This window comes from Delphinapterus leucas, chromosome 14 (assembly GCF_059928025.1).
Source record: "Delphinapterus leucas isolate spDelLeu-1000000601 "Yukka" chromosome 14, BTC_Dleu_Yukka2, whole genome shotgun sequence".
Classification (NCBI taxonomy): domain Eukaryota; kingdom Metazoa; phylum Chordata; class Mammalia; order Artiodactyla; family Monodontidae; genus Delphinapterus; species Delphinapterus leucas.
Window position 1 is genome coordinate 11,209,067 of NC_143142.1, and position 142,620 is coordinate 11,351,686.

Here is a 142,620-nt window from a genome sequence, read left to right on the forward strand (position 1 = left end):
CATGCCCACATTATTTTTATGTTAATCAGGACTCTTTCAGTTGCAAGTGACTAAAACCCAGTGCAAATGGAATCTTTAAAGAAGAAAAGTGATTAGTTCCAGCACTGGGATGCCAATGGGTAGTTGGCTTCAGAAGTATCCAGATCCACAGGCTTAAGTGGTGCCCTAAGTATCTGTCTCCCTCCTGTTTCTCAACTTTCTTTGCCTCTGGGCTGGTTTCAATCCCAAGTAGATTCTCCCTTTATGTTGCCCTATGGCCATTACGGTCAGCAGCTTCTAAAATGGCCCCAGCAATCCCCACCTCCTGGTATTCATGGTCTTGTGTAATCCCCTCCCCTTGAGTAAGCCACTTCTAACCAACAAAATATGGCAATGTTAATGCGATGTCACTTCCGTGATTAGGTTACATAAGATTGGGACTTACAACTTGCTAGCACGTACTCTCTATTGCCTTCTTGGCTTGCCGGCTTTCGTGAAATCACCTGCCAAGTATAGAAAGACTCACATGACAAGGAACTGGGGGTGGCCCCTGGCCAACAGTCAGTGAGGATCTGAGGCCCTCGGTCCAATGTCCCACAAGGAACTGAATCCTGCCAACAACCACCAAGTGAGGTTGGAAGCAGATGGTTCCCCAGTCAAGACTCCAGATGAACGAGGTGTCCGGTTCCTGGTTAAAAACTAATGTGTGGGCTTCCTTGCTGGTCCTGTGGTTAAGCCTCTACGCTTCCACTGCAGGGGCGCAGGTTAGATCCCTGGTTGGGGAACTAGGATTCTTTACGCTGCTTGGCGCAGCCAAAAAAGAAAAAGTTAAAAAACAACAACAGCAAAAAGCAAAACAATCCTATGTGTGATTTCTCAGGCCTGATGGTAGGCAATTCAGAGGGTTTACCTGGCAGGCCTCCCAGGGGAAAGCTGCCCCCTTCCCCCCCATGCCAGACCTGGTGCACAGACAGCACATTGCAGTCTCTAAGGGAGTTGCAGTCCAGGACTCAGCCCCTCTGACCAGTCATGCTCTTATGCATATTATGCTCCTTCCTTCTTGGGTCCCTTTATCTGAGGTCCTGGGCAGAGGTCCTCTCCAGGCACCTCTGCCCCGGCCTCCTTATTGGGGGTGAGGGGACATGACCTTGCAGACACTTGCTCACTCTGACTCCATACCAGGTACTTTTCCACTCCAATCCCTCCTCCCTCTACATCCTCACCACCACCCTCCCCCAAGTCCCAGGGGCTATAAACTGCTAGAGCCTTTTGTCTGGGATCCCTTCCACAGTGAGACGCATATAGGGGAAAATGCAACAGGGAGAGTATGTACTTTCTCCAGTTTCAGCCTCTTCCCTAAACCATCACAGTAGGTGATCAACGGCTTAACTCTTTCATTTTCAGCTTGTTGCTTTATTCGGCTACTTGCACACCTGACACTTCAGCGCTCTCTCCCAGCTAGACTGCGATCCTGACAAGGAGACCCCAGCTTAGGCCGACACCTTGACTGCAGTCTCTTGAGAGACCCTGAGGCAGAGCCCCTGATCCACAGAGATTGTGAGATGATGTATGTATATTGTTTAAGCTGCAGAGCTTGTGGTGATTTATTATGCAGCAATAGCTGACCAATGATAGCCACCAACGGCTTCAGGCCTGCGTTCATTCAAGTTAGCAACCCCAGCAGAAGGAGGGGCTCCATTGCTCCACACCTCCAGCAGAAAATAGGGACTGCCTCTCACTAATCCAGACCAGCTGTGTGCCTAGTCCTAACCCGCTTGTGATCATTCTGACCAGCCTGGGGCCTCATCCACTCCCATAGCTCCATCCCAACCCTGTTTGCTTAGAGTTGGGGAGAGGCAGCTTTCCAAAGGAAAATAATTGCGCCGATACCAGAAAGAAGAGAAACAGAGGCAGGAAAGCAAAAGCAAGACCTATTTTCTACAAGTAGCAAGGAAGTAAAGCCCACACCTTCACAGAGATACTGTTAACCAGCTCAAGAGAGCAACTTGCAAGCACCGTGACAGTAAGCGCCTTGCCTGACTACACAGGTAGTACAAATTACCTCCGATACCAGCCACTTTATTAGACTCCATCTCTACTTAACAAAATTTTATTAGCTTACTAGAACTCTCCGCATGCTCCAGAAATTAAGAAACTGCAGTTGACCCTTGAACAACACGGCTTTGAACTGTGCAGGTCCACTTGCACATGGATTTTTTTCAATACATATATTGGAAAATCTTTTGGAGATTTGTGACAATTTGAAAAAACTCAGATGAACCACGTAGCCTAGAAACATGGAAAAAAATTAAGAAAAAGGTAAGTCATGAATGCATAAAATATATATAAATATACATATAACATACAAAATATATGTTGACTGTTTATGTCAACAGTAGGCTATTAAGTTTTAGAGGAGTCAACATTTATACATGGATTTTTGACTGCATGGAGGGGTTGCCCCTAACCCCCATGTTGTTCAAGAGTCAACTGTATATTTATGAAAACACATTAACCTACCACTTATTTTGATTTCCCCAACTTGTTTGAATTAGTAAGGTTTTGCTGTAATTAACATTTGTCCAGAAGTTCAAGGCAAGTGAACAGAAGGGTGCCCCGCCATTTCCCTGTAGTTGAGTCATAGTCCTAGAAGGGCAATGTCAGAAATACAGAAATATACATGTATATTAAAAAATAAATACATTATCTACATATATAACTTTTGTGAATTCCACTTTGGAAAGAGAGAGAGAAATTTAAGTTTACTTAAAAAGAAAATTAAATTTTTTAAATCTTTTGGCCGCGTCGCATGACACGCGGGATCCTAGTTCCCCTGACCAAGGATCAAACCTGTGTCCCCTGCAGTGGAAGCACAGAGTCTTAACCACTGGACCGCCACAGAAGTCCCAAAAAGAAATTTACTTTTAAAATTCAAATTTACTACAGTGTAAGTAGTTTGAGGGGCTACGTGTTTGGCTTTACACACTGACATTGGACTTCTACATAACATATGGTGTATTGTTCCTCTCAGTTTCCCATGAGACACCTTGACTATGATTGTACATTTCAATTTGCTGTCATGGGAAATAAGATGTGTATTTCACTGAAGTATCTTCCATCTCTCTAACTCAAACCCTCCTCCCACGATTAAGAGTCCAAATAACCCCCCCGTATACAAAAATATATAAGTGTATATATATATATATATATATATAAATACATATATATATATATATATATACACTATCATCCAATACCCTTTTAGACTAAGATACAGTGGTTCCCACTCTCATATTTGTGCTGAAAAATATACCCCCAAAAAAGCTCTTTTGGGAGGATATATGTACCTGAAGGAAGGAGATGCAAGAAGTCATGGAGAACAAAGAAACTGGTAAACATATGGGTAAATATAAATGTGCATTGATTGTAAAAAGCAATAACAGGATGTTCAGGAGGAGGATAGAGGTCACGGTTAACTCTAGAGCAGCAGCATCCAATAGAAATAAAAGTTGAGGGCTTCCCTGGTGGGACAGTGGTTAAGAATCCGCCTGCCAGCGCAGGGGACACAGGTTCAAGCCCTGGCCCAGGAAGATCCCTGGCCCAGGAAGATCCCACATGCTGAGGAGCAACTAAGCCCATGTGCCACAACTACTGAGCCTGCGTTCTGGAGCCCACAAGCCCCAACTACTGAGCCCGAGTGCCATGACTACTGAAGACCCCACGCGTAGAGCCAGTGCTCCGCATCAAGAGAATCCACCGCAATGAGAAGCCCGCGCACCACAATGAAGAGTAACCCCTGATAGCCGCAACTAGAGAAAGCCCACGCGAAGCAATGAAGACCCAACGCAGCAAAAAAAAAAAAGGTCTCGATTTGATCACTAAAACAAAAAGGAAATAAAAGTTGAGCCACACATGTAATTAAAATTTTTTGAAGTAGTCACATTAAAATTTTTTTCTTAAAGCAGGTGAATTTAATAAAATTAAAAGCAGGTGAAATTAATTTTAATAATATATTTCATTTAACCCAATGTACCCCAAAATATCGCTATTTCTACAATACAAGCTGGTGTGATTGCAGGGAAAGTGAGCTTAGAAATCACTTCTCTTTTAAACCTAAAATATACAACATTAACAAAGACTGGGGGCAATGCTCAACTCACACTGTTGGAAGGACTAGAAAGTAATATAACTTTTCTCGAGGGCAATTTGGCAGGATCTATCAAAATTTCACTATGCGTGATTTTTTCTCCAATAATAATACCTCTCCTGAGAATTTTTCCTGCAGGAAATTTCACGAGGTTCACAAAGCCTGAACATTGCTATGAAGCATGGGGTATTCATTGTTTTGTAGTTTGTGATAATGAAAAAGAGGAAACAACTTAAATGCCCATTGAGTGGAGGATTAACTGGATTATGATGAATCCACACTATGGAATCATCATAACTATGGAATACTGGGTAATCTTTAAAAAGCATTAGCTGAACTTAAATGTAGTGACAGGAAGCCAGACACAGAAGGCCATATATTATATGATTCCACTTATACGAAATATCCACAATAGGCAATTCCATAGAGACAAAAAGTAGATCAGTGGTTGCCAGGAGCTGGGAGGTGTGAGGAAGGGAAATGGGAAGTGACTGCCAGTGGGTATGGGGTTTCTTTTTGAGGTGATGAGAATGATCTGGAATTAGTGGTGATGGCTGCACAAACTTGTGAATGTACAAACACCCACTGAACTGTACACTTTATTTAAAAGGGTAAAAAAACAAAAAAAAGCAAGTTGCTTACAAATATATTGTGTGTGATCTCATCTATGCTTTTAAAAAAATCTGTATGTTTACATGCTGTATATAATTCATGTGTATGTAAACACACAACTGGAAGGATAAACAACAGTTAACTGTGGGTTTTTTTAGGGAGAAATAAAGAACTTAAGAAGATTTGCTACAGGGACTTTTGCTTCCCACAGGTGGACTGAATTATTTTAAATTATATTTTTACAAATTTTCCTTTTAAGACAATTAAAATATTTCTGCTTAATTGACAAGCAGGAAGAGTTTTAAAAAACGGGAAACTAGAGTAAGCCAAATAATTAGTATGGTCCTGTTGATTATTTGATATAAAAAAATGTAGATAAAAATTATAATTTTTATAATTGTAATTGTAAAATATTATGAATTATATTATAATTTATATATTGGATTGGCCAAAAAGTTCGTTCGGGTTTTTGGTAAGATGTTATGGAAGAACCCGAACGAACTTTTTGGCCAATCCAATAATTATAATGTTATATTTTATAATTCTATTTTATTGATATTATCTTTTATATAATTATAATATTATAATAAATTATAAAATAATAATATACATATTCTGCATGTCCCAAATGACATAATGATATTTATTCAGCTTTCTTCTTTGTCAGGTTCCACGCTAAGCCTCTCATAATGGCTTTCTCTCATATAATCTACTCAGCATATCCTAAGGTAAGGGCTATAGTTATCATTCCCATCGTTGCCATTTACAACAGAGGAAATAGGCTCAGAGAGATCTCATAGGGAAGCTTAGTAGCAGTGGGCTATAGATATAATTTTTTTTTTTTTTTTGGCTGCACGGCTTGTGGGATCTTAGTACCCTGACCAGGGATTGAACCCGTGCCCTTGGCAGTGAAAGCACGGAGTCTTAACCACTGGACCACCAGGGAATTCCTGAGATATAAATCTGAGTTTGTTTGATACCAGAACCCAAGGTCTTATCCTGCAGCTGGTTAGAAAAGATTGGAATGCAGGCTGGGAAACAGAGAGCATAAGAAAGTGAAGAAGTGGCAGTGAGTGGCTCTCAGGCTGTATGTGGGGAATGGGGGGTCATCCGTGGTAATCCAGGCTGGGTGACATCTGGGGACCCCGGGCCTGGATGGAAGGTGCCAGCCAGGCTCTCCATGTCTCATCGCCATGGCTCACAAAATTGAGGAAATCAAGGACTTTCTGCTTACAGCCAGGTGAAAGGATGCCAAGTCTGTCAAGATCAAGAAAAATAAGGATAATGTGAAGTTTAAAGTTTGATGCAGCAGATACCTTTACACCTTGGTCATCACAGACAAAGAGAAGGCAGAGAAGCTGAAGCAGTTCCTGCCCCCAGCTTTGGCAGTGAAGAAGCTGAAATGAACCATGCATGCTGATTTGAACTGTACTGAGATTTTAAAAATTAAAAAAGAGAAGAAAGAAAGTGAAAAAGTCACTAAGGAGATAAATATTGAGGACAAGAGCAGTGAAACTTACCTGTGACTTTATATAAACTTAGATGAAGATGCCCATTTAAAGATGGTCCCCAAAAGACAGGCTGTACCCTGAAGCAGGGAAGATAAACAACTCCTGGGGAGGCCAGATCTCCCTTGGAAGGGGAGAAACTGAACTGATTGTCAAGAAGATAGTTTTGGGCAAACAAGAACCATCTTCAAGATTCTAGAGTTTTGTGAGCAAGAGATGCCAAAATAAATCCTCTCGTGAGTGCTACGTTCAGTGTCGCCGTTCGTTTCTGTTGGGGCCAACACTCTATTTGTTCACTTATCATTTACTGAATGTCTGTCTACCAAGCCCTGTGCTAGACTCTGAAGACAGAGACCTGGATGAAACATTGTCCATACCTTCAGAGAGATTCCAGGCTGGAGCAGGAAGACAGACATGTAAAGTGATTCTTACAATTCAGAGTGGCAAGGGTTCTGATATAAATTTCCACAGGGTGCTACAGGAATACAGGAGAAGGGTACCTGTCCCTGCTGTGTACACCAAGGAAGACTTCTTGGAAGAGGTGACCACTTGAGCCCAAAGAATTTGTGGGAATTAGCCAGGTGAAGGAGGGAGTAAAGGGCATCCCTGGTAGTGGAAAGAGCAAGAACATGGGTGGGGGACATGGGGGTGTAGAAACACCACGGCTTGATTGAAACAGTCATTGTCAGACATTGCTGGAGCTACAGGGACGAGTGTGGGCTCCATGAGGGCAAAGCCCACTCTTTGTTCTGTTCCCCATTGTTACTGCAGTATCCAGCATGGTGCCTGGCACACAGTAAAGGTCAGAACTCCAGTAAGGAGTGTGGGAACAGAGGGGAGGAGATGGACTCCAGGGCTGGAGTGTGTGAGTGACTGAAGGGTGTATATGTCTGAAAGGACTTTGGCAATGAACAAATGTGCTGAAAAGTGAAATTTCACATTCCTTGGGGTTTTGCCTTTTGGGAGTTTCCTATTTGTAAAAATACAGATTCATTGCTATTTGGCATTGGAATTGTACAACAAAGAATGTTGCTCACCACCCGTTTCTACAAGGATTAAGTCATTAGCCACTGCAGTGATTGACCGACAGTGCACCCTGACAGGAATTCAGGATGAAAACCAGGATGGGGCACTCTGTACTTTAGAAAACAGGCCCCTTACATAGTTAGGGTGTATATTCCAGGAGGAATTTTAATGAACCCAGATTCTTGCATCTTCCCATACATAGTAAAGCACTAAAATCATGAACTGAGATACCTGTTACTTGTGACGAGCAGTAACCGTTTACCGAGATGTATGCTTGACTGCACGTATTCCCTCACCAGAATCATATGTATACTGGCCTCTCCCTCTACGTCTTTGAAGCAGTTCCTCAGAGTTACTTAGAGACTCTTTCCCAGGCTATTGTCCTCAATAAGGTCCCTGAATAAAACTGAAACACACAGTTCATGTTGTGCGTTTTCTTATTTCCATCGACAGAATGGTCAGAAATACATGCTGAGAAGAAAAAGGAGGTCTAGGGTAGTAAAACCTAAAAGTAACTTACTTATCCAGGAATCTAACCTTCCATCTCCTTCCTATTTCCACAAATACCCTATATCTTCTGAAGGCGCCCACCTGGAACCCCTGCCTCTCCAGAACCCAGCTGAGAATCAAGGCTGCCAAGCCCCAAAAAAAAGGTCATAGAGTCCACAGCGGAGCAGGTAATTTTCTCATTTAGTGTCTCTGTATTCTTATTTTACCCAGAGTTCTAATAAGTTTAGTCATCTGGGTTCCAAGGTAGAGAATGTATAAAGCAGCAAATTGACAGGAGCAAGAAGCACAGTTACGTTCGTAGTTACCGATTGCTGGACATCTACTGCCTGCAGGGTACTTTACTGGCGCATGCCTCATCAAATCCACTCAATGACCCCCAGAAACGGAGGCTCCAAGAGGGGTAAATAACTTACCTAAGGACACATGGAAACGTAAGCAAACCTGGCAGATAGGAGGAACCAAACCCGTGCTCAGTACCTAACCCTCAGGAGGAATTAAAGAAACAGCAGTCTGGGGCCATTTTGTGTGTGAGATAAGCCCTTCTGGTTCCCACAGATAGCAATGTTCAGACACAAAGGGTCATTCCTGGAATCGTCATGAGAAAAGATTGCATTGTGTCCACTGCGCTCTGTTCAGAGTCAGGGAACTATGTGCTACATTTCAGAAATATCAGATAACTGGGTGAGCTCTGGCTTTGTCCATGAGCTGCGACCTTGAGCACACTGCCGCTTTTCCTCCTCTGATGGTGAGGGTTATTGTTTGAACCAACAATCTCTGAAATTCTTTGAGTTCCAGGCAGCTTGGACCAACTCCTATCTCTTGGAAGACCTTGGCTGTGGAACCCAGGGTCCATTCAGGACTGAGAGCGCCACCTGGTGATTCAACCTTGTAAGTGAGATTTTTCACTTCCTCCTGTGCCCAGCCAACCCAGTCGACAATTCCAGTTTAGACCTGCAGGATGGTTTTTTCCCCCTAACTCCTTGAAATTGCTTTTAAAATGTTGTGAATATGTGCATTATCCTGGGAAGAGGGTACATAGATTTTCATCACAAGTTTCTTGATCCTCCCTTTCCCCAGTCCAAGTTTTTACTTCTGTCAGTAAATGTGAGGCCCAGAGCAGAAGTGATTCATTCTATAAACATGGGCTGGAGGCTGTGACTTTGTTTGGAAAGTTATTTTACCTCTCTGAACCTCAGCTTCCTCATTTGTAAAATGTCGATAAGATTTGTACCTCCTTCTGAAGTTTGCTCAAAGAATAGGAGGAGAACTTCCATAGAAAGTGTGCCTGGCAAGAGCATTATTATATATTATAAGGAAATTTTCTCAAAATCTTGCAAGAAGTCAGCCATTGGCTAGAAAAGCCAGGATGCAAGTAGGTACTGTGCCTCTGCCAGTTTAGCAGAGACAGGGAATTCTAGACAGGGAATGAAAAAATCTTAGAGTGGAATTAAGTTTAATGCACTTGTCTTTGAGAAATGGGATGGAACTTTTGCAAGGTGGGAGAAAGAATTGAAGCGAACAAAGATCAGATTCTGGGACCCTAAGAGGTTGGGAATTCCTGGCTACACAGCCGAAGGAGTTTGACTGAAATCTTTGGAAAAAGAAAAAATAATGGCATAAAACGCTACCTGACCACGTTCCAGGCCAGTGCCTTGGCATACTGAGAGCCCAATCAAAGTAAAGAGAGGCAGGCTTTTGTAAAATGCCAGCATCTGCTCATAGTAGAGCATCAAAGGAAGCAAGAACAATCTTTTCTCCAGAAGACGTGAGTGGAATGATGGTTAAGGCAGAGAGGAAACTAGAAAAGAAGTGCCCCAAGTTCTCTGAGTCCCTTAGTGGCTTAAATATCTATTGAATGTCCATCAAGTGATGAATGGATAAACACTATGTGTTATCTCCATACACTGGAATATAATTCCGCCATAAAAAGAAAGGAAATACTGATACCTGTTACAACATGGATGAACACATTATGCTAATTGAAAACTTTATGCTAAGTGAAAGCAGCCAGCCACAACACACAGTGTTTGGTTTCATTTACATGAAATGTCCAGAATAGGCAAATCCGTAGAGACAGAAAGCAGATGAGTGGTTGCCAGGGGTTGGGTGTGGCGGGTGGAAGGAATTGAGAGTAATAGCTAAAGGGTAAGGGATTTCTTTTGGGGGTAAAACAAGTCTAAAATTGATTGTGGTGATGGCTGACAACCCTGTGACTATACTAAACACCATTGAGTTGTAGACTTTAAATGGGAGAATGAAAGTGTGTTATGTGAAACATACTTCAACAGTGATGTTGAAAAAAACTCTCATTGAACGCCACACATCTGGGTAATCACAATAGATGGATCCTCTATCATTACATAAACTTTGAAAACAAGTGTTAACGGGTATGTAATATTCCAACGGGTGCATATTAGGTAACCAGCAAAGACTGTAGTCTCCAGAAGTTGGTGAGACTGGTTGTCCCTGGGGAAGAGGACTGAGGCCTGGGGGAGGTGGACAGATGGCTCACTTTCAAGATATAATTGCATTACAAAAGTGCTTGGATTTTGTTTGTTTGATTTAACTTTTTATTCACAAACACCAATGAAGTATCTATGTTCTCTGTCCCATTTATATATCATTTTTCCCCTCATTGTTTTGTCACTTTCCCATTTTTTTCTACTTTAAAAAAATTTGTGGTAAAATACACATAACATAAAATTTACGTCTTGGGAGTCCTGTGGTGGCCTAGTGGTTAGGATTCCGTGTTTTCACTGCCATGGCCCAGGTTCAATCCCTGGTCGGGGAACTGCAAGCCGCGTGGCGTGGCCAAAATAAAAAAATAAAATAAAATTTACCGTCTTAACCTTTTTTTTTTTTTAACCTTTTTAAGTGTATGGTTCAGTGACATTAGGCACATTCACATTGTTGTGGCACCATCACCACCGTCCATCTCCAGAACTTTTCCTCTTGCAAAATGGAAACGACAGATAAATTAAACATCTCCCCATTTCTCTACCCACTCCTCACCCCCTCTACTTTCTGTCTCCAGGAACTTGATTGCACTAGGTACGTCTCAAACAAGTGGTGTCATACAGTATCTGTTCTTTTGTGACTACTTTATTTCACTTAGCACAATGTCTGCAAGTTTCATCTGGACTTTTTTTTAAACCATTAGCATTTTATTAGTTTTCCAGTTAAAAAAACTAGTTAGTTGTCAAAAACACACAATGTCTATTTTTAATATAAAGTTAAGGGAAAAAAGCAGGAATGAAAACTGTAAAATGTCATCACAACTTCATAAAAAAAAAAGAAAATCACACATTGGAACGCAGCAGAAAAGTTCCTGGTGATGATAGAGATTACTTTTAGATGACTTATGGTTACATTTTCTTTTCTCTCTTTGTTTTTTCATTATTCTAGACTAAGCATAACATGCTCATGTTTATAATCAGGAACACAGCAAATGCTATCTAAAAAATAGACAACTTCAGGAAAATGCTTCATCCGAGCTTTCTCAGGATACCCTGAGATTATTAAGTTCTTCTGTCCCCATGAATTCAATACCTTTGTGACTGCCAATCCACATGTCCCAATTTGGAGTTAGGAAGGTAACATTTATGTTGGCCGACAAATGCACTCAATAGGTGAGGGTGAGAGCAGAGAACAGGAGTTGTTTTGTTTTTTGTTTTTTCCTTTGGCCACGCGGCTTGCAGGATCTTAGTCCCCCGACCAAGGATTGAACCTGGGCCCCTGGCAGTGAGAGCGCAGAGTCCTAACCACTGGACTGCCAGGGAATTCCTGAGAACAGGAGTTTGATGGGAGAATGTATTCACCTGAGTCATCTGGTACAACTGGCTCCCAGCAGGTCTCCTCCTGGATAATCCTGTTGTTTCCCACCTTGGAGTCGTCTTATGGGGGGAAAGTGGTCTGTTCCAGAGGTACTGGCTCTGGAGAGCTGACTGTGCCTATAGTTCAGTAACTTCACAGTGATAACTTGTAATTGGTTGTCGTGGACATACTTACACCATGGAAATTGGCGGACACTACAATCACCCTCACTGCCACCAGCCGAGTGTCTGTGGTTCCACGTTCACCAGCACAGGCTGAGCTCCTTTCATCCTTTAGGATGAGTGAGCCATGCATCTCTTTTCAGCTGCTGGTTGCCCATTTCTCAGGGCACTGGATGATCACTTTCCTCATGCCTCAGTAAGCAGCATTTTATCTTCTGAGGGTGGATCTGCTTCCAAGTCCCGTGGTTCTTTGTCACTTGGAGACACTGAACTTCAAGCTCTTGGTCTTGAGTCCAGAGAGGAGACGCTGGGCTTTGGTCAAAAATAGATTCATTTCGCAACTCTGTATTTTTCGTTTTCCCGTCTCATCCTGCCAGCTTTGTTTTTGGCCGCACCTTGCAGGATCTTAGTTCCCAGACGGGGGATGGAACACAGGGCCCCAGCAGTGAAAGTGTGGAGTCCTAACCACTGGGCCACCAGGGAAGTCCCCCAGCCAGCTTCTTTTTGGAACTTCGCCTGATTTGGAACTTTCTTGCTACAGCACCTGCACCTCAATTCTTTTCTTCTGGGCAGAAGGCAGAGGAGAGGTGAGAGAAGGTGGTGTTTGGGGAAGGGTTAGCAGGCTTTCTTCTCCAGAGAAGAAGGCAGGTTGATTTTGTTGCCCCTGGTTTCTGAGGCACCAGCCTGTGGGTCCCCGACCCATCCAAGAAGGCATGAGTAGGATTTTGACATCCACTTCCTAGTAATGCTTTTTTTTAAAATTAATTTTTTATCGGAGTATAGTTGATTTACAATGTTGTGTTAGTTTCTGCCTGTACAGCAAAGTGAATCAGGTATACGTACATATACATATATCCACTCTCTTCTAGACTCCATTCTCATATAGGTCATTACAGAGCACTGAATAGAGTTCTCTGTGCTATACAGTAGGTTTCCATCATCTTTTATATATAGTAGTGTGTATATGTCAATCCCAATCTCCCTTTTTATTCCCCCTCCATAGTTCTAGTTCTATAGTTTTATAGCACACGGTAGGCATCCCACTAGACAGACCTCTCAGTAATTCTTCAAGTGAGGGGTCCAGAGCTGGACCTGAGGGGCCAGGCTGCTATCTGAGCTGTTCCCAACTGGCCCGCCCTTTCTGAGCCCCCAGGAGAGGTTGAACGAGAAGCACGTTGTTGCTAAGAAACCTTTCAGCATTACCTCTAGGGAGGGGACTTGGCAAGAGGAGTAGTGGGGCAGAAATAATAGGTGGCTGGATGGCTTCAAAGACCCAGGCTGCAGGAGCGCTGGCTCTGGAGTCAGGCAGGAGCCCCACCCCATTCCTCCCGCCAAGACTGATCAAGATGACACCGCCTCATGGGACTTCCCTGGCGGTCCAGTGGTTAAGACTCTGTGCTCCCAATGCAGGGAGCACGGGTTCGATCCCTGGTCGGGGAACTAAGGTCCTGCATGCTGCACAGGCATGGCCAAAAGAAAAAAAAAAAAGATGACACCCCCTCAGACCTGGGTTCAAATCCAGCCTCCCCCATTTACTTGAGATGTAAATTGGCCGCTCTGAGCCATATGTCAGTTGGGAAGGGTAATGAATGAATGGATACAAAGCACCTAAAATAGAGTAAGTTTTTTCAATTCTTGGGAGGCGAAAATGAAACAAAACAAAAACAGCCATGTGTAGCAGCCTGAGCTGAGAGGTGTTTGAGCCTCATGTTTAATATCTGATTGCAGGATTTAGGAGTCCTGCCAGGTTCTGTTGGTGCGCATCTCAAATGACAGACCCCAAAGCGATGCTTTAAAGACCTTTGAGTCCCTTACTTTATCTTCACGGCCATCCCATGAGGTAAACATTGACTATAAGGTGCAGATAGGTGAAACTAGGGCTTTGAAAGACCCCTACCTTGCTAGAGACCCTACAGTGAACCCCCAACTCACCCCCAATGTCACTGTTCTAGGTAGGGCATTTTCCACTGTCCAGAGTGGCCTGAAACACAACTGGATGTTACGGCAGGGCACTTCCTAACAAGTCCTGTCTGAGTCAGCAACAGCCTTCCCCAAACCAGAGAGAGTGGGTGCTTCCTGGGCCAGCTCTGTCCCACACTGAGTGGTCTGGAGGCTTCCTTTGAGCCCTGCTCAGGGAAATGCCCATGTCTGCTGGTCTGGTGACATCCAAAACATCCAGGCTATAAAGAAAAAAATATTGCCTGCCATTCCAGTTCTACAAGGATCAAGCCGCTAGCCACTGCAGTGGCCCACAACAGTGCAACCTCCGGGGAATTCAGGATGGAGAAAAACAAGAAACATTCTGTGCTTTGGATATACAGGCCCCTAAATGGTTAAGATGCATATCTAAGGAAAAATTTCAAATGACCCCAAATTCTTGCATTTTTCCATACATAGAAAAATGCTAAAATCATTAACTTAAGATGTCTGTTCTTTGTTGTTATCAGTAATCTTTTGATGCTTGACTACATGTTTTTCCCAGCGAAAAAGATCATATACATCCTGGATTGTACCTTACCTCTTCGAGTGGTTCCTCAGAGCTACCTGAGAGACTGTCTCTGGGGCTGTGGTCCTCAGTAAGGTCTCGAAATACAACTTAACTCACAACTTTTACCTTGCACATTTTTCTTTCAAGTAGACAAGACCATGGCAGCCTTTGTGTAAGTGACAAGATTGGAACTTGGTTTGGCAGGAATTGGAGTCAGACAGACATGGGTTCCAGACCTGGCTTTACCACCAACCGGCTTTGTGACCTGGAGCTTAACTTCCTAGCTGTGGGTTTCTCACTTGTAAAATGGGATTGAATGATTCTTTAGGTCCAAGGGTTGGAGGGAGGGCCCAGTGAGATTAAGTTTCTAAAACTGCTTTAGAAAAAGGCCCCAGCTATGCAAATGTGAGGTGCTCTAATCACTGTTGTAAAATATCTTGTGGGAGGTTGATCCTTGTAGGAGTGGAGAACTGGTCAAGAGACTGTCCGTTTGGTTCAGCAAATATACCAGGAGGGTGTGCTCTGAGCAAGTCCCCCTGTGAGGCACCAGTAGGGTCACAGAAAATTCCAGACCCTCAGCTGAAAACTTGCCACTTATTAATTTTACTTATATCTTGTTAACTTCAGGTGAGGATGTGAGGTGTTTGTCAGGAAAGCTTGAGCAGCTTCAATATCAAAACCAATCAACTTTCATTGATCTATTTAACAAATATATATTGGGTGGTAACCGAGGTGCCGGGCACGGGGAAGACAGGACAGTGCGTCCTGGACATACTTTACTTTCCATCACCAAGTAAAAGATGAAAAACAGAAACAAAAGGGGGAGAGGAAGGAGGAAAACTTTGAGGAGCTGGCTGAAGAGGTAAAATCATTGAGCAGAAGAGGAAAAAAAGGAAGTGTGCAGCATCATGGCTCAGTTCATGGGTGAAACATACACTTTTAGTGGTTTCAAGAGGATTTCCTCATGGAAAACGTATTTCAGTAAGGGGCCTTTGGGCAACAGATCGAATGATTTTCTTAATAGCATTGTTTGTTTTTTCCCCAACATTTTATGATGAGATGAGGGGGAAATGTTCAAACATAGAAAAATCCAAAGAAGGGGAACACTCACATATCCACTTCCTAGAGTCTACAGTTAATATTTCACTCTATTAGTTGCAGTTTTGTTTTTTTCAAGAGGAAGTTTCTGGTAGGGCTGTTTCAAGGATCAGCTCTTCCTGAGTATATCATAACCGTGTTTTCCCTAGGACAGAAGGCTGGGATGGGGGTGTGGCAGGAAGAGGGGGATTTTAGGCTGGGAATGAAGTTCTCTGGGAGCCAGACTGGATGGGGGTGGGGGAACTAAAAAGGAAAAACAAAAAAGCTCCCGGAACCCAGTTCCGCTGCCCTGACTCTTACTGTGTGGTCTCAGCCAGTTAACCGGAGGACCAGAGTCTCGTGGCTGCTCTTGGCTGGAAGGTCTAAGGGATCATCTTTCTCCTGCTCTAGACTTGCCTTCCTTCTGCAAAGGGTAGAGAAAGGCAGCGATGGCGGCCCTGGCGTCCGCCCGGGGCACAGGAAAACACCTAAGAATCCCTAGAACAGCTAAGCCGAGGGGACCCTGAATTCTGCCCCTTGGCAGCCGACCCCTCCGGCTCGCGACGCTCCTCCGGGTGCCGCAGCCGGAGCGCCCGGGAGGTAGCAGCCGGCGGGCCGGGGCGAGGGTGCCGTCCTGCAACAGCCGCAGGCCTTTGCCCGGCCCAGCCCGGCTGAGTGGGCTCGGGCAGGGACCAGCTTCTGTGCTCCTCCCCAGGCCTGCCCCGACCCGGCTCGGCGCGCCCCGGCGTGCGCCCTTTGCGTAAAGCCCTCCTCCCGGGCCAAGGTAGAGGAAGTTGGGCTCCCGCCTGGATGGGCGGGAGGGAGCCCAGCTCCTGTTGTTTTCCGCCAGCGGGAGTGGGTGGCGGGCGCAGGGGGCGGGGTGCGCCCTCCCACCCCGGGCCGGGCGCTCGGGAGAGAGAATCGCTCTCGGAGCCCAGAGCAGCTCCCAGCCTGTGACATCGGGCTCACCCCAAGCATCCTTCCTGGAGGTTGCGGAAAGTGGAGTTACTCTGTCGTTCCGAGGACCTGGGAGGAGCACTCAGTACCACCCCAGGGGCCGGAGTCCTTGGGGGCGCACACCCAGCCAAGCCGGAGCCTGCGTTTCCCGAGGGGCCCCTGCCCGCATCTGGGGCGAGATGGCCGCAGGCGTCCGGGCGTCCGAGCCCCGGGTCCTCGTCTGCCTCGGGGCGCTACTGGCCCGCTGGGTCGCCGCAGGTAAGGGGCTGCGATCTGGAGGGAAAAGTTGAGTTTTGCCAGTCAACGGCGGGGAGGGAGAGCCGGAGAGTCGAGTTCCCTACGACTCTGCCGGATCCAGTTGTGCCGCGGCCCCGAAGTCGCCCCGGGAGGATCTTGAGTTTCCTGCTTGCAGCTTGGCTTTTTGCAGGAAGGAATTTTCCTGGACTCTTGATAGAAGGCGAGACATCCCCACCCTTGGAGTGGGCAGCCGGCGAGGCTCGAGGGGCCTGCGGAGAGGTGATGGGAAAATTGGGGAAATCGAAGATGGGAGTTTTGAAGATGGGAAAATTGAAGAAGCGTAAAATATTTATTTTTATTTTTTTTTAAGCGTCGGATGTAAATTCGCGTTCTGGTTTTACGTGCTGCGATGGTTCTCAATCTCGAGGCTCCTTTATTTTCCTCTCCTCCCTCTGCCCAAGGTTGAGCTTGCACCTGTAACCTGTGGATTTCCCTACACATTCCTGCAAGCCGACCTGTGTGGACTGTCGCAAAGTTGTGCTTTTCTCCTTCACTTAAATAACAAAACAAAACAAAACTTTTACTTTGAAATAATTTCAGACTTACAGAAAACTTCCCCTACACTTGACATCGCCTCTTACACTTGACATGATTGGCGAAAGGTCTTAAATGGTTCATCTCTGCTCTGCCTTGTAACGATAAGGAATAGAGGGTTGCTTAGAAAAACATATAGAATTTTAAAAAGATTGAAAAATTACTTTTGAATTTAATTCACCAGCGAATGCATGTGAGAGGACTCGGGTTCAGGGAAAGGAGATGCAGTTTCCCAGAATACTTGCAGAGTCCTATTTTCAGGGTTACCCAGTCCAGCACACCCAGCTGATCTCTTGTAGGTTCCTAGAGGAATTGCCCGCCCTACCCCGAGCTTCCTAGCAGCAAGTGCCAAAACTTCCTAATTGTGAGGCTCTCCCATGTTTTTATTTTGCTTTGTTTTTAGCAATTATTTAAAAATAGTAAAATTTCTCATGAGCTAGATTTCTCGTTTAAATGGAAAACTCTGAGGATCTGGCAGCACATGGCCTGCTTTCCCATGTGGAACTGAGCAGTGGTTACCCATTTTCATCTAGGGCAGGTGACTGCAAATTGGTTCCCCCTCTCCCTGCTGCAGTACTTACCCCTGGCCCACTACAGCCATGGACATGACCTGCTGGCCCCTCCAGGCATATACTTAGTGGTCACTGTGCTGTGAGGAGGAGAAGCGGACACACGGCCTCCAACTGGCCGACCCTGAAAGTTAAAGGTGATTGTGTATTCCCTTTTCCCCAGCTGTGTGCAGCGTTTACCGCACTGTGAATATCAAGGGCCTCGGGACATCAGAACCCTGAGCTGAAATCTGTACTGGAATGAACTGGCTGCAGCTCACCTCACAGGGAGGCTTCCTCCACTGCTATGCCCAGTTATTTTGATGCCCAGGCCAAGTTCACCTTTGTGTACAGTGCCAGGAGTCTTGCCTCGCTTGATGTATTTTTGGTTTTTTATTTTATATTTTATTTTTTTAACTTTTATATTTTTTATTAATTTTTATTAGAGTATAGTTGCTTTACAATGTTGTGTTAGTTTCTGCTGTACAGCAAAGTGAATCAGCTATAAGTATACATGTATCCACTCTTTTTTAGATTTCCTTCCCATTTAGGTCACCACAGATCATTGAGTAGAGATCCCTGTACTATAACTTTGTATTTTTTTTCTTTGTTTTTCAAGTCGGAAGTTGTCTGGGGGGAAAATATTGTCTTTCTCCTGTCACTTAACTCTGGACAATGTTCATGCCCCCCACTGTCACCTCAGGTTGTAAACCTGGGGTCATTCCTGGGGAAGGGTTGGTAGGAAAAAAAAATAAATGTTTGGGTACAATGTCAACTCTGTAAATGATAATATGAAGGCAGCGCTGGGAAATGGTTGTTTCTGTTGCCCCTTCCTTTGGTCCGTATTCTGAATTTAAGGTTGGGGGACCTTCGGGGACCCTCTGGACACCTGGTGGACGACTTCTAGTAACACAAACTGTTACTGTGTCTTTTTGTCTCACCCTTCTGGTTGGGAGACCAGAGTAAATTCCTGTGACCTGGAGCATTGAAGACCTGAATAGCAGTCCCAGCTCTCATAATGGCTTGTGTGGGACCTTAAGTAAATCACTTAATCTTTCTGAACCTCAATTTTCTCAACTGTAAAATGAGGGGGTTTAGGATGATCAATCATGGAACTAGTGCACCCTCAGGGACCGCTCATTCCTTGTCCATGTCAGACATCACTAATTGATGACTGTAATTCTTCTCCACTGAGCCCTGACTCGGCCTGCCCTCACCTTTAACCCAGCCCTCAGGACTGAAGGATCTCTAAGGTCACTTTCAGTGGTTAAAAAGAATGGAGTGAGCAAAGCCAGGAGAAGTGAAATGCCTTAAAATGGTGTATTTTGTGGTTATGTCATTCTACTCCTTGGAGGAGAAGACAATGTTAGCTCAAGTTCCAAGACTAAAGTTTCGCCAGGGCTTTTGCCAAGGAGCCAGGGAAGGGGCAGGTCTGCAGATCTCGTGAACACACGTTGCATCTGTAATTCTCCCGTACTTCTCTCCTCAGTGGGTATTGCCACTGAGAACTTGGGTCCCCAGGCCTAATTGTTTAAAAATAATTCTCACTTGCTTTTTAAAGTGATTGTTCAGAAGCGTTTCTTGCTGTTTCAGAATCTCTAGCATTAGGTGACATTTTCTGCCTTCCAGCAAGTGGCTTAGAATTTTTTTTTTTCCATCTTGCCCTGGCTTTGGGGAATGGTGTGGCCAAAATGGGGAAAAAGTCACAACGTCCTGTGGCTCCAGGCTGACTGATCTTTCAGAGGGATCCCCTTCTAACCAGACAAAAGGCCAAATACAGATAACTGTTACTCTTTCTTTTATGAAAGGGAAGGTATTCCAAAGGCAGGTAGCAGTTAATTTTTTTATAACAACCTAATTGAGATATAATTTACATACCATACACTTCACCCTTTTAAACTGTACAATTCAGTGGTGTTTAGTATATTCACAAGATTATGTAACCATTACCACTAATTCCAGAACACTAATTCATCACTGCAAAGAGAAGCCCACTACTTAAATATTAACAGTCACTCGTCACTACCCGCCCCCATCCCCAGACAAGCCACTTCCCCAGCTCTAGACAATAGCTAATCTACTTTCTATCTCCATAGATTTGCCTATTTGGACATTTCATATAAGTGGAATCACACAATATGTTGTCTTTTATGACTGCCTTCTTTCACTTAGAATAGTGCTTTCAAGATTCATCCATGCTGTAGCATTCGGCCTTTTTATAGCCTAATAATATTCCCGTTGTATGGATATACCACATTTTATTTATCCATTCATCAGTTGATGGGCATTTGGGTTGTTTCCACCTTTTGGCTGTTATGAGTAACTGTGAGCATGCATGTACAAGTTTTTGTGTAGATATGTTTTCATTCCTCTTGGATATACACCTAGAAGCGGAATTGCTGAGTCATATGATAATTTTAACCTTGTGAGGAAATGCCAAACTCTTTACCAGTGTAGCTGCACCATTTAAAAATCCTATTAACAATGTATAATGGTTCCAGTTTCTCCACATCTTTGTCAACACTTGTTATTGTCATTGATTTTAGCCATTCTAGTGGGTGTGAAGTGTTAGGTATCTTACCATGGTTTTTTTTTTTTTTTTTTTTTGCCGTACGTGGGCCCCTCACTGCCGTGGCCTCTCCCGCTGCGGAGCACAGGCTCTGGACGCACAGGCCCAGCGGCCATGGCTCATGGGCCCAGCCGCTCTGCAGCATGTGGGATCTTCCCAGACCGGGACACGAACCCGTGTCCCCTGCATCTGCAGGGGGACTCTCAACCACTGCGCCACCAGGGAAGCCCTTTACTGTGGTTTTGATTTGCCTTTCTCTAGTGACTAATGATGAGCATCTTTTCATGTGCGTATTGACCTTTTGTCTATCTTTTAGAGAAATGTCTATTCAAATCCTTTGCCCATTTTTAAAATGTATTATTTGTCTTCTTATTGTTGAGTTGTGAGAGTTCTTTATATATTCTGGATACAAATCCCTTCTCAGATGTGATTTGCAAATATTTTCTGCCAGTCTGTGGGTTATCTTTTCACTTTTTTTTTTTTTGTATCCAAACTGTGTTTATTGGGATGGTTTCCCATTCATCTTGATTCAGGGTGCTTTTCTTTTTTTTTAATTAATTAATTTATTTTTAACATCTTTATTGGAGTATAATTGCTTTACAATGGTGTGTTAGTTTCTGCTTTATAACAAAGTGAATCAGCTATACATATACATATATCCCTATATCTCCTCCCTCAGGGCGCTTTTAATACTGCTTCCGTCTAAAGGAGCATCCTTCTGTAAGCCTTGCTTTTCCTCCTGTAGGCTGGCAGAGGACAGTGGAGCAGCCAACACACAAAACTACTGTCTGTGCATCTGGCTAAAGATGGTGGTGATTTTATAGCATCCTGGACATTTCACGTCCATGAAATAGGAACTGGGGCTCTGCACCAGGCGCTTCTTCTTGTGTTTCTTCTTCTCCTCTTCCAGAGAGGGATGAAGGAGATCCTTTGCGAGAAGCATTTTTTCATGGGTAGATCGTCACCGCTGGAAAGGTCTTTTCACTTTCTTGGTGGTGTCCTTTGCAGCACAAAAGTTTTAATTTTGATGAAGTCCAGTTGATCTATTTTTCTTTTGTCACTTTACTTTTGGTATCATATCTAAGAAAACATCGCTTAACCCAAAATCACAAAGATTTATTCTTTTGTTTTTTTTTTCTAAGAATTTTATAGTTTTAGCTCTTACATATAGATCTATGGTCTATTTTGAGTTAATTTTTTTTTTTTTTTTGACCTTGCCACTCGGCTTACGGGATCTTAGTTCCCTGACCAGGGACTGAACCTGGGCCATGGCAGTGAAAGCGCTGAGTCCTAACCACTGGACCGCCAGGGGACTCCTGATTTTGAGTTAATTTTTGTATATGATGTGAGGTAAGGGATCCAACTTCATTCTTTTGCATATGGAAATCTGATTGTCCCAATACCACTGTTGAAGGCAGTTTATTTTGTAATGAAATATCATCTTTCCCAAAACCCCAATATATTCACATACTTTGAAAACTTCTGATGTGGTGGGAAAAGAACTGAATGGAGAAATCTAGACTCTAGTTGCATGCTGCTCCCTTCTCATTGTAGGACTTTGGGCCAGCCCACTTCCCTTCTTTGCATCACACTTCTCTCATCTATTGAATGTGACAGCATGAGTAAGAGACCTTGTATTTGGGCACTGATTGTGGAGGGGGCTGGAAAATTGTGACACTTCTCAGCAAAACTGGCTGCATTCGCTTCTGTTTACCTGGTGGCAGTCTTATGCCAAATCAATTGCCTTAGCATCTGTCAGTCTTTTTTTTTTAATTTTTAAAAAACGTTTATTCAGCTGTGCCAGGTCTTAGTTGCAGCACACGGGATCTTTTAGTTGTGGAATGTAGTATCTAGTTCCCTGATCAGGGATCAAACCCAGGCTCCCTGCACTGGGAGCGGGAGTCTTAACTGCTGGACCACCAGGGAAGTCCCAGCATTTGTCAGTCTTGAATGAGCATCAGAATCACCTGGAGGGCTTGTTAAAGTGCAAAGTTCTACCTTCCACCCCACACTCCTGGTTTGTTTCTGATTTAGATGTTCTGGGTGGGACCTGATAATCTGCATTTCTAACAGTGCTGCTGCTGATCTGGGCTTTTCCTTCTGCCTGGGAACCCCAGCTTCACCTTCACCTTGCTAATTCTTTCCTGTCCATCAGATCTCAGTATGGCTTCCTGGAGGAAGCTTCCTTGACAAAAACCACAGCTGGACTTAGGAGCCCCTTCTCTGAGCCACTGTTGTGTTATTTATCACACTGCATTGTAATTGCCAATTTATTGTCTGTTTTCTCCACTAGACTGTGAGATCCTGGTGGTCTCTGTTTTGCCCACCATTAGCTCCCCAGTGCCTGGCACAGAGCATGCCCCAAAGTCCTCACCGTGAGCTTGTTCTTGCCTGGAGCTGCTGAGAGGTCTTGCACTGGACTCGAGATGGAGAGAGACAGAGAGAGCAGCAGGAAAGAGGGAACAAAGCCAAAGCCCTCTTCCTTCCCCTCTTCTGGATTGCTAGGCAAATAAAACCACTGGGGTCCTGTATCAGTTATTTATTACCACAGCAATGCTGCATAACAAACAATGACAAAATGGCAATAAGTGCTTATTGCTCAAGGGTCTGGCATGGTTAGTCAGTTGGCTCTGCTGATCTTGCCTGGGCTCACTCACATGTCTGGGCGTCCACTGAGTGGCTGAAGACTGATCTAGAATGGCCACAGCTGGGAGGATTGAGACAACTGGGGACTACACCATATAATTGTCATCCTCCCCCTGGCACATAAGCTAGGCATGTCCTTCTCAGGGTGGTGGCGGAAGGTGAGAGTGAGCAAGCCCAATTACACCAGTGCTTTTTAAGCCTCTGCTTGAACCGCATTTACTAACACCCCTTTGACCAGAGCAAGTCACATGGCCCTGCCAGAGTCAGAGTGGGAGGGTGCCACAGAGTGACATTGTGAAGGGCATGGATAGTGGGGGGAGGGGGTTATTAGGGCTGTTTGCAATTGTGATTCACCACAAGTTCATTACTGTCAGGTACTGGCCAATTATCCCGACAGGGTGGGGCTCTGTGTGTTATTGCATCTCAAAAACACGTGCCTGATTTAAAAAAAATCTTAGTGCAGAGGGACTGTGCAAAAAGGGAGATCAAGAAAGGTGGGGCTTCCCTGGTGGTGCAGTGGTTGAGAGTCCGCCTGCCGGTGCAGGGGACATGGGTTCGTGCCCCGGTCCAGGGAGATCCCACATGCCGCGGAGCGGCTGGGCCCGTGAGCCATGGCCGCTGAGCCTGCGCGTCCGGAGCCTGTGCTCCGCAACGGGAGAGGCCACAACAGTGAGAGTCCCGCGTACCGCAAAAAAAAAAAAAAAAGGTGGTAACAGCCTGACCTTTCCTCACTCAGGACTGGAGGCTGTCGTCATTGGAGAAGTTCACGAGAATATCACGCTGCGCTGTGGCAACATCTTGGGACCGAGGGGCCTCATAACCTGGTACCGCAATGACTCGGAGCCTGTCTTCCTCCTGTCCTCCAATTCCAGCCTCCCGCCAGCCCAACCACGCTTCTCTCTGGTGAATGCCAGCTCCCTGCACATGGAGGCGCTGAGCCTGCAGGATGAAGGGAACTACACCTGCTGGGAGGTCCTGAACGAGACTCGGTGGTTCCAGGTGTGGCTGCAGGTGGCCAGTAAGTGGTGGGTGGGGACTGAGACTGGCTGGCGTGGCGCTCAGAGCCTGGGACCCGAGGAGGCCTTTGGAGTCAATGGCCTGGGTTTCATTCTGGGCTCTGCTACCTGCAAGCTAAATGACCTCTCATACCTGTTATTTCCTCATCAGTATAGTGGAGATAAAAGGGATTCTTGCCTCATAGAATTGCTGTGAGGAATAGATCCCAGTTTATCTATATACAGTGCTGTAAATGGCTCTTGGCATATTAGTTAGCTTGTTAATATCATCCTCGCTATCAATCTCATTTTATTATACAACAAAGTCAGAGTATAACATAATCAAGTCAGACTGACTGAGTTCCAATCCTAAGGCTAGGTTACCTTGAGTAAGTAAGTAGCTTAATAACTCTGTTTTTCAGTAGCTTTGGTTTTTCTTATTTGTTAATTGGGGACAATGCATTGCATACCTTATCAGGTATATGCTCTTATGCTGTAGCGCTAAATGCAGGGCTTGGTATGAGCTACTGTTACTACTGTCTTTCCTAAATCAGTCTATCATGTCTGTCAATATATATGCATGAATTTAGAGCAAGGGTTGGCAAATCATAACCTGTGGACCATTTCTAGCCTGTTGCTATTTTTGTATGGCCTGCAAGTGACAAATTATTTTTTACATTTTTAACGGTTGAAAAAAATCAAAAGAAGAATGATATTTGTGACATGTGAAAATTATATGAAATTCACATTTCAATGTCCATAAATAAGGTCTTATTTGAACACAGCAACACTCATTCATTCCCATGTTATCTCTGACTGCCTTTAGTGCTACAACCTCAGAGCTGAGTGGCTGTGACACTGATTGTATGTCCTGCAGGGCCTAAAATATTTACTCTCTGGCCCCTACAGAAAAATTTGTTGGTCACTGGTTTAGAGGGATATCCACATTCTATACCCAGGGTGTGTCATTGAGTAGAAATACCCATGTGATCACTATTGCTCCCTGATTTTCTCATCTATAAATTATTTACTCATTCCTTTAGTCAATATGTATTTATTGAGAGCCCAATGCCAGGCACTATTCTAGGCACTGGGCCACAAGAATGGACAGGTCAGAGAAGGTCTCTACCCATGTGGAGCTGACATCCTAGTAGGAGAAGACAGACAATAAGCAGGTAAACAAATGCATCAGGCAGTTTCAGAGTGACAGGTGCTGTGCAGAGAATTGAGATGGGGTGATGCGATCAGATCCTCTGAACCACTTTACATTGGTGGGTCAGAGAGGAGCTTTTGGAAAGAGTGACATTGAAGCTGAATGATACGTAGGAGCCAGTCACATGAAGATAAGAGAGAGGGATCCAGGCAGAAATTGAACTAGTGCAAGATGGGTTGAACATGGTGCGTGTGTGGATGAGGAGAAGGCTGGTGTGGTGGGAACCCTGGGTGTGAGAGGGCAGGATGTGTGAGACATGGAAGGCAGGGCCAGACCATGTGGGGCCGGGTAGGACTGGTGTTATGGGTTGAATTGTGTCCCCCAGACAGATAGGTTGAAATCCTAACCCTCGATACCTGTGAACGTAACCTTATTTGGAAATAGGGTCTTTGCAGATATAATCAGCTTAAGATGAGGTCATTAGGGTGGGCACTAATTAAAATTGACTGGTATCCTTATAAGAAGAGGAAAATGCATGCAAAGACAGAGACATAGGGAGAATGTCGTACTGTGGCAGAAGCAGAGATTGGAGTAATGTAGCTGCAAGCAAAGGAATGCCAAAGATGGACGGCCATAACCAGCAGCCAGGGAAGAGACAAGGAAGGGTTCTCTCCTAGAGCCTTTGGAGGAGTACAGCCCTCCTAGCACCTGATTTCATAGTTCTGGCCTCCAGAGCAGTGGTAGAATCAATTTCTGTTGTTTTAAGCCATCTGGTTTGACTTACTTTATTAAGGCAGCCCCAGGACACTAATACACCTGGTCAAAAATTGGGATTTTATTCTGGGTGCAGGAGGAACTCCTGGAGCTGTAAGCAAGCAGGGACGTGGTATCATTTGAATTACACGTGGAGAATGGATGTGTGCGGTCTCAAGAAAGACTGGTAAAATAAGAAACAAGGAAACCAAAAGCAACTATACTCCAATAAAAATTAATTTTAAAAGAACTTAAAGAAACTAAAAACAAACAAACAAACAAAAAACCACACAAGGAAGCCAATCGGCGGTGTAGGATATTAGTGGCCAGAGTCAGGGTAGCAGCACTGACCTTGGTGAAAATGTACAGGTTCAGAAAATATTTTTGAGGTACACCTGCAAGATTTGCTGGTGGATTAGAAGTGGAGGATGAAGGAAAGAGAGGCTTCAAGGACACGTCTAGATTTTTGGATGGTTTGTACGTTTTCCACCAGCTCTTAAGGCTTATGGAATTTGCGAATGCAGTGTTTTTGGGTCTGGAGATGCCATGGATGAATTGCTGAATGGCCAGGAATGAATGTGGGTGTATCAAAAAATGTCACCCAATTTGGCCCAGTTCTGATTGGTTCTCACTGTGAGCCCATGGGCGGGTACCAACAGGCCTCCCTCACTCCAGCTGTCAAACGGTAATTAATAATTCCTTCGGGAGAAGCCCTCCTGCAAGGCCACGAAGATGAGCCAGCTCTGCCCCTCTGCAGCCCTTCTAGTCTTCCTGGGCACCCTGGTGGCCAGCACCCCAGGGGGTGAAAACAGCAACCAGGCCCAGGCCCTGCACCCTGCCTTCTGCCTGGAGCCTCCCTACGTGGGTCCCTGCAGGGCCCTGTTCATCGGGTACTTCTACAATGCGAAGTCCAGGCTCTGCGAGACCTTTGCTTACGGCAGGGGCAGAAGGAAGCAGAACAACTTCCTGGATAAGGAGGACTGCATCAGCACCTGTGGTGGCTGCAACAGGGCTCAGGAGAGCCGGGCAACTGTGCTCCCCTGAGATGGCAGTCTTAGGAGGCCCCAGGGCTGGGCTGCTGCTGCTTCTGAAAGATTTGAGCCTTCTCCTCTACTTCCTTCTCAAACCTACCTTCCTCAGCAGGACCCTGCCTCTTTCCTCACTGCATCCTCACCTTCATACCCCTCTTCACCATTACTGCACTCCTTGGAGGGGGCAGCGATGGAATTACTGGCATCCAGTTCTGAGCGTCAGTGGTGGCAGAGGTGTTTTTCAATAATGAACCCCCTTTCCCCACAAAAAAAAAAAAAAAATTCCTTCGGGACTTCCCTGGAGGTCCAGTGGTTAAGACTGTGCTCCCAACGCATGGGGCACGGGTTCGATCCTTGGTCAGGGAACTAAGATCCCGCGTGCTGCACGGTGCGGCCAAAAATAATAATAATTCCTTCATGTCAGTCTTGTCAATAAGTGTCTTTGCTTTTGACCTCAGAGGAGTAAGGTGGCATTACAACTTGTGGGGCTTTTTTTTTTTTATTTTCACTCTGTGCGGTTTATGAGGATTTTATCTGACACTGACTTATTAATCATTGGCTAAGTTTATTGGAGGTTGGATTAGTTTCATTATTGCCCTGTAGGGAGATAAATGCAAGGTCTTCTTATGATGAAAGTGAATTTACATAAAAAAAATCACTAAACTCAAATGGTGTTTTGAGCTCCCTGAGTTACTGTGGTATGATTTGTGTTAAGGAAACGTCTTCATTTGGAAACATAGGGGGTCCCTGACTGGTGTAGGGCTTGTTCGTGAAAACAGGGCACAGGCTGTCTTAGTCAGTTTGGGCTGCTATAACAAAAGTAGCATGGTCTGGGTGGTTTAACAACAAACATTTATTCCTCACAGTTCTGGAGGCAGGGAAGTCCAAGATCAAGGTGCCGGCAGATGCAGTGTCTGGTAAGGGCCTGCTTTCTGGTTGGCAGATGTGTGTCTTCTCTCCTTGGTGGAGAACAGAGAGGGAGGAAGCAAGGTCTGTGGGGTCTCTCCTTATAAGGGCACTCATCCCATTCATGAGGGCTCTGCTTTCATGACCTAATCCCCTCCCGAAGGCCCCACCTCCAGATGCCATCACACTGGGGACAGGCTTCAGCATGTGAATTTTGGGGGATACAAACATTCAGTCCATAGCACAGGTGTCCTCCGGTTTCACAGACACCAGGGCCCTCTGGAACGTCAGGCCTCGTCCCCATTCCACGAGAGACCCTGGGCCAACACCAGACCCTTCTGGGCACCAGGGAGCCCCTTCTTGCTCCTCAGACAGTGGCAGAAGGGGAGGCCTTGGCATCTCAGATTGGAATTCAGCCCTCATTTCTGCATGGAAGATTTAGGAAAATGGATTAGGCTTGACCCAACCACTACTTCCGGGAGGGTGGTGATGTTGCTGAGTGGCTGAGGGCATACGCTCTGAGGCCCAGCTGCCCGGGTTCGAACGCAGGTCCTGCTGGCTGTTGTCTTTGTGACCTTGGGGAAGTCGCTTGAACTCCTCCAACCTTAGTTTTATCATCTGTGAATTCAGGGGTAATGGTGGGAGCTAGGCACAGATTCCCTGCACACATTCATGAGATAAACACGCACAGACTTCAGCACAGAGTCGGGCACATGGTGTATATGCACTTGGTCCATGTTACCTCCATCAGCTGGTTAAGGAGGTGACGGGATTCTCGTGGGAAAAATGCATCTCAAGTTCCCATCCGTGAGTACATCTGGGCTTTTCGAAGAAGACCTTCATGCCTCTTGCTTTTCCCGTCTTTCTACTGACATGGTTGATAACTTAGTCTCTTAAGGAGAAAAGTTTGGAAATATTCTAACATGGCCTTGGAAGCTAGGGGAAAAAAATCTGAGATGTGGCAAGTTGTTATCTGTACGTGACTTTGTTTTCTTGTTTTGTTAAAAAAATTTTTTTTTCTTCCAGCTTTATTGAGGTACGATTGACATGCAGCACTGTATAAGTTTAAGGTGTCCAGCATAATGACTTGACTTACATACATCATGAAATGTTGACCGCAATAGGTTTAGTGAACATCCATTGCCTCATGTAGATACAAAATTAAACAGCAAACAATTATTTCCTGTGATGAGAACTCTTAAGATTTACTCTCTTAACTTTTATATATGACATACAGCAGTGTTAATTATATTTATCATGTTGTACATTACATCCCTAGTACTTATTTATCTTATAACTGGAAGTTTATACCTTCATACAATTTCCCCTCCTACTCTTCACCTCTGATAACCACAAATCGGATCTCTTTTTCTGAGTCTTTTTGTTTGTTTGTTTCTGAAGTATAAGTGACCTATAGCATTGTTAGTTCCTGTTACACAACACAGTGATTTGATATTTCTATGCTTTTCAAAATGATCACCACAATAACTCTAGTTATGACCTGGCTCCATACAGAGATATTACATAATTATTGAGTATATTCCCTGCACTGGACGTTTCATACCCATGACTCATTTATTTTGTAACTGAAAGTTTGTACCTCTTAATTTCCCTCACCTTCCTCCCCTCTGGCAACCACCTGTTTGTTCTCTGTATCTATGACTCTGTTTCTGTTTTATGTTTTTTCATTTGTTTTATTTTTTAGATCCCACATATAAGTGAAATCATACACTTACGACTTTCTCCATCTGACTTATTTCACTTAGCATAATATCCTCTAGGTCCTCCATATTGTCACAAATGGCAAGATTTCATTCTTTTTATGGCTGAATAGTATTCCATTGTATATATGTACCACATCTTCTTTATGCATTCATCCGTTGATGGACACTTAAGTTGCTTCCATATCTTGGCTATTGTAAATAATGCTGCAGTGAGCATAAGGGTGCACATATCTTTTCTTTTTTCTTTTTTGGCCATGCCACATGGCATGTGGGATCTTAGTTCCCTGACCAGGGATGGAACCCATGACCTCTGCAGTGGAAGCATGGGGTCTTAACCACTGGACCACCAGGGAAGTCTCATATCTTTTCTAATTAGTGTTTTCATTTTCTTTGGATAAATACCCAGGAGTGGAATTGCTGGATTGTGTGATAGTTCTGTTTTTAATTTTTTGAGGAATCACCATACTGTTTTCCATAGTGGCTGCACCAGTTTACATTCCAGCACCAACAGTGCACAAGGGTTCCCTTTTCTCCACACCCTCTCCAACACTTGTCATTCGTTGTCTTCTTAGTAATAGCCATTCTGACAGGTGTGAGGTGGTATCTCACTGTGGTTTTGGTTTGCATTTCCCTGATGATCAGTGATGGTGAACATCTTTTCATGTGTCTGTTGGCCATCTGTATGTCTTCTTTGGAAAAACGTCTATTCAGTTTCCCTGCCCATTTTTTAATCTTTTTTATTATTTTGATATGGAGGTGTATGCATTAAAAACTTAAATGTGAGACCTGGAACCATAAAACTTCTAGAAGAAAACATAGGAAATATGCTCTTTGATATCGGCCTTAGTACTTTTTTTTTTTGGATATGTCTTCTTAGGCAAGGGAAACAAGAGCAAAAATAAACAAATGAGACTACATCAAACTAAAAAGCTTTTTGCACAGTGAAAGAAACTGTCAACAAAACAAAAAGGCCAATTACTGAATGGGAGAAGATAGCTGCATATGATATATCTGATAAGGGGTTAATATCCAAGATATACAAAGAACTGTAAGTGACCTTGAATGTGTGAATGGACAGAGATGCTGCAGAAACATGAAGCTGGCTGTATGAGGGCCGGGAACTTTCTCCCTCCTTACCACCTGGATCTCTGCTTATCCATCAGTGGGCATTTGGTGCCTCTGCCTTCTAGGGAGTGAGGTTTTCTATAGGCCTGGGGTGATACAACCTGTCTGGAATGGGCACTGCAATGTGACTTTGTTATTCATCTCAGGAGTAAGAACTCTGCACTGTTCCTTGTTAAGTTAATGATGCAGTTGAAGAGTCTTGCCATTGAGATTGGGACTGCTGCTCCTGAGGGTACAGAAATCCCTTAGTCCAGAGCAGTTCAGGATTGCCACAGCTGTTTATTTCACTGACTTACCTACCCATCCGCTCCTGCCTCCAAGTCAGGTGGATACGAGGTTAGAACCACTGTGTGTTTACCTGCAGAAAGCCTGGAGTGGATGGAGTGGGTAGCACAGACCTTAACATATTCCAGTAGAATTCGTGCTTCTTTCAAGAGATGATCCCTTAGCCGCTGGGGAGCTGAGTGGTACACAATGCCAGACTCTCCCTGTGTCTATTTTTCTCAGGCCCAGCAAGTGTTGAGGGAGCATTTGAGTTGGTTGGCACATGGGCAATGAGGAAGCTGGTTTGTATCAACCTCCAAAAGCCCCTTTGGATTTGGGGTTTGGAGGATGGGAGTGCTCCTGTTTAGCTAGTGATGTGGCTGCCACTCCCAACTTCCAGGACAGGGAGTCTCAGGAAAGCCCCATGTTCCCCGACTAACTGGGCCCATCTGATTTGTACTCGTTCTGTGATGCTGATGGTGTCACTGTGCCCTATCACAACATAAGGTCCTAGGGAAAGGAGATGTTGGGCATACTGAAGAAAGATTGCTGGCCCCGTCAGAAGACGGGATGAACTTTGCCCAAAGATTGATTAACCTGAGTCTTGCCAAGCTCATCTGAAGCAGAGATGTATGCTTGTAAGAGGCTGAGGACCTCTGGGTTTTGGTCTTCTGGACAGAATCAGTGGTCACTAGGGAGGTGGGGAGGCAATGGGGTTGTTATATTCACCTCTATGTTCCATCTCCTTTTTTTTTTTTTTTTTTTTTAATTTGGCTGTGCCACACGGCTTGGAGGATCTTAGTTCCCTGACCAGGGATTGAACCTGCACCCTCGGCAGTGAAAGCGCAGAGTCCTAACCACTGGACCACTAGGGAATTCCTTATGTTCCATCTCTAAGTGATATCAAAACACTCTGTAAGTTTCCCCAAGGATCTTGTCCCACTGTGGACCAACAGGTACACCCACTGGTTAGCAGAGGCTAGTCAGTACATTCTTAGGTCATTTTCAAATAAAAATGCTGGTGTGAAGAATAAATGTAGGAAAATAACTTTTCGTCTTGTCAAAGAACCCAAGATACGAAGATGGGAATCTCCTATTTTGTGGGTCCCTGAGATGTAAATTAACTCTTTGAGACACTTGACTGGCCAACCTATAGTTATGGTGGGGAAGGAAAGAAGTGAGTTCTGATGTCAAGAATGACTACAGAGAACAGGAAGGCAGCAGCAGTAGTGGATTGTTGTAGAACAGGAATCAAACTTTTTCTGTAGAGGCCAGATGGTAAATATTCTAGTGTTTCTGAGTCAACAGGTAAAAACGAGGATATCATATAAGTACTTATATAACAAGAGAGAAAACAAATTTCCACATTTTTTTTGTTGACAAAATTCAAAATATAATAATAACTGAGTACTTTTTTTTTTTTTGGACGCACCACGAGGCTTGCAGGATCTTAGTTCCCCAACTAGGGATTGAACCCAGGCCACTGCAGTGAAAGTGCCGAGTCCTAACCAGTGGACTGCCAGGGAATTCCCATAACCTAGTACATTTTTTTGGTAGTGCAGGCTTACTAATGAGAAGAAAGGGATTCTTTGGGCGGGGGGGGGATAACGTTTCACTTAGTTGGGGTTCAAAGTTAGTGTTCTCTCTCATCAAATCGATTGTGGATGTTCATCTGTACATACAGTCTTAGCTTGTAGGCTGTACAAAAGCAGACAGCGGGCCGTTGTTTGCCGATGCATGTTCTAGAATCAATCTACAAGTATACTACTGTTAATAATGTCAGATAACATTCATAGAACATTGACCACATGTCAAACACCAGGCTAAGTGTTCTGCTTATATTCTCTCATTGGATCCTTCAATAACCTGGTGATAGAAGGTACTCCTGTTCTTTTCATTTCATAGGAAGGACAGGAGGGTGAGAATAGGAGAGATGGACACTTGCTCAAGGTTGTCTGTCTAAAAGTGGCAGTAGAATTTACACCCAGGTCTGTCTGAATGCAGAGTCCAAGTTCATAACCACTAGGTAAGGCATCCATCCAAGAAACTGACATGACCAAGGCCTCCATAAGATGCTGAACCTTTGTAAACACGCTGTATTTTTATTTATTTGTTGTTTTATTTTTGTTTCCTCTCCTATCTGTCTGTCTCTCCGAGTGATTGCTACCATCACCCTGCAAGCAAAAAGGGCTGGTGGTTTCTGTTTAGGAATATCAGCGGGGTGGAGAGAGAGGTGGGAGGGATGGAAATGGGTACCGCCTTCTTTTTAGTCAGAGTAAGGGAAGAACCCCAGGGATTTAAGAAGATGGTGTCAGCTTTAATTAAGAAAGCAGACTCAACCCAAAGATTTATAAAAAAGCTGTAACCTTTGAACACTTAATTCAGAAGGCTCTTCAGGTTCTCTCATTTGATTTTTTTTTTTTAACCCTTCCGCCTACAGCGTTCTCATCCATTCCCTTTATCCAAACCCATGTTTTGCTCAGCATTGTGTTGGTCAAAAGCCCCTCCCAGGGAATTCCTTGGCGGTCCAGTGGTCAGGACTCGGTGCTTTCACTGCCAAGGACGAGGGTTTGATACCTGGTTGGGGAACTAAAATCTTGCAAGTCACGTGGCACAGTCCAAAAAAAAAAAAAAAAGCCCCATCCCAGCCAGTTTCTGGGGGTCTCACTGTTCATGACAGGCCTCTGTGGCCCTCCAGACCACAATTTGGAAGACCCACGTGGTCCAATCTAACACAGTACCTTTGCTGGCCCAGGTGTGGCTGCCAATACCACAGAGGTACCCTGTGCTTGGCTGGGTGCTCGCCAGCTGTGGGCACTCCCTAGGACCTGCTGGTCCACATACCTACCCAACTAGTCAGCAACGGGCAGTGGGATATTTGAGCACCTCCCAAACTACAGTATAATTTTTTCCCCAGACGCTCTGTGGGAGGTGACATGATTCCAGCAAATCATTGCAACTCTTAGGAGCCAGCCCTGACTAGACAAGCATATTGTCAAGAGTATTTTCCTCAGAAACCCACAATTTCTGTCGTTATACAATGGCCCCAGAATAGGTGGAAGTAGCTTCTGTACTTTGAGGGGATCTGGCAAAGCCTTTCCTCCCCCTAATAATTTATCCCCTGGGCATATTTTTGTCCAGAATTCTTCAGTCATAGATTTATCCCTTTGGCCAAGCATTGCCCTTTCTGGACTCTTCTTAAGAGGAAGTCTCTGGTGGAGGCAACACACTACAGGACTTTAGTATATATAGGATCAAAGAGGATCTTAGATGCACTGGGTACCAATCGTGGGACGGCCTTTCTGGCACTGTTCTGAGTGCTGTATGATACTAATTCATTTAATTGTCATGACAACTCCATAAAGTGGGTTCTAGCATCACCCCCATTTTACAGATGAGGAAATGGAGGCTTAAGAGAAGTTAAATACTTTGCCCAAAGTCACACAGCTAGTAAGTGGAGTTAAAAATTGGGGCTGGAACCAATGTTTCTTGTCTTTCAGTGTGAAATTGTGCCAGGGGTCCCCAAGACCACCCCCAGCTTCACTGATTCTCTAGGAGAACTCACAGGACAATGAGGACCACGCTCCCAAGAGTCTTCTCCCAGTGCAGTCACATGGGACACGCTTAATTCCTCCAGCAACAAGTTGTGGCAACACGTGTGGAATATCTACCAGGGATGCTCGTTAGAGACTCCAGCGCCCTAGGTTTTTACTGGGGCTTGTCACATAGGCATCCTCTGCCTAGCACATACCAAAATTCCAGACTCTCAGAAGGAAAGCAGGTGTTCAGCATAAGCCACACTGTTTGTACAAACAGTTTAGGCCCGGTGAACCCCACTCTTACCAGTTCTGGGAACGGTGGGAACCGCCCTGAAATCCAAGCTCCTAGTTGCCAGCCCAGGCCAACCTTGCAGGCAGGCCTTTCTAAGGAAAGCACTCAGGCCTGCTACGTTAACTCTTTTTTTTTTCTTTTGTGGGATCTTAGTTCCCCAACCAGGGATTGAACCCAGACCCTTGGCAGTGAGAGTGCAGAATCCTAACCACTGGACCACCAGGGAAGTCCTGCTGTATTAACTCTTTAAGGCACAGATATCCTTTCCACTCATCTGTGTTTTTGAAAAGGGGCGATTTGCATTTTCCGCCTTCTGTAAGGATTGATCCCCTCAGTAAATCTCACGGAATTGCTCAGGAGTAAATTAAGGCATGGCTAAGGGCACTTGGCAGTGTTTGTCACACAATAAGTGGTTGATATTGTCATCCTCACTGGCTGCTTCCTGATTATCTCTGTGTCTCTTAGAGCTGGTAAGGGGCTCCAGTTAACTCTTACCCCTTCCCCACCCGCTCTGTCGTTCTCAGGAGGCCCCTATCACGTTGCGGTCAACATCTCCAGCACCGGCAGGCTCCCCAACGGCACGCTGTATGCGGCCAAGGGCTCCCGGGTAGATTTCTGCTGCAGCAGCAGCTCCTGGCCTCCGCCCATGGTTGAGTGGTGGTTCCGGGCCCCGGATTCTAGCACCGAGCCCTTCGGAAACAACCTGACGGCCAGCTGCTTCACGCTGTTACTGATGTCACAGAACCTTCAAGGGAACTACAGCTGTTTGGCCACAAACATGCTCGGCGGGAGACATCGAAAGGTGACCACCGAGCTCCTGGTCTACTGTGCGTAAGAAGTGCTCCCCTCCCCCACTCCTTCACCTTGACCCTTCGTGAACTGTGTGTTCGTGCCTCCCCTTTGTATACAAAGACTTACCTGATGCACAGGTTCTAACATGCTTCTGCAGCTCCCTCGACACACACGTACACGTGTCAAAGAGAGTGTTGCCTCTTCTGGAAGCTCACTGCTAACTAGGAGTACAGGAGAGTCCCTGTGAGTCATAGAGGGGAATTAATGCCAGGTCTAAAGTTTTTTTTTAATTGAGGTGAAAGTATATAACATAACATTAACCATTTTAAGATGTACAGTTCAGTGGCATTGAGTCTATCCACAGTGTTGTGCAACCATCACGTTTATCTAGTTCCAAAACATTTTCATCACCCCAAATTGGAAACCCCATATCCGTGAAGCAGTCACTCCCATACCCTCTTCCCCCAGCCCCTGGCAACCACCAGTCTATGTTCTATCTCTATGGATTTGCCTATTCTGCACATATCATATAAATGGAATCATACCCTATATGACCTTTGGGGACTGGCATCTTTCCCTTAGCATCATGTTTTCAAGGTTCATCTTGTTGTAGCTTGTGTCGGTACTTGCTTTCATTTCTTGGCCTAAGAGTATCTATTGTATGGTTCTACCACAATTTGTTTATCCATTCATCTGCTGTCACGCTCTCCATGAACACAGGCCCTCTAGCGCTGTTAAGAACCAATAGTTCATGAATCTTTATTTTTCAGGTGAAGAAACAACAACCCAATGCACCTATGCACACATTTAGTGGAGGAAAACCACTGTAGAAATAAACACAGGGTGCACTCCTAATCCATGCTAACCAAAGGGAGCATGAGAACGACAATTAGCAGGGAGGGCAATGACACACTTACTTTATACGTTATTCAGAGCCTTTGTAAGTCTCAATGCTGTCTATCATAAATGACATTTATCGTATATAAAGTCATATGTGCTTGTTGTAGGAAACAGATGAGAAGAAAGAAGAAAATAATCACTTGTACTCTAACCATCATTTTGGTATATTTCCAATAATTTTTCTTTTACATGCCACATATCTACAAATTAAGATCCAAATTTCTATTTATATGTATTATATAAAATATATAAAGGTATATGACATACATAATATATATACTATCTACATACATATATAATATATATTATTTTATATATAATTATGAACACATAGGTTACAACAGGTTTGTAATTTGTTAAATTTTTATATATTCTTTTAAGTGGTACTTGCACATAGCAAAAAAAAGGTGTGTGTTGAGGTTTGGGGATGGATAAATCTCCCTCTTCCTGCAACTCCCTCTAGGGACCAGCAGCGCCCAGTAGAACTTTCTGTGATGATGGAAATGTTCTCTTCTGTATGGCCTAATAGCTACCATGTGTGATGACTAGGAAATGTGAGTAGTCTGGTGGAGGAAATAAATTTGTAATTAAATTAATGAAAATTTAAATAGCCACACATGGCTAGTGAGAAATGCAAATCTCTTCCAAGATTTAACACCCAGCCGAGGAAACCCAACTTGTGTCAGGCACTAATTTGTGCTAGGAGCTATCTCAAAGTGCACTAACTGGGGTTGACGTTTCTCTGATACCCTGGTTCTGTAACCCATAGGGTCAGCCCAGTGGTTCATCTTAGTCTGTGATTAAGGCCACGTCCTCTGGTGTTTTGCAGCGCCCCCTCCGTCAGCCCCTCAGTGCTGGGCAGAGCTGCCGCCAGGATTGTTCACGCTGCAGCTCAGCTGTCGCTGGGCCGGAGGATACCCAGACCCAGACCTCCTGTGGACAGAAGAGCCAGGAGGTGTGGTTATGGGGATGTCAAAGCTGGGGGTTGAGATGCTGAACCAGCCCCAGCTGTTGGACGGCAAGAAGTTCAAGTGTGTCGGGAGCCACATAGTGGGGCCGGAGTTGGGAGCCAGCTGTGTGGTACAGATCAGTAAGTCTGATTTGCCTTGTCCTGGGGCTCTGGGGTCCACTCACCTTCCTCTTTTCTGGGACAACCCTTTGAAAGAAGGTCTGGGAGAGAAATCCCAGGGTGTTGGAGTGAACTGAATTCCTTCCATTTCTTCCTTCCTTTTGCTTTTTTTTTTTTTGAATTGAAGTATATTGGATTTACAGTATTGTTTTAATTTCTGCAGCAGAGTGATTCAGTTACACACACACACACACACACAAATATATGTACACACACATTCTTTTTCACATTCTTTTTCATTCTGGTTTGTCACAGGATATTGAGTATAGTCCCCTGTGCTCTCCAGCGGGACCTTGTTGTTTACCCATTCTATATATACTAGTTTGCATCTGCTAACCCCAAATGCCCTCTTCATCCATTCCTTTCAAACTTTAAAGATGCTTAATGAAACTTCTTGGTCGTAGTCCAAGCTGGTTTTCCCTTGCGGTTTCTAAGTACCGAAGATGGAGCAGTGAACAAGACAGACAAGGTTCATTTACTAGTTATCTCCTGTTATGGAACAAATTACCCCAGAACTTAATGGCTTCAAACAACAGTCATTATCTCACGATTTCTGTGGGCCAGGAATTCATAGAGGGCAAGGTGCTGGCATCTTGATTTAGAACTTCAGACTTTCCGAGCTGTGAGAATAAATATCTGTTGTTTTAAGCCACCCCGTTTGTGGTACTTTGTTACAGCAGCCTCAGGAAACCAGTACAGTGAGTAAGCCAGGGCCAGAGCGTGTTGGGTTGTGTTGGCCCTGGTGAGGTTGTCCTCACAGTTTATGAGGGTAGTCCTCAGAGGTGCAGCTGTGGAGAGCTGACATGCTGAGAAGTGAGCCCTGCTGTGTCAGCAGGTGCCTGTTTTCCCAGGCAAGTGGCATTCAGATGGTTCACCCTTCTCACTGACTCATTCAGCACACTGCTTCCGGCTGTCCCCTCTGTGTCAGGTACCATACCTGGCCTTGGGCAACAGAAGGGACCAAGACTCTCTTTCTGCCCTAGGACAGGGCTTGGTAAACTATGCCTCATGGGCCAAATCCGACCCAATTGGTTTGGGGACCATTTTTTAAAAATGAGATTTAAGTCACATAATATAAACGTCACTATTTTTTTTATTTTTTGGCCGCACCGTGCAGCCTGTGGGATCTTAGTTCCCCGACCAGGGATCGAACCTGCGCCCTCGGCAGTGAAAGCTCAGAGTCCTAACCACTGGACCGCCAGGGAATTCCCTAAAATTCACTATTTTAGAGTTTATAATTCATTGTTTTTTTTAGTATGTTCACAATGTTATACTACCATCACCATTCTAATTCAGAATATTTCCATCACCCCCAAAAGAAACCCTAGCAGTCACTCTCTCATTTCCCAGTATCTCCACCGACATCGAGTGTTATTAATTTTTTAGTTTTTTCCTGTTTGCTAGTTGGGATATGGCATATTGTTTTCATTTGGTTTTCTTTGATCACTGGTGGAGTTGATAATTTTCATATGCGCACTGACTTCCTATATATTGTCTGTGAATTATCTGCTCATATTTTGTCCATTTTTCTATTGGCTTGTTCATCTTTTCTTATTATTCCATAAGAGTCAGTTAATTTCATAGAACTGTCATGCACGTTATAGATATTTCTCTGGCATATTTGGCTCCTAAACCACATTTCTGCTAGTGATGAGCAGTTTCTGATTTTGAAAATTTCACCTCTGTCAGTCCTGTTCTTTTTTTTTTTTTTTTTTTTTTTTTTTTTGCGGTCCGCGGGCCTCTCACTGTTGCGGCCTCTCCCGTTGTGGAGCGCAGGCTCCGGACACGCAGGCTCAGCGGCCATGGCTCACGGGCCCAGCCGCTCCACGGCATGTGGGATCCTCCCAGACCAGGGCACGAACCGGTGTCCCCTGCCTCAGCAGGCGGACTCCCAACCACTGCGCCACCAGGGAAGCCCTTTTTTTTTTTTTTTTTTTAATAAATATTCATTTATTTATTTATTTGGCCGCACAGGGTCTTAGTTGTAGCATGCAGGATCTATTGATAGTTGCTTGACCAGGGATCGAACCCTGGCCCCCTACATTGGGAGTGTGGAGTCTTAACCACTGGACCACCAGGGAAGTCCCCTCTCAGTCCTGTTCTTTTAGGTTTCTGCGCTCAGAAGGTCTTTGACTCTTTCTTATTAACTTACTCCATGTAATCCTCACAGTAGCCTGCAAATTACAGATGATAACATGTGTGAACTAATTTACCTAAGATCAGTTGGCTCATAAGTGACGGAGCCAAAACATAGCCAGGCTGGTCTGACGCCAGCGCCCTTGCTTTTATCCAGGTAGTGCTGACTGCTTTCCTGGTGACCTTCCACACATGATCTAGCAAATCTTTTTGGGTAGGATTTAGGTGCTCAGCATGGTTCCAGGTACTGTGGAGGAATACAGAGTCTTTGCCTTTAAAGGACTTAAACTTTACTTGGAGAGAGAAGTCTGGCCAATGTGGAGCAGGAAATGACAATATCACAAATACAACTGACCCTTGAACACCGCAGGTTTGAATTGCGTGGTTCTGTGTACATGTGAATTTTTTTCAATAAATGTTGTATCTGTATTTTCACTTAACAGATCTTTAAATTAACTCACTGTGGGGAAAAGTTTGTGTCTGATTAGAGATCATAGAATATAGAAGCAAAAGAACTAGGGTTTGAGTCCTGATTCTATCCAAACTGTTTCAGCTTCCTGTCCTTGGGCGAGTCATTTATCAATTCCTTTGCTTCTGAGGCAGAGAGAGCAGGACGTGGATTTTTAGATTTCTCGCAGGTTGGTCCCCCAACCCCCATGTTGTTCAAGGGTCAACCGCGATGGTGACATTAACATTTACTGAGTGCAGATAGAGTGCAGGTGCCAAGTGTTTTGCACACAGTATCTCGTTCAGTCCTCAATCACCCTGTGAGCTGAGAGCTCGTATTATCCCTCAGAATTAGTTTCCTGGAGCTGCTGTAACAAAGTATCACGAACTTGGTGGCTTAAAACAACAGCCGTTTATTCTCTCTCAGTTCTGGAGGCTAGAAGTTTGAAATCAAGGTGTCGGCAGGGCCGTGCTCCCATCAGAGTCTTCATGGGAGAATCCTTCCTGGCCTCTTCCAGCTCCTCATGGCTCTATGTGTTCCTTGGCCTGTGGCTGCATCACTTTGGTCTCTGCATCCGTTTTCACGTGACCTTCCCCTCTGTGTGTATGTCTCCCTGTGGCCTCTCTTCTTCTTATAAGATACCAGTCCTTGGAGTTAGGGCCCACCCTCAATCCAGGATGATTTCATCTTGAGATCCTTACCTTAACTAGTTACATCTGCAAAGACTCCATTTCCGAATAAGATCACGTTCTGGGGTTCTAGGTGGACATGAATTTGGGGAGGATGCTCCATTTTACCGATGGTGAAACAGAGGCAGCCGACTTGCCCAGACTGCAAATAGAAAGCAGTATACACACTCAGAGTGGTACATAATGAGGACGTCTGAAGTGTGTTATGGACAGTAAGTCCCAGGAAGTGAATAAATGATGGACCGATGCTGAGAGAGGGTGAAATTAGCAGAGGCAGCTAGTGGGGTTGTGTTATTTCGCCCTTACCCTTCCATTTTATTTGCAGATCTTGCCTAAGTCTTTATTCCTGTGACCCCTGAGACTTGACCAATAATTTGAATCTAAATATGTGCTCAGGGTTAAGAAATGTGTCTGGAGAAGGGAGCTGACCAGAAGTTTTCCCAATTCCAGGAGCACAGGAAGCAAGCACAGAGCCTGGACCCTTCTCGGACTCTGATGCCGTCCAGTTCTCCCCGCCTCCCTCTTGGGCACTCGAACCTGGATGTGCATACAAGTCACCTGGGGGGGCCGGTTAAAATGCAGGTTCTGACTCTCCTGGTCTGGGTTGGACCCAATATCTGCGTTTCTAATTGCCTCCAGGAAGTGCTGGTGCTGCTGGTCCGAAGACCACACCTTGAGTAGCAAGGCCCTTGCAGGCGAGGGGTGTCTGGATCATTCCACTTGAAAGGACTAGTACAACCCTGAAGTGTAATGCTAACGTCCACCTCAGGGATCCAGGGCAGTGTAGCCCCCAAGCTGATGAAAAGTGATGCTTTTGGGGAATTCTGCTGCCCAGATCTATCTATCTATCTACCTTTTTTTTCCTTCTTTCATTTCTTTTCCTTCCTTCCTTCCTTTCTTTCTCTTTCTTCCTCCCTCCCTCCCTCCCCTTCCTTTCTTCTTTCTCTCTCTCTCTCTCCCTCCCTCCCTCCTTCCCTCTCTCTCTCTTTCTTTCTTTCCTTCAGCTGTGCCACGCAGTTTGTGGGATCTTAGTTTCCCAACCAGGGATTGAACCTGGGCCACCCGGCAGTGAAAGCACCAAGTCCTAACCACTGGACGGCCAGGGAACTCCCCAGATCTCTCTTTATATGGTGTGTAGCCTCTAAACTGAAGACGCCAACTCAGCCTATGATAAGCTGCGGTGTTACTGTTACAGAGCCCCGCCCCAGCATGTGGTCGGCCTCTTGCAGATCTGTGAGGGCCCAGCAGCACCTGCCCCACCCCTGACGCAGTATCCCTTTAAGTGAAACTCGTTGAATTTATAGGTGCCACACTAGCTGGATGGTGACACAGCTGTCTGAGGGGTGAGTGCTGTGTCTGGCAAAAGTACATGATGTTTGTTTGGGGTTCAGGGGAGGTGCACTGGGGGAATTGTTTGTTTTGCTTTTAATAAAGGAGGAGGGGGCCATTTATCAAACTTTGGTTTGGGACCCCCAAATACAGCCATACTGATGAGGCTTGTCACTGCTGCTGGCTTTGTGACCCTAAAGGAAATTCTGGTTAACCATGAAGCGGGGAAGGAGTGATTTAGCAACATGGGGGGAATCTGACAGTTGATCCAAGAAGGAGTGTCCGCAGGTGAGTTTTCTGAGCAAAACCAGGTTTGGGGTATTCTCTTCTGTTAACCTGACCTAGAGAGAGAGGCTTCTGGGTTGTTCCACCCCCACCCCCTTGCCCCTTCCCCCTTCCGCAGATGCCAGCAGTGAAACCCTAGTTTCTCTCTTGGAACAACGGCCAAGGGGAAGCGTGTAGTTTCACTCTCCAGGGCAGGAACCCAACATGCTGCTCTGTATCCCTCAGCTGCTGAAAATATGGATTTCATAAATCCTCCCAAGATGAATTTGCTACCCTTCCCAAGAGGGTGTGCATTTTGGGAAAAGGCTTCTCTTGCAAAGGATACAAGTAGATCGCCATAGTAGACCTCATAGCTCCCTGTGTCCCACTTAAATCAGACCCCAAGGCCACAGGGACGCCACATTCTGAGTTTTCTAGGACAGACCTGTGCTAGACAGAAGAATGGCCCCCAAAAGATGTCCACATCCTAATCCCCAGAACCTGTGATAATGTTACCTTACATGGTAGAGGGACTTTGCATCTGTGATTAAGAATTTTGAGATGGGGAGAGTGTCCTGGGTTATCTGGGTGGGCCCAGTGTGATCCCAAGGGTCCTTATAAGAGGGAGGCAGGAGGGTCACATGCAGTAGTGAGAAGTGATGACAGATGCAAGAGGTAGGAGTAATTCAAGGAAGGGACTACAAGCCAAGGAATGCAGGTGGCTCCTTTCTAGAAGCTGAGAAAACAAGGAAATGGATTCTCACCTAGAGCCTCCAAAAGGGACCAGCTCTGCCAACACCTTGATTTTAGTTCTGCAAGATTATTTCGGACTTCTGACCTCCAGAACTATAAAAGGATAAATTTGTGTTGTTTTAACTGCTAAGTTTGTGCAATTTGTTACAGCAGCAACAGGAAACTAATACAGCTGCCTTCTGTCCCCTGGAACACCCTTGTCAGGCTGTGTGCCCATATCTTATCTCATCAGTATGGTTATTATACATAGAAGCTTACAGCATAAGAAGTAAGGAGATGTGGACCACAAAAGCGTGACTCCTTGGGTTCCATTCTTACATAGAGTGACCAACTCATCTTGGTTTGCCTGGGACTTCACCAGTTTTAGCACTGAAAGCCCCCAGGTCCTGGGAACCCCCTCAGCCTTGCGCAAACCAGGACATTTGTTCCCCGTAAATCCTAGCTGCTCACTTATTTAGTCATGTGACTTTGAGCAAGTTACTTAACTTTCTCTGTGCCACAGTTTCCCCATCTGCAAAATGGGGATAACAAGATTGTTGTGAGAATTATTAATTAATTGGGTTAATAAGTAGAATGGTGCCTAGCCCATTGAGTGTTCAGCAGATATTAGCTTTTATTATTATATGAGACCAGGTGCAGTACTGAAGTTTCTGGAGTTGCTTTGTTTGGAAGAAGTAATATTCTTGAAATTCTCAGACCACCGATTGAATCTCCTTCAACGTTTGTCTTTCTTTACCTTCTTCTGATGGTCAGGGAGCCCCTCCCTTCTCTCTGAGCCCATGAAGACTTGTTTCGTGGGAGGCAGTGTGACGCTCACCTGCGAAGTGTCTGGAGCCTACCCCCCAGCCAAGATCCTGTGGCTGAGCAACCTCACCCAGCCGGAGGTCGTCATCCAGCCCAGCAGCCACCACCTCATCACCCAGAGTGGCCAGAGCTCCACCCTCACCATCCGCAACTGCTCCCAGGACCTGGACGAGGGCTACTATGTCTGCCGGGCTGAGAACCCCGTGGGGGTGAGGGAGGTGGACATCTGGTTGAGCGTGAAAGGTGAGTGAAGTGGCCCCGGAGGAGGAGGAGGGCCGAGAGCTTCAGAGGACCTGGCATCATCATGGGGACAGCTTGGTGCCTTCCTACATGTGGGTCACTGTCATCTGGGAGAAGGCCTGTCTGCTTCCCTGTGGCTTGACAAGGTGGATGGGAAAATTATTGTCCAGTCCTAAATCTCTAACATTTGCATAGGGATAAAAAAGTTATTTAATATCTGTTACATCCTAAAGGAAAAAATATATATATTAAAATAAAATACATACATGTATAAAATAGATATAATTTATATATATATATAAAATGTAAGCTGAGAAACATAATAGCAAAATGAACACCCAGTTAAGCAAAATAGCATAATAGCAAAATAACATCCCACTTAAGATACAGAACAGTGCCAACACTGCTGGAATTACCTGCAGAGAGTGTGGCTAGTGTGGCCAGCTAAGAAAACAGGATGCTCACTTAAATTTGTATTTCAGAGAAACAAATAATAGTTTTTTTTTAATGTACGTCCCCAGTATTGCTTGGGACATACTTATTCTAAAAAAACTATTCATTGTTTATCTGAAATCCAAATTTAAGTGAGCACACAGTATTTTATCTGGCAACCCTACCTGTAGGCCTGTTTCCAGGCTTATCCTGGGCCTTCTGAAAAAGGTGACCACTATCCTGAGTTTCATGTTTTATTTAAGAAAAAATATGCTGCATACGTACACATTTCTACATAATATATTGTTTGTTTTAGAGTTTTGAAAAATGGTTGTTACCGTACAAGTGTAGTCTCTTGTAATTTGCCTTTTTTATCCCACATTTTGTTTCCAGAATTTATTCATGCTGATGTGTATAATTATACTTTGTGCCTCTGTACTGCTGTATAATTTTCTGTTGTATCACTACTCCACAACTAAGTTATTGATTTTCCTGCTGATGGATGTTTGTGCTGCTTCTGATTTTTTTGTTGCGATGAACAAACCGTGTTGCTATGGAAACCTTTTACCAGCCCCTTGTGTACATATACCCAGGTCCCCAGGCAAATATTTCCCTAGAATATTTGTACAAGGAGTAGAAATGAAGGTTAGGTTATGTGCATTTTTATCTATGCGATAACATCAAATTACTTTCCAGAGTGGTTATACCAATTTCCATTTGCAACAGCAGTTGTTCCCCATTTTCACCCACAGACTTTGTGATTTTTGCCCGTCAAGTAGGTGTAAAATGAAATCTCACTGTGGTTCTAATTTGAATGTCTCTGATTGCTAAGAAGGCTGAGCATTATTTCATATGTTTATTTGCTCTTTATGTTTCATCTGCGAAATACATAATTGTGTCTTTTGACGTTTTCCCCTTTCCTATAGATATATAGGAGTTCTTTAGAAATTCCATATGCTAATTGTTAGTTTTACATGCTACAAATATCTCCTTTCAGTTGTCTTTCTTGTTTTCTTTATGGTATCCTTCGATTTGCAGACATTCTTACTTTAATGTTGTTGACTTTATGAATCTGTTCTTATATCATTAGCAATTTTTGTGTCTTAAGAAATCCTTATCTATCCTATGGTCATGAAAGTATTCTTCCATATTTTCTTAAAGTTTTAACACTTGCCTTTCATAGTTAACTCTTTAGTCCATCTAGAATTGATTTTTGTGAATGATGTGAGGTAGACATCAAGTTTCCTCCACCCCCCATTTTGGATAACTATTTGGTCTAGCACCACATCCTGAAGAGTTCCTCTTCTACTCACTAGTCTGTCCTATATCAAGTTTCCTTCTGTGTGTGGACCTGTTCTTGGATTCCCTATTCTGTTCTCTTTTTTTAAATATATATTTTTGGCCGTCCCAAGCAGCATGCGGGATCTTAGTTTCCCTGAATCAAACCTGCGCTCCTAGCAGTGGAAGCACTGAGCCTTTGTTTTTAATAAATTCATTTATTTATTTATTTTTTATTTTTGGCTGCATTGGGTCTTCGTTGCTGCGCACGGGCTTTTCTCTAGTCATGGCGAGCAGGCTTCTCACTGCGGTGGCTTCTCTTGTGGAGCACGGGCTCGAGGCGCGGAGGCTTCAGTAGTTGTGACTTGCAGGCTCTAGAGCGCAGGGTCAGTAGTTGTGGCTCATGGGCTTAGTTGTGGCATATGGGCTCTTCCCCGACCAGGGATCGAACCCATGTCCCCTGCATTGGCAGGGGGATTCTTAACCACTGCGCCACCAGGGAAGTCCTAAGAGTCTTAGCCGCTGGACTGCCAGGGAATACCCTCCCTATTGTGTTCTATTGATCACTTCATTGTGGCACCAATAACTCACACTCTTAATTACTATGACCTTAACAGCAGTCTTGATGGGTAGAGACACAGAGATATTAACTTTTCAATGTTCTTCTTTTTTTTTTTTCTGTTTTTACTTTTTATTTATTTTTTTGAATTTTATATTTTTATATAAAATTATATTTTTATATAAAATTAGTTTTATATAACTAATTCTTATTAGTTATCTATTTTATACATATGAGTGTATATATGTCATCCCAATCTCCCAGTTCATCCCACCACCACGCCCCCGTCCAGTATTCTTTTGCATCACAGGCTTTGTTTGATTCCCACAAACTGAAGTAGGAAAATGAGATCTTTATCTTGCTCTGCAGCGAGGTCATATGCCTTGCCCAAGGTCATGAAACCGAGATAAGAGTAGGATCCAGGCAGAGGAGGGGAGGTATTGCCCTCCTAGCTGTTTGTATCACGTGGCCGAGTCAAGGGTATGATTTGTCTTTGCAGAACCTGTAAACATCGGGGGAATTGTGGGCACCATCGTGAGCCTCCTTCTGCTGGGACTGGCCATTATCTCTGGGCTTCTGTTGTACTACAGCCCTGTGTTCTGCTGGAAAGGTAAGGGCTTCCCGGAACGGTAAGGGCTTCCTGGGTCCCTTTGCTTCTCTCTCAGGCTTCTTGAGAGGGTGTGGGTGGGGGAAGGTGGCCCCTGTTATACTCCCACCTGAAGCTCCATTCGAGAGGTTTCCAAATTAGGTGCAGATGTGCAATAATGAAGCACCTAAGAACCATGCCTGAACACCCTGTCATCTCTCGTGTTGGGTCAGTTTTCTCATTGTCCATTCTTTTGTAAATGTTAGATTGATTAGAAATTTCTGTGAGGCCGAAGTGGATATTATTGGATATTAATGTTTTTTCCTTTCTCCTTTCAGTAGGAAGCACTTTCAGGTGAGTGTTCCCTAGACTCAAATCAAAAATCTATTTCCATGATGTCTTCACTGACGTTTTGTTTATAATGTTTCATAAGAACAATAATGACCACCGCCACTGGGGACCTACCACAGGCCAGACACGGGGCTGGTGCTTCCTCAGGCATTATTACAACCCCGTCATAAATTCTTCAGGGTGCTGCTCTTGTCTCCGTGTCCCAGACAAGTTGAGGGAGGCTCAGGGAAGCAAAAAGCAGCTTCTGCAAGCTCATCCAGGGAGTGAGCTGCCGTGCCTGCAGTCAGACCTGGGCCTGACCCGATTCCAAAGTCTGTGCTCTTTTTACAACGTCAGACCTCAGGGCCAGGCACATTGCTGGACTGTCACTGAGGCATAAAGACAGCATGTACATGTTGAGCCCAGTCATTCACGCATTTGTTTTATTTAGTTTTCCTTTTCTAAAAGGAAGAAGTCATAGTCTCACAGCATGTTTTGGAAGACTAGTCTGAGCATGCCCAGAAGCCCCTCCCAAAAGGAAACCTCAGTAGGGGAAAAGCAACTAAATGGAACTTATGAATTAGCCTCCTAAGGAGATTCTGGGTGGGAGCAAAGAACTCTTCTCTTTGCTCCTCTTATCCATTTATAACTATGGGGTATTATTGTTCTGGGACCATCGTTCATAATGAGGGGATTTTATTGTTCTGGGACCATCTTTCAACGGAAAGTGTTACCTTTACAGCCCTGTTTTTGAGGGTCATTCTGGAATGAATCTGTCATTCCTCAGGCTTATTTTTCACAGAAGGGAGCAGCTTGGCATAATGGGAAAAGGCTTTGGAATGAATGGACCTGGGTTCACATGGCAGCTCTGCCCTTCAAGCCCGTGGCTCCTGGAAAATCCCTGACCCTCTCTGAGCCTTTGTCTCCTCATCTGTTTCTCAGAGGCGGGCTGTAAGGATTAAATGAGAATGTGATGCTCCTAGGACTGTGACTGGCCCGTGAAATGTACAGTCTGGCTGGGCAGGCAGAACTAGCAACAAACTAGAGAACAATTCAGTGCCAAACCGCTGGCCGTGGACGCCAAATTCAGTCATAGTTCAAGGCTTCAGGGGGAGGCAGAGGATTTTACTTGGGCCTTGAATAATGACAAGGTGGAGAAATTTCAGTAAGTGCAGGAGAAATAAGGGCATTTCAGGAAAGGAACAGAGCATCTGTGTACGTGCTGTGAGGGGAGCTGAAATGGTGGGTGCTTGGGACAATGAGGTCATCTGCCTGAGAAGCAGCAGGGTGGGGAGAGGTGGAGCGCTAAAACTCACCCAGCACAAGATACAATTATCTAGACAAATCTTCGGCAGCATCTCTCTGCGAGGTTACAGTCGCACTGTCATCTCACAACTCAACCAAGTTGAATACGTGAAGAATTTTCCATGTTACCAAAGGGGCTGCAAAGAACCAAGTGTTTCCTATTCAGCGAGGGCTGAAGTTGGAGAAAACAGGGTATCTTCTTGATTATTTCTCCCCTTCTGGAAATTAGGAGGCAAGACATGGGTGATGTCATGGTTTTGGTGGATTCAGAAGAGGAAGAGGTGGAGGAGGAGGAAGATGCTGCAGAAGAGGAAGAGGAGGAAGCAAGTGAGAGGGACGAGTCTCCAAAAGAAGTAACCAAGTACGGCCACATCCACAGAGTGACCGCACTGGTGAATGGGAATGTGGACTGGATGGCCAATGGACTCCAGGCTCTGCAGGGTAAGCTCTTTGTCCTTAGAAGCTCTCTGCGAGGTTGTGGGGGGCTTCCCTGGAAGAAATCTCCAAGGGTCTGTCTTTTAAAGGTTGGGAAAGACAGTTAAAGTTTAATCTAGAATCTGAGAATCTCCTATCAACTACCTACATGCTAATTAAATGGACAAATATTTATCAAGGGCCTGCTCTGGGAAAGGCACAGATCGGTACTGTCAGGCACTAGAAAAGAAAGACGGATGGTAAAGGGCTTTAAGAGACCAGTTAGGGCAAACAGACTAAAACACGAGGGGGAAATGAAAACAGAAGGAAGATTTAACCAACCCCCTGCGACAGCAGTAGAGGAGCTTTGGCAAGAAGGAATCTGATTCCTTGCCTGATGAATGGTACGTTTACAAATCACAGAACCTCAGGAGAAAGATGAGAGCCCTGAGGGGTGCACTGGTTGGGAGATGTTTCATGGAAGATGTGGACTATGAGGCATGTCTTTCAGGACAGCTAAGTTTGAATAAGCAGAAAGGAGGGGTGGGCCAGGCGAGGGGAATGGCAGAAACCAAGAGTGTGGAGGGTGGGCAATGTCAAGCATGTCAGAGGATTTTGAGTGGAAAGAACAGGTAAAAGCGGGGATACACACCCTGCCCCACCTGCTCCTCCACCAAGTCATCAGTAAAGGTCTAGAAATAGAGGTGATTGAAAACTGATTGCAGGGGGGAGGAATTCCCTGGCGGTCCAGTGGTTAGGGCTCTGCGCTACCACTGCAGGGGGGCATGGGTTCAATCCCTGGTCAGGGAACTAAGATCCCACATGCCACATGGAGTGGCCAAAAAAAAAAAGGAAAGAAAACTGATACAGAAACAGAGTCGCCCCTATTGAGATTACTCAGAGTTGGGTCTACTTTTCCCTCTTGTACAGATGACAGCAGTGAGCAGCAGAGTGACATCATTCAAGAAGAAGACAGGCCAGTTTGAGGAAGACAACTGTCCTTTGTTATCCTGTCTCAAAAGCTTGGAAAGCTACGTCGAAGATGAGTTTTATATTGTGCTTCACTTGACTTGCATCCCTGCCTGAGGGCTGAAAACGGTTTGTGGCTCTCAGCAAAAAAAAGGAAAACACACACACATCTTTCCTTCCTTTTTTCTTCTTTTTTCTAAATTGGTTTGATTTACTGTAAGTTTTCTCAACAATGCTGAAAAGCTTTGGAACGGGCAGTGTTGGGGGGAAAGCTGCATTTGGTATCTGAGGTGCCCCTGTCGCTGTGCCCCTGGCTTTCTCCAGGTTGACTGATGCTGAGATGGGGGAGGCACTTGGCCTCGGCGCCCTTTGTCACTGTTAAAGGTCTGTAACCAGCTCGCCCCAGCACACAAGGGAATACTGTGGGGTGATAAGGACACTTCCTTTTTCACTGCCCAGGTGAGCTGAGGAACCAGGCACACATCAGCTCTCTGGAAAAGGTGAGGGGGGTCAGCTACTGATCCTAATCCGAGGGAGGCACTTTGGTTCGGGTTTTGAGTCGGAAACACCTGGTCTTGAATCTGGACTCTGCTCCTTACCTGTTTCATGGGCTTGGGCAGGTCCTGAGCCTCGATTTCTTCATCTGTGAAATGGGTGAAATCACACCTATCTTACAGGGTTATGGTGGGGACCAAGGTACTTCAGGGTGTGAGCGTGCCTCGGAGGTGCTCCGTAGATGTTAGTTATCTTCTCCTTTGCCTTCCTTAGCGGAAGAAGAAAAATGTCAACTGTTCAGTTACAAACTGCTGCCTGGGCCTTCCATTCTCTGTAGAATATTACAGACCAGGGCATCATCAGCGCTCTCCTGGGGATTTTTGCCTTCCTGGAGATAGAATTCTTTTCAAAAGAGGTAGGGGCTGATAAGAGGAAGCGCCTTTCATTAGAATCTCGGATTTTCCAGAGCTTCATGTTTAGAAAAGCCTCTTAGGTGATGCACTATTAGCTTTCAGACTTTCCCATCCTTCCTTTCTCCTGTGGCTTTGAAAAAGGCAAGGAGAAATGTTTTGTAACAGAGTAGATCAGGTCGTCTGGCCTTGGTTTCTTGATCTTGGAAATGGGAATGGGAAAGCTTGTTTCCTTCCTACTTCTTAAGGAAGATACGCTGCTCAATAATGCTAAGTTTTGAATGAAAATAACATATGATGAGTTTAAGCTGCTGCTGTTCCCTGTACAGTTTAGAGATTTTTTTCTTTCTAATTTCATCCTAATCTCTTAAATGTCAGGGACCTTCTAAGGGTGTAAAATATGTGTGCTAAACTTGAAAATCTGACTTGAATTTGTACCCTTCAATGTTGCATATCCTGCTCTGATGGGCATGACTTAAAGGGGAACTTCCCTCTCCAATAACAGGACTTGGGACTCCTAAGATGAGAAGTGTGTTACCTGCAGGGTTACCTTGCAGGTGTGGTTGGAGCAGGTCCACTTTCTTGGATGAAGGAACTAAACTGAGGGAGTCACTAGAAGTGAGCCCTGTCCCCAGCTCAGAACACTGGGGAGGTCAGAGGCTGGCTCCAATGTCTACCCGTCAGGGATAGCTGTGACCTGCAGTTCTCTTGTTGGGCTGGGTCTTTCGCTGCGTGGAACCTCACATTCTTAACCACTCTAACCAGTCTAAGTTAGTGTCATTTCAGAACGGATACTTGACAGGTTGTGTTTAAACTCACTGCACGCTGAGCTGGTCTCTGGATCCAACAGTCCACCCTGCAGAGGCGACCATACTTAAAAAGGGAAACAGCAAAGAAACTATTAGGAAAAAAAAAAAAATCCCTAGCTGGGAATGCAGAGAATGATTTGCAAGATCACTGAGATGCTTCCTGCGACTTCCTCTTCTCCTGCGTGCACACCAAATGATAGGGAAATCTTCGAGGCAGGATTTTTCCACTAGTAAATGGGAGCTTCAGGGTCTTGGTGCCAAACATTATTAACCCTTGTCCAGCTGAGCTGTGATTGTTGTCACTTATATCTGAGCCCTGTGTGCACAGATAATATTGCTGGGTCAGTTAAGAGCTGAGGTACTGGGAGGGTCTTCAAGCTTTAAGGATTTTAAAGAATTAGGGCTTTTTTTCTTTTCTTTAAGATGACCCATCCCCAACTCCACCAGTACGTTGACAGCGGGTTACAGACTTTCTGTGGCAAAGTCCAACTTGTTACATTGTGCTTTAAAATAAAATCTTATCTGAATGTATTGTGAACTGGAGACGAAGAGATATACTTACCAGAACCAGGAAGATAAATACTTCCAGGCCATCGCAGCTGACATTCCTTTTCCTCAAAACCTGGTGGACATTGGGAAAGGGGCTGTCTTAATCCTGTGGCTTTGATAGCAGCTCCCAGTCTCACAAGCACACACCAACCCTATTATTGCAGCAGGAAAGCCCATGATGGAAAATTTCCCTAACCCAGGCACTGAAACCTGGAAAATCATCCTTGCTGGGTAAAGTTTATTATGATGCAACATGTGCCAACCGGTATTTCTCACCATGGTCCTGGCCAGGAACTGCTGCAAAAAGAACAAAACAGATCCCTCTGCATTATTTACATTTTAATAATTGGTGTGGAGGCGAGGTTGGGAGAAATTCATTCTGAGGTTATAATACGGATTTTTTTAAGATAATGGAATAAAGTTATTTTTAAATAAATGCTTTAGTCATCTTCATTTAGACCTGATTAATAAACTGAAAGATTTGGGGAAGTGGATTTGCTGCCCACAATTTTTGTTTTTTTAATTAGCTTTCCCAATATTGGTAACAATATTGTCTTCCTTGCCGTGTTATTCTTTTCCACGACTTGTAGATCCTACCCACCCTCTCATCTCTCCTAAACTCCTCGAGAAATTTGTTCTCCATTGTTTTCTTGCTACATACCCTCAAACACACGCCTCTTTTTGGTCAGATTGTTTTATTTATTTATTTATTTTTGGTGGCGTTGGGTCTTCGTTGCTGTGCGTGGGCTTCCTCTAGTTGTGGTGAGCAGGGGCTACTCTTTGTTGCAGTGCGCGGGCTTCTCACTGCCATGGCTTCTTTTTGTTGCAGAGCACGGGCTCTAGGTGCGCGGGCTTCAGTAGTTGTGGTTCATGGGCTTAGTTGCTCCACGGCATGTGGGATCTTTCTGGACCAGGGCTCAAACCCATGTCCCCTGCACTGGCAGGCAGATTCTTAACCACTGCGCCGCCAGGGAAGTCCCTGGTCAGATTGTTTTTTGTTTTGTTTGCCATGCCCTGCGGCTTGCAGGATATTAGTTCCCTGACCAGGGATTGAACCCGTGCCCTTGGCAGTGAAAGCGCGAGGTCCTAACCCCTGGACCACCAGGGTATTCGTTGGTCAGATTGAATGCTTTCTAATATTAAAGGTCTAGGGTAGGAGTTGTCATGGAGCAGTAGACTGATGGGCTGTCTGAAAAGACAATTTATATCAGCTGTCGGGTCCTTGTAGCAGTTGGTGGTTTTGGAGTTTCTCACAGGGTTCAGCTAATTGTAGTCACCAGAATGTGTCACCTCACCTCCCACTTGAGGTGGCCCAACTCCACTCCCTGTTCCTGTTCTAGGCCTTTCTCTTGGGTCATTCATCTCTCCCGTTTCTTTACTTCATTCCAAGCTTCCTAAGCTCTAATCAAAGCTGTCCCGTTTTCAACTTCCTTTTTAACCAAACCCATGATTCCTACCTTCACCTCAGTTTCACGTTTGTTTGTTTTTTTAAAATAAATTTATTTATTTAGGCTGCGTTTGGTCTTCATTGCTGCGCGCGGGCTTCTCATTGCAGTGGCTTCTCTTGTTGCAGAGCATGGGCTCTAGGTGCGTGGGCTTCGGTAGTTGCAGCACGCGGGCTCAGTAGTTGTGGCGCACGGGCTTAGCTGCTCCGCGGCATGTGGGATCTTCCCGGACCAGGGCTCAAACCCATGTTCCCTGCACTGGCAGGCATATTCTTAACCACTGTGCCACCAGGGAAGTCCCCCATGTTCTTTTTAACCCAGTCCCTCCATTTTCATGTCCCGTTTGTGTTTAATCCAAGCCTCTGCTTTCTCAGCACCTCATTTTACCTCCGCCTCTTTTCACTTCTGTTCCGTGCTGTCCCTCAGGCTTCCTGGGTCACACCCACGTTCACCCAGCTTGTCCATTTCTGGACCCTCCCACCACTTTTGACCCCTCTTTTTCTCTGGCTGGCTGCCCCTTGCTCTCCGCCCCTTTTAATCGCGGCACCTTCATGTTTTCACCCTCCATTTTCCGGTGGGCTTTTTTTTTCTGGTTCCCATTTTTTAAGCACGGCGGCTGACGCCTTTCTCTCATCCTACACTTTTACTCCTACTCAGCCCCTTCATTCCTCTACCGCGGCTCCCATTTAACCTGTGAGCTCCCCGCCGCCTCAGGTTGCCAATTTTACTCCTCTGCCTCATTTCCTCTCTCCCGCCGGGGTTCCGGGACCCCATCCCCCCAGTTCTCTCCTCAGTCTTTGCTTTTCGTCTCCCCCATTCTCCTGACCGCCGGCGTCTTCAGGTCCCCCTTCCGCCCTGGTCCGCCCCCACCCCCGATTTTCCCCCTGTCCCATCTCCCCCCGTTTTCTCCTCAGCTCCCCGGTGCCTTTCCGTACCCCCTTCCTCGTTTTCCCCTCAGCTTCACCTCACCCCGTTTTAAACCCACACCTCCTCCCTCCATCCCCGATCATCACCTGGCCCCCCACTCGTTCCTCCCATCCCCCCCATTCCCGCCTTTCCCCCTAAGCCCCGCTCCTCCCAGGTCTACCAGAGGCGCTCCATCTGTCCCCTGGTTCTCCCACCCCCATTTCCCCCTCCGGCCCCCGTTTCCCCTCGGCCCCGCTCCCCGACCCCTCCCCGCGTTCACCTGCCTGCCTCCCACCCCGGTTTTTCCCTCAGCACCCCCCGCCCCAGGTTATAGTCTGTCCTCATAGCCCCCCGTTCTCCTCTGAGCTCCGCTCCCCACCCCCGTGTTTTCACCTGCCCCCCCACTTTCCCCGGGCCCCGCTCCCCCAAACCCCAGGTTTTTCTCCTGCCCGCGTCCACCTGCCTCCCCCCCCCCGCTTTCCCTTCGGCCCCGTTCCACCCCCACCCCCACCCCCAGGGCCGACCCTTTCCCGCCCGGCGTCCACCTGCCCGCCCCCCGCCGTCCCGCAGCCCGGCTCCCAGGTTCTCTCCAGCCCGCCCCGGCCCCGCCCCCCGCGCGTCCCCGCCCGCGCCCGCCGCCATGTGACGGGAAGCAGCTGATGGCCTCTCCGGGCGGCGGCGGCGGGCGCGGCGGCGGCGGCGGCGGCGGCGGGGCCGGGGCCAGGGCCGGGGCCGGGGCGGGGGCGGGCGGCGCGGGGGCGGCATGAGGGCCGGCGGCCCGGGGGGCTGAGGCGCCCGCCGCCTGCCGCGGGGCCGCGCGCGTCCTCCATGGAGGCCGGAGGTGAGTGGGGCCGTGGCGCGCGTTCCCCGCCGGCGGGGCCGGGCCCGTTCCCGGGGGGGGTGGGGCGCGGCCTCGGCCGGGGCGGGGGATGGGGACGGCGGGGGCGCCGGACCTGGGCCGTCCGCGTCGGCCGGCGGCAGGGTGCGCCCCGGGCGACCAGCTTTGTTTCGCTTTCGCTGTCAGCGGCCGCCGCCCCGTCTCCCGCCGCCGACTGGACCCGGGGAAGACGGGCCTCTGCGCGGCGGGGATCCCCATCCCCGGGACAGTCGGGGGCGCCCGGGGCCCGACGCCAACGCCCGGGTGGGACATGACGGGCGCCAGGCCCTCGGGCGGGGGGGGTGATACCCGAGAGGGTGGGTGCCCAGGTGCTGCACTCGAGGTCTGGGTGGGAGTCCGCTCTGCTCCTTACAGGCTGTGTGATCGTGGACGAACCGCTTAACCCAAGTCTGTTTTGTAGTTGCAAAATGGGTTAATAATAGTATCTGCCTCAGCGTGTGGTTGGGAGCTTCCCAAACTTGTCTGTGCGTGAAAATGGGGTCTGGAATCCCTATTGAAAAAACATATTCCAAGCCTCTCCCAATAGAGACTGATTTGTAGAGCCGAGCTGCCGATACCTGGTGACATGGATGAGGGGACAAGTTTAGGATACACCGATGAGTGAGGTACTTGCCTCTCCTTGTTAACAGCTGTCATCAGAAAACGGTGTGGAAGTCGGAGAATATTGGAAGCACTTGGAGGGTCAGCCCAAATGACCATGCAGCCTCAGTGGGAATGGTGTGCTTGTTATGCAAAGGCCAAACCTCAAGACGCGTCCTTCAGGCTTCTTCTTTCCAACCACTTTGCCCCTAAACCCCACTAATAGAAATTTGGAGTGGGCTTGTGATTTATTCTGGGAGTCCCAACTCTTGAATATACTCCCATGCTTAAAGACGGTTTCCTGAGGGGAAATTTCTCAGAAGGGGGTCAAGGCCTAGGCTCAGAATTTGTTCCAGAACCTCTTTGTATTCTTCCAGTGAAGTTCAAGCTTCATTCTGGTCTGGAGGATTCTGATCGTGGATGTTTTTGTGTTTCCCTGGCTTCTTTGATGGAGCAGGGATTGTGGGTGGGTGGGTTGAAATCAGGGTTTTCCCTGGGGTGGTGTAACTTTTTAATTTGGGAAATGACATTTCTTTGTTTGCTGGAGTAAGGCATTCAGTACCAGGTGTAGAGGTAGCTCTCTCTGCCTTCCCATCTAGATAAGGGCTTTCTCTTCGGTGAGTTTGTTACCCATAGAACTGTTGTTAAATGGCCCCTACTGTTTGTCTGAAATCTTATGTGAATCTTTTTATAGCTTCCGCTGTCTATTCCATTGACTCCTTTTAGTTTATATCTGAAAGCGATCTGGAGCTAGCTTCCCTTTTCAGCAGGAATCTGTTTCCAGTTCTGGGTTTTTCCTAATGATTGACGACTGTGTTTTGGGGTGTGGGCTGAGCTGTTGAGAGCTGCCAAGCTACCGGTAAAAAAAAAAAAAGGCCAGAGTTTTATTCTTTTGAAACTGAATAAAGACCATTGTAATGGGACTAATTGTAATGGACAGCAGTAGATATCTTCAGAGTAGTGGTTAGAATGTATTTATTCATTCAAATATTTATTGAGTGTCTACTATGGGCCAGGCACTCTCTAGGCCAGCACCGGCCAATAGAAATATAACGCGAGCCACATATGCAATTTGAAATGTTCTAGTAGTTGTGTTTAAAAAAAAAAAGTGAAACAGGTGAAAGTAATTTTAAAATTATATCTTTGTCAATCCCGCATATCTAAAATATTATCATTATAACGTAATCATGAATAATTATTGAAAATTTTTAGATTTTTGCTTTTGTACCGTCTTTGAAGTAAAGTATGTATCATGTACCTAATGGCCCATCGTAATTGGGACTTGCCACATTTCAGAAGGTCAGTAGCCACGTGTGGCTAGCAGTTACTGTATTGGACAGCACAGCCCAAAAGCAGTGAACAGTTCGGAATGAGGGTGGGGAAGAGAGAAACAACAGTTACATAAAAGGAAGCAAGCAATCAAGAGAAGTTGTGTGAGTGATAGTTATAAAGAAAATTCAGTGGAGTGAAAAGAAAGTGATTGGGCCACTTTGGATAGTGAGGCCAGGAAGGTCTCTGAGAAGGTGACACCAGCACTGAGGCCTGAAGGGTAGGCAGAGCAGCTGGGCGAGGATCTGGGGCCAGCCAGGCAGAGTTTTCTGAACGGATGGAACATCTCATGTAGAGATCTCAAGGCAGGACAAATCAACAAGCTTCCTGCCGGCTAGAGTCACTCATAGCTTCTCTCTGTGTTCAGGCAAATCTCCTTTCACAGAAGAGGCCCATGGTAAATGTCTTTCCACTCTGCCTGATTATCCAAACACATCCCAGTGTTTAATTAGAAAACTCAGATCCATAGGCCTTTTCAGCAAGAAGGGCCAGGGCAGGTACAATCCCAGATGAAGCTGGATCCTCTTGCCTCTGGTTTTTTTTTTTTTTTTTTTAAAGTTCTGCACTAATTATGGCTTTCTTTTCCAGCAGCCAAGTTTAGTTTGGGCCCAGCCTCCTCTTCAGAATCTCCGTAGTTCCTTCGTTTTTTTTCTTATTTTAGTCCTTGGATTCTTGAGCCTGAAATAGCAAGAGATTAAATCCCCAAATCACAGAAATAGAGTGTGAAATCTGGGTATGGCTTATGTTTAAGAAGCATTTCATGTAAAATGTTTGGCAAAGGCATCATAATAGTCTAAGGGGCTTCATTTCATTTATATTATAGAGAGATACCATGTATATTTATTCCACAAATATTTACTGAGTGCCTGCTGTCTGCCAGGAACTCTGCTAGGCACTGGGGATAAACATACAAGGTCCCTGCTCTGTCGGTGGCATTGATGTCCTAACTGGAGGGAGACGGATAATAATCATAATGGTGATTGTGCTGTAAAGAAAATAAAGTGAGGAGTTATGAAGGACATTGACTTGGGATCAGAGCAGGGCTCTCTAAGGAGTTGTCATTTGAGCCGAGACCTGGATGAAGAGAAGGTGCCAGGCATGCAGGCATTCCAGTCTAAGAGAATAGCTGGTGCAAAGGCCCTGAGGTCGGAACTAATTGAGCATAGTCGAGGGGTGAGAGAAGGCCAGTGTGCAGGACTTCCAGGGCAGGGTGAGGATTTTATTCTAAGAGTGATCGAAACTGATCACTCTGAAAGGTGAGGAGAATGGGTGGTGGGGGCCAGAGGGGGAGTCCGGAGAGCAGTCTCCTAGCAGAGGGAGCTAGGAGTCTGCTTAGTGAGAGCTGATGTTGCATATACGAGCCAATGTTGGATGAGACGATGTTGCATAGGTTAGAATAGCAGCCGTGAGATGGAGGAAAGTTAGGTTTGGCAAGTCTTTTGGAAGCAGATGCAGTAGAACTAGTTAATGGATTTGGTTTGGGAGGTAAAGAAAAGAGAGAAGTCAGGGGTGACCCCTTTTCATATTGTGTGGAGCCTCCATGGTGTCGAAAGGATGGATAACGTGCGTATTGTGGAGGAAGCGAACCAAGTGTGAACATTACCAGGGTGGAATGAAGTCAGGTGATGAAAATGTACCTCCAGATCAGTCAATGTCATTTAATATTTGACTCCATCTGGCTTCTCAACCTCAGCACCACTGACATTTTGAGCAAAATAATTCTTCGTTGTAGCGGCTGCCCTGTGCACTGTAGGATGTTGAGCAGCATCCCTGGCCTCCACCCATTAGATGCCAGTAGCACCCCCTCTGGTTACGACAACCAAAATGTGTCCAGACATTGCCACATGTCCCTGGGGGCCAAAAGTGCCCCCGGCTGAGAACCACTGGACCCCATGAGGAGGCATTAACAGAATAGGGCTCGTTTACCTTAAGAAGATATCTAGAAATAATGGGAATAAACGCCACGGGGTTGCTGCGTAACACTGAGTCTTGTTTTGGATTTACAGTATAAAGTAACTTCTTACCATGCAGATACTCACATCCAGAGGACTGTGCTCAGATACACAAGTAATTGTGTAAGTGAAAGGATCGCCTGTGCAAACACAGATTTCTAGGAGGAATTACCTGGGCGTATACAAATGCCAATTTAGACAGATCTGATATATTAAAACCTAGATTTAAGCATAGAACCTCAGGGAATTAATATTCTCTTTACAAAGGAAACTTCCTTAAATTTTCTTTAAATAACAAAGCCATAAAGGCTTAATATGATTTATTAAAATTCTATTTAAAGACAGAATTTTCAGCAATACATTTATTTCATGAAACAAGATATACCCATGTATTTTCCTATAATGCATGTCAGAAAAAAATATATATATACGTATAAATATTATTTACATATATGCATGTTTACCGTCTGTTTCATTGAATCCAGGATATCATGGATTGTATTGCCAATATGTGTCACTGAAAAAAATACTGCCTATTTAACTATGAAAAGTCATCGCTTGACACATCCTGATTTTAACAAGGTCAAACTGAGAAGACTTATAAAGATGTGTCCTAAAATATACGAAATAGGGGCTGTTTAAATTAGTATCTATCTGGTAACAGCTATAAAAAGGTCAAAGTCTCAAAACTGCTAAAGTGGAACATACACATCAGACAGTGACCTCATTCAGGATGGAAGCCAGTTTTTATATTCGTAGGTAACACAATCGTAGCGATCAAAAAATCAGTTCTGAAGGCCTTGAACTTACAAGCTTTGTCAGCCATTGAGAATCTTCCGCTGTAGGGGAGACTTGAACTGGGGACTGCCCTTCAGGTCAATGAAGAAGCACCAGTCCAGCCCCCGCCCTTCACAGGACGCTGTGCTAGCCTCCCCCCTCCGCCCCCCCCCAAAAAATAAAGAAACAAGGATTGAATCGGCTTGGTGTTTGAAGGCGGCTGCGTAAATTCCCAGCTGGGGGTGGCGTTGGGGCAGAGGGAAACTTGTCACTACAGGAGAGAAAGAAATAAGGAGAGTGGGACTTACTTCCGCTTTGATAGTGTGAGATCTGGGTATGCTTCTGGGTTGCTAATCTCAGTGGGATTCTCATAAGCAGAAAATGAGTCTAGGTGTGAACTCAGATGAGCTACTTGGGGCACGACAGGGAGGTGTGTGTGGCCGGCGTGTGGCGTGCAGGGAGACGACCGGAAAGGGAAGGCTGGGGCCGGTGGGGTGGGCTGGGAGGCCGGGTCTCAGCTGCCTTTATCTGGTAGGCAGGTGGGAGCTTTGGAATGTATTTGAAAGAACTGTCTGTGATGTGCGTTTCAGCTTCAGCAGGGTCCCTGGGGGCAGGAGAAAATGCATCAGGAGAGTCTTGTAAAAGATCGGAGCAAGATGGGATGAAGGTTTAGGCCAGAACAGAGAGGAGATGGAAGTGGGAGGCCAGATCAAGAAGTCTGAGTGACAGGAAGCAGGGCCAGTGCTGAACATTTTAGCCTTGATGATGGGGAGGATGACGGGGAGTGAGAGGGAGCCTGTGAGTTTCAGATATTCCTCCTTTCACCTGTTTCCCAGTAGCAGGTTCTTTTGGAGAGACCTTAAGTGCATCTGAAGGCTTCCTGATCAGCACCGTCTGATCCTTGCCTGGCCTGTCTCCTTTCTTCCTCTTCGGGCTTTCATAGGAAAATCAGACCTCCCTTCACTGGATTCACTCTTACAAAGGTTACTCTGAGTCACGGTTAACCAGAAGTCAGGAGTGCCAGCACTGAGTAACCCCACTGGAATTCAGCCTGTGGCTACTGTTAGTGCCCCAGGTCATTTAAATGACAACTCCCTCCCAGAATCCGGACTGTCACTTTTTGCCATGGGGAGACCTCGGTGGCTTTCCAGTTTCTGAGTCAGCAAGGTGGTCAGGGGCCTGGTTCTGCCCTTACCCTCGAGGTGAGGGTGCCTGTTTGAAGCATGCTGTCTCCTGCCCCAGAGGAGCCACTGCTGCTGGCCGAACTCAAGCCCGGGCGCCCCCATCAGTTTGATTGGAAGTCAAGCTGTGAAACGTGGAGCGTTGCCTTCTCTCCGGATGGTTCCTGGTTCGCCTGGTCTCAAGGACACTGCATTGTCAAGCTGATCCCCTGGCCGCTGGAAGAGCAGTTGTAAGTTCTTTCACACCCAAGGGAGTGAGGGAGTCCTGGGGAACTGAGCGCTCTCCCAGATGGCTCCCTGCCCGAGAGCAGGAGAGGCAAGGTGGCCAAAACAGTTCAGGAATTGGATCAGTGAGGTTTCCAGGGTCCCACATTCTGTACCTGTGAAAATTAACTCCATCGAGATTATGTTAGCCCTGAGTTTCTTTTTTTTAACAGCTTTGCTGAGATATAATTTACACGCCGTACAGTTTGCCCATTTAAAGTGTGCAGCCAGAGGCCCAGCTGGGTAGTTAGGCTTGATTATCCGGCAGCTGCTGGTTAGGGACGACTCCCCCTTACCAACTAACTGTATTTTAAATTTCCCTAAATTACCTGAGTCCTTTGGAGGCAAGTAAACTTGTCTTTCACCAAAAAAATAAAGTATACAGCTAAGTGACTTGAGAATATCCAGAGTTGTGCAACCATCACCATGATCAGTCTTACAACATTTTTGTCACCCCAAAAAGAAACCCTCTAATCCCCCTCTGCTCTCCAGCCCTGAGCAGCCTCTAATCTACTTTCTGTCTTTGTAGATTTGCCTACTCTAGACATTTCGTACAAATCAAATCATACACTGTGTAGTCAGTTGACTGGCTTCTTTCACTTAGGATACTGTTTTTATGGTTATCCGTGTTGTAGCATGCTTCATTACTTCATTTCCCTTTACTGCCAAATAATGTTCCATCTTATGGAGACACCACATTTTGTTTATAAGTTTATCCACTGGTGAACATTCAGGTTGTTTTCACTTTTTGGCTATTAGATAATGCTTCTGTGAACACTTATGTGAAGTTTTTGTGTGGATATATGTTTTTGTATATGTTTAACTGGTTGAGGAACTGTCAGACTGTTTTTCAAAGTGGTTCCAGCATTTTACAATCCCACCAGCAATGTTGGAGATTTCCAAATTTTCCACATCCTGACCAACACTTGTTATCGACTGTCTTTTTTTTTTTTGCGGGCACAGGCCTCTCACTATTGTGGCCTCTCCCGCTGCGGAGCACAGGCTCCGGACGCGCAGGCTCAGCGGCCATGGCTCACGGGCCTAGCCGCCCCGCAGCATGTGGGATCTTCCCGGACCGGGGCACGAACCCGTGTCCCCTGCATCAGCAGGCGGACTCTCAACCACTGTGCCACCAGGGAAGCCCTCGACTGTCTTTGATTATAGTATAGCCATCCTAGTGGGAGCAAAGTGGCATCTCATTGTGGTTTTGGTTTGCATTTCCTTGTTGGCTACTGATCTTGCCCACCTTTTCATGTGATTATTGGCCCTTTGCATGTCTTCTTTGGAGAAATGTCTATTCAGATCCTTGGTCCATTTTAAAATTGGCTAGTTGCCTTTTTTATTATCAACCAAGTTCAGTTCCTGATATTATCTAGCTTTTCTGTCTCTGGGCTGGACAAGTCCCAGTATCTGAATGCTGTGAGCTCCCAGTCAGATGGCCCAGCATCAGTATTTTTTTCATTTGTCACAGGGCAACTCTATGTCTGTATTTATTTACTCACCCAACAGTTGTTGTAGTCTTCCTTGCCTGACGCAGAGCCAGGGGCTGAGAATCCTGAAATAAATCAAACATGGCCCCTGCCCATGAGGGTCTCATTTGTTTTGCTTTAAGCATTTCTTACAAGTAGCACGTTAGATTTAAGTTTTTTATAAGTTCAGTCTGAAACTTGTTGCCTTGATAATAGGTAACGCTGATGAAAATTTGCTGAGATGGGTACTCTGCACGCTGCTGGGGTTGAGGAGTATAAATTTGTGCACTTGCTGGAAGGAAGGCCATTTCGAGGACCTTAAAACTGCTCTTCCTGCGATTAGGAATCTCAGAAATGGGGTCATCGATTTATTTATTTATTTAAAAACTTTTATTGGAGTACAGTTGATTTACAATGTTGTTATTTTCTGCTGTACAGCAAAATGAATCAATTATACATATACATATATCCACTCTCTTTTAGATTCTCTTCCCACATAGGTCATTACAGAATATTGAGTAGAGTTCCCTGTGCTATACAGTAGGTCCTTATTAGTTATCTATTTTATATATAGTAGTGTGTATATGTCGATCACAATCTCCCAATTTATTCCTCCCGCCACTTCCCCCCGGTAACCATAAGATTGTGTTCTACATCTGTGACTCTATTTCTGTTTTGTAGATAAGTTCATTTGTACCATTTTTTTATAGTCCACATATAAGTGATATCACATGGTATTTGTCTTTCACTGTCTGACTTACTTCACCTTGTATGACAATCTCTAGGTCCATCCATGTTGCCGCAAATGGGAGGTCATCCATTTACATACACTGATTTTCAACATGAAATTAATCATATGGTAGTTAAAAATCAGAAATAGCTTAAAATCTGGTGATGAGAGAACGCTTAAGGAAATTTGGGCATTGCTGTATATTTCTGTAGCCATCAGAGATTGTTGTGTGTGTTTTTGTTTTTTTTAATCACAATTTTCAGTTCCTTCTATACTCAGTTTAATGGTGATGCCAAGATCATTATTTATTGGTTCCCCCAGTCTAAATACAAGGGACTCAACTTCATATCCAGACTTAAATCTGATATATAGTCTGGAAAAGTATTTTTTAAAAAGCATAAAGTGGGAAATCTGTTACTTCCTTGAAAATCACTCTTGTATTCAAATATATATATTACTATACATAAATATATCTTTCCAATATTAGGGAAAATGTAAATTTGAGCATTAACCCTTTATGTGTATCTTTTGTTTAATATAATGAGGGAAATATTGTTTAATATGTTAAATGAGCAGTTACTTGTTTTAGGGAAAAATCACACATTTTGAAGAATAATAACTTGAGGAAATGCTTACAGTACAAGGCTTACTGAAAAAAGCAAGCTATGAAACTGTATTTGCAGTATGATCCCAAATTTGTTTTTGAATAACATGTGAATGTACACATAAATTAAAAATTCATCGTACAGTGTTTACTGTGGTTAGAGTGGTATTAGGATCTGGGTAATTTTTATAATTTTCTCATTTCCAAAATTTCCCCATGTTTCACTATTAATTTTATAATTTAAAATAATTGTTATTTTAAAAGTCCTTTAAAAGGGGAAATCTGGGGCCTTTATATTCTTGTTAGGGTTGTTATACATTTAAAAAATCATATAATGTAGAGCTTTTGATATTGAGCAAATAATTGATAATAACTAGATAAATGTACTACTACTTTTAGAAATAAAATTTTCTGAAGATTCAGTTTTGGTGAAGTTAAATTCTCCTAATGACTGTCCCTGGCCCCGAGCGGCCCCCTCCCACAGTCGTGTCTGCCACCTCCCATGTAGCTCATCCCTTGAATTCATTGCAGACTCTGAAGTCCAGGGCATGTGCTGAACACTAGGCTAGGACACCCAAGACTTGACTACTAGTTCCCGTTCTGCCCCCAATTTTGTGACCCCAGGAAAGTTATCTCTACCCCTAACATGTTAAATTTATGATAGTAAAATGAATTACTATGCCAATGTGCCTTAATTCCTTTGGAATAAAGTAGCTACAGATGTATCCCTTAATTCAAATACAGAAATCAGGATTTTATTAAAAAAAAAAAAAAAGGTAACTTTGGAGGTTCTGAGCTGGCCTACAGAGCTCTCCCCATAGCTTGCCTTTTCTGTGCTTCTCCCCTGTATGGCCAACTAAGGCCCCCGAGTCAGGGCTGGGCAGGTCTTCGAAGTGTATGTGTCGGCCTGGCTGGGGCCGGATGTGGATTGGGTGGGCTTCATTGAAAAGACATTCAGTGTCACATTTCAGATGTTCTGTCAGAACGACACATTTTCAGACCACGTTTGGCCATTTAGACCAGGGGTCGGCACACTTTTTCTATAAAGGCCCAGATAGTAAATATTTCTGGCTTTGGGGGCCGTATGTCTCTGTCAAGACAAGTCAGCTCTGCTGCTCGAGCGTGAACACGTCCCTAGGCGAGAGGTGGGCAGACGAGCCTGGTGGAGGTGGGAGACGGCTTCACGTACAGAACAGACTGCCATCCCGGGCACACTCCCGCAGCCTCTGCTTTAGAATGACAGACTTTCAGAGTTGAAGGAGCCCACGTTTGCCACAGTCTCTCCCTTCTAGTTCTGTAGGTGAGCTTGCTTAAAATTCTTTAATATATTTCGATGATGCGATTGGCAAAAATATGACTTACTTAAGTTTTCGGGAATAGATGTAATACAGAAAGAGGTTCAGCTGCATGTATGTTGGCTATAGGATTTTTCATGGAAATGAGTCCCAGCTTTATCATCACTCTTTCCCCCAGTTCGATAAACCACGGAGTGTGGCCATGTAGCAAAGCAGGACTGAATACTTACAGTGATAAAGTGTACTACAGATAAGGGTTCTGCGTTTGCAGGCCGAACCCCAGGACTGTTGAATTGCTCATGCCTTTGAGACATTGTCTGCGAGGCAGAGTGGTGGGCAGGGCCCTGTTTCTTAGGGACGGAGTCTTATTTAGCTTGTCTGGGCCTGTGTTTCAGCATAAGTTGAAGGTAAAAGGAAAGGCTTGGGCCACGAGATCTTTGAGGTCAGCGTGCCCCTTAACAGCTCTGTGAGTTCTTCCCTTCACTGCCCTGCTGGTTGGTTCGTGGACTGGATGTGCCATCAGAGAAGTAAATGAAAGAGCCTCATTCATTGATTGGAGCAAAGCAAGTGAAGGTGGAAATTGGCATGTACCAAGCAAACTGTTGGCCCGAAAATTGGGTTTATTTTCCTGCTCCTTGGGGACTTTCTAAGCTAGAGATAAGGGGGGTATGAGGCAGAAGAGTGGCACATGGTTATTCAGGCTCTAAGTTCTGTCCTAGTTCCAAATCTACAGCATGCTTTCTTTCTCATGAGAAACATGGAGTGCATCTTTCCTTCCACGCACCAAAACCCAGGAGAACTTTCTGAAGAAGCAAATGGCTCCCTGGAGCATCTGTGATCTAGTTATCCCACAAGGCAGGTCGCCCCACTGCAGGACTGTCACAGATGGGATGAGCCACGGCCAGTGAAGTCTCTGTTACACGAATTCTAAAAAAAAAAACAAGAAGAAAGGTCGTACTAGAATTCACTGAAGGCCTATTTGTTTCTAGGATTTCAAAGGCTTAGGTACCCCAGAATGAAAAGTCAATTGACTTGGTGGCAATTTCAGACTCATTAAGAACTCTCTGCTTTTCCCAGCATCCCTAAAGGGTTCGAAGCCAAAAGCCGAAGCAGCAAAAATGATACAAAAGGGCGAGGCAGCCCAAAGGAGAAGACGCTGGACTGTGGGCAGATTGTCTGGGGCTTGGCCTTCAGCCCGTGGCCTTCTCCACCCAGCAGGAAGCTCTGGGCACGCCACCATCCCCAGGTGCCAGACGTCTCTTGCCTGATTCTTGCTACAGGGCTCAACGATGGGCAGATCAAGATTTGGGAGGTACAGACAGGTAGGTCATTTCTGGCTGGGATCAGGCCCCAGGGGGCTCTCGTGCACATTCCGATCAGGGACCAGAGGGGCCGCCAGTTGGCTGAGGGGTGTGGCTGTGACCTGTAGGCCAGAGCTGCCTCTCCCCCTGATCGAGTGCCCCTCTCTCTCACGCTAGGGCTCCTGCTTTTGAATCTGTCTGGCCACCAAGACGTCGTGAGAGATCTGAGCTTCACACCCAGTGGCAGTTTGATTTTGGTTTCTGCATCCCGAGATAAGACTCTTCGCATCTGGGACCTGAATAAACATGGTATGGAGGTGACGGAATGACTTGGCAACCCCAAAATACTGTATTTGCCCCTCTCTCTACTTGACCAGTGTCATTTTATCCAGAACAGTGTTTCTCAACCTTTTTTTCTGTTATTGCCTCCTGAGGAGACTTTTTAGACATGTTTCTCCTAGTCACCCTCCCCAGCCCCCTCACCACCTGGGAGATTTTCATGCCAAAAATACATTGAATATCTCTTCAGGTACTGGATGTGTATCTGTGCTTTGTACATTAAAAAGGTCAGATTTTTCTGGCCATCAGGAACCAGTTTTCACCCCTCTCGAAAACACATGGTGTAGAATAGGTTTTCTCAGCTGTGGCACTCTTGCCATACTGGGCTGGATAATTCTTTGTTACGGACCTTCCTGTGCATTCTGGTGTGGAGCAGCATCCTTGCCCTCTTAACCCGTGAGATGCCAGTAGCACCTTCTCTAGTTGTGATAACCAAAAATGTCTCCAGACAGAGCCCAGTGTCAACATAAAGGCCACAGCCTCCCCGGGTTGAGAACCACTGATCTGGAAGAAGTCATCCATGTTGGGTACTTCCTGTTAGAAGTAAAGTTTCTTTGTACAGTGGAATCTAGGTCTACGAGAATCCTCTCAGGCTGGGGTGGGGAGGGGGGCGGTCAGCCCTAGTGCAGTTCTGCTCTAAGCAGGACTGTATCCCGGAGCAGCCCGACGGAGAATTCCATACATCTCTGGTGTTTCTCCTCAGCTGGGAGGGTGACACAGGGAAGGGGAATTGGTTGCCGGGCCACTTCTCCCTCGCAGGCGTGGAGGGAGGTGGAAGGAGGAAATGGGGACGTGGGCGGTTCATGAAGAGCACCCTCGTCCCTGATGATGCAGAGTCCGAGCGGTGACTGTGCAGCTCTCCACACCACGAGAGGGGCCCCGTCCCTGCCCTCTCAGAAACGAGCCTGATAACTTGTCAGGCAACTAAGGAGGTGCTTGTGGTGTCCTCATCTGAAGGCATCGAGTCACGCAACGCGCCCTGGGTCCTGTCTGCCTGTTGCTGTGGAGCTTGTGGCTGTGTGGTCTGAGGTGGGCCTGCTGACTGGGAGGGTGATCAGACGCAGTGCCTTTTTTTTTTTTTTTTTTTGTGGTACGCGGGCCTCTCACTGCTGTGGCCTCTCCCGTTGCGGAGCACAGGCTCCGGACGCGCAGGCTCAGCGGCCATGGCTCATGGGCCCAGCTGCTCCGCGGCATGTGGGATCTTCCCGGACCGGGGCACGAACCTGTGTCCCCTGCATCGGCAGGCGGACTCCCAACCACTGCGCCACCAGGGAAGTCCCGCAGCGCCTTTTTTAATGAGTGTCGCAGGCACCTTGCCACCATCTGAGGCAGGGAGGGAGGACTCGCTGAAGGGGCTGAGAGTGGGCAGAATGGACTAGGCCAGTTACTAGGGCTTTTCAAGGAGAGGAGGGGACTAAAGTAGTGTCCCCAGGCACGGGGCCCTGCCCTCCCACCCTGCCTTGATTTATTCACTCACACCTACCCCGGGGGAGCAGGTACGCTTCTTACTTGAGAGCTGAAGAAACCATGACTGACTTTCATAAAACTTATTTCTGTATGCCCACACATACACATGAATTCTTAAATGCATATGTATGACCATATACATTCTTCCCCCCTTTTTTGGGGCTTCTCCCCCCAAATTTTCTCATCCTCCCCTCCTTTGCATTCCTCCATAATCCCCCTGCAGTCCTGTCACCCATGCTAAATAAGACCCTTCCATATTGCCTTCCATATTTTTCTCTATACTTGCGTAATCCTATTCAGACACTCACTTTTTAAAAAATTATTTATTTCTGGCTGTGTTGGGTCTTCATTGCTGCACGCGGGCTTTCTCTGGTTGCGGTGAGCGGGGGCTACTCGCTACTCTTTGTTGCTGTGCGCAGCCTTCTTATCGCAGTGGCATCTCTTGTGGAGCACGGGCTCTAGGCGCGCTGGCACATGGGCTCAGCAGTTGTGGCTCACAGGCTCTAGAGCGCAGGCTCGGTAGTTGTGGCGCACAGGCTTAGTTGCTCCGTGGCGTGTGGGATCTTCCCGGACCAGGGCTCAAACCCGTGTCCCCTGCATGGGCAGGCAGATTCTTAACCACTGTGCCACCAGGGAAGTCCCAGACACTCACTTTTACATTTATGGATTTGGTGGTCATTGTTTCACAAAAATGGAATCATATTCTTCACATTTTTTCTGCATTTTTCTTTTTTATTAGACAGTACTCCATGGAAAATCTAGTTCCTTAATTTCATCTGACTTAACAGGTGGAATACTACCCTTTATTCATCCATTCCTCTGTTGATGGGCATTTAGCTTTTTCCCAGATGGAGATCTGAAGAGATGACGTGAGTGACCTAGGGTTATGCGCTGAGTAAACAGTGGAGCCAGGATTCAAGGCTGAGTTTACCTGCCTCCAGAGCATGTGGCCCTAATTATGCTGCACCACTGCTCATCCGGACATCCTGGCGAGGGTGGGAGGAGGGTGAGAGTGGGATCCTTGTGGCCAGGGGGAAACCATTACAGAGCATAAATGACAGAGAATTGAAGGTAAACACTTTCAAATTTGGAAGGATGCTTCAGAGTAACCGAGGTGGTTGGGGGACCTGAAAAGAATGTTCTCTGTTATCAAAGGAATGTATCAAACCTGATCTGTGGACAGCCTTTGTCCCACTGACCTTGTGGATTTTGGTGAAACAGTAGGTAATGATTTCCCTTGGGCATTATAACGTCATGTTAATAGATTTCAGGCATTTAAATGATAAATCCTGTCATATTTCTTTCTCTGCATTAAAAAAGGGGCCCGTGGGCTCAGCTGCTAGAGAACCGCTGGATATAGTGGGTGGGGCTGGGGGGAGGCACCACTGCCGGTTCTTCAGGCTTCCTGCTCTGGTTTTGGGAGTCGGCTCACCATGTGCTCCATTTCTCTGACAGGTAAACAGATTCAGGTGTTATCGGGCCACCTGCAGTGGGTTTACTGCTGCTCCATCTCGCCAGACTGCAGCATGCTGTGTTCTGCAGCTGGGGAGAAGTCGGTGAGTCTCAAACTTGGGGTGCCCTTTGCTCTGTTGCTTCAGTTCAGGGAAGCGGCCTCATGCGTGAGAGGGTAAGTGAGCCAGTGTCCTTGAAAGCCGCCTGCAAATCAGCCCCAGCGGGAGGCACGCTGCCGGGCTGAGGCCCCTCCTTTTCTGATTTGCACTTTGACACAAACCAAACGAGAGGAGGTGTTTGGAAGCAGGTCGCTCCCGTCATGTCGTGGGAGGGCTCTTTGCCTTCACAAGATGGGAAAGCCATGTTTTTAAAATTTCTTTCCCTGTTGGAGTCTATGATTTTAAAAGTTGCAACCCACATGTGGATCCAGATTTCCTTTGAACCATCTAATTTGAATCCACCTAATTAGGATTTCCATTCAAATCATAAAATGTACAGTAACTCGTTGAACTTTGTCCTGAAATCCTGTCTATTGTAACAAAAGTACTAGAAACCCAGGAACAGTTTGGGAACCGATTGTTTTGAGTTTTACATCTGCATTGAGCTGTTGTTTGCTGTGACCGACTTGGGAAAGTTAAGAGTTCACTATTTGGTACAGCTCAGGTGGTTAATCATTGATTTGAGGTTTGGAACTATGTGAAAGTGAGAGTTTTCTTAAAGGAAAAAAAAGAAAATACTTCTTTTAATTCTCAGAAAGGTTTCAAGTAAGGAGCTAGGTCAGACCTACAGCCGTGGGGCAGATTTCTGTGGTCCTGTAAACCAGAGGCGGGTGTCAGATGGCTCTGTTGGGTGACTAGGAATTCACCTCTGACCCCTAATTTTGGTTTCAAGTGAAAGGACAAGGTAGCCCTTGGCTTAGGTCTTCAGCATGCATTGCCCTATTTGCTAAGAGCGCTCAGAAGCAGGACCCAGAAGCTTCCCCTGAGCCATGCTGGCTGCTGTCTTCCTGAGGTCGGTTGGTTGATTCTCCCCTAAAGTAAGCTCCTTGAGCATGTCTGTTGGTTCTGTGCCTCAAGAATTCAGACCTGTCACTTTATTTAGGCCAGTATGACATGTTCTAGAAGAAACATAGAAAAGGGGCTGGAGCACTTAGCTTCCCCTGGCTGTGCGGCCTGGAGAGGCAAGGCTGTGCCTTCTCCTCACTGTTCACGTCTTGAGCACTGTTTCCGCCCTGACCAGGCACCTGTTCTTCCCACAGGTCTTCCTGTGGAGCATGCGGTCCTACACATTAATCCGGAAGCTGGAGGGCCACCAGAGCAGCGTCGTCTCTTGCGACTTCTCCCCTGACTCTGCCTTGCTCGTCACGGCTTCTTACGATACCAATGTGATCATGTGGGACCCCTACACTGGCGAGCGGCTACGGTCACTCCAGTAAGGACTGCCTCCCCGCTTCCACTTCCCGGTGGGGTGTTCGATGGGAAACCTGTCTTGGTCCAGGACACAGTGTGTTCGTGCTTATTCTGAGGCACTGGTGTGCAGCAGTGTTTCACTGTCAATTCTCAAATTAGCCCCGAGTGCCTTCAAGTCTCCGGCTATAGGAGGCTCTCTGTACTGCTTTGGATTCAGCATTACGAAACCTCACAGTGACTCTTTCTTTCCACTTACTAATAACTGTAGTAACAGGTTCAGAATGATCATCTTATTGAAACTGTTATTTCCAAAGTGAATTTTCATGTTCTCACCAACTTGGTCTACTTTTCCCCTTTGTCTCTGTTGTTTTCTGAAGCAAATAATAGGTAGTCCTATAATTATCATGTATCTTAGCCTAAAAAAGACTTTCAGTTTGTACTGTGGCATTAAAGCGAGGGCTGACCTACTTTGCATAAGGAAATTAGCACAGGGAATATTAGTAATCCTTCAGCCCCCCTCCACAAGACACTGGAGCTGTATGAAATGCACTTGTTTCCAGTCGTCTTTTCCAGTCTGCAAATCCCCAGGTTTTCCACACGGGGTACGAGACATGTCTGGAACCTTTTTGTGGCCATGGCACTTTGGCCTCCTGCCTGGGGATGAAAGGCGGAGGGCGGAGGGCAGCCATCACTCCAGGCCCACCTACTGTCCTGTGTCCTCCTCAGCCACACCCAGCTCAACCCCCCCATGGATGACAGCGATGTCCACGTCAGCTCCCTGAGATCTGTGTGCTTCTCCCCTGAAGGCTTGTACCTCGCCACGGTAGCGGATGACAGGTAACGAAGAGAAACCTCTTTCCGCGGCCTCAGAGCAAGCGTTGGAAAGGGCTTGTAGCATCACCCTTGGGGTCTGGCCCCAGGTCTGCTGACACGTCCCTTTCTCCTCCAGGCTCCTCAGGATCTGGGCCCTGGAACTGAAAACTCCAATTGCGTTTGCCCCTATGACCAATGGCCTCTGCTGCACGTTTTTTCCACATGGCGGAGTCATTGCCACGGGGTATGTATCTGTTAGCCGAGCAGACGGGTAGTGGTTTCTGCTGAGTATTCCACGTAGCTTTTCAAGGAAAGAAAGCATCTAGAATTTTCTTGCCTGTGAGGAAGGCTTTAAGGAAATCTGAGATTACATAAAATTCTGATATTCTCTTCTGCTAATAGAGTTTATCATTTACTCTTAATATTTAGCCTAAATGTCAACGTGAAAGATCTAAAATTCATGCTATTAACAGGCCAAGTCTGCAAGGAAGCAGAAATCAAGACGATGCAGCATTTATATGGGAAACCATTTAGGGCAGAGACCACCTTACAGGGAACATCTGTAATTCAACAGGTGGCACTCTTCCCTGTTACATTTGAACCCATAGTATGATTTATAAAGGGCTGTACTGACAGAGACAGCACTTTGGAACCAGAGGTGTCTTGAGTTCTCCTGCTGCCCTCAGCAGCCTTAATTACTCAGCGCCACAGCCTCCATATCTATTTCCAAGGTCCAGGCTGCGTGTCACTCTCTAGAGTCTCCTGCCAGTGCAAGTGAGAGTAGAAACATTGATATCTGTCCCAGTGAAAACATACATTTCCAAGGTCTGCCATAACGCACTGGTTTCCGTCTCATTTCAGGACAAGGGATGGCCACGTCCAGTTCTGGACGGCTCCTCGGGTCCTGTCATCACTGAAGCACTTATGCCGGAAAGCCCTGCGAAGTTTCCTAACAACATACCAAGTGCTAGCGCTGCCAATCCCTAAGAAAATGAAAGAGTTCCTCACATACAGAACTTTTTAAGCCAGTCTCCATAGTCTTACTTGTTTCCTCTGTAGCAGGATAAATCTTCCTGACAAGTAGCTGGAGCAATGGGCCAAACATCTGGTCTTGGATTGAAATAGAATCTCTCTTTGGGATTGTGAACACAGAATGTAGCAAAACCAGATTCCAGTGGCCTCGCCAGGAGTCTCTTCCCCATGAGGTGTGAGGGTCAGTCGTAGAAGAGGGATTCCACTTCTGCAGTGACGGAGCCTGACCTTAACCTTCAGTCCACTTAATGGACAGCAGTGCTGGACCCTCTCTGGTCATTTTGATTCCAAGAAGTTTCCACTCCCTCGAATGGGAGTGTCCGTCGTTGATGCAGATGCAGAGGAGGTGTCGGTGAAAGTTCTCTCCTGCTGGTCAGAGCCGCTTTGATGTGGACAAGGGCTTTCCTTCCTCTGACCCACGGGACAGTTTTCACAGAGCCGTCTAGGGTGAGATATTACTTACTTAGCTTAACTAAAGTCCAGGTGACTCAGAGGCCATGCTCCTGATACAGACACTAGACTTGGCTTTTTTTTTTTTTTTTTAAGAAACAGTGGCGTGCATGTGCCGGAGGCCAGATTTGTGTGTCATGTTACACGGGACGTATTCCTCAACTGCATGACTGTATCAGTGGCTACTGAGTTATCTGTCAGTTGTTCGCCAGTTAGCATATTTATTTGTATTTTCTCAACAGATGTTAAGGTACAACTGTGTTTTTCTCAATGGTATCTAAAAACCATAGTACTTAATTCCAACAGTTGTGAAGATGTCTCTTAATTGTGTGAAGAATTGGTGTCGTCATCATTTCAGCTGATTTTCTTCTGTACAAGATCTGACTTGACTGCTTCACCTCATTGGACTCATCCACCAGTCTCAACTCTGCCCCTAAACACAGCTAGCTCCTTCAAAGTACTGTTCTTCGTGGCGTATGGTTATCTAATGAAGACACCTCATTCAAACAAAATCTGCCTTTGGAAAATTTAATATATTTTAAATTATTTTAAAAGAAATGCAACATCTTATCCTTGGCTTTCTTACTAGGTGCTTTGTGGAGGCCTGTGTACCATGATAAAACGTGTTGAAAAAGCAGAGGAGTCTCTCCTCTGCTGCCTTTGTTGCTGAAAGAAAAACATTTCAAGATGAGAGGCTTTCATCGAAGGAAAGAAAGTTAAAAGCTTTTGGCTTGCCGTTTCATTTTTTCCATTAAGGAAAAAAAAAAACCCACCTTTTAAAACTAGTGAGTACAACAAGACAGCTGGGAATGGATTGGGCAAAATTAAGTTTTGTGGTTATCTTGAAATATCATGTACAGTGTAGTCTGAGAGGCTCTGGGCCGCCTCCTTGAGCCCCTCACCCCACACCCCCAGCCATTTGCTTCAGACTTTGCTTTTGTCCTTTGGCAGCGAGGCCTATGTGTGTGATGCACATAACCAACTTCTCCCTTTTGATAATATAAGAATTGGACACCTTTATAAAGAACAGCCTCCAAAGAAAGTTGATTCTCTGATATCAGGGACGGAGGAGGCTTTCTCATATAAATGCAAGTTGAACAAGTCAGCGTCTGTATAATTGGCTAAGGAAAGAGGAGTCACTTGTAACACAACAAGCAAGCTGCTTTATTTTTGTTGTGCAGAGCACTGTCACACACGCAGCACAGATGCTCGCAGGTAAACTGCAGTACATTTAGATTAAATAGGAAGAGTCTCAGTCCTTCCAGCACTTGCAGGTTTAGAGTCAGGCTTAGTCTTATGTGCCCTGGGTTAAACAAGCCAGTGTTGAATGACCTCTGGCCCCAACAGCATCATTTAAAATGAATGTTTTCGCTACTGTCCACACCACAATTGGGAACCTGCTAGCCACTCCTCTACTTCAAAAGGAGAAATAAAAAGGCCAGTTTTAAAGTAAGAAAGAAGATTGAGTCCACTTTATAAGAGTATAATAGTCGGGGCCAGAAATCCATTAACACCTATTTAAAGTAGCGCCACAGGTTAGATGTACAAACTTAACTCTGAAGATGTTCTTTTTACCTTGAGTTGGAAGACACTTGGACTGTATTAGATTTGAAAGCCTGATATTCCAAATGGGGTAGCCCATTTCCTATCACCCAGGCAACTGAAGGGTAAAAGCCTTAAGGCTAAAAAGGTTTTACTTCCCCCCCCCCCTTATAAAACACAAATGGGCAGTGCAGTGAGAGAGCTGTACCTTAAAACTGCTTTGTACATCCCTGCTCCAACCAGCCACAAACACGGTACTTTGGGTACACGTCTGCCCACCCATGCCTGGAACAATTTTCCGAAAGGGAGGGTGACTGTGTCCCCTGCTCTCCAGTCACTGCTGGGCCTGAGAATAGGCAGCAAGTGGTCCTCAGCATCTAGGCTTCTGTGACAATCAGGTCTCTGGTGACTTGAAAGGCGGCAATGAGGGAACTCAGCTGTATCTTCTCATTGGTGCCAACAGAAAGTCTGTACCTAAAAGAAATCAAACAAAAGGTAAGAAGAGAGAATATCACAACAGCTGCCTTTTGAAGAGAACAACAGCAGTCAGACTGAAAGTTGGCCAGAGAAGGATTGGAAAGAGGTGAGAGAAGTTCATTCTGGGCAGCAATCTCATGCATGTCCCCTAACGTTTTTGTTGCCTCAAACACGCCTTTATAAATTTGATTCAAACTGGGGGCGGGGGGGGGGGGGAATATTAAATTAAAAAAAAAATTGTTCCCAGTAGCAGTGTTCTGAACTTAACTTTGTTCAAGCTCTACACAGATATGCAAAATTTATGTGATTAGGCATTATTTCTTCACCTGCAAAATGCATCGAGAGGAATTATAATTAAGATTCCCTTCCTCGTAATTCACTGGGAAGTTTGGCTGCCGTCCGTATCTGTGGTTCTGTGGTCAACAGAGCAAGACACTGGTATTTCATCTTGCCACCTTTCAAGTGCCCAGCCATTGAAAGCAAAGTCATGTTACTCACAGTGTAGTGATAAGAAGTGACCTAATTGGTACGTGTGAAAGCCAACGACGGCAAATTAGTTGGCTTACGTGGACATCTATTTTGAACCTAGTGCTTTTGTCTACTTAAATGATAGCTGCCAGCTTCACTGGGGGCTAATAACTGTGTTTACTGAAGCAGGCAAAGTGGAAAATTGAGTTTATGTTTACTTTCCCTGTAATACGCTTTCGTATGCCAGAAGGCCTTAATAACAGCTGGATAGCTGGCCGTCCCCAAATGACCTAGATGTCTGAACTGAAGCAGGCTTCCCAAATAACAAGAGCATGTCTGGAACCAAGGTGGACCAGGCGTCTGAGGTCGAAGGAGAGGCCTTTATCTCAAATGCGTAACCGAGTTGTACCTGTCTTTGTGTTTATCCACGTTCTTCACATAAGCAGCTCACACCCTTCCCTGTGCTTCGTTCAATAATTCAATTCCAGCAAAAACTAACTCTACTGTATATGAATGATTTAGACAAAACAGTTGAAACCAAGCAAGGAGAAACAAAAAACTCACAATGGGGAAAAAGGAGGAAAAGAATTAAAACTGGGAAATAAATACTCACTCAATGTCTGCCATTTTGGTCAATAAATGTATTCGAACTGAAGATGGAAAGTCAACTGGGGGAAAAACAAAATCAAATGAGTGGGGTCCGTCATTACCTACTATATATAAAAAAAAAAAAATCACAGAAGTATGAGTTTCCACATCAGATACGTAAGACTAACCTCTTGAGGCCACAGATCTCAAGATACCACACCTCTAGGAGGTAAAAATTGCATAGGTTTTCATAGTTTTTATTCATTTTAGTCTTCATAGGGTAGCCAAAAAGAAAAATGAGCAGGTTCCAGAGTGATCATAAGATGGAAGAGCCATCCACACTGCCCTGTCAGCACTGGGCCGCTCTGTAAGTTACTGTGAAAGCGAAGTTCTCACTTGCTGTCCCAATTTTTTTTTTTGTTTTTGTTTTGCGGTACGCGGGCCTCTCACTGTTGTGGCCTCTCCCGCTGCGGAGCACAGTCTCCGGACGCGCAGGCTCAGCGGCCATGGCTCACGGGTGCAGCCGCTCCGCGGCATGTGGGATCTTCCCGGACCGGGGCACGAACCCGTGTCCCCTGCATCGGCAGGCGGACTCTCAACCACTGCACCACCAGGGAAGCCCTGCTGTCCCAATTTTAAAAACAAACATAACCACTGTAAAGCAATTATACTCCAATAAAGATGTTAAAAAACAAAAAACATAAATAATTGATTTTTCAAAGTCGATTCATGCTCAGCATCCACAAAGTGCAGAGCTGGGCCTGAGCCAACCATGTTCTTGGGCAGAATTTCACATGCCAGCCAGCCAGGGAGAGGCCTGGAAAGGCACTGGCGGAACAGTGTTCATGGACCCAAGTGTCTGCAGGTGGCTGCTGGACAGGCAGAGCTGCTCCACAGGCTGAAGAGCACATCACTTAGAGCTCAAAGACACACTCGTGTCTGGTTCTCCCCCAAAAGGGCCAACTGGATTGGTCTGGGGTGATTCACATGTGCTCTCAAGGTAGAGAAGCAATTCTCTGTACAGGACATACGACCAAGTGTGGAACTAAAGATGGTTTAGTTGAGGCTGCTTTGGTTTTGTGAAGCTAGATCTTCCTCCTCCTTTCTTTTTGGGGAAAATAGCCTTTTAGAAATACAAACTCCAACATACCACTGTAAAATACAGACCCTTGGAGGAAATAAGTTAGCCTTTAGGAGTTTCTTTCCTGTTTTTCCCCAGCATTCTAGAAGTCAAAAGAGTATCTGGGGGGCTTCCTTGTAAGAATCCACCTGCCAGTGTAGGGGACACAGGTTCGAGCCCTGGTCCGGGAAGATCCCACATGCTGCAAAGCAACTAAGCCCGTGCGCCACAACTACTGGGCCTGTGTGCTACAACTACACGCACCTAGAGCCCATGCTCTTGCAACAAGAGAAGCCACCGCAATGAGAAGCCCGTGCACCGCAACGAAGAGTAGCCCCCACTGGCCACAACTAGAGAAAGCCCGCGCACAGCAATGAAGACCCAATACAGCCAAGAATAAAATAAAAAAAATGAATTTATGAAAAAAAGAAGTATTTTTGGAACAAGGTTTTAAAAGCAAGACACAGACACACAGATATTGGGTTGGCCAAAAAGTTTATTCGGTTAGTGAATACGTTCAATAAAGTTCTTCACGAAAATTAAAAATGTGTCTTTTAGTTTTATTTAAACCCGAATGAACTTTTTGGCCAACCCAATAAAAAAACTAAATAGCCAAACAAAACTGAAAATGAGGGGCCGGGTTTACACCTCTTCATTCCTGTTTCTGTTTCCAAAACGAAGCGTCACGTTCCCTCTCCAGCCACCCTCAACCCCAACGCATGCCACCTTCTGCATAGCTTCTGAACTGCGGAAGAACCTAGGTTACCTCTGTGCACGAACAGGTGTATCTCTGTCAGGATGTCATGTAATGCCAACCCCTTTAGAGTTTTCAACTCCATGATATCTAGAGAGGAGCAGTTAAGGCAAAGGAACAAATTCCACAACAAACACTGCAGAGAATGACTTGAAAGTAGGGCTTTTCATGCCAATACAGCTGTTTCCTTCAATCTGAAGTTGCACGTGTTGGACCCCAGTTCTTATTTTTCTGTTTTCATCTCCATTAAGGGAGATGAAAGATATCTCTGTCTAGTAGAGAACAGAACCAAATGCATTGCCCAAAAGGCTTTCCATCACTACAGCTAGATTTTAATTTCATAGCAAAACAAGAGTAACACTAACTGCTTGAAAATGACTGCACCTTCCACCCAAGGTCTAAGTGCTTCCCTCCCACCTGAGAGTTAAGCTGCTTCAAGCCATACCCAGCTCAGGGCCCTTCAGGAAACAACTTGGGGCATGAAAGACAAGTACCCATTCCCCCCGCAGACAACTTGCTCCCATGACAAGCTGAAAGGTGTCCCGTGCAGCCGCTTGTCTTTTGCCAGTAGGGTGTAGGTGCTGCCTGCAGCCTGAGCTTGTGAGGCCACGTTCAGGCCTTGGGCATCTAATGCACTGACTGAAGGACAAGAGAAAGGATACTCCTGTAGGCCGTGGTGAAGTCTTGATTCAACATCCAGTCCAGAATGTTGGCGATGTCTGACTTGAGTGGGTGCCCTGTGCAGGTGTAGACGGTCTCCTCTGTCACCTTCCCAAAGGCCATGTTGGTGCTCTGGGCAGACAGGGGGAGAGTCACCACGGCTGCTGCAGCCACTGAGCTGCAGGAGGGTCAGGAGGAAACTGCGGAGGCAGCAATGCGGGTGGGCACGGGAGAGCTCGAGCCCTGTACTTTTTACACTGCTAAGAGCTGGCCGCATCAGAGGAGGCCACTGCTTGTCGGCTACGTTACTTTGCAGAGTCCTTCCCTACCTTTCCCTTATTTGCAACAAATTATTCTTTCAATTAATCAAAACACAAAGGTGGGCATACATCTATGACATACTATGAGATGTCTTACCAGTTCCAGATTTCTGAATTAACACATCGGTCATGCTGTTGCTTATGTCTTTCTTGAAAAAGTATTCTGAAGCGCCAACTCGAGATGTGCTAGGAGCGGTGCCCTACCTGCAAGATGTTCAGAGCCCTTCGCATGTCTCCACTGGAAAGAGTTACGAGCGCTTTCATCCCGTCTTCACTTATGTCAACTCTGCAAGGAAACAGGCAGGAGGGATATAGAGGCCCTGAGAGCACAAATGCTCCCCGAGGGGACAAGATGGACTGTGAAGATCAAGGCTTTGAAACAATGAAAGAGAAAAAAGGGAAGGACGGAGTCAACAATACTCTCCTGATTTACAGGCTCCAGAACTTGCTCTGGCTACTGGGGACGTGGGCCTCACGTGAGTAGTCACAGCCCAGTCCAAGTCTAGCAAGACCATCATTGGGGGCCAAGCATTGCTGTGTTGAGCAGGTAGCTTTGAATTCTGTTCTCTGGAGAGGAGAGGGTGCTGGCGAGATCTGCGCTCGCAGAGCCCAAGCACCTGTCGAGTCAGCAGCAGCTCGGGCTGGCTACTTGCTCGGCATCTGGTCACGCAGAATGTGATGTCTCAGGACCTTCCCTGCTAGTTGAGAAAGGCCACAGGCTTCTTAACGGGAGGGACCTGGCAGTGCGCAGTTTCCAAAGACAAAGAGTAGGAGGAAAGTGGGACCGCTTCTAGGGGAGGATGATGGACTCCAGTAAGGAACCAAATGACCTTTATGAAGAATGTGAGCTACCAGGGCGGCCGACAGACAGTGAGGTTTACCCTGTGCCAGGCTCTCCCGAGTTGTTTACAAACGTTATCGCCTTCAGACGTAGCAGTAGCTGCCTTACATGACACCCAGTCCCCAAGGCCCCCCTTTCCCTGCTTTTCAACATACTTACTTCTCTTCTTCTGCGACATGTTCCAGGCGGGGAACCATGAGTTCAGGGGTCAGGGGGCCGAATCGGAACCTTGTACACCGGGACTGCAAGGCGGGGATGATCTTTGACAGACAGTTACAGATGAGGCAAAATCTGGTATTTTCAGTAAATTTCTCAATCACTGGCAAGGGAAAAGAGAACCACCTCATGTCCATCCTGATTCTTCAAGGGACCCAGAAACCCTGAACTTTCCTATGGTCACGTGAAGCGGGGAATCAAGAATGCAAACAAGTGGGAAAGCTACTGCAGCGAGAGAGGGTGAGCCTGGAGACCAGCCACTCTCTCCCCAGAGCTGATGCACACGTCACGTCCACGGGACTGGACAAAATGCTTCCTTTTCCGTGACTGGCTGTGATCCCGGCACTCTTGCCGTTCCATTCCACTAAGATATGAAATCCAGTACACCTGCCCTTTTGCATAAAAGCCTATTTGGCAAACGGACGATGTGCCACCTTCTACTGGGCGGGGGAGGGGGGTGGCTTTTTGCAGACTTTCCAGTGGACCTTGTCTCGAACCCTTAGAGCATTCGAGAAAGCATTAACCCAAATTCAGAGATGCCTATGACACCAGTTTCATCCTGTAGGTACCAACGTTCTCACGCTGGGATCTGCCCAGACTGACTCTACAGAATAAGATGCTGAAGAAAGGTGGCCAAAGCCTCTAGGACCAGAAGATATTCTGTCCTCCTCCTCCGCTTCTTAAACATGGGCTGCAATCCACCCCTCCCCAGAATTCCTAAAGATCGTCTTCTCTCCTAGCTGTCTACCGCAGAATCTTAATGAGAGAGATTAAGAATGTCCTTGCAAAGAAATTAACTGCACCTTTAAGACCAACAAATCACAGTATACTCTCCTTTCCTTGTCCAATCATTCTCCTGGCAAGTAGGGAAGTCATGTCGGCTTTCTGAGTGCAACTAAATTTCCAGTGTTATTTTCCTGGCTATATTGTATCTAACGGTACCAACAGCAGAAAGACCTATCTAGCAGTTTAGAAATGAAAGACTTCCCATTCCCTCCCATCAAACAGTACAAATTCCCAACCCTGAAACTGAACCCAGCGGAAAAGTAGGATGAAACACCAGTGTCTGGTCATACCTAAAAGTCCCCAAAAGGCTAATGTCTTTACGCTCTTAAAAGGGGTAACCACCGGTATAGAGATTTTTGTCTAGGTCATCAGGTGGGATACACAGTGAAAGGTATCTAGAAGTTTCGCTGGGCCAGAAGATGAATGAAAATTGAAAAGAAGCCACATCCTATCTCATGTCCAAAGTTGCTAACTCTCCTTCCAAAGCATTCCTCAGCCATACACACCGTACACGGCTGTGCTCCTTACCTCTCCGCAAGGCGTTCTGGGCGTCCTGAGTCATGGCATCAGCTTCATCCAAGATCACTAGTTTAAAGCCTTTCCTAGGAAAACAATTGGTACCACCTAAAAAGCCTTCTTCAATCTCCCTTTGACTTCCAGGCCCAAACCTACACCTTCACATTTGTGCCATCAGGCCCTGGCTCATGAAGTTCATTTCTCCTAGAACTCTGACCAAAGCAGACATCTGTGGTCAAAGCGCATGGAGGTCTAATTTCTGTATTTGTGTTAGATTATGTCCTCTGGAACCTTCATCTTTCTTCCACCCAGTAGCCTCTTATTCTATTCTAGTGCTGCTTTTTCCTCTTTTTCTTTTTTTACCACCATCCTAGTTATCCACCCTGATCTCAATTCATTTTTGTTTAAATTCAAACTAGCTCCTCCAGTCTTATGATGTAATGAAATTAATGCTTCCCCAGAGAACTTGCTAATATAGATTTAGATAATATTTTGTTTTAATATTTGCATTTTAATATGTCTTACCACCATTCCTGTACTTTATCTCTCTTTCATGACTGCTTTTGACAAAGCCTTTTTCTTTTCCCCTTACTTTTACAAACTGGCAAAGGAGAGGATTTAAGAAATTAAACTCTATCACCTCACTGATCAAAATCTTTAGGGAGAGAAATTATGCAAAGAATTCTTACTTAAATATTGTCCTTGTGCTAGCAAAGCTCAGGATTGGTCCCCGAATGATATCTATTCCTCGGTCATCTGAAGCATTCAGCTAAATGTGAAAGAGAGAAGCCAAAATAAATAGAAAACGTGTTGGTGTGCTAGCTGTGAATTAATGTACCTTTTCATCAATCCTGTCATTAAAAATAAGATGACAATTATATTTAAAACTTACAACTCACTAGATCATTCCATTATACCCTGAAACGCCAATCAACATGTGTGTGTGTGTTTCCTCCCCCTTCTGAGGACAAAATCACTGACGTGCTCCGGGGGATAATTAACTGGTCTGCTCACAGTGAACAGCGCCTCTGGCACGAGCAGAATGATGCTAATTTTAGCTACCACAACCCAGAACAACCCAGAAGTTACCAAGTCTTTAATACAATGAAGTAAGAACACTGGTGGCAGCAAGGTTCTATAATACAAAAGCAAGTTAAACAGTTTTTTTCTTACAATAGACAATATTTAGAATTTCGTAAGCTAAGTTTATCGCTCGAGTCCTAGTAGTAAACAGATGGCATACTCAAATTCAGTAATTTGAAGAGAAAGTTTAAAAGGTGCCCATGAGGTGTGGGGAAACCACAAGGGCTATGCAATACCTCAAGGCCTACTGGGGCCCATTATCACCCCCAAGTCTTAAGGGGTTGGTGGGGGAGTGGCACTGGCGGGGTGTGTGTGGGGGAAAGGCTGCGTGCTGTGCCCTGCGGGTGGGGAAGCTGTTGGCCTGTGGTGACCCCCCAGGGCAGGACCAGGCATCCTTCTCCCTTCCCCAACCCCTTCCAGGTCCCTGCTGGCCAAACCTAACCAGGAGCCAGAGGGCAAGAGAGCTCGCAGTCGACACAGCTCAGCCTTCCGGGGCGGGGCAAGAAGAGCATGGAGCAACATGCAGAAGGGATCTGGGGGCACATGGGAGACAGCCATCAACCGAGCAACCACTGAGGATTTGGGTAAAAGTTGGCAACAGCAAAGAAAGACACCTAGTCCTACCACTGCCCTTTAGCTTATACCAGTCCAGGCAAAAATGTCAATTATAGAAAAAGAGTGAATTAAAACATCTTATGTCTCCTTCTTTCCCAACCACCAGCAGGGCAACTAACTTGTAAAGTAAAACAAAACTAGCAGACCTAAAAGTAAGAGGCTGGAGTCGTTCGAGAGTAACAATAAACCTCCCATTTACCTCCAAGACCATGGAGCCAAATTCCTTATCTTTGTACAGCTGTTTAGCACAGGCCAGGATGGTGGATGTCTTTCCCGTCCCTGGAGGACCATAGAGAAGGAGGTGCGGCAGGCGGTCCTCACTGATAAACTTCTGAACTGAAGGTCAGGGGGAGAAAGAGAGAGGCCATCAGTCTCTGAGAGTTGCCTCATTCACTGCAGGCCCGAGTTGGGCTGAAGGTACTTCAACCATATGTTCAAATCTGGGTCAGATGCAGGAATGAAAAATCTGAAGGACTCAACTCTTAAAGCCACATCCCATAAAGCTCAATCAGATCCTTCAAAATTATTACTCAGTAGAGACAACATTCCTAAGAAGTGTATCCAGGTCCTTCGACTAGGATACCAGCTGCTGACACATGCATACATACTGGTACTCAAGATGTCCTGATGAGAAATGAGATCATCCAGTGTCTGTGGCCGGTATTTTTCAACCCTGAAATACAATTTAGCATTGATTACAACATATATAAAGGCAAGAACATTTTGTTATGTGCAAAAGAATCCTTTCATATCCTAACTAAAAGAGAAAGAGATACAAAACCCTTTAACAGTGGTTCTCAACTGGGGCCATTCTGTCCTCCAGTGAACTCTTGATAATATCTGGAGACATTTTCCACTGTCAAAGCTGAGTGGGGGGTACTACTGGCATCTAGCGGATAGGCACCAGGGATGCTGTTAAACATGCTGCAATGCACAGGACAACACCGATGCCCTCCCGCGACACCCCACATACCTGGCCCAAATATCAATAGTGCTGAAAAACTGCTCTCATTTCATCTTTCCAGCTGTCTGCCCATAATCTCAACCTGGATGGGCACCTAAGTTAATCCAAAATTGAACTCATATCCAAATATAAATTAACAGATGAATGGATAAATAAATGGTGGTATAGCCACACAAGGGAACGTTATTTGGCAATAAAAGGAAATCAGTTACTGATATAAGAAGCCAGTAACGGGACATCCCTGGTGGTCCAGTGGGTAAGACTCTGCACTCCCAATGCAGGGGGCCCAGGTTCGATCCCTGGCTGGGGAATTAGATCCCGCGTGCATGCTGTAACTAAGAGTTCAAATGCCGCAAAGAAAGATCCCACATGCCGCAACGAAGATCCTGTGTGCCACAACTAAGACCTGGTGCAGCCAAAATAAATAAATAAAAATTTATTTTAAAAAAAGAAGAAGCCAGTCACAAAAGGCCATGTATCATATGACTCCATTTATATGAAATATCCAGAATAAGCAAATTCATAAGAGACAGAAAGTAGATTAGTGGTTGCCACGGGCTGAGGAAGGGGGGAATGGGGAGTTGCCAATGGGTACGGGGTTTCCATTTGGGATGATGAAAAATTTTGGAACTAGATAGTGGGATGGTTACATAACATTCTGAATGTACTTAATGCCACTGAATTGTACATTTTAAAATGGTTACAACTGTGAATTGTATGTTATGTATTTTTATTACGATAACAAACTGAAAAGAAACAACTTGGAGTTTTCTGAAATCAAGTCAAATCCATTCAGTCTTTAAACCATCACTAAGACACAGTTGTGAAAGTAGGATGGTTAAGAGTGCAAGCTCTGAATCTGGACCAGCTGGGTTCAAATACAAACTTATTTTCCAACTCTGGACCTCAGGCAAGTCATTTAACCTTTTGGTAAAACTGGAATAACAGTACCTTCTTCCTAGTGTCTTTGTAAAATTCAAAGATCTAATAGGGTGCCTGCTAATCTAATAGAAAGTCACTTAAATAAAAGTTAACTAGGAAGCGTTGTTACCATCATCATCGTATTATTCTAGTTTAGAATCTGACCAATAATCGTACCGAGAGAAGAGAATATTTTGGCAAGAGAGAAGAATATTTTGCCACGGAGGTCAATGTAGTGTCAGAAGACACGAGATCGAACCCCTGTGCCGATCGAACTCTGGGGCGGCGGCGCGAGGACGGGGTGGGGACCTGCCACTTGCCCACTCCGGCCACCACCTCCCCGCGCGGCCGACCCCCTTCCCCGCGGCTGCCGGGCCTCCTCCTACCAGGGCAGGTTCCTGATCTTGCCCCCCTCAGGCTGCTGCTGCTGCTTGTGCGCTGAGGTCTCCATGACAGGGTGACGGAGGTCGCTGGGTCCGGTGGGCTTGTCGCCTCCCCCAGGTGCCTGCACCGCGACCAGTCAAGACGTGACCCCGAGACCCACGTACTTACAGTTCGCGCGCAAACGCAACTCTCGCGAGGTTTAGCTGCTGGCTTCCGACTTCCTCCCCCGGTCCCGCCCCCTCCCCGTTGCTAAGGCCTCTGTTGCCTGGTTACCGGGAGGCCCTGGCCGTCAGCCTCTTTCCAACTCCGCCGTTCTAGCCGGGGCTGCCCTCTCTCTGGTGCGGCTTGGGCGTCCCGAGCCCAGCGAGCGCGGGAGCAGGAGAGGCAAGGCCACCCCTTACAGTTCTTGAATACAGTTGCCGTATGAAAAAAGGCTTCAAATACTTTTCTGGCCCCAAAGCTGGAAGGTGAGTACTTCAAATTGAAAAACAATTCCAAGCACAACTCCAACTCCAGTCCGTCTCCCAAATCCATTTCCTTCACCCAACAAAATTTACAGAACCGACCGACCTCTAGAAACAACTCCAGAGCGAAAACAAATAAGTAAGTAACTTCCATTTAGGTTAATATGTGTAACTGGAAAAGGCTAGTTAGTAAGCATAGAGGACAGGCTGCCTCTGATCTCAAGCTACTGAGGAGAATCGTTATCAAAATGTTAGCATTTTTTTCTGAGGTGAGGGGATTATGGACCACTTTTGTTTTCTTCTATTTTGCTGGTCTGTATTCCCAGCAAAGAGTATGTATTACATCCATAATAAAGTTTTTTTTAGTTTCGTTTTTTGTTCTTTTGCGGTACTCGGGCCTCTCACTGTTGTGGCCTCTCCCGTTGCGGAGCGCAGGCTCCGGACGCGCAGGCTCAGCGACCATGGCTCACGGGCCCAGCCGCTCCGCGGCATGTGGGATCTTCCTGGATCGGGGCACGAACCCGTGTCCCCTGCACCGGCAGGCGGACTCTCAACCACTGCGCCACCAGGGAAGTCCTGTTTTTTGTTTTTTAACATGCTGAGAAAGGCAACAACCCTGGGTGAAGATGAGGCTGGACCTGGATCAGAAGTGTTGTGATTCAGAAGTAGCTGCTCCTTGCATCTTATTACATGACCGTCGCCTGTTTTAGGAGCAGAGTAGAGGGACAGAGGACAAATACACGATGGCAGTTATGGCTTCACCCTCGCCCCTGCCTGGGGAGTCAGAAGAAGGGGGTCAGATGGGGCTTGTGATATGACAGTGCCCCTGCTCTCTGCTTCCTCCTGACACTGGTTGTGCAGGTCGCTAGGGTACCACTGTTCCCGCTCAGCTTTGGGCAGGTTACTTCTCTCCTCGTGCAACCATATCTCCTCCAAGATGGCTGTGAGGATTAGATGAAATAACATAGGTAAAGCATCTGGTATATTCCACCCGCCTCTCTCTCTCTTCTAGAAAGCTCTTCACCCATCCTGTTCCTGTCACAAATGTTTCCTCTCAAACAAAACCTAAAGAATTGGCTGGTGTGACTATGCCGGGGAGGGTTAATTTTATGTGTCAACCTGACTGGGCCAAGTGATGCTTGGAGAGCTTGTAAGCATCATTTTGGGGGAGCGTCTCTGAAGGTGTTTCTGGAAGAGATTGGCATCTGAAATGGGAGAATGAGTAGAGCAGATAACCCCCATCAAGGCAGGTGGGTGTGATCCGATCCACTGGGGTCCTGAATAGAACAAAAAAGGCAGAGGGAAGGTGAATTTGCTCTTGTTTCGAGCTGGGACATCCATCCTTTCCTGCCCCCCGGACATTGGCGTTCTTGATCCTCAGGCCTTTGGACCAGCTTTCCTGGGTCTTCAGCTTGCAGACAGCAAATCTTGGGACTTCTTGGCCTCCATAATCATGTGAGTCAATTCCTATGATATCTATGTTATATAAATATCTATATACAAATATGAATATATCTAAAATATATTTTAAATAAAAATATAGTATATATAATGTATAGTGATATATTAATATTTATTGTATGGTGTATAATATAAAAATATTTTAAAATCTACATAAATATAATACATAGTATAAATATAAATTATATTTAAATATACTTGTATTATAACATAAGTATAAATATAATATATATATGTAAATACTATTGGTTCTGTTTCTCTGGAGAACCTTACTATAAAAACCATAAACTGGGCTTTATTCAACTGCCATGGTAAGAGCCATGCTGCTAAGGGGCTTTTGCATTAGAAACATGATGTCACCACCTCCTTGAGATGGAAGATGCAAAACAAAACTTGACCAAGTTCTCATAAAACTGTGTGCACTTGCTGTCCAGTTTGCCTGGAGTGCAAAATTCTTCTGTGTGACATTCTATCTTATATTTATGAGGTCATCTATTGTGTGCCCCCCCAGTGGATTGTAAGCTCATTTGATTTCCTCACCACTGTACTCCTGGTGCCTGGAACAGTGCCCGTCTCAAAGGAAGCACTCAATTTATAATTGTTTGATGAAGGAATGAATGAATGCTAATAGCTAATGTTCATTAGGCAGTTACTATGGGCCAGACAGTGTTCTAAGTGCTTTTACATTCTGTATGCGTATTCAGTTGTTGCCATGAACCCAGGCCACTATCATTACCGGCCCCATTTCATAGGTATGCTAAGTAACTTGCCCGTGTTCTGACTTGGTGTAAGAGGCAGAACTGGATCTCACCAAGATGGTGTGATTCTATAGCCCAAGCTCTTAGCCACTCTGGTGGTGGCTGGTGTGGTCGCTGGACCAGCAGCGGCAGCATCTCCTGGAAACTTGTTAGAAATGCTCATTATTCTTCCCCCCACCCCAAAACCACTGAATCTGAAGCTCTAGGGGTGGGCCCAGCTCTCCGTGTTGTAACAAGCCCTCTAGGGGATTCTGATGCGCTCAAGCTTGAAAACCACCGCCTTATATTCTACTGCTTCTTAGTCTTCGAGCTCGTCAGGACTTCACTTTCTAAGAAAAAGAATGGGTACTAAAATGAGTTTTCTGGAAAAACAAAGGTGTCCTAGTAAATGTTATTTGTGTGTGGTTTTGCTTCTGTTTCGCTATTAACTGAAGGTATAGTTCTTTAGGCAACTTAATATCTCTTTGGACCTCAGTATTGGCATTCGTAAAATGGGTGGGGCTGAACTAGAGAGAGGGTTAATATTAAAAGCACCAGAGGATTTTTTAAAGTTCCAGTGCCAGAAGTCCAGTCAGACCAATTAAATGTGGCCTGGGGGTGTGGCCCGGCAGTTGGCATTATAAAAGGTTCTCAGTTGATTCTGATATTCAGCCAAAGTTGAACTACTGCCCTAGGCTAAGCCAATCACAGCAAACCTAGTCCCCTGATTGGCTTAAAGTGTGAGCCTGTGATCCAGTTCTGCCCAATGAGATGTAAGAGAGAGTGGTGGTGGAGGGAAGGGGCATCTGGGAAACTTTTCTCATTACTTTGCCGATCTTTGCACTAGATGATCTTTAGCTTTTCTCCCAGTGACAAAACTCTATCACTTTAAAGAGAAAGAGGGAGAGAAGACCTGAGTTCCAAGCTCACATGTCTTACAAGTAGCCTGAAGTTAATATATAAAGGAAGAGGGTTGGTTGGACACTATGCCCTGCCTCAAGGGGGCAGAGCTTATACATGAAAGATTTAAGCAGAAAAGGATTGTAGCAATGAAATATTGGCTAGCTCACTGTCAGTTAGAATTCTGGAGACCCCGGCTTGGAAAGTGGAACAGAGACAGGCCGTGGAACTGAAACCATGGTCAAAATTACTCCATGGAACGATAGTAGTAAGAAAACTGTTTTGGCTGCCGACTTTCAGAGGCTACTGCCCGCCCACCCCACGCTGACCCTACAAACTGGATGTTGCTTTAACCATGTCTGCTGTCAGAAAAAATCAGTTCTCTCCTGTACTAGAGTCTTCCTAAAGCTAGTGCCACATTAAAAACCTGGGGAGGGACTTTCCTGGGGATCCAGCGGTTAAGACTCCACGCTTCCACTGCATGGGGCGCGGGTCCGATCCCTGGTCTGGGAACTAAGATCCTGCATGCCGCGTGGTACAGCCAAAAATTAAAATAATAATATTAATAATAAAAAATAATAAAAATAAAAACCTGGGGAGACATGCCTAATTGGCCAGGCCTGGGTCACATGCTAGTAAGTACCAGGCATATAGTTTGAGTAGTGGGAAGTGACATCTGCCTGCCACCAAGACTTGTGAACTGGTGACATCCCTGAATATAGGAGAGGGATCGCAGCCATAAGGATCACAACTGTCCACTACACCAGTACTGAGCCATGAGGGACAGCAGCCAAATGGTACCAGCTCTTCTGATTTTTCAAGAGAAACCAGAAACTTGGATTTGTGTGTGAAATTCTTGTATGGTAAACATTGACAACTAATTAAAAAAAGTCTGCTGGCCAAGCAAAAACACCGTCAGAGCCCTTGTGACTTTTGATTTCTCAAGGACAGAGGATCAGGCAAAAGATACAGCGATTCCTTCTTACGCTCTGCCTAGATTTTAGACCTTCTGGAGGATTAAGGCAAATCAAGCTGCTCTCTCCATGTGAATTGTGACATTGATGAGCACAGGCACAAACTTTTCTTATATAATCAGAACCAGATTTGGAAATGCTTTAATAAAATATCAGGTCATGGAGATGGCAGGATCAGAGTTTGCAAACAAAATTAACAACAAAAGGCATTTTCTCTTAAAATTGGATTAGGGAAAGGGAACCCTGAATTTTATTATTCTCAGCTTTGGAACAAACTTGGCCTTGGACACAGCACTTACTGCCTTAGTTTATTTTTAAGACTTGTTCTTATGAGAGAATGGGATTCAGGCTATCTTTGGAAGAGGCTGGCAGAAGAAACTCAAACTGGGTCTTTCTCCTGAACATGTTTATACTGGTGAAATCATGTTTAAATGAAGAGCTAGGACTTGAAGGAGGGAAAAATCTCAAAGGGCAATTTGAAGAGTGTGTATAAGGGGAAGGGCCATCTTCTTTGGTGACCATGGCAAGATCATTGACTGACAAGGAATTTAAGTCCTCAGGTCTTTTGGGGGTACTTGTCCCCTACAACTAGTTTCTCTTGTCAGACGTCCAAAAATGCCCTACATCGGAACTTAGGGAAGCTCATTCAGCATCCACTAAACATTTGTTGATTGAACAACTAATGAAATGGCTATTTACAGATTCCTGAATTTGATTCTCTTTAAGTTGAGATTGAAAGGATAACTCATATGAATTTGCTCCATGCCACTTGTGCTCAAAATTTTCAGTTTTTCTACATTAAATATATCTGGCTCAAGGTCCTCTACTGCTCCTTCCACAGGCCAAGGCAGTTTGGAAATTCAGTCTATTGGGCATTGGGAGTTGGGTTTCTTCCCTTCTGTAGGGTCATTCAAGAAGTCTAAGAGGTTGTGGGGAAACAGGCCAGAAAATTTGGGAAAGGGCTCTTGGTCTTCAGTTATTTTTAATTTTTTTGTTTTGTTTTGCGGTACGCGGGGCTCTCACTGTTGTGACCTCTCCCGTTGCGGAGCACAGGCTCCGGACGCGCAGGCTCAGCGGCCATGGCTCACGGGCCCAGCCGCTCCGCGGCAGGTGGGATCCTCCCAGACCGGGGCACGAACCTGTGTCTCCTGCATCGGCAGGCGGACTCTCAACCACTGCGCCACCAGGGAAGCCCTAAACAGCAATTTTATATGGCTTGACTTACTACATTTTCCCATCTCAGAATAAGTGCTGTGCTCCAGATGGAACCCATGCTCCCTGCAATGGAAGCGCAGAGTCCTAGCTGCTGGACGGGGGAAATTCCCATGGGTGATTACCTTTAGTTCCTTACCTCTATGTGTGTCTTCTCCCGGGTGGTCACTTAGGAGTATGGGGAGACATGAATAAATTATCTTGTTTTCTTGTTCTGATGTACCATATTGTAGGCTTGGAAGAACTTTCTAATCCCACTAATTGTTTTTAAGAAACAACGATTTTGATTTTGCAAATTTTACCACACCGAGTTCTCCACAGTCGGGTACACCAAGATCTTACCACTGCAACCCTTCCTGGTGTTAAGCAGATGGATAATTTTGAAATATGTACGTATGGAATTAAGTTTCGTGACTATCCAAATACGCCAACCACTTCCACGGCATTCGGAATTATGCAGTGGAAAACATTTCCAATGATGCCCTTTTATGTGTTAATTTTGCAAAATTTATTCTCAATTATAATTTCAAATCACCTGAGCAACAGAAGAAAATCAGAAGTTGTATCAAAACCAAGAACTTATTTGAATTTAGCATTAAGAAAACATTTTTAATTAATTAATTGGCACAAGTTGAAGATAACCCGTATTTAACAAGCCAGTTCTGGTTGACATTTGCCAAAATATGACATATTGAATATGTTCTCTTTATTCAATACCCCTTAAATTAAATTGTGAAAAAAAATTAAAGCAGAGGGTATAAAATAATTTACTTCCATGAGACTCAGGAAAATTTAATTAGATACCCCTTTAACTAAGAAATTTAGTTCTGTAAAATGTTTTTTAAATCTGTACTTTAAATGACCTTTAAATTTCAAGACTTTTTCAAGATACAGTTGTCCAGTCCTCATATTCATGAACATGCCAGATATTTTAATTTCCTGCACATCTGCCAAGTCTCTTCAGTTTAGAACAAGATTTAATTCTAAGGTGCCTCCCTTTTTAAAAAACACACTTTCTCCTAAGTCAAAAGAATTTTTAAAAATATATTTTGAAGAAGCCCATAGGCTGCAACTAAGACCCAGCACAGCCAAAAAAAAAAAAAGACTCTAAGGCATTGTCTGAAGTAGTACAAAAGCCACTGGTTGAAAATGAAAATGTTAAAAAAATTCATAATAAAAAGATACATTGTTTATATATATATATATAAACCATCTATATCTTTGAAACACTTAAAATATTTTCAGATTTAAAAATCCTCCTCCAGACTGACTTGGGGCAGCCTTGGCTCTTCAGTGTTCAGTACTACTCTCTTGCTGTACTTTTCAACATTACATTGATTTTAAATACACTTTTTTTAAAAAATCACATTGCCATTGAACTTGGGCCAAATACTGTGAAAGAGTGAGTTTAGGGGCATTGGAGGAATGGGATGAAATGTCTATAAATAGCAGTTCTCTGTGTAGCATGCACTGTGTAATAAAGTGTGTGTAACTCTGCCATGCCACGTAAATAATGACAGTAACTTGCATTTTCTCATTACTCTTCGTCCTCGAATTGAATCTGTGGTCTTTTGCCAGTATTAAGGTCTATTTCTCACTTCCTTACATCCCCCAGGGCCCCTACTATGATGGGAGTGGGTAGTCGACAGTCCCCTTGTTCCGCACACAGATCTTAACGACAGGTACACACCCAGCTGCGTTTTTGCCTCTGCCTTTTCAGTCTCACAAACCCAAAGGCAGTATGGTTCACGGCTGGACCAATGCCGAACAAAGCCAGGCCAGTGTAACTACACTTCTGTCACCTCTTTATTAACACCCTTCTCTCTTTTTAAATCCCAATGACCCCGGAGATTCTAGCCCAAGGCAATGACGCTAGACTCCAAGTAGGGAGAATTAGGAAGGATTCCAGAAGAAGAAATATCTTTAAAATTTTACCAGCCTGGAGGGCCTATTATTAATGTGCCAGAATAATATGATTGAGAATAAACCGGACTTATTTTCTACTCTAGACTCATCACAAATGACTAAGGGAGATGTTTTTCCCGCAAAGCAATTAAATCTTAGAGTCCTGGGGTGCTGAGCTTGCCTTGCTCCAGGGAGCTAAGATGCCTAGGATCTTAGGGACTTGAGTGAATGATCAAGATTCCATGCCCTTAGAGGGGAAAGGGTGCGAGTGCGTGTGAGAGAGGAGTGGCCAGGCTCCCTGAAGATCCACACTCGGGATGCAGAGCAGCTGTGGGGAGCAAGATGGCTGGAGAGAGATATATTATGCAAGCCAGCTTATCAACTGAAACGTGCACACAAACTGCCTGGAGAACTTGTTACAATGGAAGTCTGATTCAGGAGGTCTGGAGTGGGTCCAGAGACTCTGCCTTTCTAACAAGCTCCCTGCTAATGCCCATACTATGGGTCCTGGGCCTCATGTGGAGCAGTAGTGGGTAAGGAGGAGGAGGCGGGAGGACTTGGAAGGAGGGGGCACAGGAAAGTCTAAACTTCATACTCTGTGGCACTGGGAGGAACGACAAAAGTTCTGGGTGGCTGAGTTGTATGCTGAGGGAAAGGACACTATTATCAACAGAACGGTCCATCTTCAAAGGGATCATTCCAGTCTGTACAAAGAGCATCTATTCCAACAGACTATGTAAAGAACTGAAGGCTGGGGCTTCCCTGGTGGCGCAGTGGTTGAGAGTCCACCTGCCGATGCAGGAGACGTGGGTTCGTGCCCCGATCCGGGAGGATCCCACATGACACGGAGCGACTGGGCCCGTGAGCCCTGGCCGCTGAGCCTGCGCATCCGGAGCCTGTGCTCCGCAACGGGAGAGGCCACAACAGTGAGAGGCCGCATACTGCAAAAAAAAAAAAAAATTGCTGTTTAGAAAATAAACAAGCAAATAAATAAATAAAGGTAGTCCCCCAGATCCTAAGGGGAGTTGAATTTAACTTAAGCTTTAATGTTAATCAAGTGAAATTGTGCCTTCTCACTTGAAACTGTTAAGTGCTGAATAATGACAGTGACATTTAAACGCAACCCTAAGCGTATTTATATTAGGAAAATACCTTGACATCTTTAGTCTAAGTATTATAAACTATCCTAATACTAGTTATTGAGTTATCCTAAACTGTCGTTAATAAACTTCCCCCTTTGATTTGTAGCAACTTTATAAACAGAATGGGTGCTATGTATTTAGTTGGGTAAAGCAACTGCAGTAGATTGCCTGCAAAGATGGCTGCCAACAATTCCTCCTGTCCCTGTGGATGGGGGCCTCTTCCCCTCTCAAGAGGTGCAATCTATTTCTTCACTCCTTGGAGGCTGGCCTTTGACTTGCTTTGACCAATGGAATGTGGCAGAATCTGGTGGAAATACTATTCTGGGACTTCCAAGCTGAAGCCTGGAAGTTTCCACTTTAACCAGAGTGGGACACCATCTGCCCTGTCTAGAAGTCCAGGCTGTCCTGCTGGAGAAAGAGGCCAAGGCAGGGGACTCCGGGAACTCAGCTGACAGCTAGGAGGCCCCATGCACACTAGGGAGTCCAGCCGGCCCCGCAAGGAAGGAGGCCCAGCCATGCAGTCCCCGGTCGTTCAAGCCATTCCAGCTGAAGCACCAGCCCAGTGAGTGAGACCAGCGTGGGTCCTCCAGCCCCACAGGGATGCACCCCAGCCGGCGCTGCAGGGAACACAGATGAACTGCCCCTCTGACCCCTGACAGAGTTCCTGACCCACAGACTCAGGAACAAATTAAACGATTGTTATTTTAAGCCATTGCATTTAGGTGTGGTCTGTCATGCAGCAATAGATAAGTGCTACAGTGACAATTCTCCAAATCCTTAAAATTGGGATTTACCAGCTCTTTAAACTTTCTTGGAGGCTGAGAAGAAAAGCCAGGTAGAATATTCATTAACCAAAGCTGACATAACTAAGAGAATTTTTTTTCTTTCTTTCTTTTTTTTTTTTGACCGCAACCCAGCTTGCAGGATCTTAGTTCCCTGACCGGGGATCAAACCTGCACCCCCTGCATTGGAAGGGTGGAGTCTTAACCATTGGACCGCCAGGGAATTCCCTAAGAGAAATTTTAAAAGTCCTTTTGAAAAAGCTTTGTGACTGTGCTTATACACTATTTCAGTGGCTGATGTTTCTGTCACGGAGAGTGACTTATTTCTAAGTTAGCTAACGTGTAACCTTGACTAGAGCAATGACAAAAGTAGTCACTTTAATACTTATCTAATTCTTACTTGGTATTACGTTAAGGAGAAGTTCCAAGTAAGCTATGAGTGGGGATGAACAGTATTACAAATATTGCTGCCGCATCCTAGGCTACAAGTATTATCTGTATAAAGTACACAGTGTACTTGTGTAGCAATAGAATGTTTATATGCATATATTCCTAGATCTAAGACCAAAAGTAATTTATCTAGGCCTAAAATAAGTTTGAAGCAAGTTAGAATTTTCATTCAAATTGTAGATGTGACTTGCATTACTAGTACTGAATTTTTAAAAACTTAGCTACCTAGTGTTACCAAGTTTGCCAGTCTTTTGACAACAGTTTTTATGGAAACATTGCTAGCAGTTTTGTCCTCAAGATTTTTTTTTATCTGCAAGACTGAGTTAGATTTTTTTTTTTTTTTAAAGAAGAGCACTTAAATTAGCAGGTGACATATAGATCAAATACTAACTATATTTGGTGCCTGTTCACTAGGAAATTACAAAAAAAAAGATAGGATAGGAGCTGAAAAAGAGCCAATAATAAGAGCCAAATACTAAGGGAAAAAAAGAATAGTTTATACTGAGAAATTATTAGCATAAGGCATCTTGCTCTGTAATGTAACTTGTAAATGTAAGAGAACAGGAGAGAGGTGGTAAATATACAGAAAATAAGAGGAGAGCAAAGTGACTTAAAAAAATAGACTCATGCATACAGAATGAGGGAAAGATCTGAAAACTAGTCCACTGGGTTTCCATTTTGGGCAATATTCTGGACTAGATAGTCTAAAAACTTTCCCACATTTGATAGTCAACTAGAAATACTGGAGAAAATAGAGATAATCTTCTGTAGTCAGAAAAAAAGGGTATGAAATCCAGAGTAGTGGGAGGAGGTCTTTGACTTTTAAAGGTGCCAAAGGAAAGAGGGGGGAGTTCCCTGGCAGTCCAGTGGTTAGGACTCTGCACTCTCATTGCAGAGGACCCAGGTTCAATCCCTGGTTGGGGAACTAAGGTCCCACAAGATGTGCAGCACGGCCAAAAAAAAAAAAGAAAAAAAACACCCCAAAACCAACCAGCCAAACAAACAAACCAAAGGACAGAGGGGACAAAGTTTGGGGGGAATTGGAACTATGGCCTCCACACAAACAAGGACCCTCAAAGAGCTCCACTCTTATGGAAGGGAGTGGGGCTCTAGAAAAATCTGCCCAGCCAGCCTAGGGCAATAACTCGGATGTTTATCTCTCCTTAGGTGGGCCTGGGTGGGCAAGAAATGTCCCCTCTGAATTTGTCACAATACGACTGTACTCACTTAGGTTTGGGTTTTAATTTATACTGTGGGGAACCGCCAAGCGAAGAAAGTAGCTAAACGCAAGCTCTGGAAGGACAAACCTTCAGCCTTGACATACAGAATTCCCACAAATAAAGATCAACTCGTTTTGAAATTACAAAACACACAAGGAAACAATTCACCATGAGCAAGAGACAAAAGAAACAATAAACAGCAAGATAGGTTGCCAATTGCTTCAGATAATTATATTTTTAAAGACTGTCAAAATAAATTGGATCACATCTATTTGTACAGCACAGGGAAATATAGCCATTATTTGGTAATAAGTTTAACTGGAGTATAATCTGTAAAAATATTGAATCACTGTGTTGTACAGCTGAAACTAATATAATATTGTAAATCAATTATATTTCAATAAAAATTAATTAGTAAAATAAAACTGACTAATTTTAAAATAAAATTAAAAAAAATAAATTGGATCACAGTGATTAAAGCCATAAATAAATGAATAAAAACCACAAGAAAAGAACGACTCTTAAAATAGATAAGTTACTTTTAAAAAAGAAAGTAGGGTGCCTGTATTTTGGTAAGCGGTCTTTCTCTTTTTTTATCACTGTCAGTGGAACCAAATATTCAACGTGAGACTGTACCTACGCATTTGTGTATTAACTAGAAGCAGTAAAATCTCCCCGTGAGTCATTCCTCGTCACCCTTTCAGCAAACATTTATTGACAACCGCAGTGGGCCACCAACTGTGCTATGCTTTGGAGGTACAGCAGGTAAAGGAGAAAGACCCTTGAGTGGATGAGAGAGAAGGGCAGGCAACACAGACACTGAGCAAGTTAATTACTAGTGTGGTGCACGTCCCCAGGGTGAAAGAGAGTAAAGGGAGACCCCAGGCTGGGAGGAGCCAGGAAGGACCCTGAGGAAGTGATGTTTCAGCAGAAACTGAAGAATGAGTAAAATTTACCTGGATCCAGACAGGCTTGTGCAGTGGAGAGTCTGCAAGAAGACCACTAAGGCGGAATGAAGAAAGCCCACGGGGGTGTGGAATGTGTGTGTAGACCGTCACCACTCAAGGCTGATTCTGGACGAGGGGCCAGCTTCTGAAAATCTTCACGCTAGGCCAGGCAGTTGGGATTTGGATTTATCCTGCAGGGCCTTGGGGAAATTTGGGAGAGGAGAGATCATCAAACTCATGCTTTGGAAAGATCATTCTGGGGACGAGGTGCCCAATGGTTTAGTAAAAGGTAGAGCTGTCATTCCTCAAGGTTGTAACCAGGACTTGAGCTGCAAAAGGAAGTTCCTATCCTGCAAGTTTGGGGAGGGGGGGAACACTTGAAACAATTTTAATGAGCATCAATAGGGAAATGAAACAGTTAAGAGGAAGTGAGCTTGGCAGTATATCTATCGTGCCTTCCTAAATGGAAAAGCAAGCGTAAGAATAATCTGCAGACCATGCTCCCATTTTTTCAAAAAGGGAAACAAAACCTAAAACTGCCCCTGTACTTGTGTGCATAGTAAAAATATGTATTAACGTGAAAAACAGTCTGAAAGAGCTACCAGCCTCCTCTTCTGGTGTTTCTGGTTTCTATCCTCAATAGTTGGGGGAAAACAATAACAATGATATCTCCTTTTTTCACATTCACCGCTAATTGTCTAAAGAGATGAAAAGAGAGAAAAACTTAAAATTACTCCTAGGTCACTATCATGATCCCCTCACTGGAAAGTGAGCTCCCCGGAAGTAAACCACGTGTTCTATTTATCTTTGAATTTCTGCAGTGGGCAGCACATAAATGCCCAATAAAAGTGTATCGGAGGGTTTCCCTGGTGGCACAGTGGTTAAGAATCCGCCTGCCAATGCAGGGGACACGGGTTTGATCCCTGGTCCGGGAAGATCCCACATGCTGTGCAGCAACTAAGCCTGTGCCCCGCAACTACTGAGCCTGTGCTCTAGAGCCCGTGAGCTGCAACTACTGAGCCCACGTGCCACAACTACTGAAGCCCATGTGCCTAGAGCCCGTGCTCTGCAACAAGAGAAGCCACTGCAATGAGAAGCCCACGCACTGCAGCGAAGAGTAGCCCCCGCTCGCCGCAACTAGAGAAAGCCCGCGCACAGTAACAAAGAACCAAAGCAGCCAAAAGTAAATAAATAAAATAAATAAATTTATTTTTTTAAAAAAGTGTATCGGGGACTTCCCTGGTGGTCCAGTGGTGAAGACTGTGTGCTTCCACTGCAGGGGGTGCAGGTTCGGTCCCTGGTTGTGGAACTAAAATCCCACATGCCGCGAGGTGTGGCCAAAACACACAACCCCCCCCCCAAAAGTGTATTAGATGCAAGAAGGAGAATATGGGAATTGGGAATGCCCTAAAAGTTATGAGGAAACCAGCAAGAGATGACTTTTTTGGGAATTAAATTCAACAAATATTTATTGAGCCCTCGTCGTGTGCCACCCTGAGCTGGCACATAGGGTGAAGAGAGGCAGTCGTGTTTAGCAGCCTAAAGACCTAAATTAGCAACAAGCAAAGAAGGATTAGAGAGACATGGTCAAGGGCACCAGCTTTGGAGTCAGGCAGACCTGGATTTGAATAAGGAGTCTTCCACTCACCGGCTGTTTGACCAGAGGCGAATAGCTCAATCTTTTTGGGCCTCTCGCTCATCTGCAAAATAAGGATTGTAAAAATAGTGCCTGCCTCAGAGAACCGTTGAGAGAAATAAATAAGATATTCATGTCAGGCACTTACCACAGTGCTTGGGATAGAGTAAGCTCTCCATCCACGCGAGGTGTTATTGTACACAAATGTAGGCATCAAGTTCATTGTATCTGTTTGGTGTTAATCTCACCAACTACTCTAGAATATCCGTCTCTTTGGTGACTTTGGTAGGCAGGATAATGGCCTCCCAAAGATGTCCACTTCCTAATCCCCGGAACCTGTGACTATGTTACCTGACATGGCAAGCGGGACTTCACAGATATGATTAAATTAAGGATCTTGCGATGCGGAGATTATCCTAGATTATCCCAGTGTGCCCAGTGTAATCACAAGAGTCCTTATAAGTGAGAGAGGGAGGCAGAGGAGTTAGAGAAGGATGTGACACTGGAAGCAGAGGTCAGAGTGATGTGATTGCTGGCCAGGGGCCACAAGCCAAGAATTGTGGGCAGTCTTTAGCAGGCAGAAAAGTCAAGGAAATGTATTCTCCTCTAGAATCTCCAGAAGGAGCAAAACCCTGCCAACACCTTCACTAGCTCAGCAAGATATTTTTGAACTTGCAGTCTTCTGAACTGTAAGATAATAAATTTGTGTTGTTTTTAGCCACTATGTTCGTGCTAATTTGTTATAGCAGCCATAGCAGACTCATACGGTAAGGATGGGCCCTGGAGATGGTCCAGATCCTCTTCAAGGAAGGACTTGCTGTCCAGCTGCTGGGAGCATGACCTGGAGACAGACTCTGCTTGTCAGCTTCTTTGGGATCAGCCTCAGCTACAGAGAGCCGCCTCCTCCAACTTCATGTCCTTTCTGGGGGAGCTCACACGTAGTAATTGAAGAAGGCAGGGATGAGAGAAACTATCCTTGAGGAGTGAGGTTAGAACAGTATTTTTGGGCATGCAGAGACTTGAAAAAAATTGCCTCCCATTTACCCTCTTTTCGTAAGCTTTTGGAAATGTGTTCCAACAAAATGATAGAGTGAAGTGAGAACGAGAAGGACAAGACTCCAGGGAAGGGGAGATTTTAAATGGGCGAAAATAAAGGGAATTCCAAGGACAATGGCCAAGAGATGATTCAAAATGACAGCTGTGTAGCAGGCCCCAAAGAGCAACTTGTCCAGATTGGAGCAAGAAAACAGACTCTGGGAGGAGGTCTCTGGGAAATAGATGAAACTGATTCTTTGAATGTAGAGAACATTTTGTTGATAGGCCTATGGCAGAGATGTCAGAGCACTTGGAGAATTACTTAGAAACAATAGTAAGAAAACCAGAGACATAAAAAAACCAAGCTAGTTATTAATTCTAGGAAAAGCAAAGGGTCGTATAGGAAAGGAGGCATAGTCAGAGTGCATGTACTTGGTTTGGCAGTAAACAATATTTGTGTGGTTGTAAGAAAAACCTAACGCAAACATTTTCCACTCTCAAAGTGCTATGTAATGATGTTGGAGAGATAGGAGGAGGGTAATGGGGAGTGATGTTCGTGTGGGAGAAATGAGCCAATAAACATTCTAAACTTGATAAATCAAGAAATGTCAGTATAAGTTTCTCATTGAGAAGGGTGGTAGTAAGTACCAGGGGAAAACATGTAAGGGTTGAAGGTGGTTGCCTTTAACGAACAGGACCTGAAAGGTGAGATGGGGAAGGGTAGGATAGAGGGGTCTTTTAAATTAAGTGCCTTTCAAGTGTATTATTTCGTTTTTTTCTTTTTTTGGTTTTTTTTGGCTGCACCGCGTGGCCAGTGGGATCTTAGTTCCCCGACCAGGGATCGAACCCACGCCCCCTGTAGTGGAAGCGCCGATTCTTAACCACTGGACCACCAGGGAAGACCCTCAACTATATTATTTTGAATAAATCATTTAATACTTTGAAGAAGTGATATGTACTATATTTGACTACAATAATAAGTAAGTGAATGATATATATATATATATATATATTTTTTTTTTTTTTTTTTTTTTTTTGCGGTATGCTGGCCTCTCACTGTTGTGGCCTCTCCCGTTGCGGAGCACAGGCTCCGGACGCGCAGTCTCAGCGGCCATGGCTCACGGGCCCAGCCGCTCCGCGGCATGTGGGATCTTCCCAGACCAGGGCACGAACCCGCGTCCCCTGCATCGGCAGGCGGACTCTCAACCACTGCGCCACCAGGGAAGCCCGTGAATGATATTTTGAAATGTAAAAAATTAATTAAAACTTGCTTTGGTGCACTTTTAGGAACAATTAGAATTGTCTCATGAAACTGAAGGCTTGGCAAAGTATTCTCAGCATAGGGGTCAAGCACATAGACTTTGGTTTTTTGTTGTTTTTTTAAATTTTTATGGGAGTATAGTTGATTTACAATGTTGTGTTAGTTTCTACTGTACAGCAAAGTGAACCAGTTATACATATAAATATGTCCACTCTTTTTTAGATTCTTTTCCCATATAGGTTATTACAGAGTACTGAATAGAGTTCCCTGTGCTGTACAGTAGGTCTTTATTAGTTATCTATTTTTGTTTGTTTGTTTGTTTGTTTTGCGGTACGCGGGCCTCTCACTGCTGTGGCCTCTCCTGTTGTGGAGCACAGGCTCCGGACGCGCAGGCTCAGCTGCCATGTCTCACAGGCCCAGCCACTCCGGCGGCATGTGGGATCCTCCCGGACCGGGACACGAACCCGTGTCCCCTGCATCGGCAGGTGGACTCTCAACCACTGCGCCACCAGGGAAGCCCTAGTTATCTATTTTATATATAATAGTGTGTATATGTCATCCCAGTCTCCCAGTTTATTCCTACCCCCTCTCTTTCCCCCTGGTAACCATAAGTTTGTTTTCTACCTCTGAAGTACATAGACTTTGGAGTCTGACAGTCACTTTTTAGCCTCAGCTCTGCCATGTGCTGTGTGACCTTGGGCAAATCACTTAACTTCTCTGAGCCTTGGTTTTTCTTGGCTACAGAATGGGGATATCAATAATATCCAAGTCACAGGAATGATTTGAGAATTAAATGAGACAAAAATAAGAACAATAATAACTAAGGAACTGTGCTAACCACTTTATACATGTTATCTCATTGAATCTTTATGACTTGCAAAATTTGTGAAGGGCATCATATCACAACGTCTAATTGTATAATTATTTTTTTAAATTAATTAATTAATTTTTATTTTTATTTTTTTGGCTGCGTTGGGCCTTCATTGCTGCACGTGGGCTTTCTCTAGTTGCGGCGAGCAGGGGCTACTCTTCATTGCAGTGTGCGGACTTCTCATTGTGGTGGTTCCTCTTGTTGCAGAGCATGGGCTCTGGGCGCGCAGGCTTCAGTAGTTGTGGCGCACAGGCTCAGTAGTTGTGGCAGGCAGGCTATAGAGCGCAGGCTCGGTAGTTGTGGCACATGGGCTTAGCTGCTCCTTGGCATGTGGGATCTTCCCGAACCAGGGCTCAAACCTGTGTCCCCTGCATTGGCAGGCAGATTCTTAACCACTGTGCCACCAGGGAAGCCCAAATTGTATAATTATTAATTGTTAAATGTTAGCAGTTTTCTGTTAGTATTTCAATGGGAATGAAGATGAATAGGAGATACAAAATGAAAAAAAGATAAACTCAGTAGCATTCTGCTTATTTTGAGATCAGATTTGCACTGTCCTCTGTCCTCCCATTACCCATAGTCTTGAACGTGAAATAAAAAGAAAAATGTCCCCAGGGCATCAAAGTTCTGTTCAAAAGTATACCTTTTTGGTTTAGCACTGCATTCTTTTTTTAAATTGTGGTGAAATATACTTAACATAAAGTTCACCATTTTAACTGTCCGTGCACAGTCCAGTGACATCAGTACATTCGCATTGTCGTGCAACCATCACCACCACCCGTCTCCAGAACTTTTCACCTTCCCAAACTGAACCTCTGTACCCATTAAACAATAACTCCCCATTGCCCCTTCTCGCCGCCCCTGGTAACCATTATTCTACTTCTGTCCCTAGGAATTTGACTATTCTAGGTAATCAACATAAGTGCAATCATACAATAGTTGTCCTTTCATGTCTGGCTTATTTCACTGAGTATAATGTCTCCGAGGTTCACCCATGTTGTAGTATGTATCAGAATTTCATTCTTTTTTTTAAGGCTGAATAATGTTCCACGGTGTGAATAGACCACATTTCGTTTATCCATTCATCCACTGATGGACATTTGGGTTGTTTCTACCTTTTGACCACAGTGAATGATGCTGCTATGAACATTCATGTGCAAATATCTGTTTGAGTCCCTACTTTCAATTCTTTTGAGTTATGTGCTCAAAGTGCCATTCCTGGATCATATGGTAATTCTATGTTTGATTTTATGAGGACCCATCATACGGTTTTTCCCAGTAGCTGTATCACTTTATATTCCCACCAGCAGTGCACCAGGGCTCCAACTTCTCCACCTGTTCACCAATACTTGTTCTGCACATACATTCTTGTGCCTGTACGGAAGAGATTCTGTTGTATAGATTTTTAGAAATGGAATTGCTAGGTCAAATGCATATGCCCTCCAGAAGGTTGTACCAATTTACACTCCCACCATTAGTGTATAGAAGTTCTTATTTGCCATTTCCTCACCCACCTTAGATAATATTGTACTTAACATTTGCTATGCAGATGGACAAAAAATAGCTCAGTGCTTAAATCTGTATTTTTCTTATTGCTATGGGAGTATCTTTTTGCATTGTTATTGGCTACCCATGTAATTTCGCTATGGTTCAATCAGTTTTCTATTGGTGGACACTTAGCTTCGTTACCAGCCCACTGCGTATATGAAATGGCCAAAGAGGAGGGTGAATTTGGGAAGCTATTAGAAATGCGTCCAAAGACAATAAAATGACTACAGAGACATTCAAAATGATAACCCTGAGTCATCAAGTAGTTACACGGGATTTAGGAAGTAGAAAAGTGTTTTACAAAGAGTTCTATCAAAAGTGGTTTAAAATATGAAGGCTTGATACTTTTTAAAAGCTACCATTTACTGACCATCAACCACGTGTCACCCTCTGTGTTAGGGGCTTTTCATACATCATTATGTCATCCTGGCTCGGACAGGCATCATCTCATCTTACAGTTGTGGAGATAGATTCTGGAGGTGTGCTCAAGGCCACGATGCATAGTAGGTGAGTGGGTAGTGGATACCAACCCAAATCTATCTGTCACCCTTGACAGTGACATCTGAAGTGGGTCCTGGAGCCTTGTGGAGATAGAAGTATGGACTGCCCGGACCATGACTCCCAGTGTCTTGAATATCCTGGGGCTTTTGTTTTTGTTTTTGTTTTGTTCTTTTGTGAGTGTGTGTGCAAATCCAGAGTCAGTAAACTTTCAGACAAAGACCTGATTGCAGTTCTGCGCAAAGTGTGCTCCGTGACTTCACTAGGAAGGGACTTAAGGGGCTGCTTAGATACAATATATGTATATATTTTTAAAGTGTAATGGAGATCACTTTTTTTTTTAATAAATTTATTTATTTTTGGCTGCGTTGGGTCTTCGTTGCTGCGAGCGGGCCTTCTCTAGTTGCGGCGAGCAGGCTTCTCATTGCGGTGGCTTCTCTTGTTGCAGAGCACGGGCTCTAGGTGCAGGGGCTTCAGTAGTTGTGGCTCACGGGCTCTAGAGCGCAGGCTTAGTAGTTGTGGCGCACGGGCTTAGTTGTTCCGCAGCATGTGAGATCTTCCCTGACCAGGGCTCAAACCTGTGTCCCCTGCGTTGGCAGGCAGATTCTTAACCACTGCGCCACCAGGGAAGTCCTAGATACAATATTAAATGGCACTGAATCCCCCAATGAGGAAGTTAATCCCCTCTCATTCCCTTGCAATCATTTCATGAAGGAGAAGGTCTCCACGTGGTGCTAGAAAGACTGTAACACCTCTCCAAACCTTGCCGATTTATTTTTTTTTTAAAAGATGCTGCTGCAAATTCAGAGCTTCAGCTGGTAACAGTGTCTAGGTAGAATTTAATAACATTATTTTAAAAATTATATTTACTTTTATAGTTATCATCTAATTATGCAAGATACCTATTTTTTTCATTCACTCGAATGAAATAAATTTTCCCTTTTAAAATAAATTCACAGGCTTCTGATTAAACTGATTTTTTAAAATCAATTAAAAAAATAATAAAATAAATTCACTTTTGTAAAAACCGTGAGTCACTTTATAGAAAACTATAAGCATATGCTGTGTCAGATTGTAAAATAATTGGGCAAAAATTGTGCATAAAGATAATATTCAAATGAAGTTTTGGAGACACTACTTTAGTGGATCCATGACAGCAGTATTTGGGCTTCATGGGTATCGTTATTTGTTAAGTCTGTTCATACTTTTCTAGCTTTAGGGTACATCACGGCCCCATGGGATGCTTGTTAAAATGCAGATCCCCAGGACTTTAACCCCAGAGAGCCTCCGTAAGTCCCAGGTGGGATCTGAGATTTTGCAATTTTTTTTTTTTGGCCGTGCCGCACGGCTTGCAGGATCTCAGTTCCCCAACCAGGGATTGAACACTGGCCACGGCAGTGAAAGCCCGGAATCCTAACCACTAGGCCACCAGGGAACTCTCTGGGATTTTGCAGTTCTGATGTAACTGGTCAGCCTGGGGCACTTGCAGAAATTCTGAACTGGATCTTCCAATTTTAGCCCAATACAGATTTAAAAAAAAAAATGGATTTGTGACGGTGCTACACGTGTGTAAACCTGCCATGCTACAAAAATGCTTTTGCCTTTGTGCTACTATTGTGTTTCCAGGGGCAGAAGCAGTTATAACTAATGTTCAGGCAGCATTCTAAGCACTTTACACAAGTTGAGTCACTGAATCCTCAGTGCCACCCCAGGAGGCAGACTATTATTACTCTTATGTTACAGGTGAGGAAACCCAGATCCAGAGAGCTGAAATCCCTTGAATAAGGTCACAGGGCCAGGAGGTGGCAGGGCTGGGATTTGAACCTGGCCATCCGGCTCCAGGTCAATATTTTTCCCTGTAGGAGCCTCTTACCTCTCCTGGACCCCAGCTCTACTTGTGTCATCCTATCAGGAAATCAGACTTTTTATTTAAAATCAGAAATATATTGATATTTGGAATGAATAAATAAACAAATTAATGACTAGGTGAATGTCCCAGGATTGAGGACGATTCACCTTCTAGCTCATTTGAAACCGGGGACCGGGTCTGTCTTTAAAAACTAAAAGCCAACATTTGTACTTCTTTTGATGGAAAAAAAAAGTGTTCTCAATTTACCAAGAAAACTAAACTGGTACCGATTTATCTGATTCTGTGCACAAAAAGCACAAGACAGGGGAAAACCTGTGATCTGTCCCACTCAACATTTCTAATTTTCTCCTCCATTTCTTCAGAGAAAAGGAAAGTCCAAAAATCGCAGACGAGACTTGCAAAGGACCTTCAGTTCCATTTTTCTGACTTGGGTACAAAATGAGGCTCAATAAACTCCAGGTCTATACCTTTCAGAAGGCAATCAAATATTGGATGACTTGAGGCTCATCCAGGATGACGTGGGCAATTTTGTTCCCTCACCACATGCATTTCTTTTTTCTTTTTCTTTTTTTTCCCCCAAGTCACAGATGGGTGCTGGAAGCTGAGCCAACACTGGGCCACCAGGCAAGTTGCAGACAGCTGTGGTGGGGTGTGAAGAGGAGGCATGTTCTGCTTTTATCGGCCAGACAGACGGCCCACGTGTGAACTGGAGGCGGTGGTGGGCTTCATCTCTGACCCGGGCACAACTGACCTCAGCAAAGGTCTGGTACCAAGGTAGGTAGCGTGCCTTGAATATGCGCAGACTATGGAACAGGTTTTGTTTTTCCTGCCAGCAGATGCTTTTTTGCACCGTTGAATTGCTCTGGTGGAAGAGAGCTTTACAAGCAGGAGCACATGGAAAATGCATGGCCAGGATGTTAGCAATTGCGTCACAGTTGCACTTTGCAAAGGGGTGATCACTTTGAACAATGCACACACATTCACATGACAAACCATTAAGACTCCGGCCAGGGGAAACAGCATGTGTTCATTATCAGATGGCTTCCTTAGGCCGAAGCACACTGTGGACTAGAGCCCTTCACACCCATTAAACAAACGTGCAGTTAATGTCTCGATCTTATGAGGCGCTTTAGATGTCCTTTTGATAATGAAGCAGTGGACTCCCCTCCAAAACAAAATAGACGATTTGCTCATGTGTTTCCAGCTGAGGAGAGCTTGTGTCTGTAGGGGTAGATATTGAGAACAACAAAAGACATGTTAGTAACAACTACAGAGATTTTCAACTTGTGTGCAGTTTGCTCTGTGACATCTGAGGCCAAAAGGGGGCGATTCTCTAAAAGGCAGCTGTAAAGCGGTAATTCTCAACTTTGGCTGCACGTTAGAATTAGCTGGGGAACTTTAAAAAATCCCAATGCCCAAGTTGTGCCCCAGACCAAAGAAGTGAGAATCTCTTGGTGGGGGGTAGGACCCAGGCATCAATACTTTAAAAAGTTTCCTGGGTGATTCCCATGTGCAGCAAAAGTTCTGAATCACTGCTTGACCTTTTCAAAAGTCATATAGCATTTTGGGGGAAATGATAGTCCACTGATAGCTCATTTACAAGGGGGTGAAAATGGAAGTCACCATGTAGCATGCCTGATTTCCAGACTTTATCATCTACCTCTTTTCTAATTGTTTTGTGCAAGTGTTGGAAAGCCTGTGCTTGGGGCCTCCGTGGGCCAGGCAGGTACTGCACAGGAGGGAAGGAGCCCAGGTGAAGGCTGGGGGCAAGGGGACTGGAGGGGACTGGAAGGCCTCAGCCTCAGAGTAAAGCGGCCCCTCCGCCCTCCTCCTGACATTGCCAGGGGCAGATGCGGTCTCAGTGGGGCCAGGCTTTCGAAATTTTCTGAATAAATTGCTCATCAGAATTTTTTAATGTGAAATATCCCCTTTTAGATCTGTTTGCCACAAATTCAAATTTTAAAACTCCCTGAAGCCAGATGAAACTCACTGCAGGCCAAATTTGGCCCAGTGGGCTGGCTTTTAGTTCACCTAGTTTATATACCTTTTGGGGATTCTTCTTTTTTTAATTGCAGTAAAATATACTTAACATAAAGTTTACCATTTCAGTCATTTTAAAGTGTACAATTCAGTGGCATTAAGTGCGTTCATGGTGTCGGACAACCATCAGCCCTATCTAGTTCTAGAACCTTTTCATTACCCCAAACAGGAGCCCCATACTTTTAAACACTCGCTCCCCATTCTCCCCTCCCCCAGCCCCTGGCAACCACTAATCTGCTGTGTGTCTCTCTGGATTTGCCTTTTCTGGGTATTCCGTGTAAGTGGAATCATACAGATGTGACCTTTTGTGGCTGGCTTCCTTCCCTCAGCATCGCGTTTTCAAGTTCATCCATGTTGGAGCCTGCGTCAGTGCCCCACTCCTTTTCATGGATGAATAAGATTCCATTGTATGGATAGACCACATTTGTTTATCTGCTCTTTAGATGATGGATAGTTAGGTTGTTTCCACCTTTTGGCTCTCGTGAATAGTGCTGCTCTGAATATCTGTGTGCAAGTTTTGTTTCAACACAGGGCTCAGTCTTCCATAACAACATATGCTCGCATAGCGCTGATCCCAACTCTGAGCACACTGTAGGTGCTCATGAATTGGGAACTTCACTCTAGGGTGACCAGGTTGTCCCAGTTTGCTTTAGACAGTCACAATTTAGGCACTGAAGGCCCCACATCCCAGGAAACCCCTCAGTCCCCAGTAAATGAGGGTGGTTGGTCTTCCTATAGAGGCTGCTGAAGACAAGCAGTAGAGGAGGGACTGACAGGACCTCTCTCACTCACCAGCATGAGCCTTCTCAAGGCTAGGCCAAATGGCTTAGTATTTTGATTGTGACTTTAAAAATCATCATGACAGGGCTTCCCTGGTGGCGCAGTGGTTGAGAGTCCGTCTGCTGATGCAGGGGACACGGGTTCGTGCCCCGGTCCGGGAAGATCCCACATGTCGCAGAGCGGCTGGGCCCGTGAGCCATGGCCGCTGAGCCTGCGCATCCGGAGCCTGTGCTCCGCAACGGGAGAGGCCACAACAGTGAGAGGCCCGCGTACCGCAAAAAAAAAAAAAAAAAATTATCATGACAAGTACATGTTTCTTGCAGTTGTCTATAATCACCATTGATTTCAGACCTCTGTGCTTTGGCACAAGCCGGTACCTCTGTGTGCACCTGGAGGATTCCCATTCCTTCTTTTATTTATTTATTAAAAAATTTTTTTTGTATTGGAGTATAGTTGATTTACAATGTTGTCTTAGTTTCTGGTGGTCAGCAAAGTGATTCAGTTATGCATATATATATATATATAATATATATGTATTGTTTTTCATATTCTTTTCCATTATGGTTTATTACAAGATACTGAATATGCTATACAGTAAGACCTTGTTTTTTATCCATTGTATATATAAGTTTGCATCTGCTAATCCCCATCTCCCAATGCATCCTTCCCCCGTCCCCTCTCCCCGCTGGCAAGCACAAGTCTGTTCTCTATGTCTGTGTGTCTGTTTCTGTTTCGTAGATAAGTTCATTCGCATCATAGTTTAGATTCTACATATAAGTGATGTCATATGGTATTTGTCTTTCTCATTCTGACTTACTTCTCTTAGTATGGTAATCTCTAGGCCCATCCACATAGCTGCAAATGGCCCATTTCTTCTTTAGTCTCAGCCTCAGAATCTCTACCTCAACAGAGCCTTACCAGAGTCCCTCCCCTTTCCCTCGCAGGGGTCTAAAGGACTCTCCTCCTTTTTTCCCAGAGCATATTATAATTACAGGATTTGTTTGCACGGGTCTCTGCACTAGTCTGTGACTTTCTCAAGGAGGATGGAATGTTGCTGATCCTTTTGTCTGGCCAAATATACCCTCTCTTCTTCTGATAATAGCATTCCTCTTTCCCTTTGGGGGACTAGCCCTCCCCTAATCTCATACCATGTGGTTTGGGTAGAGTTGATGCCACTTCCTACAACCCAGGCCTGGCCCATCCTCACATTCACCACCTTGGCCAAGGTGACTGGCTTGGGAGTAGGTGGCCTAAACCAGGTTAGTGCACATTCAATCCTGCAAATTATGTTGAAACTAGCTGGAACTAAGCTGCAATGAATTAGAACTTCGTTGGAACTAAGGAGAAAGGGACTGTTTTTCTCATGGAGTTGCTAAGCTCTCTGTTACCATCTTTGTCACATCCTGGGGAAAAGCCACCTAAAAACGAAGCCAACACAGAAGAAAGCAGAGCTGAGCAATGGGGAGAGAAAAGGATGGTGCCAGGCTAGAGCAAGATTCTTCCCCTTCACCTCCTGGTGACCTGAGTCACTTTTTTTGTCTAAACTGGTTTGTGTTGGGTTTTTGTCCCTTGTAACTAAGAGAAAACTGAAGAATGCACCATCCCTTATTAATCTTTAAATCCTGTGCATGTAGCATTCTCCCAGCACATTGCAGGCACTCAAGAAATGAATGTGTCAATACTTTCCTAAGTACGCCATTACAATAGTTTTTTTTTTCTTCCAATAATGAAATAATATCGATGCAAGGAGAGTCAGGAGGGGAGGATGTAGAAAAGTTGGAGCCCTCACACACTGCTAGTGGGAATGTAAAATGGTGCAACTGCTATGGAAAACAGTGACAGTGTCTCAAAAAGTTAAACGTAGAATTACCATCTCTGCTAATTCCGCTCCTGGATATATAGCCAAAGAATCGAAAACCGGTGTTCAAACAAAAACTTGCACACAAATGTCCACAGCAGCACTATTCACAAAGCCAAAAGGTGGGAAAAAAAAATCCACCAAAAGATAAGTGGATCGATAAAATGCAGTATATGCACACAATGGAATATTATGCAACCACAAAAAGGAATGAAGTACTGACACATGCAACAGCGTGAATGAACCTTGAAAACATTATGCAAAGGGAAAGAAGCAAGACACAAAAGGCCACATACTGTATGGTTCCACTTACATGGAATGCCCAGAATACGTAAATCCACAGGAACAGAAAGCAGATTTGTGGTTGCCCAAGGCAGGGAGAGGGGGGGAAATGTGGAGTGACTGCTAAACCTGTACGGGATTTCCTTCTGGGGTGAGGAAAACGTTCTGAAGCTAGATGGTGGTGATGGTTGCACAACATTGGGAAGGGACTACATGTCACTAGCGGTGAATTTCATGTTATGCATATTTTTCAACAATAAAAACAAAAGAATTGGGAACTTCGTCAGGGCTGCTGCAGATGGATGCCATGCAGGTTGTTTCCTTCATAAGGTGCCCAGATCGGAGTAAGTCTGAAATCCAGACCATGCTCTGCCCCACAAGCTGTGACCCCTGGTCCCCTTGCAGAGCAGATGCCTTTTTCTGATTCACACAAAGACATCATTTGGGCTAATGCAGAACTTCGTAGGCAAGATGGCATGAGAAGTAAGCAAGCTCGGTTGATGGCATCACTTTACTGCAGTTTTCAGTACTCCTCGGCTGTGTATCCCTCAGTATCCGGAGAGTGCCACAGTCCGCATCCTTTTCCATCCTGAGGGTGCTGTGTCTGAAAATCCACAGTGCATTGTTCAGTGCTTAATTTGTAAAGCCAGCATAAATCACTGGACTAGTCAACTGTCCATTACGATGAGCCCAAATTATCGCACCATCAACAGAGTGATCTGGTTGTTTTGCTCACATTGGAAAATGAAGAGACAAAGAGGCAAAAGGCCAAAAGAAGAACTCTAGAACAAGTCAGTTTTCTGATGTTAGGAAACATTCACAAGGTTAAAGATAGGAACTTTCTGCCCGCACTCATCAAAGGTATTTTTAAAAAGCCATTTATGTTTTGGGGATCAATGAGTTAGGACAGAGCAATAATAATCCTCTTGCAGCTATGAAGATTTGGTTGTGTCCTGGGGGCTAGTGTTCTGAGCTTTTTCCCCTCCTTGAAGAAGTCAGTCGGAAAAAAGGAAAAAAGAAAAAAAAGCAATGCCCTGGGAAAACAGTACATTGAGCCTCTTTAAGGACAAGTCAATGGTAGTTTTTTTCAGTTCCAGGGTCATCGACCACCCCTCTACCTTTGAATCTGCTGTTTCCCAACGTGCGTCCCCATTCACAATGCAACTTAGAAAATATTGGGGGCAGGTCATTCCTAATACAACAGGATGTGGAATGAGACTCTTCCTGTCAACCCAGGACTACAGCTAAAGCTTCAAAGGGAGGGCAGTGGGTAATGATACTCCATCCTTCCATTAAGAGGCAGCCAGACTGGTCCTCTGACCATCAGTAACCATCAGCCTCCAGCCGATGTAAGACAAGTTCAAGATTTTATCCAGAGGAGGTTTTTCTGACAGGTCTTTGTAAGGGGTTTTCTTCTCCCCTGCCAACCCCCAAGCCAAGAGAGGAGAGTTCAAAGAAGAATCACCCATGAGACTCATGAGACTGGGTACACTGAGGGGGAGTGGCTGGCATCTCACTGCCCGCTGAAGGCTGCCTGGGGTGAGGAGAGAGGGCAGCAGGGCAAAGGTGCATCCTGTTTCTCATGAGCTAGAGCATATATTAGACTTGAGTCATCCTGTAAAACTCACCCAGCCTGCCAGGCAAGGGGCCCTCAGAGAATGTAGGGTACTTCCCGGGGTATGAGTGGAAAAGGGGTGTGCGAGAGGTCACAGCGTGTGCTTTGAGTCCCCACGTGGTCCCCACGGAGGCCTCTGAAGATACCCCAGTTCACCCCCATGTGAAAGATCCAGCATGTGAGGGCTCATCAGGATATGGCGGGGGCGGGATCTGACACTCAAGCGAGAACTATACCTGTTCTCGCCTGTTCCATCTGAGGCCCCTTGTCCACTCATTCCTTTGCTCCTGTACACCAGCAAGGGGAGCTGGAGAGGAGGCAGGAAAGGACACGCCTGCCTAGTCTCCATACTGCAGATTCCTGAGCCATCTGTGGTCAGACCAGAGGGGCGGGGAAGAGGTATCACACTGGATGTGAGAATGAAGTTTTGGTTGGACTAGAATGGCCTTCTAGTATTTAAATTTGAGACTGTTCTTATAGTTGAAACTAAAAGCTATGGGATCTAATGAAGTATTGCCAACTTCAGCTCATTCAGTAGCCCAGTAACAATAATTTATTTCCACTATTGAGGAAGCTACTCTGAGACATTCGTCACTCACAGCTAGAACGCAGTTTCTTTTTATTTATTTATTTATTTATTTATTTATTTATTTATTTATTTATTTTTGACTGCGTTGGGTCTTTGTTGCTGCGTGCGGGCTTTCTCTAGTTGTGGCGAGCAGGGGCTACTCTTTGTTGTGATATGCGAGCTTCTCTTGTTGTGGAGCACAGGCTCTAGTCTCACAAGCTTCAGTAGTTTTGGCACGCAGGCTCAGTAGTTGTGGCTCGTGGGCTCTAGAGTGCAGGCTCAGTAGTTGTGGCGCATGGGCTTAGTTGCTCCGCGGCATGCGGGATCTTCCCGGACAAGGGCTTGAACCTGTGTCCCTTGCATTGGCAGGTGGATTCTTAACCACTGCGCCACCAGGGAAGCCCTAGAATGCAGTTTCTGAGATGAAATACAATTCTCATCAGTTCACTCCCAGGCAGGGAGCTGCTTCTGGGGGACAGAGAAACCACAGAACTCTCGGCAGTCTTCTAGGGCTGGAGAGACAAAACCAGGGACTTGAAAGGCTAATATCCCAGAGAGAAGGAGTGGGGGGACGGAAAAGTGAGCTTGATAGATGGCAACATCCCCCTTAAGACAGTCGGCAGATTCTGAAACAGTGCAGGCCAAGAAGCTAAGAAACCAAGCAAAAAGTTCCTGAAAAGCAGAGCGGAGGAACTTCCCTGGTTGTCCAGTGGTTAAGACTCCGTGCTTTCAATGCAGGGGGCAGGGGTTCGATCCCTGGTTGGGAAAGTTCTGCCTGCTGCAGAGTGCGGCCAGAGCAGAGTTTCCAGCAGTCTTGCCATTAGAACTCAGGACTGGCGGGAGGGGCCTCGGTGAACACCTAAGAACACTTGGAAATCCTGAAAGGCAAGGCCTTAGAAGTGAAGGCCAGAGTTAAATGGTGTCTTATCAAAACTGCAACCCAGCCTCCATCCAGCTCAGCCTCTGATTGGATTAAGATGTTCAGTCCTCATGCCATCTGTCTTGCAGAGAAAGGGTGAGCCCTCTCCAGAGTTAGATAACATCACCTGGAGACTCTAGATATTTTTTTCATGCACAGACATTGTATGGCATTCCACAAAAATTACAAGGCCTGCCAAGAGACAGGACCAAATCACTGAAAACAAAGAGAAAAATAGTCAGTAGAAATAGACCCCACAGGTGACCAAGGCATTGGAATTAGACAGGGGCTTTAAAATAACCATAATTAATATGTTCAAGAAAAACAAAGCAGAAGATGGAGAAAATGGATGAAAAGAGAATACCAGAGAATTGGAATCCATAAACTTCATAGTCCAAAAGATTGAGAGCATAGAGAAGACACTTGAGCTCCTCATCGACAGGGGGATTTTGAAAATGCTGGTTCAGCTCTATACAAGCCATAAAACCCTACAACCCACAGTCTGAGAAAAAGTTTGCCATCACAGGTTGTCATTCTCTCTACTTCTTAAGTGGCTTCCTTTAAGGAACACATATTGTACCCTGAACTCTTGAGTCTACTCTGTCCCATAAGCCCAATCCCTGGAATGGAGCTCTGTTAAAGAGGTGCCTTTTGCTAATTATCCTAAATACATACTTTGGGCAATGTGTGATGCGAGTACTATTAGTTAAGATGGTCAGGGAGATGAAGCCTATTTGAGTTGACAGTAAGTGACAGGAGCCAAACAGGAGAGGATTAGGGGGAAATTTGACCTGGGCAGAGGGGACATAGAGTACATAGACCTCTGAGGCAAGACTGTGTTTGGCGATTTAACCTGGGGATAACAAACTTTTCTCTAAAGGGCTAGGTAGTAAATATTTTAGCTGTTCCAAGTCATACAGTGTCTGCTGCAACTAAATTCTGCTGCTATAATGCAAAGGTACAGACACATAATAAATAAATGGGTGGTAGTGTCCCAATAAAACTTTATTTATGAACACTGAAATCAGAATTCCTTGTTAATTTTCACGTCACAAAATATCCTTTTTTTTCCCCAACCATTTAAAAACGTAAAATCCATTCCTTTTTTTAAAATTTTTATTGGAGTATAGTTGATTTACAAGGTTGTGTTAGTTTCTACTGTACGGCAAAGTGAATCAGTTATACATATACATATATGCACTTTTTTAGATTATTTTCCCATATAGGTCATTTCAGAATATTGAGTAGAGTTCCCCGTGCTATACAGTAGGTCTTTATTAGTTATCTGTTTTACATATAGTAGTGTGTATATGTCAACTACAATCTTCCAATTTTTCTCTCCCCTCCCTTTCCCCTTTGGTAACCATAAGTTTGTTTTCTACATCTGTGACTCTATTTCTGTTTTGTAAATAAGTTCATTTGTACCATTTTTTTAGATTCCACATGTAAGTGATATCATATGATCTTTGTCTTTGTCTGACTTCCTTCACTCAGTATGACAATCTCTAGGTCCATCCATGTTGCTGCAAATGACACTTTCATTTTTCATGGCTGAGTAATATTCCATTGTATACATGTACCACATCTTCTTTATCCATTCCTCTGTCGATGGGCATTTAGGTTGCTTCCATGTCTGGCTATTGTAAACAGTGCTGCAGTGAACATTGGGGTGCATGTGTCTTTTCGAATTATGGTTTTCTCCGGATATATGCCCAGGAGTGGGATTGCTGGATCATATGGTAACTCTATTTTTAGATCTTTCCGCAACCTCCATGCTGTTCTCCACAGCGGCTGCACTAGTTTACATGCCCACCAACAGTGCAGGAGGCCCCCTTTTCTCCACACCTTCTCCAGCCGTTGTTTGTAGCGTAAAATCCATTCTTAACTCTGGGACCGTAATTTGCTGATATAAGGGGGGTTAGGTAGACGGGGATCAGACCATGCAGGACATGTAGGACATGGTAACAATCAGATTGAAGCAAAGCCCCTTTCACTCTCCAAATGTAAAGCCACCCCTCAGGGCAATTGCAGGCCGGGGTGACAGTTCTGGGAGGCAGCTTCCTACAGCTCACGGGAGATCACCAGGTTTGTTTCATTTTCCCCCAGTATCAAGAGACGACAAGCAAAAAGGCAGAAGCGCGCGCACACGCGCGCGCGCGCACACACACACACACGCTCACGCACACACACACACACACAGATACACACACATACACACACAGAGCTAGAAAGCCAGAGAGGACGTGCCCAGGTTCACGCTGACGTTTCTCCAGCATGCACTACGGGGTTTAAAGTTGGACGCACACCTGCTCCCTGCGGGAGTGCACCTGCTGAGCCGCGCTCCGTCCTCGTCTCGCGAGAGCGGTGCCGTAGTAGTGGCCCCCACCCCCACCCGGCCACCAAATCCCTCTCCCCGCCCCCTCGGCCCAGCCTCCGCACTGTAGCACAGTCCCTGCCATCTCCACCGCCCCCGGGAGCAGCCTCGGCCCGCCGTGCGCGCTTCCCCCGCGCCCCCGCCCGCCGACTGCTCGCTCGCACGCCCGCCCGGTAGTAATTTCACTTTGCCACGCGAGCTCCGCATCGCCTAGAAATCCCGCCCCCTGCTCCCCCTGCAGCCGCGGGGAGTCGTCCCTTTTCCCGGCCAGGTGCGCGAGCCTGCGCGCTCCTCCTCCGCCTCCTTCGGCGGGTCCCTGGCGAGCCGGAGCCGGGGCCGGGGCCCGGCGGGGGCGGATGCGCGCACCGCGCCTCTCCACCAACCCGCTCCGCTGCAGGTCCCTTGCTCTCCATCCCTCGCCGGCGCTCCCTTGCCCCCCCACCCCCCTTGATTGACAGGCAAGATGTCGGAGTGGAGCGAGGCAGGAGCGAATGCAGCAGCCGTCACCCCCGGAGCCCGGCGGCGGCAGCAGCAGCAGCGCGACGACGAGCCAGCAACCAGCCGCAGTCGCCGCCGCAGCCGCGGGAGCAATGCAGACAGCATCTTGAGAACGCGCTAAAGCACCACAAACGGTGGACAATGCCGTGTCACTGCAACTGGGAGGGGGGCAAACCAGATTTTTTTTGACATAAAAGCCAGCCAGCCAAAAATATATAATTTTGTCCTTCACGGAGCCGGTGTGTAAAGAGTGAGCGCTGTTTTCCTTCTCTCCCTCCTCCTCTCCCTCCCCCTCCTCCTCTTTTTCCTCCTCCTCCTCCCTAAGTGTACAGACAGCATCACATCACCTGGTTTGCTTCTGAGAAACAGCATCTCTCCTTTTCAGGGACCAGAGACTCAGAGAGAAGAGACGTTCTAATGAAGTCTGCTTGATACCCCAAAATAAAATAATAAATTGTGGCTCTTGTCCCCTCCTCCCACCCCCACCCCCTCAACCCTGTGTGAGATGTTGGGTTTCTTCTTCATGAGACATTGTTGAGAAGTCGCAGTGGTTGGAGAGGCGTAGGGGGCAGACTACCTCTGCTCCCCCCACACCCCCCTTTTTTCTCTCCGGGAGGAGGAGGAGGGGAAGGGGGCTTGCAGAGCAAGCGATGGATGAGGAAAACATGACGAAAAGCGAGGAGCAGCAGCCTCTGAGTTTGCAAAAAGCCTTACAGCAGTGCGAGTTGGTCCAAAACATGATAGACCTGAGCATCTCCAACCTGGAAGGGCTTAGGACCAAATGTGCTACTTCCAACGACCTCACACAAAAAGAAATCCGGACCCTGGAGGTAGGTGTTGCCTATGGAAAGAAAGCCATCCTTCCTTCCCTCCCCCTTCTCCCCCACCATCCCCTTTCCCTTGATTCTGTTTGTTGGGGGTGGGGTGGGCGGGTGGGAGGGTAGCAAGGTGGGCACGATTTGGTCTCCTGTGATTTATCTTGCAAAGCCTGCACTGGGTGTCCCTTTACTGTACTGCTGTCGTCGGCGCTTGACTGGGTGGTGGGAGGAGTAGTAGTAACTGTTATTCTTTATTATTATTCTTGCGGCTGTGGTTATCATTCGCGTCCTCTTTGAGGAGTGAGTTCTCCCTTTTTTCCGCTTGTGAATTTGTTTATATGCCACGGGGGCTTGCTTGTGTGCTGGATAAGACATTAAGGCGCTGCAGAGAACCCACGTGACCTTGCGCATTCTGCAGGTGGTCAAAAGGTGCTTTTTGCTCGCAGAATGGGGCTGCCTGTAAAGATAGACCTCTTCTTTTTCGCCCTCCTTCCCAGCCCCCCTTTTGCTCCTTGGATTTGGTTTGTTTGTTTGCTTGTTTGTTTTCAGTAATGTACATGTCAGGAGGCAAGATGCATGAAAAAGAATTCCCCATTGAGCTACCCATTTCCAGTCAAATCATTTTGATGCAGGGAGCTGTTGCAGGCCTGAAACGTGTTAAAACACAAACAAACAAAAAACAAAAACAACCCTGGATCAGCACACACAGGTGGTGTGGGAAAATACTCTGAATCTCGGTGGGACCGTGCAAAAAGGGGTCAGCAGTTTTATCTTTGGCGTGTTGTAACATTCTCTCCAACAGAACTTGAGGGGGAGTTTGAAGCAATTTCGTGGGGGGGATGGGGGGGTGGATGCAAAGTTACTCAGAAAGAAGATGGCAGAAATTATTTCTTCCGAAGGCCATCTGGTCAAAGGAAGAAGGTTTCAAGAGCTTTAGAAAATGCCTGGCGTCCACGTAATCATTGAGCATCCACGTTGTTCGAAACATCTCTGGGGTTCGACTCACATCCCTCCCTCCAACTGGCCCCGTGCTACGCATGGCTTGATTAGATTTGGGAACTCCCATTAGCTGGTACTTGCTGGGGGTGGTGGCCATGGGGCTGGGAGGAAAGGAAGGTGGTTCTCCCTGTGGTGGTGCGGGCGTGTGCAGAGCTGGGATGGCCACTAGTTTCCAGCCCGTGTGTTTCCAAGGCCTGAACTCTTTAATCCCTACTGAACCTTTTAGCCCTTGTGCCCCCATTCTAGCCTGGATGAGCATCTATCTCTGGTTCACTTTCAAGTCTTCCTTTTTCCTCCGTGGTTTTAAATTTGGCCGCATGTCAGCAGGCAGGAAGGTCACCAGTTTGAAAGTGGAGTTTGTGTGTGTGTGTGTGTGTGTGTGTGTGTGTGTGTGTGAGTATGCTATTTGCTCCCCTAGAATGCATCTCTGTGTGCACCTGTCATCTGGGAAAATGATCGTCAGAAATGAAATAACGTAAGTATCAAGGGGTAGCAGAGGCGTGGGAATTCTGTGGGGAGGCACACAGGTATTTTCTTTCTCGGAGCTTTGGAGAGCCGTGTAGGCTAGGACTCCGCTGATGGAAGAAAAAGTGTGGGATGCCCTGGCCCAGCCTTCTGTCTCTGTCTGAGCAGTGCCCAAGAGAAGATTCTGTTCAGAATTGCATGTTGTAAATAAATAACCCAAAAGGGCCACCGGAGGTCTCTTCTGTTCCTCTGAGTCAGGAGTCCCAAATGCTAGTTTGTGTATTACTATGTAAGTTTCTCCAGTTTTCTTTTCCTCTTTCCAGCATGCTCCATCCTCTGAGAGCTCCCTGGATCATGGTGATTGTTGTAGTGGGCCACGGATTCCATTGCTTCTTTTCTGCATAGTGGTTTTCTTTTTAAACTGGGGGATGTGGGCATTGGTATGGTGGGAAGTGACAGTTACTGGGAATGCATCTGTTGTTAGTTTCCTAATCCCAGTATGCCACAGAGTGTGCCCACGACTTTATCCATATTGCCCAAGAAAGGATCTTGAGTAGTTATGCCAGTTGAGGCTTCCTAGGTCTCTAGGGCTAGGGTGGGGCCTCTGGGGAGGGGCTGATGCCTTAGGGTCCAGGCAAGTGCTGCCAAACCTCTCATAGGTTTTGATCCACAGTTGTTGTTGTTTTTAAATCCCAGCAGTTGTCAAACTTTATATATCAGAACCACCTGAGGGAGCTTATTAAAAATGCAGATTCTCAGCCTCTAATCCCAGAGATTCTAATTCCGTTGGGATTGGAGGGCGCCTAGGGATCTGCATTTAGTAAACAGTCCAGGTGTTTCTGATGCATGTTTTCATATTGACACTTTGAGAAAGACTAATCTAATAGGAGATAGAGGCCATATTTCAGCTATTTGATGATGACATCTCCCTGCTCACAAACCCTAAAGAAAGTAGTAAATTGAACAGACCATCCCTGAAAACCTTGCCTATAACCCCTGTGGAAACAAAAAACATCTGACATGGACTTAGTCTCCAAGAAGCGTACTTTCCTGATGAGGGAGACAAGGCTAATAATGTGTATGTGAGATAATGATAAAGTCCAAACAGTAATATGGGAGACAGCATGTGGGTCCGTTAGGAATGTGTTCAGCTGCGTGAAATGGAAAATCCACCCAGCGTGGTTAAGTAATTAATGGTTTATTTTTCTCATGTAGCAAGAAGTCTGGAGGTATGTAGCTGCTTGAATTGGCTCAGTGAGTTAATGACATTGGGGCTGATGTCTTTGCGAATTCTCATGGCCTCTTCCTTATGGCCACAAGATGGCCCCTGAAGCTTTAACCATCACACCCAGGTTCAAGGTATGGAAGAGGGGGACCAGGTGAATAGGAAGGAATAAAGGCTTCATATCTCTGTTTGGTTTCCGCAGGACACCTCTGCCTTCCTACCCCTAAGGTGATGTTTCATTATGTCTTCTTTGCCAGAACTGGGTCAGATCACTTGTCCGACCTGCAAGGCAGTGGGGGGTACCACCGTGACTGGTTTAGATAGTTGCAGTCCGTTTCCTGGTTTGACCTGTTGCTACTCCATACAAAATCAGGGTTTTGCTAGCATGGAAGAAGGCATGAAGGGACATTGGGTGGACAGCCAGCAACGCTGGCCACAGTATGTTACCAGGAGGTACTTTGGCAGAGAAGAAACGTCATGAGTTTTGGAGTTAGACCGATGTAGTTTGGCATTCTAGCTTTCCTACTTACTTTATCTTGGCCTAGTGATTTAAATTTTCTGACCCCTGGTTTCATTTTTGGCAAAATGGCAGTGAAGGAATAACATTACCTTCCTCAGAGGTGGTGGTAAGGATGAAGAGGTGAGATTTTCAAGGGCCTGACGCTGTCTGTAGCCCAGTGCCTGCAGGTGCTGAATAAATGGTAGCTTCTTTGATGGTGATGATTAGCATTACATGGTGTAGAGTAGATGACACGGAGGGAACAGCTCAGACTGGAGGGAGAGAAGAAGGAGCTTAAGCAGCATTTCCAAAGTATGTTCTGTGGAACCCGAGCATTCTCATTCTTTCAACAAATACTGAAATCCTGGCACTGTACTAGATGCTGGTGGTCAGCAAGTATTCTGAAGGCAAAATAAATCCCATGGTTAACACATTTGGGAAAGGTTGAGGTAAGCAAACGAGATAGGTATCTTGACTGCAGGACTTCTCAGAGCCTTTAATGTGCTGTATTTGTACATTGTGACTCCAAGAGAGGGTAGCATCTGCGGTGTTTCCTTTTTCCAGAGACATCTCTTGGGCTTGATGTTCCATAGAATGCACCCAGGGAAGCATGTGACGAAGTGGTTAGGGAAGCATCCTTGATTGGGGAGCTGGGGACCCTGAGTGGAGTGAGGTATGGGGAGGGTTTAAATTGCAGCGGGTTGGGGGAGCTCTCTGGCCCAGAACAACAAACCGGATGGAGGCATTCTCCTGCCTTCAAGGGGCAGCTTACAGACCGGCTGGCCCAGAATGGAGAGTACCTGGTAGGGTGTCATAGGAAACGAATTCAGGTTACAAACTCCTGGGGTGTAACTTAGGATCAGGAAGTCAGACAAACAAAGTTTCATCCCTTTGAGAGGGGAGATAGAAATCTTCAAAGGTTTTGGAGTGAGTACAATTAAAAAGTTGTTTCAAGGTTAGTCTGATGGCAGCCTGCAGCAGGGACCAGCAAACTTTTTCTGTAACGGGACAGATAGTAAATCGTTGAGGCTTTGTAGGCCATGTGGTTTCCATCACAACCACTCAGCTCTGCTCTTGTAGCCTGAAGCAGCCACGGACAACCCAGAAATAAATGTTTTCTAATAAAACTTCATTTAGGGTCCCTGAAATCTGAATTTGATATAATTTTCACATGTCACGAAATAGTATTTTCCTTCTAATTTGTTTTTTACATTTAAAAATGTAAAAACTATTCTTCGGTTTCGGGCCTTAAAAAAACAGGTGGTGGGTCAGACTTGGCCCGTGGGCTGTAGTTTGCTGATCCCTGATTTATAGGGTGAGAAATGAACCTGGAGGCACAGAGGCCATCTGAAAGGTGAGTGAGTGGCACTAGGGCTGGTGGGCACTGGCCACGTGCAGCTGGTACTAAGTTGGGTTCTATTTCGGTTAAGTTACAAGTGGAGGTAAATATCAGGGATTGGGTTGGGGGATGGCTAAGTAACAGAATCTCCTATACAGCGAGGGTGTTCTAGCCGTCACATATCTATTATTTGTTCTTTATCTGTTCCGTCGCAATGACTGATTATGGTTTGAGAGACCATACCTAGACTTAATTAAGTTTGGGAAACTGGACCTCAGACAATAACGCATTATTTTCAGTGATGCTGTGGGTTGGGATTGGCTGGGCAGTTCTTTGGCTCGTCTTGCAGAGCAGTAGTTCTGGTCATCCGGCAGCTCCACTGAGGCTGAATGGTCCAAGATGGCCCTATTCTTGTGGCTGGTGGTCGGCTAGTGATTGGCTCAGGTACCTCAGTTCTCTTCCACATAGCCTCTCCAGCAGGACAGCCCAGATTTCTTTCTTTCTTTCTTCCTTCCTTCCTTCCTCTCTCTCTCCCTCCCTCCCTTCCTTCCTTCCTTTCGCTCTCTCTCTTTCTTCCTCCCTCCCTCCCTCCCCTCTTTTCTTTCTTTCTTTCTTTCTTTCTTTCTTTCTTTCTTTCTTTCTTTTCTCCCTTCCTTCCTTCCTCTCTCCCTCCCTCCCTCCTTCCCTCCCTCCCTTCCTTCCTTCCTTTCTCTCTCTCTCTTTCTTCCTCCCTCACTCCCATCTTTTCTTTCTTTCTCTTTTTCTTTCTTTCTTTTTCTTTCTTTCTTTCTTTCTTTCGCTCTCTCTCTCTCTCCCTCTTTCTTTCTCTCTCTCTCTCTCCTGTCTCTTTCTTTCTTTCACTGAACTACAGTTTATTTACAGTGTCCAGATTTCTTACATGGTGGCAGCAGCAGTGTTCCAAGAAGGCAAGCTCCAGTTCATAGCCTGTCTTAAGCCTCTGCTTCTGTAACTTTTGCTAATGTCCCACTGGCCAAAGCAAATTATGTGGTTGAGCCCATCATCAATGTGGGACTTAGTATCCAAGGGTATGGATTCCAGCAGGTGTGGTTCATTGGGGGCCAGTGAACAATCTAACATAACTGAATCACAGCTATGGAAAAAATCCAAAATAAAGCCAAAAGAGCATGGGAAAGAGAGGAAGGGGCGTGGGATGATCAGCAAAGGCCCCCTTGGGGAGGTTTTACTGACCTGAGGAAGCAAGCCATGAAATATCTGGGGAATGCGCAAGTCAGAGGGAACAGCAGGTGCAAAGTTCTTGGGTGGGACTGCATTCTACATGTTTTGAGAACAGCAAGGAGACCACTGTGTTTGGCGCAGGGTGAGCGGGGAAGGGGTGAGGGGCGCAAGTGGGAGGCAGATGCAGGGCCCCAGTCATAGACGGCTTGGCTGAGATACTCGCACTTTGTTCTAACTATGCAAAGGGTGGGGGACTGACTTATTTAAAAACTCCTTTTGATTGCTGCAGGGAAAGTAGACTATAGGGGAGAAGAATGGGAGCACGGAGACAAATTGGGAGGTTAGTATGGGAGTCAAAGCCGGGAATGACTGCTTTTATTTTTCTTTTTTGCGATACGCGGGCCTCTCACTGCTGCGGCCTCTCCCGTTGCGGGGCACAGGCTCCGGACGCGCAGGCTCAACGGCCGTGGCTCACGGGCCCAGCCGCTCCGCGGCATGTGGGATCTTCCCAGACCGGGGCACGAACCAGTGTCCCCTGCAGCGGCAGGCGGACTCTAAACCACTGCGCCACCAGGGAAGCCCGGAATGACTGCTTTTGACGCGAGTGATGGTGGGGAGATGGAGCAAGTGGCCGGTCGCAGACGGTCACGTGCATGGGAGGTGTGCGTGAATCGGATGTCGGGGGTGAAGGAAAATAAAGAACCGAGGATTATTCCTACGTGTTTGGCAGAAGAACTAAGTGAATGGCGGTGTCATTATCTGAAGTGTGAAGACCGGGGGTGGATTAGGTTGGGCTTGACAATGAAGTCCTGTTTAGACATTTACGTTTGTGAAGTAGACAGTTGGGTATGTGAGCCTGGAGACTTGAGGAAGGCTAGAGGTATGAGGTTCACCTAACACGTCAGGAGCATCTTTTCATCTTATTAAATAGTATTTTTAATGGCTGCATAGTGTTACATGGCTGTTGCGTAATTTATCTAACTTATTTAATTCTGTCAGATGTGTACGTTTATCATGTTCCATTATTATAAATAATACTGTAGTAGACATCATTGTGGCTTGTAGTCGTCCTTGCCTTCGATTCCTAGAAGTGAAATATTGCTGGATCCAAGGATATGCAAAGTTTCCAGACTTTTGATAGGTTTTGCCAAATTACCTTTCACCCACAGTGTGGGAAAGGGCCCGTTTTTCCCTATCCTCAGTCTGGATTTATGTTTTGTTTTATTTTTTGGTTGCCTGTGCTTTGATGACCAAGAGCTCTGGGTTAAGGAAGCAGTTGTCTTAGGCCCAAATCTCGTCTTTCCTGTTTGCACTTGGGAAGGACCTGGGAACCTGCGTTGGTGAGAGCAGCACATGGTTTTCCATGCGCAGCACCCAGCCTGCGGCGACCCAGCCTCTGCCTTGTTCTCATAGAGACATGGGTGGGACGTGGTCTCAAACTTCTGAGTCAGTGGCAAGAGTTACTTCTGAAGGGTTCTCTACCCCCTCTGGGGTTTTAGGGTGGGTTCTACTAGGGAGCTCTTATCCTTCTTCCAATGGGCAGGAAACTGAGGACTCTTCCTTGTCTCCCTGAGGACGGGTCATTTTCTGGGCTCCCCTCTCCACCCCCCTCGCCAGGCTCTACCTTTTGGGACCTCCCTTCCCCCTTGCTGCTCTGGAGCTGGGGAATGGAAGGTGTTCCGAAGCTGAGGAAGCCGAGGGGGACATGGCAACTGGGAGGGAGGATGGAGAAGCTGAAGGGTGGGGAGGGAAAAGGGACAACAGCGGGAGAAAAGCCAGAGCGTAGCGTGATTTTCTTGGGCAGGGTTTCTATGACCCTTGGAATGTCTCTCCAGTGGGGAGTGACCGTAACTGTAGTTGTTCCTGTTTTACAAGCCAGTGGACTGAGGTTTAGAGTCACTGATCTGACCCAAACTGCAAATTCAGGCAGCCACGGTTCCAGGAAGAGGTTGACTGCTTCTCCCTGGAGTCCCCAGAGGTGGCCTGGCCTGGAAGAAAAGAAAGCAAAGATGAGAGCAAATAGAGGCGAAGGAGGAAGCATAGGTGATAAGGGCAGTGTGATCAGAGGTGAGAGCTGTGGGATTAATGAGAATCCTAGTTATGGAATACTCTGCCACTCATGTGCTCTCATTGGTGACCATGTCAGATGATGACTGAAGAGAAATGCAGAACTGATGGAGACACAGTAGGGCATCTACAGAGACAAGGAAAGATGAGAAAAAGAGAGGGAGACATTTTATTTTTTTTTATTATTATTTTTTAAAAAGTCTTATTTATTTAATTTTGGCTGTGCCAGGTCTTAGTTGCAGCATGCACGTGGGATCTAGTTCCCCGACCAGGGATCAAACCCGGGCCCCTTGCGTTGGGAGCGCGGAGTCTTACCCACTGGACCACCAGCCAGGGAAGTCCCCAGAGGGAGGGATTTTAGACCTGAGAGGTCCCGTATGCCAGCCACTTGCCACACTGACTGTTAGTCAGTTGAAATGTGGCAAGCTCTAAGTGAACTGTGCTATTATTATAAGATACCCCCCAGATCCCAAGCTCTTAGAAAGAATAGAATGCAAAATATCTCATTGGTATTCTTTTACATTGACAACTTGTTGAAATGATGCTATTTTAGATATATTGGGTTAAATAAACTGTTAAAATTGATTTCACCTGTATCTTATTTTGTCCCTGGGGTTATTAGAACATTTTAAATGACACAGGCAGCTCACTGTATATTTCACTTGGTCAGCGCTGCTCCTGAGCATCGAGGTGATTTCTGTGTTTTGCCATAATGGAAATCTTGTTCTTGATAAAGACTGAAAGCACGGGCCCCCTGGAGTTTCTAGGCAGCCATCGATTAAAGCTGTGGATGCGTTCCAAAGATGGATGTCTTCGATTTCCCTGGACCAGGAAAAAAATAAGATGAAGACTCAGAAATAATAACATAATTGAGTCCCTGGAAATTTGGGTGGGTGCTCGAAGCAGTAGAGCCAAGTAGTTGGGAGGGTGTGGGCTACACAGTAAGACTGCTTGGATCCCAGTCTGAATTCAGGATCTACTAGCTATGTAACCCTGGGCAAATGAGCTCTCCTTCCTGAGCCTCAGTTTCCTTGCTTATAAAATTGGGACAGTGTTTTACATGGGGTTGTTACGGTGATTCAATGGAATCATGCATTAAAAAGCCGAGCAAAGTCCCCGACACATAGCAAATGCTTAATAATTGTTAGCTTTGGCGGTTTTGATGATCATACTCTCTGTAGCTTGTCATAGGGAGGTTAGGGTGCTTCAGCCCTGAGGTGGTGGGTGGGGTGTTTCAGCCATCCAGGGAGGTACCAGTTCATTTATTCGGTCATTGTTAACTGAGCCCCCAGCGTGTGAGAAGCAGGGAGAAGACAGCAAGACGTGAGAAGGCGAAGCCCATGGAGGCCTTCTATGGGATAATGGCACACCTGCTGGGCCGCAGGTGACATAAGCGAACAAGATTCTCATACCAGGTGTGCATCTTCGAACTGCTCACAGATGACTCTCTTCCCATCAGTGCCTGGCAGGCTTTAGTCTTTAAACAATTTGCTCGTCATAAACTCCAAGTTGGATAACAAAATGCCAGTTATGGGGTTGGGCCTTAAACTCCTGAACTTGTCTCAAGCTTGTGCGGTAAAGAGAAGAGTCAGAAGCTGTGATATCCAAGTGCTTCACAGGACCCTGAGAGGTTGTGTAGGCCCCCTCCTGCCCTGGGTCCAGATTCGGCTTTGCGATTTGGGGCGAGCGCTACTTCACAAAGCAGCCTTTTAAAAACTGCATTTTTTTTTTATTGTGGCAAAATATATATAACATGAAATTTACCATTTTAACTATTTTTAACTGAGCAATTCAGTGGCGTTAAGGACTTTCACGGTGTCGTGCAACCATCATCACTATCCATCTGCAGAACTTTTTCATCACCCCAAATAGAAATTCTGTACCCATTAAACAATATCTCCCCCTGCCCCCAGCCACATGGTTACCTCTATTCTGTGTTCTGTCTCTGTGAATCTGACTATTCTAGGCGCTACCTCATGTAACCTGAATCGTACACTATGTGTCTTTGGTGTCTGGCTCCTTTCACGTAGCACAGCGTTTCTGAGGTTCATCCATGTTGTAGCCGGTATCAGTGTTTCATTCCTTTTTATGGCTGAATAATATTCCATTGTATTGACAGACCATGTGTTGTTTATCCATCCTGTGTTGATAGACACTTGAGTTGCTTTCATCTTTTGACTACTGTGAATAATGCTACTATGAACATTATTGTACAAGTATCTGTTTGATTCCCTGCTTTGAATTCTTTGGGGTTACGTATCTAGGAGTGGAATTGCTGGGTCATATGGTAATTCTATACTTAATTTTTTGAGAAACATTCATACTGTTTTCCACAGTGGCTACACCATTTTATATTTCCACCAGCAATGCACAAGGTTTCCAATTTCTCTACATCCTTGGCAATACCTACTCTTTTCTGGTTTTTTGACTATAGCCATCCTAGTGGGTATGAAGTGGTATCTCATTGTGGTTTTGATTTACATTTCCTTAATGACTAATGATGGTAGGCATCTTTTCATGTGCTGATTGGCCATTTGTATATCCCCTTTAGAGAAATGTCTATTCAAGTCCTTTCGTAAGTCAGCCTTTTGATATGGGTGAGTTATAAAGGTTAGAATTATCCTCCTTCTGTTGGCTTGGATCTACTCTCTGATGTCTTTTATCCTTTGGTTCTACTCTTTGGAGGAGAGCGAATAAGGCCAGTCCTTCCTTTGGCTGACAAAAGTCTCAAGTAGAGTTTGCATTTAGATCTGGAACCTACCAAGTAGAGATGAGAGATAGCCATGTCCACAGATTCCTGACAAGTCTCCAACCCAAATTTTGCAGCCGCTGTCTCCCTGCTTTGTCCTGTCTGAGTTCCATTCTTATAGAATTTTGGATTCTGGGGTCTCTGGCGATGATAAATTTCCCTTTGTCTGTGCACCAATCCTACCCAGAGTATCATGCCCATCAGAAATAGTCATGATTGTGCCTCTTTGTGCCCATCCACAAAGGCCCTGCGATGGTGCCTTGGGCAGGGTTGGGTGGCATGCACTTGAGCAATGAGGCGAATAGACAGGTATAAAAAAGAACCCATCAAGTGGGGCATCCAGGGGCTTCATTTTTATTAGGTAGGAGGTAGAGCAAGGTTAGATGCCACTTTTTGTATTTTTATGCTTATCTGACTTGGAGAAACAGTGCTTTGTGATAAACCCAAAAAACAATATTATCCTTTTAATATGTTGCTATACTATTATTTTAATATGTTGCTGGATTTGATTTGTTAGAATTTCGTTGAGGATTTTTGTATCTGTTCATGAGGGATATTGTCTGTGGTTTCCTTTTTCATGCCATCTTTGTTTAGTTTAAGTATCAGGGTAATACTGGCCTTATAAAACGAGTTTGGAATTGTTTCCTCTACTTCTGTTTCCTGGAAGAGACTGTGTAGAATTGGTGTTATTTCATCTTTAAATGCTGATAGAATTCCCCAGTGAAACTATCTGGACTAGAGATTTATTTTAATTTAATTTAATTTTTTTGCAGAAGGTTTTAAACTACAACTTCAATTTCTTTAATTTATTCTTGGGTGAATTTTAGGACTTTGTGGCTTTCAAGGAATTGGTACATTTTATCTAAATTGTTCAATTTACATACGGAGAGTTGCTCATAGTATCGCCTTATTATCCTTTTGTGTCTGGGGGGTGTGTAGTAGTGTCACCTCTTTCATTCCTGATGTTGGTAATGTATATTCTTTCTCCTTTATTCTGTGTTAGTCTGGCTAGAGGTTTATCAATTTTAGCCATATTTTCAGAGAACTAATTTTTAGCTTCATTTATTTTCTCTATTTTTCTGTTTTAACTTTTACTAATTTTTGTTCTTCTTATTATTTCCTTTCTCCTGCTGGCTCTGGGTTGATTTTGCTCTTCTTTTTTCTATTTTCTTGAGGTGGATGCTTAGACTGTTGCTTTGAGACCTTTCTCCTTTTCTAATATAAGTATTTGTTGCTGTAAATTTCCCTTGAAGGATTACTTTAACTGCATCCCACAAATTTTGTTATATTATATTTTTATTTCCCTTTAGCTCACAGTATTTTGTAATTTCTTTTGAGGCTTTTTCTTTGATGCATATATTCATCAAATTAAATGATATTTGATGTCATTTAATTTCCAAGTATTGGGGATATTTCCTGTTATCTTTGACTAACAGTTTAATTCAATTATGTCAGTGAACACATTTTATATTATTTTACTTCTTTTAAAATGTTTAAGGTTTATTTTATCACTTAGACCATATTCTCTCTTGGTGAATGTAGCAGGTATACTTGAAAAGAATGTGAATTCTGCAGTTGATGGGTGCAGTGTTGTATAAATGTCAATTAGATCCAGTTGGTCGATAGTGTTAAGTCCTCTATATCCTTGCTGATTTGCTCTCAAGTTTTATTGATTACACAGAGGGGAGCGTTGTCCATTTCTCCTTGTAGTTCCATCTTTTTGCTTTCATGTATCTTGAGCTGTTTGTTAAGTGTATATGCATTTGGGATGGTTGTTTTCTTGGCGACTTCACCCTTCATCATTATGTAAAGTTACTATTTATCCCTGGTAATTTTCCTTGCTCTGAAAACTATTTTCTTTGATATTAATATAGCCACCCCAGCGTTTCTTTTTTTAGGTTTTTAAAAGTTGAGGTAAAATTCACATAACATAAAATTCACCATTTAAACTCTTTTGAAGTATACAACTGAATGCTTTTTAATATATGTGCAATGTTGTGCAACCATTTCCCCTATCTAATTTTAGAACATTTCCATTACCACACATGCAAAAACAAAACAAAACAAAACAAAAACCCCCCAACAACCAAAAAACCAAAACTAAACCTTGTACCTATTAGCAGTCAATTTCAGTGTTCCTGTCCTCCATCCCCTGGCAACCATTAATCTATTTTCTGTTGCTATGGTTTTTCCTAGTCTGGGTATTTCATATAAATGAAATCATACAGTATGTGGCCTTTTATGTGTGCCCTCTTTCACTTAACATAAAGTCTTCAAGGTCCATCCATGGTGTAACATGTATCAATAATTTGTTCCTTTTTATGGCTGAATAATATTCCATCATATGGATAAACCCATTTTGTTTATCCGTCCGTCAGTGGACATTTGGATTGTTTCCACCTTGTGGCTATTTGTGAATAGTGCTGCCATGATCATTTGTTTGGTTAAGAGGATGGGGGCATTTGGGGAGGAAACTGTTTTGCTTCTGCTAAAAACTAAAGAAACGTGTCCCCAGGTTCAGGCTGCCATGCAGTTAGGAACTCTAGAGCTGGAAGTTCCTTCCACACCCTTTGTGGTTGTATGTGATGGTCTCTGTGACATTTCCCTGGAGCTCTTGCAGGTACTCGGTTGGCTCTTCAGGTTACACATGCCAGGTGATGAATCGTTCACACTGACTTCAGAAATGGAACTCATTAAATAAAATAGTCATTTAAGAGACATTTATAGCCATTAAAGCAAAGCATATTCACTCTAGAAAAAAATAGAATATGCATTTAATCAAAAAGAAAAATGAACACACTTATAATCCCACCACCCACAGATCAACATTGTTAACATCTTGTTATAGAGTCTTATAGGTTTTTCTGCATGCAAACATGTACTTTCATATGACTTTTAAGAACAACTATATTTTATTTATTTCATAGTCTCCTCTTATTTGTTTCTTTTTCCTCTTAAAATTTGACTTAAGACATGAATGTCTTTCCCTGCCAAAACCATTTTTTAAATAGCATTTCAAATGGCTGGTAACACTCCAGCATAAAGATGTAGCATAATTGAGTTAAACAACCCCCTTTAGTGAGTTAGATTATTTCTGGTTTTTTGCTCTCATAAACACAGCCTTAGTGACTACTTTTGAAATGAAGTCTTTGTAAAGCATTCTTATTTGTTGCCTTAAGAAATATACCTAGAAGTAGAATTACTGCGTGCTTGTAAAGCTTTTTCTCACATATGGCCAAATGGTCCTTTAGGAAGAGTGTACCCGTTTATAACCCTCTCAGACTTTACGAGAGCAGAGTTTGTGGCTTTGCATCTTCAGGAATGACAACTGTGAGAGGTAAATGTTTCCAGCAAATCTGTGACTTAATAAAAAATATGTAAAGTCACTTTACTAGCGAATCCACTCGTGATGAGCTAAGAAACTTGGGGCGGGCTTGGTTTTTAAAAATACATACTTTCAGTTGAAATAAATACAGAGTTAGAATCGTGTCAATGACAAGGAAGCCTAATTTAAGGTGAAATTTTTCTGAAGTGACATCAGAAAGTGATGTGAGTTTTACAGATGAGGCTGTGTGATTTCCAGGGATCACACAGTTAGTTGTTTTCTGGGACCAGGCAGGGAACCCACAGAAGAAAAATAGGCCAGGGGCAGGATACTTGGGAGGAGACATAAGGCTCATGGTGAACTGGAGAGCATATGTCACATCTACAGATGTCAATGTTGCCAATGGGTCGTATGTAAGCCTCATTTTATCATGGAATTTCCATTTTCTAGCAGAACTCAGAAATCAAAACTATAAGTAAAAAGCAGACATTGACTCATTATTATCTGATTAAGAACCTCACCATTCTTTCCCTTAATATGTTTAAACAATGTTGGATAAGGAAAAGGAAGGTACAGATAATCAATGCTATTGAAGTAATGTCTCACTGCTGTTTCAAATTGTTTTTTCTAATCCTACCCATCCATAAGTTGAAAAAATTGAGGTTGTATTGTTTAGTCTGGAGAAGATGGGGTAACCAACTACTTGTTGATTTTATGATCTTTGCTTATTGGGAGGCTGTTCTCAATCACCAGTGAGGACAAAGTTAGAGATATGACTGGGACCAGACAATCACACACACACACACACACACACACACACACACACACTTCAAACCTATACAAAGGTAGGGAGAATAGCATAATGGACCCTTACGTACCCATCATAAAAATTCAACAAGTATCAAATTATGGCCAATCTTCTCCCCCTACCCCATCCTCCCTGGATTATTTTGAAGCAATTCCTAAGACATTGTAACATTTCATCCTCAAATATTTCAAATGTATATTTCTGTTAAATACAAAGTACTCTGTTTTAAGCATAACCAGACTCCTATTATCACACCAATAATTCCTTAGTCAGATATTTCTCTAAATAACAAATCAAAGTATTTATACACAAAAGAGAGCTGCACTTCTCAAAGCAGCCATGGTAGAAGGCATCTGTCCCAGCTCTGCTGGCGTTACTTAAGACATTCTTGAAAACCATCTTCAGAGTCACCTTACAGGAAAACAAGTCTCTTTATTTTTTTCTTGACCCTAAATGGTGGCTCTCAAGATGGAAGGCTACCATCTTGACTTGGCTTGACCCACTCCTGATGACTTTTGTCCCTTTATAGCATATAAATAGGCACTCAAAGAACAAGCCGTGTTGCCCTTGAAGATTCTCCTGACAGCATTCTGGGCACCGTGACTGGGAGGAAACCCAAGAAGAGTCATAGCTTTGATGTTAGGATAAGCCTTCAGCCATTTCCAATGTCTACCCTGAAAGGGGACCTGGTTGATTAGCTTCCACATTCATTCACTCATTCATTCATTCCACTTTGTGTTAAATGCATTAGACATACAAAGGAGACTGGAACAACGTCTTGCCCATATGGGGCTTAAGATGTATAAATATGTACAGCACATAAGGTGCTGTTCTAGGTACTGGGACCTGGAATATACTGCCTCATGGATCTAGTTATATGATGTTAAAGCTAAGACCTGAAGGACAATAGAGTTACCCTGAGTTGAGGAAAGGCTGTTCCAGGCAGAGGGACAGTATGTGCAAAGGCCTAGAGGTAGAAGACAGCCTGGGTCTTCTGAGCGACCAGATGGAGCCCAACATGGCTGGAGTACCGAGTGCTTCAGGCCCATTTGAAGGCAAGGGGATGGGGCAGCACTTTTTCCTTTCTCTAAACTAGGTTCCTTTGCATCTTCTTCCTGCCTCATCTCCTCATTATAGAAAAATGAGGCAGTCTCATTTGCCAAATTGAATAAAACTCTCTATGATCACCATTTCTCAAGTACATTTTGAAAGCATAACATGAGTTTTTTGGTCCCCTAAGGTGGAGGCAGGTTCTTTAACTCCATAACAAACACAAGCCATCCCATAATAATAACAGATGGGCAAGGCCTTGGGAAGGGTGGGCTGGAGGGAGGGAAAATAAAGCCAGGAGAGAAAGAGGTGGTGAAATGGAAATACATTTTCAATCCCATGCTTTGTGGTTTATTATTAACAGCAGTGCAGAAAATGTCTCCACAGAATTATAAAAAGTTCATTAGTAGCATGCTACAGGTTCGAGAAGCTGGTCATTGATCAGATTAACGATAATGAGAGCAGTCTTATATTAACTCAGGTTAAGAGGAGGACTCTTCCCCCTACTATTCAGTCATACATGTATAATCACATTTCCTCACAGCCAGTCGCCCTTAGTTTTCTGCTAAGATGGGAACTAGGGTCTTTGCAAAGGTAGAACCAGGACGGCAGAGGGTAGGCTGAACCCAGATGCCACCTTGAACCTTGGGTCTGATGGAGGAAGAGACTCTGGACCCTCCCCTGTGCTCCAGCTTTTGTCTAATCTCCCAGAGGCTGCCCTTCTATTTTTCAGACCTGTTTCCTTCCTCCTGGGCCTGTTATCCCAACTCATGATTTCCTAGTGTTGAGCCCATACAACATGCCATGCGATGTTCTAGGTGCTAGAGATACATCTGGGTGTAAAACAGGCAAAGAGCCCTGATGTTGGGTAGCTCACATTCTAGTTGGTGGAGACATACAGTAAATAAACATGAAGAAAAGGAAATGTCACCTTTTCCACCTACATGGAAAAGGTGACATTTGACCAAAGACTTAAAGGAAACAAGGGAGCCATCCATGAATCTGTCTGGGGCAGGGGAAGAGCACTTAGAGTGAGGCAACAGCTCATGCAAAGGCCCTGAGGCCTTGGAGGAAGCTTGTGTGACTGGAGTGGAGTGTTGAGGATAAGGTCAGAGCAGCAGAGTGGGACCAGGTCAGTAGGGTCTTTTAGACCAGTGTAAAGATTTTTTACTAAGTGCAGTGAGGTGCACTGGAGGATTTTGAGCAGAGGAGTAACATGATCTGACTTGAGTTTTAATAGCATCCTTCTAACTAATAGACTGTAGGGGGCAAGAGTAGAAGCAGGTAGATGAGTTAGAAGACTATCATGGAGAGAGACGATGGTGGCTCACCCCAGGCTGGTGAGCCGTGGTTGGATTTTGGATATATTTAGAAATTACAGCAAATAGGATTTCCAGATATTTTTGACCCTGCCTGTTGATTGATGTAAAAAATGATGACGTTTACTGGTTGCGTTAACCCGAACTCTTTTGGTCGCAAGTGACAGAAACGTACCTCAAATTGCTTATGCAAAAATTGGGAGTTCTTTGGCTTATGTAACTGAGAAGTCTATGGGTCATTATTAGCTTCAGCATGGCTGGATCCAGATACTTAAAGAATACAGGCAAGGGCCTCTATCTCCACCTCTCAGCTCTGCTTTCTTTCTCTGTTGCTTTCATCCAGTCTTTCTATCACTTTTAGCTACTATGGAGGAAGAGCCTCCTTATTTCCCAGGAGCTGCAACAAATGTCTGGGGTATCCTTTTCACTGGTCAGGCTTGATTCATTTCTGTACTCCTCCTCTCTACAGGAGGGCACAGCATTCTCAGAGATCGATCCTGGAACCAGGGCGGAAGGTCAGTTCTTCCCAAGCTTCATGGACCAAGCAGGGGTGTTCTAACCAAAAGCTTGGATGGAGGGAACACTAGATTCTGTTGTCCCAATCCTTAATCCAGAATTCCAGCAGATATAGGACATTCTGAGGAGGGTATAAGGAGCAAAAGGGTAAAACATACCCTGGGAATGTCGAGATGCTCATAGTGGGGTGTTTCAGAGATTTTTTAACTCAGTGTTCACAGAATCAGTGGACTTACCTAATAGCCTTACTCTGTGAGTCTACTCTGGGACCAAGACACTTTGCTTCCAGTGTGTTCTCATGACTGGCCTCCCTTTCAAGGTGGGCCATATATCTCTCATGGGACAGCGAGTAGATGGAGAGCTAGAACACAAGGTATGGGTCCCAGCTCCGTCACCCTCTTGCTGCTGATTTGGGCAAATTACATAACTTTACTGAGCCACAGAGAATATTGGCAGGATCAAAGGACAGACACTTTTTAAAGCGCTTGGGGGAAATTCCCTAGTGGTCCAGTGGTTAGGACTCTGAGCTTCCACTGCAGGGGGCGCGAGTTCAGTCCCTGGTCAGGGAACTAAGATCCTGCATGCCATGCAGCGTGGCATAAATAAATAAAATAAAGCGCTTGGGAAACTGGACCCACAAGTCAGGGCCTTGGCTGTATTGTTTTGTGTTTGCTGATCATGGGGTTGCCAGATAAAATATAGGATGCTCAGTTAAACTTGCATTTTATATAGATAATGAATACTTTTCTGGTATAAGTATGCCCAAATATTGTATAGGACATACTTACAAAAATTATCATTGTTTATCTGACATTCAGATTCAGCTGAATATTCTTTTATTTGCTAAACCTGGCAGTGCTGGGTGATCATGACAAGGGAAACGTGTTATTCTTACTGATTGCTCATGACTATCTCCTGACAAACAATTCATGCGAGGACCAGGAACATTCTCTAAACTGTAGATATCACTAGTGTTTTCAGATTGGACATGAATGAACTTTTTGTTCTCTTTTTGGACTATGGGTTTATGGCTAAGTTTGAATTCTTGAATTTGACTATGTCAAGTTCATGTATGTCCATCCTATAATACCACATTTTGAAATTCTCATTTTAAGATAGGTTTAAGTTTTGGGTAACAGTGTTGGCTCTTCCAGCTATGAGCCATAACCGTGGGCTTAATCTTCTCTGTGTCTCAGTTTTCCCATCTGTACAAATAGGAAGATGACAGTACTTACCTCATAATGTTGTTATGAGGATTGGCTAATATATGCAAAACGTTTAGCTCAGTGTCTAGCACATAAAAAGAGCTCACTAAGTGTTAGCTGCTGCAGTTGTGGCAAATCTCTAGAAATTAATCTGGCTGGTCCAGAATAATTTGTGTTTGGTTTTCCAAATTAACTTATCAGCTCCATGTGGAAAATTTGGGGTTGAATTGTCCTTATGGCTTGGGCTTCATGCTTACCAGATCAAACCCTTGAAGCAGAATAACAAGGTGCAGTTTTGAACTTGACATATACGGGCAGCTATGAGCTCCAAACTGGGGGAAGGGGGAGAAATGAGGAGGGAGAAATAACAGTGATTTGGACTGTTGTTCCTAGGCTTGGTGGGCATGATTTTGGCAGTCTTAGCTCAAGGTTTTGCCCCAAATTCAAGCAGGCATGCCCTGTTTAGCAGGGGGGTTGGGTGTAGGAGCATGACTTGGATCCAGGCCATGGAGACGTGCTCCTTTTTGAGTCATTTTCTGCAGCTCCTGTTTCTAACTATTTCTGTCCATTCCTCACCTGCAAACCCTGGGCAAATGCCGGGGTTGAGTACAGATGAGCTCCTGGTCATCAGAAGTGTTTGAGGGCTGCCCAAGATCAGGGTCTGGACAGGGCCCGCCCAAGGTTCATGCTGTGTGTTATGCATGCTTCTTTCTCCGCAGGATTATTTAACATGGAAATGTTTTCAAGCTTGGTGTTTTTATCCAAATGCCGTTGTGAGAGAAAAGTTTTTAGATGACTGTGGGAGACACAGCGGCTGAAGTCTCTGCTCTGCAAGACTCTTGTAGCTCCTTAAAAAGAGCATGCTTGGGGGCTATGAAATTTCAGAGGCAGATCAAAATGTGCTGGTACCATATGTATATGTATAACTGATTCACTTTGTTATAAAGCAGAAACCAACACACCATTGTAAAGCAATTATACTCCAATAAAGATGTAAAAAAAAAATATATATATATATATAAGGGAAAAAAAAATGTGCTGGTGCATACTGAATCCAAACACTCACCTGAGCTTCAGGTACATGGCTCCCCACAGTGTGGCCCACAGACAGGTGGCATCGGTGCCACTTGGGAGCTGGTTAGAAAAACGCAGAGTTTCAGGCTCTGGCTCAGACTAATTGAATTGCATTTTAATACAATCAGGTGATCTGTGTGCACATAAAAGTTTGTGAAGCACCAGTCTAATCCTTAGAACAACTCCAGTATTATTGATTCCATTAAAATTTTTTTCTTGTGGTAAAATATACATAATATTTATTATTTTAACCATCGGTACGTGTACAATTCAGTGATGTTAAATACATTTACAGTATGGTGTAGTCATCACCACTATCTATACCCAAAACCTTTTCATCATTACCAAGAAAAACTCTGTAACCATTAAACAATAACTCCCCCTTCCCTGCCTCTTCCAGTCCCTAGGAACCTCTATTCTACTTTCGGTCTCTATGAATTTGCACGTCCTAGGTATCTCATATAAGTAGAGTCATACAATATTTGTTCTTTTGTGTCTGACTTATTTCACTTAGCATAATGCCTTTCAGGTTCATCCATGTTGTTATGTGTATCATCACCTCATTCCTTTTCAGGTCTGCATAATATTCCATTGTATGGATAGACCACATTTTATTTATCCATTCATCTGTTGATGGACACTGACGAGTTGTTCCTGCCTCTTTTTAAAAAATATTAATTTGTTTGTTTATTTATTTATGCTATGCTGGGTCTTAGTTGCGGCATGCAAGGTCTTTGTTGCTGCATGCAGGATCTTTTAGTTGTGGCATGCGGGCTCCTTAGTTGCGGCATGCGGGATCATTAGTTGCGGCATGCAGGATCTTTTAGTTGCGGCATGCGGGCTTCTTAGTTGTGGCATACGGGTTTCCTAGTTGTGGCATGAGGACTCTTAGTTGCAGCATGCATGCAGGATCTAGTTCCCTGACCAGGGATAGATCCCTGGCCCCCTGCATTGGGAGTGTGGAGTCTTACCCACTGGATCACCAGGGAAGTCCTCTGTTCCTGCCTCTTGACTATGGTGAATAATGCTCCTATGAATACTCATGTACAAATATCTGTTTGTACTTTCCCTGCTTTCAATCCTTTAGGATGTATTCCTAGGAGTATTAACTCCATTTACACATGAAGAAATTGAGATGCAGAGATGTGAAGGGACTCGTCTCAAGTCACACAGCTGCTGGGTGGTGGTGCTGGGTTTCTGCATTTAGTCCCTTCCATTGAACCCAGAGGCCACATGCATCCTTAAAGAGAAAGACAAGTGTTTTTCTTCCTTTCTAAGGGATGACAACATGGCCTGGTGGTAAATATTGGGCTTTGGGGTCTTCCAGATCTGAGTTCAAATCCCACCATTTGCTCTTGCTAAGTTTAGTGTCTTGGACACATTACTTATCCAGTCTTAAGCTCTATTTTTTTAATCTGTAAAATCAAAATGCCTACAATGGAAATTGCTGTGAGAATTAATGGGAAAAAGTAATTCAAGTGCCTGGTTGTAAATATTCAACAGATATTATTTACCATTAAAAATAAGGAGATTCCTGGGAATTCCCTGGCAGTCCAGTGGTTAGGATGCCACACTTTCACTGCCGAGTGAAATCCCTGGTCGGGGAACTAAGATCTCACAAGCTGTGTGACGTAGCCAAAAAAAAAAAAAACGGGGGTTCCTTACAACATTAAACATAGATATACCATATGATCCAGCAATTTCACTTCTGGGTGTATACCCAACAAGATTGAAAGCACGGACTCAAACAGATACTTTTACATGAATATTCATAGAAACATTGTTCACAATAGCCAAGAGGCAGAAATAACCTGTGTCCATCAACGAATGAATAAATAAACAAAATGTGGTATATCCATACAATGGAATATTATTTTGCCATGAAAAGGAAGTACTGATAAATGCTACAACATGGATGACTCTTGAAAGCATTATGTTAAGTGAAATAAACCAGACACAAAATGATTAATACTGTCCTTTTCCACTTTTTTTTTTTTTTTTTGCCGTGCGCGGGCCTCTCACTGTTGTGGCCTCTCCCGCTGTGGAGCACAGGCTCCGGACGCGCAGGCTCAGCAGCCATGGCTCAGGGGCCCAGCCACTCTGTGGCATGTGGGATCCTCCCGGACCGGGGCACGAACCCGCGTCCCCTGCATCGGCAGGCAGACTCTCAACCACTGCGCCACCAGGGAAGCCCCCCTTTTCCACTTTTATGAGATACCTGGCATTGTCAAATTCATAGAGGCAGAAAGTAGAATCTCTGGAGCTGGGAGAGAGGGAAATGGGGAGTTACTGTTTAATGGGTACAGAGTTTCAGTTTGGGAAGATGAAAAGATTCTGAAGACGGATGGTGGTGATGGTTGCACAACAATATGGATGTGCTAAACCGTACACTTAAAGGTGGCTAAAATGATATACTTTGTTATATATATTTTACTACAGTATTAAAAAATTAAGAAAAGGAAGAGAAGTACTTTTCCAGGTACTAATTTTTTTCTGGTATGCCCGATTACCTTGCTTTCACATACCAGTATTTGATTGGTGTCCAGGAAAGGCTGGATCCTTTTTTTTCTTTATGATATAATGATGATAAAAACATTACCCAAAAGTGATCAGGGTTGTTATTGGGTGCTGACAGTGTGCCAGAGACTAGGCAAAACCCTTTCCATATGTTATTCTATTTTCATCTGCACAACAACCCCGGGAGGTAGGTGCCGTCGCATTTGACACATGAAAAAACTGAGATCAAATAACTTTCCCGAGGACACACAGCTAGTCACTGGTGGAGGCAGCATTTGAGAGCCTCGGGACCTGCTGACCCACAGGCCAAGCTGTGCTGCATCCCAAAGGTAATCTACAAAGGGCACCCTTAGATCGTAACTGTGCCCCTATGTTGCAGGAAGAAGGTAGGTGGTGGAGTTCACTGGGCCATCTCTGCCAGGAGCAGGGCCGTCTGTGGCTTTCACTACCAGTGGCTGCTGAGGGATATTTCTCCTCTGGGTGGGAATGAATGCATGACAGGAGAAAAAGAATGTTCAGGGAAACTTCCTTGGTGCCAGAAAGAGCTCTTGGGAACAGCACCAGTAGAGTCCCTCCCAGGAGAGATCAACCAGTTTCCTCTGTTTAAAGCAGCCCTGACATATGCAAATCAAACTTATAATTCACCTCCAAAGCAGAAGCTTCCAGATTCCTAACTGAGGGATGCTAATTAGGAATTATGGAGCGTTTGTCATCCTTGGGGCGCTTTGCACATGGTGTTTGGTGCTCACAGCATCCTTGTCAACAAGTTATCAGGACTTCTGTCTGTAGCAGAAAACAAGATAGGCTAGTGAAGCTTTGCCTGGTTCCCTAAGAAGGAAACCAAGGCAAGGATGGGGAGACAGCTGATTTTTCTTCTATTTTCTCTGTTGTTTACTTCCAGATCTATATGAGAAAGATAGATGGGCAGCCAGTACTTTGTTTCTGAAAAGGCTACATTGGGCAGTGTCCCAAGACAGATAACCACACACTTCAGAATCAGCCCTGGGTTCAAATCTCAGGTTTGCTATTAATTAGCTGTGTGTCTTTGAACAACTCTGTCAGTTTTATCATCTGTAAAATACAGATAATAACAGGACCTTCCTCTCAGGGTTAGGATTTAATGAGATAGTATGTGTAAAATGCCTTATATCAGGCATGCAGGAAGTAATAATATTAATAGCTACTGCTGTTATCATTATTATATAGTTATTATTATGCAAAATACTACCATGTGTTAAAAATTGTCAGCATTAACTATCTTTTCCTTTAAGGAGTAAGGTAAATAGGAGACAATTTATTTAATTTTTTTTTAAATGCAAAAATTTAACAGATCAAACAGTAATCAACATTTTGCTAATC

General features: G+C 45.0%; 3 protein-coding genes, 2 non-coding genes and 3 pseudogenes across 8 annotated transcripts; 6 read left to right on the top strand and 2 right to left on the bottom strand.

Moving 5' to 3' along the window:
* Window positions 1-5,735: 5,735 nt before the first annotated feature.
* Window positions 5,736-6,668, top strand: LOC149747552 (large ribosomal subunit protein eL38 pseudogene; annotated as a pseudogene).
* Window positions 6,669-16,165: 9,497 nt separating this feature from the next.
* Window positions 16,166-53,807, top strand: VSIG10 (V-set and immunoglobulin domain containing 10). Of its 2 annotated transcripts, XM_022598029.3 has the most exons (9): window positions 16,166-16,557; window positions 23,630-23,911; window positions 35,200-35,502; window positions 37,197-37,457; window positions 43,869-44,162; window positions 46,928-47,038; window positions 47,353-47,368; window positions 48,879-49,090; window positions 49,994-53,807. In XM_022598029.3, exons 1-9 carry the CDS (start codon window positions 16,479-16,481, stop codon window positions 50,047-50,049), a joined length of 1,614 nt encoding a protein of 537 aa, XP_022453737.1. In that variant the 5' UTR covers window positions 16,166-16,478; the 3' UTR covers window positions 50,050-53,807. The 2 variants fall into 2 exon arrangements, with proteins under 2 accessions (XP_022453737.1, XP_022453739.1); XM_022598031.3 differs by lacking the exon at window positions 23,630-23,911 and having other exon boundaries at window positions 16,365-16,557.
* On the bottom strand, window positions 19,197-21,339 carry LOC149747553 (small ribosomal subunit protein eS27-like pseudogene; annotated as a pseudogene).
* Window positions 23,918-35,193, top strand: LOC115804107 (serum basic protease inhibitor pseudogene; annotated as a pseudogene).
* Window positions 53,808-55,396: 1,589 nt separating the features above from the next.
* WSB2 (WD repeat and SOCS box containing 2) lies at window positions 55,397-74,079 on the top strand. 2 transcript variants are annotated; one of them, XM_022597794.3, is made up of 9 exons: window positions 55,397-55,487; window positions 61,424-61,592; window positions 66,802-67,046; window positions 67,203-67,334; window positions 70,287-70,387; window positions 71,542-71,714; window positions 72,419-72,529; window positions 72,642-72,749; window positions 73,367-74,079. In XM_022597794.3, exons 1-9 carry the CDS (start codon window positions 55,475-55,477, stop codon window positions 73,527-73,529), a joined length of 1,215 nt encoding a protein of 404 aa, XP_022453502.1. In that variant the 5' UTR covers window positions 55,397-55,474; the 3' UTR covers window positions 73,530-74,079. The 2 variants fall into 2 exon arrangements, with proteins under 2 accessions (XP_022453502.1, XP_022453501.1); XM_022597793.3 differs by lacking the exon at window positions 55,397-55,487 and having other exon boundaries at window positions 60,696-61,592.
* Window positions 74,080-74,124: 45 nt separating this feature from the next.
* Window positions 74,125-86,429, bottom strand: RFC5 (replication factor C subunit 5). Of its 2 annotated transcripts, XR_016387497.1 has the most exons (12): window positions 86,245-86,429; window positions 84,582-84,646; window positions 84,173-84,309; window positions 82,965-83,044; window positions 82,288-82,361; window positions 80,917-81,076; window positions 80,121-80,202; window positions 79,599-79,728; window positions 78,949-79,026; window positions 77,088-77,142; window positions 75,738-76,003; window positions 74,125-74,653 (listed from the first exon to the last, which is right to left on the bottom strand). XR_016387497.1 is itself a non-coding variant. In XM_022597795.3 (11 exons), exons 1-11 carry the CDS (start codon window positions 86,307-86,309, stop codon window positions 75,907-75,909), a joined length of 1,023 nt encoding a protein of 340 aa, XP_022453503.2. In that variant the 5' UTR covers window positions 86,310-86,429; the 3' UTR covers window positions 74,125-75,906. The 2 variants fall into 2 exon arrangements, 1 of the variants encoding a protein (XP_022453503.2); XM_022597795.3 differs by having other exon boundaries at window positions 74,125-76,003.
* TRNAG-CCC (transfer RNA glycine (anticodon CCC)) lies at window positions 85,176-85,248 on the top strand. Its single transcript has one exon. It is a non-coding gene; the product is annotated as a tRNA-Gly (tRNA).
* Window positions 86,430-97,121: 10,692 nt separating the features above from the next.
* TRNAE-CUC (transfer RNA glutamic acid (anticodon CUC)) lies at window positions 97,122-97,194 on the top strand. Its single transcript has one exon. It is a non-coding gene; the product is annotated as a tRNA-Glu (tRNA).
* The last annotated feature ends 45,426 nt before the right edge of the window (window positions 97,195-142,620 follow it).

Bases quoted from the DNA above. Each gene is read 5' to 3' on its own strand.
- RFC5 (XM_022597795.3), bottom strand. From the start codon at position 86,309: ATGGAGACCTCAGCGCACAAGCAGCAGCAGCAGCCTGAGGGGGGCAAG. The intron at 84,310-84,581 runs GTATGTATGCAT...CCTGACCTTCAG, and splicing joins TCAGGACATCTTGAGTACCA to TTCAGAAGTTTATCAGTGAG. The intron at 79,027-79,598 runs GTATCCTTTCTC...GCTCCTCTCTAG, and splicing joins CTTCACCACGGCCTACAGGA to ATATCATGGAGTTGAAAACT.
- VSIG10 (XM_022598029.3), top strand. From the start codon at position 16,479: ATGGCCGCAGGCGTCCGGGCGTCCGAGCCCCGGGTCCTCGTCTGCCTC. The intron at 23,912-35,199 runs GTAAGTGGTGGG...TGTCGTTCTCAG, and splicing joins GGTGTGGCTGCAGGTGGCCA to GAGGCCCCTATCACGTTGCG. The intron at 35,503-37,196 runs GTGCGTAAGAAG...GGTGTTTTGCAG, and splicing joins CACCGAGCTCCTGGTCTACT to CGCCCCCTCCGTCAGCCCCT.
- WSB2 (XM_022597793.3), top strand. From the start codon at position 61,405: ATGCTGTCTCCTGCCCCAGAGGAGCCACTGCTGCTGGCCGAACTCAAG. The intron at 67,335-70,286 runs GTATGGAGGTGA...TTTCTCTGACAG, and splicing joins CTGGGACCTGAATAAACATG to GTAAACAGATTCAGGTGTTA. The intron at 71,715-72,418 runs GTAAGGACTGCC...TGTCCTCCTCAG, and splicing joins GAGCGGCTACGGTCACTCCA to CCACACCCAGCTCAACCCCC.